At 43.3% G+C, this 133,523-nt stretch overlaps 1 protein-coding gene across 1 annotated transcript; it reads right to left on the reverse strand.

Moving 5' to 3' along the window:
- Window positions 1-4,162: 4,162 nt before the first annotated feature.
- Window positions 4,163-114,039, reverse strand: hecw2a (HECT, C2 and WW domain containing E3 ubiquitin protein ligase 2a). Its single transcript, XM_034186849.1, is given in 30 exon segments — window positions 4,163-4,729; window positions 10,562-10,674; window positions 31,889-31,974; window positions 34,880-34,966; window positions 34,969-34,993; window positions 35,847-35,993; window positions 36,079-36,208; window positions 38,824-38,922; window positions 44,404-44,556; window positions 63,438-63,551; window positions 67,602-67,722; window positions 69,811-69,893; window positions 70,464-70,547; window positions 70,740-70,836; window positions 70,918-71,020; window positions 74,846-74,980; window positions 75,187-75,372; window positions 79,498-79,622; window positions 80,695-80,801; window positions 83,690-83,840; window positions 91,980-92,072; window positions 93,786-94,080; window positions 94,621-95,453; window positions 95,585-95,685; window positions 95,787-95,926; window positions 97,121-97,290; window positions 97,450-97,516; window positions 100,098-100,192; window positions 110,673-110,780; window positions 113,620-114,039. Coding segments are annotated over 30 exon segments (4,539 nt in total). The 5' UTR covers window positions 113,999-114,039; the 3' UTR covers window positions 4,163-4,617.
- Window positions 114,040-133,523: the final 19,484 nt, after the last annotated feature.

Consider the following 133,523-nt stretch of genomic DNA (forward strand, 5'->3'; position numbering starts at 1 on the left):
TGAAACTGAGAGCAGACCTCATGGTTGATTCGCAAGCCCCAAACTTTTGGTACATTCGGTGCAAAATATATATTTATACACACAACAAGACAGACATACATATACAGTTATATACAAAGAGACAAACAGGACCACACACATGGCAGGAGTACAGGTGCTCTCTCACTTTTTGCAAAATCAAAACAGCCCTATCGATTCTTTCCAGATTCACCAGAAATGAACCGTAACCTTTGACCTATTACTAAGATAGGGAGACACGCACATTTGAAAGTAGCATTTTTGGAGCATGCTGCCAAAATACTTTCCATTACACTGTCAGACAAAAGAAATAAAATGAAATAAACACAAACACTCATACACATTCTGTGTTCCCAGAGCAAAATCCAAGTGACGACAGCACCCACGACTCCGCTCACCGCCTCCTCTATTTTTAACACTAACGGTTTGACAGTGTCGGGTAAGCATAAGGCCACACAACCAAAGTGACACGCGCAGCTTCTTCACCTCTTTTCTGAATGGAGAGCAATATCCTCATGCAAAGAAGCTAGTAAGGACAGAGTGTTGCACTATTTCAGCATGCAAATATCGAGCTATAACACAACACCATCGAGGGTTTGTGCTCCAGCGCAGCTCACGGAGCTGACCGAGCAGGTACCACATGCAGTACGGGATCAGGGACCGAGATACAAAAGGCCGCCTCCACATCTTACATGGCACGTGGGGCTCTCGAGCTCTATCACAGTCCATGTGGACTGAAGTCACTCCAGAAGGACTGTACAGTGGTTGTAATCATGCACGCACCCTAAGAACATGATTTCTGTTTGCTGGAATTTTGTGTGTGTGTGTGTGAGATGGCTAGAATGAGATGCTCTTTTTTGGGTGTGGGATATGGAGTTTAAAAAAAAATGTTTTCTGAACTGCCACAGCATGGAACACGTACTTCCAAACATTTGATAGAAAGTACAATATTCAGACAGACCAAAGGGCCTGCGGTAGGGTTGTTGACATGCCTCCAAAATGATGTCTTACTGCCCTCTGGTGTTAAAATCTTTGGAGATGTCCACTAAAACATTGATTCCCAAAGTGTGGGCTGCAGCCCCCTTGTGGTCTAGGAAGGGAATGCAGGTGGGCTATAAGAAGTCATTAAAAAAATACTTAAATAAGTTTGATTTTCAATTTTGTAATAAAGTTTGAAGGCGCACCTCCACTGGGTTTTTAAAGATTTAAATCATAAAAACATTTTTCTGTGGCACCACTATCATTTTATTTATTAACCTTTAAATAAGGGCGTCATAATATGACATTGCCAATATGATCAAAATTCACACTGTCTGCAAACAATTTAGAATTTTGACCCCCGAAAGGAAGAAATTAAAGCAATCAGACACTGTGACCCACATTTGGTAACAACATCAGATCACGTGGGGGCTTCCCCTGACTTCCCTGCAAGGGATGCTGGGAAGAACACAGAGACAGCCAATCAGAGCAGAGAAAGGCAGCGTGACACCCAATTGGCTGCTTGCTCGAACAATATAAACCAAGTTGGCAGAAAATGCTCTGAAACATCTTATTTCTGTATAAATCTAATATAATTCTCATATATTTTGTAAAAGTTAGCAACAAATAAACACTTCAAAATCTAAAAGTGCTCTTTTTGAAACCAGATAACACCTCTGTGATTTACACAACACTGTACGGATGTCGGCGTGTCACGCGAGGTCAAAGGTCATCTAACCTCATTCATGTGCACATGTGCTTCCTCCTGCAGACGGTGTTAAAAGGAAAATAAAATATTCATTATGGAATTTCCCGCAGATAAATATGTTCTTTTCATTAAAATGAGCTGTAATTTTGAAACGTACAAAAATAAGCCGACATTATAATGCTTGGATTTGAGTAGAAATGACATTTTTCAGTTTTGTGAAATCTGAAAGGCCGCACAACTTTAAAATGATCACAACAACAATGACAATAATAATAAAAATAATATAACAAAGCTGTTGGATTTAAATGATGTGTTATTCTTCATTCATCTGACCCAGTTTAACATAATATATGTCAGGAAATACTTCATCTTAGTCCCATGTGTCAAAATTGGGTTTAAAGATTTTGGGGTAGGCCCCAAAAGATTTTTAGATTCTCACGTGGGTCCTGGAGTTCTTGTGTCTGGGAACGGTTGTTTTGATCTGTGACACACAAGCCCATTTACAAACTCATCAGCGTGTCCTCATCATGTGCTCCAGTGACCCCAGACGGCCACATTTCAGCTAACGAGGCCTGACCCAGCGCCCACATTCCTCCAGTGACTGTCACATGTGATCTGGTTCACCCCGTTTCCCAGCCAGCTCCTTTGGACAGCGATGTGAGAGTTTCCTTTGGGTGCCCGAGGCTCGTACTGTACATTCAGATGTTCAACATTCATCACTTTCACCGGGTGGAACCTTATATTTGGACGTGCATCTAATTACATGGAGCCGCTCCGCTGAGTGATGTGTCCGGGAGGGAACTTGTCTGCTGGATGATTTCAGTTTGTGTGAAGCTGGTTTGATTGTATCATGAAACAGGACTGTGTCTAGTGGATATGTGTATTTATCATTGAGAGTCAGGTCCATATGTATTTGGACAGCAACACTTTTTGTAATTTAGCTTCACCATCCCAGTGGAGTTACAATGAAACAATAACGTGTGTGTAGAGTAGATATTCCGCTTTAATTCAAGGGGTTTAAAAAAAGAAAAAGAATACAGCCATTTTTATGCCTCCTTTTTCAGAGGCCATAAGTAATTGGACAAATTAATATAAGGGTTAGTTTAAAAAAAACGCCTAATGTTTACAGTCAGAGGATGGACTCATGGACATTCAAGTCACTGAATATGTCTTGGACTTCATTTACATCAATTATTAAGTAATACAAACAGCATGGTACAGTACTGTTCGTGTGGCAGTCCCTCAGTGGTGAGGAAGATGGTCTCTTGATCGATTTCCGGACAGGATATCTACCCCCAGTTGTCCATCTAGAGACGCCTGCGCGTGTGATTGTTTAAGGTGGAAATGCCGTTGCACGCCGACAAACACATGGCCCCTGACAGATCCTTAGCCTGGTCTGATGGCTGGGAGATCCCAGACAATCAGGCTCTGAGGACCTGCTGCAGTCTTCATCCACCCTCACAGCCGTTGGGTTACAAGCCATCACTTCCACCGCCTGATTTGCCATTAAGGATTCTTTTTTCACCAGAGCCCTGTTAGCTGTCTCATGTTCAGGGTACCTGCTGGGCTTTCATGGACATCATAGCAGCCACAGGGTCACACAAGGTCCCTACCATATCTCACTCCTACTTGGTCTGCTATCTAGGTGTCAAGACGCGGATCTGTCTTGAGCAGGCAGTTCTCAAAAACCGAGTGACAAATGAAGGAAGTCACTAAGACACAGTGACAACTTTGAAGGAGTTATCATCTTCTGTTGTCTGTTGCATCACCAGTTATACAGCTGTTGATGGGCAGGTAGCATAGCAGGAGTGGTGCTGGGCGACCAATATGTAGACTTGGTGATGAATCCTGTTAATAATGCGTGCCTGTCTGTGTCCGTGGACAAAACCACTTCACCTGCATTGTCCCAGTCCACCCAGCTATAAATGGGTACCAGCCTTGGCTGGGGAAATGACCTGCCATGGACTGGCACCCTGTCCAGGGGGAGTCATACATTCTCATCCCATTTCATGCTACAGAATCCAGGTCTAAGAACTGCCTATATAGGACTTCCTATGTCTTCTGAAAATGGAGGAACTATCCATAAAAATAGATTTAATACCTTAACGACCAATGGAGTGTTTTGTTAAACCTTTGAATTAAAGCTGAAAGTGTAGGACACCTTGCTTGGTTCATTGCAACATCACTGACAAAACAACAAAAACACTGTCCAAATGCTTAAGGACCCGACTGTATGTAGGAGCCGTCATGTCCTGTTTAAGCCAACACTCCTGACAACAAATGGCTAACCTCAGCCACGCTGTCCATAAATGTCACAAAGTGTAACTTATTATCCAGTTCATGTGCGAGTGTGAATACAGGTGCATTGCCGCCGTCATTATGGAGGCCTCGGTGCAGAAAGGACACAGTTTAGAGGTCGAGGGAGGGTTCAAAGGGACCTTAGCAGTCTTTTTAGTGGGTGTCTTTGTAGTGCAGGCTGGATCCCTGTGGGAGGAGGAGGAGGAAAAGAAGGAGGAGGAGGGAGAAGGTTGGGTGCTAGAAATCCAGTAACCAAGGCCATTAACTTAAAGCACACGTGTGGTTCAGTGAAAACTAAACTATGAGAAGAAGAAAAAAGACTATACACATTTTTAAAAGCAATTGTCTGATTCTTCTTTCTTCCACAAGGTGTCCACTTGATCAACCTCCATCAGAAATGTGGGAGAAAGAAGGCAAAAATCTCAGAATAAAGCCAGCATGATGTGAGATGAAGAGCCAGCCGCAGCTGGAGAAATGGGTTAGTTGCCTTTTGAGGATATTTAGTTTTGTATTTTGTGTGTCTCTCTCAGTGAGACTGTAAGATTTCCAGTTTGTACTCTCTCCAGGTTACACAAGAGTTACACCTGATTGTCCGTTGATATTGCAGCTCGAGCTTATTCCAAACCAAAGGTGCTGGTTTCCTCCACAGCCGTGACCATCTTCTCGTAGAGCATAGAGAAGGAGGGGTACGGTGGAAGGTCCAGACGATTAAAGCAAGTGTGAGCCCTGATGAGACAATCACATCAACGTCAACATCACAAAGCTGTCTAACACAAGTGCTACGAAAGAGTAAAATATACGCAAGAGAAACACATGCTGTACCACATGTTCATGTCCAAACATTAAGAATTACGTATACAGTAAAAACCTAAGAACATCATCAGCACATCGTGTGTGAATGTTTTATCTGTCAGGTGAAGCAACATATTAATGAGTCAGTCACTGAGGGGGGCTGCAACACTTCCTGAAGTGACCTCCTAAATACTACTGCATAATCACTGCTGGAGTTTTGGGTTGTGACCGGTACAAGTGAGGACCACTGTGCTTGTGAAGCCTTCTGATCGCTGTTTTTGCAATCTCTAGTGTCATCACCACTGTATAATATTCTAATTTTTGTCCTTCAGCTGCCCCAGTTTTATTCAGAGTCACCACACCGGATACAGTACAGATGCAAACCAGGATTTTACAGTGGGGTAAAAAAGTCTTTAGACCGGCCCTGATTGTACAAGTTCTCCTACTTAGAAAGATGAGAGAGGTCTGTAATTTTCATCATAGGTACACTTCAACTGTGAGAGACAAACTGAGAAAAAAAAAATCCAGGAAATCACATTGTAGGATTTTTAAAGAATTTATTTGTAAATTGTGGTAGAAAATAAGTATTTGGTCATCCAAAAACAAGCAAGATTTCTGGCTCTCACAGACCTGTAACTTCTTCTTTAAGAAGCTCTTCTGTCCTCCACCTGTTGCCTGTATTAATGACACCTGTTTGAACTCGTTATCGGTATAAAAGACACCTGTCCACAGCCTCAAACAGTCAGACTCCAAACTCAACCATGGCCAAGACCAAAGAGCTGTTGAAGGACACCAGGAAGAAAATTGTAGATGTGCACCAGGCTGAGAAGAGTGAATCTACAATAGTCAAGCAGGTTGGTGTGAATAAATCAACTGTGGGAGCAATTGTAAGAAAATGGAAGACATACAAGACCATTGATAATCTCCCTCCATCTGGGGCTCCACGCAAGATCTCATCCCGTGGGGTCAAAATGGTCATGAGAACAGTGAACAAAAATCCCAGAACTACACAGAGGGACCTGATGAATGACCTGCAGAGAGGTGGGACCAAAGTAACAAAGGCTACAAACTACACAGAGAGGGACTCAAATCCTGCAGTGCCAGGCGTGTCCCCCTGCTTAAGACAGTACATGTCCAGGCTTCTCAAGAGAGCATATGGATGATCCAGAAGAGGATTGGGAGAATATCATGTGGTCAGATAAAACCAAAATAGAACTTTTTGGTAAAAACTCAACTTGTCGTGTTTGGAGGAAGAAGAACGCTGAGTTGCATCCCAAGAACACCATATCTACTGTGAAGCATGGGGGTGGAAACATCATGCTTTGGGGCTGTTTTTCTGCAAAGGGGACAGGACGACTGATCCATGTTAAGAGAAGAATGAACGTGGCCATGTATCATGAGATTTTAAGCCAAAACCTCCTTCCATCAGTGAGAGCATTGAAGATGCAACGTGGCTGCATGGGTCTTCCAGCATGACAATGATCCCAAACACACCGCTCAGGCAACGAAGGAGTGGCTCCGTAAAAAGCATTTCAAGATCCTGGAGTGGCCGAGCCAGTCTCCAGACCTCAACCCCATAGAAAATTTGTTGAGGTGAGTTGAAAGTCCATGTTGCCCAGCGACAGCCACAAAACATCACTGCTCTAGAGGAGATCTGCATGGAGGAATGGACCAAAATACCAGCTACAGTGTGTGCAAACCTGGTGAAGACTTACAGGAAACGTTTGACCTCTGTCATTGCCAACAAAGATTATGTTACAAAGTATTGAGTTGAACTTTTGTTATTGACCAAATATTTATTTTCCACCATAATTTACAAATAAATTCTTTAAAAATCCTACAATGTGATTTCCTGGATTTTTTCTCATTTTATCTCTCATAGTTGAAGTGTACCTATGTTGAAAATTACAGACCTCTCTCATCTTTCTAAGTAGGAGAACTTGCACAATCAGGGACTGACTAAATACTTTTTTACCCCACTGTATGTATTATACTGTAGTGTTGTGGTTTTATTCTCTGTGTCCCTCCTGAATGCTTTATAATTTCTTGCACCAAAGTTTTCCTCTTCATTATTCCTTGCACTCTTACTTTAACACCTGCTCTCTGAATTCACAGCGCCTTTACTTCCTGTTCATGGGCTTCCAGGTTCATCTGCATTCTGGTTTTCTTGTTAATTATTTCTAAAGCCATATAGATGACTTCAGGATCTCATGATCTTTTGCGTGTGTGGAGGTGTTCTGGTGACACATTAACATGGCATCACGCAGAGATTTGTTATCAGGAAATTAAGGACCTTCTGGAATGGGAATATCAATGGCATGTAATCTGGATGTGATTCATCCTGGGATTTGAAAAAAAAAAAAAAAAAAAAAAAAAAATATATATATATATATATATATATATATATATATATATATATATATATATATATATATATATATATATATATATAATATATATATACACACACACACACACACACACACACACACACTTTAAGGTACATTTGCATGCTTTCAATGACCACATTTCATGCTGGTTGTGTTTCTTTTCCTCGTGCATGAGGAGCAGTGACTTTTTTATTTTGTTATTTACAACCAGCTAGTCAAACTGGAACATTTCAAGGCACACATGGGACCCTGAAAGACTATTCATATTGGATTAATTTTGTATGGGGAGGTGGAGTAAAGTAATTATTATTACTGAGTTTATCTGTCAGAAAAAATTCCAGTGTTTTTACCTTCTGGAAAATGATCCATTGAAATTATCTCAGGTTATAATAATCCTGTGCGATTATAGAAACATCAGTAATGTTCTCTGGGGCAGTAGTTTTCTGCTGTTTATTTCAAGCGTAGAGATGCTGAAAGTTGCTTACTTCAAATTTCACCCATTTCTTGACATGCTTTTAGTCTATTTTGATATATCTCTTAGTAGCCAAATCTTTTCTTCAAATTGGAGCTCACGGTTTTTTTTTTTTGTGCTCCTGTGATGAAATGAGTCAAATTTTCATGATGTTTTTTTTAAACTCACTATTACTAACCCTACTCCTACCCCGACCCTAACCTTAACCATAACCTAATCCTACTCATTCCCCCCACCCTAACCATAACCACCCCGACCCCCCTGCTTCACTTTTAATTTTGTGCAGCCATCACGGAATGAATTAGAATGAATTCATGCTGCCGTGACAAAAATGAGGCGCTTTTTGTCACAATATCACAAACCAATAGATTAATGTATATTTTGTGCTGCTGAATCACGACTTGCCATGAGACCAGGTTGGAATGAGATGAGATCAGAGCTGGCTCTTACCATTTTGGTGCCCGAGGTGAGGTTATGGTTTGGCGTCCCGCCAACCCACTGCACAATGACGGGTGTTAGTGCTACTGGGCAGTAGTCACTGAGACACAATATGATAATAAGACTTTTTTGGCACTAGAATGATGGCAATGGTGCCCTTGAAGCACATGGGTACAACTGCCTCACTTCAGGAGATGTTGAAGATGTCCAGAAGGACATCTGCTAGCTGGATGGATCCATGTTTTAGTGTGTCTGACTGTCACGGCAGAAACAGAGTCATCAGGCCAGGCAGTATTTTTTAAATCTACCTGTCTTGTTTTGCTGAACCCATGTCCACTGTAGCCTCAGTTTCCTGAGCTTAGCTGACTGGAGTGGCACCCAGTGTGGTCTTCTGCTAATGTTGCCCATGTGCTTCAAAGTTCAAAGACTTGGACTTTTAAGAAATGCTCTTCAGCATATCTTGGTTGTAATATCAATCAATCAATCAATTTTTTTATATAGCGCCAAATCACAACAAACAGTTGCCCCAAGGCGCTTTATATTGTAAGGCAAGGCCATACAATAATTATGTAAAACCCCAACGGTCAAAACGACCCCCTGTGAGCAAGCACTTGGCTACAGTGGGAAGGAAAAACTCCCTTTTAACAGGAAGAAACCTCCAGTAGAACCAGGCTCAGGGAGGGGCAGTCTTCTGCTGGGACTGGTTGGGGCTGAGGGAGAGAACCAGGAAAAGACATGCTGTGGAGGGGAGCAGAGATCGATCACTAATGATTAAATGCAGAGTGGTGCATACAGAGCAAAAAGAGAAAGAAACAGTGCATCATGGGAACCCCCCAGCAGTCTACGTCTATAGCAGCATAACTAAGGGATGGTTCAGGGTCACCTGATCCAGCCCTAACTATAAGCTTTAGCAAAAAGGAAAGTTTTAAGCCTAATCTTAAAAGTAGAGAGGGTGTCTGTCTCCCTGATCTGAATTGGGAGCTGGTTCCACAGGAGAGGAGCCTGAAAGCTGAAGGCTCTGCCTCCCATTCTACTCTTACAAACCCTAGGAACAACAAGTAAGCCTGCAGTCTGAGAGCGAAGCGCTCTATTGGGGTGATATGGTACTACGAGGTCCCTAAGATAAGATGGGACCTGATTATTCAAAACCTTATAAGTAAGAAGAAGAATTTTAAATTCTATTCTAGAATTAACAGGAAGCCAATGAAGAGAGGCCAATATGGGTGAGATATGCTCTCTCCTTCTAGTCCCCGTCAGTACTCTAGCTGCAGCATTTTGAATTAACTGAAGGCTTTTTAGGGAACTTTTAGGACAACCTGATAATAATGAATTACAATAGTCCAGCCTAGAGGAAATAAATGCATGAATTAGTTTTTCAGCATCACTCTGAGACAAGACCTTTCTGATTTTAGAGATATTGCGTAAATGCAAAAAAGCAGTCCTACATATTTGTTTAATATGCGCTTTGAATGACATATCCTGATCAAAAATGACTCCAAGATTTCTCACAGTATTACTAGAGGTCAGGGTAATGCCATCCAGAGTAAGGATCTGGTTAGACACCATGTTTCTAAGATTTGTGGGGCCAAGTACAATAACTTCAGTTTTATCTGAGTTTAAAAGCAGGAAATTAGAGGTCATCCATGTCTTTATGTCTGTAAGACAATCCTGCAGTTTAGCTAATTGGTGTGTAATAGTGGTGCCTTGAAGGCATTATTGCACATAGAACCACTGCTCACTGGATGATTCTGTTTTTTCTTTGTTTTTTCGGACCATTCTTTGTGGACCTTAGAGATGGTTGTGTGTGAGAATCTCAGTAACTCTGCAGTTCTGGATTTTCTCAAACAGCCATCTGACACCAACAACCACGCCATGGTCATCCATCCATCCATTTTCATTTTTTTCCTCAGTTATTCAAACATATGTCAGCGGTCATTCGGTGAGACGCAGGGGGCACCCTGGACAGGCCACCGGCCTATGACAGGGCTGACAAACAAACTCATTCACACTCTCACTCAAACCAAACCTGCATGTCTTTGGAAGTGGGAGGAAGCACCTGGAGGGAACGCGTCCAAACACCAGAGCATGTAAACTCCACACAGAAAGGAATCGAACCCGGGGCATTCTAGCTGTGAGACAACAGCGATAACCGCTAAGCCACCATACTGCCCCTTACCATGTCCAAAGACTATTAAATTGCTTTTCTTCTCCACTATGATGGCTTGAACATCAACGAATCGTCTTCACTTTAAATTCTTGGTCATGCTTTGCACGCCTGCAAGTGTACTGAGGGTCTGAACACGTGTACCTAATAATGTGGCTGGTGAATAGAAAGTTGAAGAACATATCATTGGGTGTTGGAAGTTGTTTTTTTTTTTTTTTGAGATTCCATGTAGGTGTCATTGTTTTTGCCTGCTCCTGTTTTGTTTTTCTTGTGGTCATCATTAAATAGAACAGCGGACGTACCTGGGTAAGGATGTGATTTTCCCCCACTTCTCCACACAGAACCTACGTGGTCCATTACTGCCCCGGAGAGAGGCAAACCCCTCGTAGGGGATACTGGAGGTGCCTGTCACAAACTGCAGCAGGAAACACCACAAAGGTTATGAAAACTGAGAAGATCAGGAGCTTCCACAGTCAGCTGGACCAAAAAGAGCATTTAAAATACAGTTTACGTCAACATGATTTATAGAAGATAAGTGATGATTTGATTTCCAGTGAAATCAAAACAAGCAGAAAATGTACACAAAATGCAATATAATGTATAAAGCAAGTACCATATCGACATGGCATTGGGCAGGTTTAAAACAGAAAACAAACTATACAAAACTGAAAGTGACCAACAGACATCATCACTGATCAAGCTTTTACAGTTGTATGTAAAGGTTTGGGCCCCCCTGATGGTTTCCATGATTTTCCTTTATAAATCACTGGTTGTTTGGATCAGCAATTTCAGTTAAATACGAGGTCTGTCCATAAAGTATAGGTCCTTTTTATTTTTTCAAAAACTATATGGATTTCATTCATATGTTTTTACGTCAGACATGCTTGAACCCTCGTGCGCATGCGTGAGTTTTTCCACGCCTGTCGGTGACGTCATTCGCCTGTGAGCACTCCTTGTGGGAGGAGTCGTGCAGCCCCTCGTCGGAATTCCTTTGTCTGAGAAGTTGCTGAGAGACTGGTGCTTTGTTTGATCAAAATTTTTTCTAAACCTGTGAGACACATCGAAGTGGACACGGTTCGAAAAATTAAGCTGGTTTTCAGTGAAAATTTTAATGGCTGATGAGAGATTTTGAGGTGACACTGTCGCTTTAAGGACTTCCCACGGTGCGAGACGTCGCGCAGCGCTCTCAGGCGCCGTCATCAGCCTGTTTCAAGCTTAAAACCACCACATTTCAGGCTCTATTGATCCAGGACGTCGTGAGAGAACAGAGAAGTTTCAGAAGAAGTCGGTTTCAGCATTTTATCCAGATATTCCACTGTTAAAGGAGATTTCTTTAATGAAAGATGTGCGGACGGGTCCGCGCGTCGGCTCGCAGCCGCCGCGACGCTCCGCCACAGGAAAAACACCTCTGTTGGAAGCCTTAAAGACAAGTTGGAACATGTCCAGCTGTTAAACAATTTCTCATATACTCACTCCACTGAAAGCCATCAAAAGCCGCTTGGATTTTACAAATGGTTATCAACACGGAGGTGTTTTTCCTGTGCCGCCGCTCCGCGCCGGCTGCGTCCCGATGCGCGGACCCGTCCGCACGTCTTTCATTAAAACAATCTCCTTTAACAGTGGAATATCCGGATAAAATGCTGAAACCGACTTCTTCTGAAACGTCTCTGTTCTCTCACGACGTCCTGGATCAATAGAGCCTGAAATGTGGAGGTTTTCAGCTTGAAACAGGCTGATGACGCCGCCTGAGAGCGCAGCGCGACGTCTCGCACCGTGGGAAGTCCTTAAAGCGACAGTGTCACCTCAAAATCTCTCATCAGCCGTTAAAATTTTCACTGAAAACCAGCTTAATTTTTCGAACCGTGTCCACTTCGATGTGTCTCACAGGTTTAGAAAAAATTTTGATCAAACAAAGCGCCAGTCTCTCAGCAACTTCTCAGACAAAGGAATTCCGACGAGGGGCTGGACGACTCCTCCCACAAGGAGGGCTCACAGGCGAATGACGTCACCAACAGGCGTGGAAAAACTCACGATATGCGCACGAGGGTTCAAGCATGTCTGACGTAAAAACATATGAATGAAATCCATATAGTTTTTGAAAAAAATAAAAAGGACCTATACTTTATGGACAGCCCTCGTATATCATATAGCAGACAAACACAGTGATATTTGAGAAGTGAAATGAAGTTTACAGGATTTACAGAAAGTGTGCAATAATTCTTTAAACAAAATTAGGCAGGTGCATAAATTTAGGCACCCCAACAGAAAAAAATACATCAAAATTAAGTAGATCCTCCTTTTGTGTCAGGGCATGAGTTGATCTGCTTTGGGGTTTTGATTAGTTTTTATCTGATTGGTTGTTTTCTTTTCTTTTAATTATGTTCTTGGTTGACTTTTTCCCTGTGTTGGGTTTTCTGTCTCTCTGGGATGTGGGCATGTCTCTCTCTCTCTCTCTCTCTCTCTCTCCCTCTCTTTCTCGCCCTGACCACGCCCTCTTTCTGGTGCCTTCTGCGCACTCCTGTCTCTTTGCCACTCATTATCTGAAGATATATATATTGCTCATGTTGCTCTGCTTCGTCGCCAGATTGATACACCCTGTGCCTTCATTCCCGCCTTTGATTCCTGTGTCCATAGTCCTGCCTGCTTTAGCATATTACCGACCTCCAGCCTGTTCACTCCGACCTTGTTTAAGCCTGATGTCTATTGTACTTCTGCTGTGTTTTTTGGACTGCCTCTCTGTGTACCGACCTGTGCTCTCCACCTCACTAAAGTTTTGCTCTAACCCAAACTGCCTACCTGAGTCTTGCATTTGTCTCCAGACAAAACCACCTGTCAGATCAATCTGGCCAGTAATGGAGGCAGCAGACTCAGATCCCTTCCAGCAGGCAGTTCAGTTCCACAGCAAGCAGATTGCACAGCAGGAAGAGGTGCTTGCATCACTGAGCTCCGGAATCTCCGAACTCGCTAAACGTCAGAACGATTTTATGACCTCTGTCAACGCACAGATGAGTCAGCTGCTGTCACGGCTCGACTCTCAGGCTTCGTCGGAGACAGGCACCCGTGATCCCTGCCCACCTGCCATGGGGCTGTCAGCTGTCTCTCTGGCACCAGCACCAGTCGCATGCAATCAGCTGTCATGTCTAGAACGCTTCTCTGGCGACACCGGAGACGTCAAACCATTCATCACACAATGTGAGCTCTACTTCGAACTGATGGCATCCATGTTCCCGACCAACAGAACCAAGATAGCGTACATGATCACTCACCTCTCCGGTCACGCGGCAGCCTGGGCTACTGCCGAGTGGGCACGTCAGTCTCCAGCCTCTGCTTCACTTCAAGCATTCACCACCGCACTCAAACAAGTGTTCCAGCACACAGCTCCTGGGCGCGAGGCAGCGCACGCACTCATGAGACTGAACCAGGGTAGCCGTCGGGTCACGATTACGCTATCGATTTCCGTATTTATGCTGCAAAAAGTGAATGGAATCCGGCGGCCCTCATCGACATCTTTTTCCAGGGCTCGTCAGCTGAGATCCAGGATCAGCTGGTAGCGGTCGACTTGCTGGATGAGCTCGACGAATTAATTGCACTGGCTATCCGCACTGACCGTTGCCTTCAGGACCGCCCGCGCCGAGGGAGCCGCTATCCAGTTCACCGGATCGACAAACCCCCAAGCCGTCCCTCCGCCTCCACTCCTGCTCAGGCCGACCTCCCACCATTCAGCTCAGAGGAGCCCATGCAGTTGGGACGCATGCGCCTGTCATCAGCAGAACAACAGTGACGGTGAGAGGACGGCCTCTGTTATTACTATGGACAGTCTGGACATGTCATATCCCATTGTCAAGCCAGGGGCGCCACCATGTGGGCAAGATCAGAATTGCGGGTGAGTCTTAGTTCCATTTCTGTGTCAAGCCATAATATAATCCCAGCCAAATTAATGTCTGATCATGCCTTAGTTACTGTCTCGGCTTTTGTTGATTCAGGATCAGACACCAATCTAATTTTGTTCTCTCTTGCCAGGTCCCTTCAACTAAAGATGTATAGAATCACATGGCCTTTGGTGGTACGTGCAGTGGATGGTCATATTTTAGGACAAATTACTCATCGCACACAGCAAGTTAAAATGTTAATCTCACACAGACATGAAGAATCAATCAGTTTTCACGTTATGGAAAATATGACTGCCCCGGAGTCTCCGCTCATACTGGGGCACCCCTGGTTGTAATGTCATGGTCCCAACTTTGATTGGGCAAAAATGTGAAATCATATCCTGGAGTCCGTCATGTACTAATGTATGTCTTCTTTCTCCCGTATGCACTCTGCAAGAGATTAATCCTGATCTTGCAGGAGTCCCAGCATGTTATGATCTTGCAGCCGTTTTTAGTAAGGCCAGAGCAAAATCATTACCACCACATCATGAGTATGATTGTGCTATCGAACTACTGTCGGGAGCAACTCCGCCTCGGGGAAAACTTTTTTCCCTTTCAGCCCCAGAACGTCGCACTATGAATCAGTATATTCAAGAATCTTTAGCAGCTGGATTAATCCATTCTTCGTCATCGCCTGCAGGGGCGGGTTTCTTTTTCGTCGAAAAGAAGGATAAAACACTCCGCCCCTGCATCGATTACCGTGGCCTTAATAATATTACTATAAAGAATCGTTATCCGCTACCGCTAATCTCCTCTGCGTTTGAGTTGTTGGAGGGTGCCATGGTCTTTACCAAGCTTGACTTGCGAAATGCATATCATCTAGTTAGAATAAAACAAAGAGACGAATGGAAAACAGCTTTCAATACCCCCTCCGGACATTATGAATATCTCGTAATGCCATTTGGACTCACGAACGCACCCGCCGTCTTCCAAAACCTGGTCAATGATGTACTACGTGAATTTCTGAACAAATTCGTCTTTGTGTACTTGGACAATATTCTTATTTTCTCCCCAGATCAGGTAACTCACACCCATCATGTCCGTCAGGTCCTTCAAACGCTGCTGCAAAATGGGCTTTTTGTGAAAGCTAAAAAGTGTGAATTTCACAGGTCCACTGTCTCCTTTTTAGGTTTTGTAATTTTGACCGGAGAAATTAAGATGGATCCTGCAAAAATAGCAGCGGTGCGCGAGTGGGCAGTCCCCGCTTCTCGCAAGGAGGTGCAGCGATTTTTAGGCTTTGCCAATTTCTATCGCAAATTCATTCGGGGTTTTAGTACCATCGCAGCTCCTTTACATGCAGCCACCTCGTCCCTCCACCTGTTCTCCTGGAGGCTGGGTTGTGACGAGATGTTCAGAGTCCTAAAGGATCGTTTTACCACGGCCCCTGTGCTACACCTCCCTGACCCCACACGGCAGTTTGAGGTTGAAGTCGATGCGTCCAATGTAGGCGTGGGTGCAGTCCTGTCCCAGCGGAGTCCATCCGACAATAGGCTGCATCCATGCGCCTTTCTGTCTAAAAAGCTGTCCCCAGCAGAGTGAAACTATGGCATCGGTGACCGGGAACTCTTAGCGGTAAAAGTGGCCTTGGAAGAGTGGCAGCACTGGCTAGAGGGGGCACAGCTTCCGTTCATAGTTTACACCGACCAGAAAAACCTTGAATATTTGCTCTCCGCCAAACGACTGAACTCCCGACAGGCCCGTTGGGCAATCTTTTTCAGTAGATTTCATTTCACTTTGTCCTATCGCCCGGGCTCTAAAAACGGGAAACCCGACACGCTATCCTGATCCGGCTGAAGCTACTACAGAGCCAGAATCAATTCTACCCTCATCATATTTCGTGGCTGCTCTGACCTGGGACATCGAGTCCAAAATTAAGTCGGCAGTAGGAGATGCACCTGTTCCCACAGGATGTCCGCGGGGTAGACTATTCGTTCCCCCCGCACTCAGGGGGGAAACCATCCGGTGGTGTCATGAAAGCCGGATGTTCTGTCACCCAGGGGTCAAGAAAACCGTGTTCATAGTAAAACAAAGGTTCTGGTGGCCAGGGTTAATTAAGGATGTCACTGAGTATGTGTCCGCTTGTCAGCAATATGCCATACACAAATCTTCTAATCGCCCGCCAGCAGGCACATTACTGCCATTACCAGTCCTGACTCGGCCATGGACGCATATAGCAATGGATTTTGTAACTGGGTTTCCTCCCTCTAAGGGTTGTACTGCCGTCCTGATGGTGGTGGATCACCTCTCTAAGATGGTCCACTTTATTCCTTTGAGCAAGCTACGGTCTGCTAAGGAAACCGCCGAGATAATGCTGAAACAGATTTTTGGGTTGCACGTGTTACCACAGGACATAGTGTCTGACTGTGGTCCTCAATTCATGTCCCATTTTTGGAGGGAGTTTTGCCGGCTCCTTGGGGTTTCATCCAGCTTAACCTCAGGCTACCATCCACAGGCCAATGGGCAGGCGGAACGGTTAAACCAAGGATTGGAAAAGGGGCTTCGGTTACTGTTAAAGATTTTGTATATATGTTATCACTGTTAAACATTTGTACCTTTGTCTTCTTTCTCATGAAAACGTTGTTGTGCTGTTTAGCACCTGTCTTAACGTAACCCTGAGAATGTACTTGTTATTCAACCTTGTTTTAGCATGCTGGGGTCAATCTGAACTGGGAATGAAGAGCTGGATGTACTTATTATTATTATACAACTTTGTTTTTGTAGCCGCTAACGACTGGGAGTGAAGCATGATGGGGTCAGGCTGAACTGGGAGTAAAAGAACTGGAGGTTGTTTTGACTGTTGTGATGTGATGCTTAGTGTGAAGAACAGGACACTCCAGGCAGATGCAGAACAGCTGATAACTGCAACAGACGAATGGGCTGTGCTGACCTTCGACGATAAGATTAAAAGAAAGAAACTGTTTTTCCTTACAGCTGCACTTATTGACGTATGTGTTTATGTTACGGGAAGAAACTTGTCTTGCGTCGTCCCCCCCACCCTTAGGACAAGTTTTATGATGTGGTGAGGGCTTCTCTAATAAAAAGAGCGGGAGCACAGGCCAGACTTTAGTGTAGCCTTGGTGTACAGCCTGACTGCACTCCGCGCAAGATAAATTTGACTTTCTGTCTCACTGGTGTTTCTTGACTCTGTTTGTCTTATCAAGGTTTTAAGAATGTTTGGAGGAGAAAATACCCAACATTGACTGGGGGCTCGTCCGGGATCTCAACAACACCGGAGGTGTCCGGCGGGGGTCGCCAAGTCCAGACGTAAATCCTTGGCCAAGGTCCGATCGATTGATCGTGTCTGCAATTGTCGACCACCGTTGGCATCGTCTGGTTGACGAGATTTTCCCGAAGAAGACAGACAGGAGGTCGAGTCAGTGAGTAGAATTTCTTTGTAACAGTACTGAGTGAGTGGTGATCAGATCACTTAAAACAGTTAAACTCCATAAGCGATGGCGTGGAATCGTCTGTTAATGTAAAGCAGTTAAAATCTGCGAGGAGGGCGGACTCCTCTACGGTTGCGAGGGACGCACGTAGTTAAATTCCGAAGGAGGGTACGGACTCCTCTGTTTTAATATGTAAAGGAAATCCCGGGTAGAAATACGTGCACTGTAAAAAGGCAGTTAAATCTCGCAGGGACGGTGGAGTCCCCTAATGCAGGACATTAGTTAAATTCCACGGGAGGGCGAGCTCCCCTGGCCTAAGAATACGCGTACGGTTATTAAAAGTGTTTCTATGTGTAAATAGTGTTTTGTGTAAGTGTAAATAGAATAACTGTGTGAAAGTGTAATACTTTGGACAACGTTAGTGACAACCGTGTGTGTGGAAGCGAAGGCAAGTGATTCCGCTTCCTACGGGGAGGTGAAAGGAATCAACCACACGACGGCAAATTAATTGTCACGTCCAAAGAAAGTGAAAACTTCAGATTTAGAACACCCCAGGTGTGCCCCCGTCTGAAGTCCAAATTATAACAAGGGATAATAAAAATGGGGGGTAAGACGTCTAAAAATAAGGAAAATTTATCAACTGACGACTGGAAATTTATGGAAGCAAAAAATCCAAAAGCAACAAAGAAATTGGAGACCTGGATAAATAAACATGACTTTGACGGACGACTGAACCTGATCAGCATACAGAAGCTAAAGAAGGAGTTAGAACAGGAACATAAAGGTGATGAGAAAAAGATGCAGAAAGTAGGGGCAGATTTAGTGGAATTTTGGGAGGAGGAAGCAGAGAACAGACAGAAGGGAGCAGAGAAGCGACGATTAGAGAAAGCAAGGAAAAAGAAAGTTGTAGGTAAGGCAGAAGAAGATGTGATAATTCAGCACAGAGAACCAGAACAGCCTCAACAACCACCGCCGGCTGGATCGTCGGTGACAACAACACCTTTATCTCCTCTACCAGAGGATGACGATGTGCCGCCACCACAGTATGATTTGGCAGTAAAACCTAAGGTAAAAAGTGAAAAACAAGAAAAACCACAAACACGCAGTCAGACGAAAGTGCCTACAGCCCCTCCCATCGTGGAACACAGTGACCAGGGAGATGCCTATCCTATGATAGAAGTACCAAATCCTCGTGCAGGAACAGCAGGACATCGATCAACCATGCTCGTATATCGAACATGGAATGCTGATGATATCAAAGCAGCAGTCGACATGATACCATCGCCACATGTCGATATCGAGGGATTTATGCAGGATATAGAAAACATTAGAAATTCTTACCACCTTAATGGACCTGAAGTCCAACAGGTGTGGATGAAAGCATGTGGCCCTAAATGGAGTCAGATACGCGGAGACTGGAATCCTGCAGACCAACATGGCGTACCACTGACACATGATGATCTAGTCTTGAAAACAAGAGTGGAAGCTATGATTACACGTGCAAAAAGTCTGTTAGGACCAAAGATAAATTATACTGAAATTACCAGGACAACTCAGAAAGAAGGAGAGCCATGGACAGAGTTTAGATGCAGATTTGAGAGTGTATTTAGAGTCCACAGTGGCATATTGCCAGGAACACCAGTGTATGAACAACAATTGAAAAACGCTCTGATCCAACATTCCAATAAGGATATAAAAGCTTGGATACAGAAACATTGGATTGGCTTGCCTACAGGCACATTGGAAGAAACACATACACACTGCTGTCATGCAGAAGAAGTCTTAAAGCAGAAAAAGACAGGAAACAGCGACAAAGGAGTGTACGTAACACAAGGAGAGGATGAAATATATTACCAACAAGGTAACTTGAGGCAGCAGAAGCAGTGCAAACGCCCCCAAAAGCCATGGCAAAACAGACAAGGTGGACAGCCACAACGTCAAGGACCATGGCAACCGCGGCAGCAGCACAGACAGGGAGGACCACCATGTGGTCCCCTGATTTGTTGGAACTGTGGGAGAGAGGGACATATGTATAGAAATTGTCCGAATCCACCTACTGATGGAGCAGCAGGAGGAATTCCACAACGGAATAATCCTCCGCAGCCACAGTATCCACAATGACTAGAATCCATAATCCATGATTCCACATCAGATAGGCAGTCTGATTGTGATATGGATCTGTGTGCCTTACTGGGAAATCCGGTACCAAAACCAGAAGTGACTTTGTTGGTAAATGGACGACCAGTGACATTCCTTTGTGATACAGGAGCATGTAGAACCACATGTAATGACAACATACCTGTCCATAAATTAAGCAACGAAATCTTTAGGGTTCGCTCTGCAAATGGACAAACATCAGACGTCCCTCTCACTAAACCCATAACGTTGACAGATCCATTTGGCCTGACATGTACTATGTCAGTGTTGAACATGCCACAATGTCCAGTTAACCTCTTAGGACGAGACGGATTGACTGCATTGGGCTTGTCCATAATTGTGGAACAAGGGAAATTAGTTGTTGAACGCACAGGAGGCGTTAACATGGTAAGAGAAGAAAGTGATGACCCCACATTCCACTATTACTATACATTTGACATTTCAGAAGAAGATGCTGCAGGATGGGGTAAAGATGTCGTCTTGCAAGCGACAGCCCTACTAAAAAATCCTGAACAAAAGATGTCACCACCTGACCTGCATGTCACAATGTGGCATAAAGATCCTCCAGGTCCGGATGGTGACTATGAAAACAAATTGAAAAACATCTCACCTGTGAAGCTGACAATGACCGATTTGATTCATGATGGCAACTCAACAGCTGTCATAACAGTGACAGGTGCCACTGAAGATGTTTTAAAATTGAGATTCACAGGTATGCCATTACATGTGTCACTTTGTAAACCATATTTGACAGAATGGCAAGATTTGGGACTGACAGTCATAACAGCTTTGTCAGCCACTGATTGGAGCAGAGTTGGACCACGAACGGAGTTCAGTCCATCAACTAAATTGTATAAAGTGCCAGTTAATGTCTCATTGGTGCTGACAGCCGGAACACATATTGATGTGTCCACTTCACAATCCTGAGTGTTTCAGTTGAGTCCTGAAGAGGATGATCTTCTTTCTTCTGTTGTGAAAGTGTAGGAACACGGACCCACAACAGGGGGCGCAAATGAACGGACAATGGAGAAGGTAAATAACAAGTTTTACTGTTGTGAAACGAGCACAACCAATACAACAATCAACAATTTGGGGTTAAGCCGAATTCTGCTGGTGTCGTGTGGGCAGGCTCGAAGGTAGGAGACGTCCGTCCAAGTCGAACCGGAACCACCCAGATCTCCTCTGCCACCGAACCCTGGAAGTACTGGAACCGCCAAGTCCCGAATTCCCAGGTGGCCACTGCCTCCGCTCGTCGGATCCGGTACTGCTGGCAAGAGAGAGCAACAAACACACAGGAACACGGAGAGGGGAGAAGCCGCCTCCACCTCTCGTCACAATAAAGCAGGAAGGTGAGTACTTATCCAAGCAATCGGCTTTCGGTAGTCAGCTGTCCTGAAAGGTTTAACAAGTATTATCAGATAACACAGAATATGCTGCAGAGAAGGTTACCTCTATCTCAAGGCGATATCTCAGCACTGAGGTGGAGACGCCGTCCTGCTGATATACCTCCGTGCTGAGTGGAACAGCTGTGTCCAGTGATGGGTGACAGCTGTCACCCTGGCTGCTCTCGAGGCGGCAGCGCCCTCTGGTGCCTGGAGCCCGCACTCCAGGCAGGGCGCCCTCTGGTGGTGGTGGGCCAGCAGTACCTCCTCTTCAGCGGCCCACACAACATCTTCAGTACCATCAGGCTTGTGGACAACAGGTCCTTCAGACGTAGGACTGATAAAAAATGCACAACCTGTAGTTATAAGACCAAAAACAGAATACAGACCATGTGTAAGACAGTATCCATTGAAACCTGATGCAATTGAAGGAATCATGCCAGTAATAGAGGATTTATTAACAGCAGGAGTAATAGTGCCATGTCCAGATTCACCATGTAACACACCCATATTTCCTGTAAAAAAGGCTCCGCCCTCAGTGGGGTGGAGAATGATTCAAGATCTGCAGGCAGTAAATGCTGCTGTGATTAAAAGAGCACCATGCGTTCCAGATCCACACACCTTGTTAAATTCGCTGAGACCAAATTCTAATAGTTTCTCAGTAATTGACATAAGTAATGCATTTTTCTCTGTGCCAGTACACCCAGATAGTCAATTCTGGTTTGCTTTTACCTTTAAGGGACAACGATATACATTTACCAGATTTCCGCAGGGTTACGCAGAGAGTCCAACTATTTATTCTCAAGTCATGTCAGCATGTTTAGCCAATTTCGTTCCACCGGCAGATAGCCAACTATTAGTGTATGTTGATGACATTTTGATTGCCTCTGACACACGAGAAAACTGCATAACTGACACAGTAGCATTATTATGTTTCTTATTTGATAATGGCCACAAAGTGAGTAAAAACAAAGTTCAGTTGTGTAGGGGTACAGTGAAATATTTAGGACATGAATTATCAGCCACAGGGCGCACGATCCTGTCTGACAGAAAGGAAGCGATTTTACATGCTCCGAAACCACAAACTAAAAAACAGATGATGTCATTTCTTGGACTGACAAATTACTGCAGGGCATGGATTCCCTGCTATGCAGAGTTGACTAGTCCACTTTCTGATTTGATGTACAAAGATGATATTTCAATGTCAACTGTGCTGGAGTGGAACAAAGATGCTGAGGAAGCTTTTGTAAAAGTCAAACAAACATTAGTGTCATCCACAGTTTTGGCACTACCAGATTATAGTAAACCATTCATTCAAACAGCTGATTGTAAGAATAAGTTCATGACTAGTGTTTTTGGTACAGTGTATGGCTCAAAATTAAGAGCCAGTGCTACTACTCATCTAAATTGGATGCAGTAGCAAGTGCTTTACCACCATGCGTACAGGCTGTTGTTGGCAGCCTCTATGGCTGTTCAAAGTAGCAGTAATGTTGTTCTATTCCATCAGCTGACATTGAAAGTTCCACATGCAGTTTCTGCACTTCTGTTGCAGACAAACATGAGCCTTTGTCCCCAGCAAGACATCTTTCGTGCATGTCCTTGCTATTATCACAACCACACCTTACGGTAAGAGCGCTGTACAACATTGAATCCTCCACATTGATACCTTTACCTGAGGATGGTGAGCCGCACAATTGTCTTGATGTAGCAACGGTCTGTACGAAAGCACGCCCAGGACCTCAGGACACACCCATCCCAAACAGTACAATTGTGTATGTGGATGGTTCTTCCACTAAAAACGCTTATGGACAAACAACAATCTGGAATATGCTGTTGTCACAAATTCAGAAGTATTGGATTCTGCTTCATTGCCATCGTCATTTTCAGCACAAGCAGCTGAATTAGTTGCTTTAGAACTGCAGCTTGCTATCTGTTTAAAGGTACGGCTGTAACATTTATACAGACAAGCCAGTACGCTTTCAGCACAGTGCATGTGTTTGCAAAACTGTGGGAAGAGCGTGGAATGGTGACATCATCTGGAAAGCAGTGACTCATGCCACACTCCTAACTGCAGCTACTGAAAGCTGTGAAATTGCCTAAACAAATTGCTATATGCAAATGTGCGGCTCACACCAAAGGCTCTGACAGTATTTCAAAAGGAAATGATTTTGCTGACAGAGCAGCAAAAGAGGCAGCAGCAGCTTCTTCTATTTTTGTTGTACAGGAAACCACTCCAGATTTGCACTTAAGTCACATACTGCTTGCTGAGATGCAACAGCAAGCACCTGAGAAAGAAAGGCAGATGTGGTTACACAAAGGAGCTACATTTGCAAATGATTTGTACTTATGACCACAACAGAAACCCATATTGCCAAAAAATATGTTTAAATGGGCAGCTATTATGAGCCATGGCGTGACGCATGTCTCATCAGTAGGGGGTATGATATCGCAATTGCAAGCTATTTTTGTCTTTATGGGTTCGATGCATATGCAAAACAGCATTGTAGAGCATGCATGACATGTGCAAAACACAACTCACAGGCAATTTGAGACCCCAAAGAGGCAAATTTCCAACACCACAATATCCCTTTCAAGTGATTCATATGGATTATATACAGTTGAGTAAACATGAAGGGAAGGAATTTGTTTAGTCATAATTGATGCCTTCTCAAAATGGGTAGAATTGTTCCCTACAAAACATGCAGATGCACTTACAGTGGCTAAGGCATTGTGCAAAGACATCATTCCACGATTTGGAATACCAGAAACAGTCTATTCAGATAATGGAGCGCATTTTGTTAATACAATAGTGCAATACGTAGGGAAGCGCTACAGGTCAATCTCAAAAATCATTGTGCTTATCATCCACAAAGCGCCGGCTTAGTGGAAAGGATGAATGGAACAGTAAAAAACAGACTTAGAAAGACAATGGAGGAAACAGGCAGACCAGGACACATTGTGTAGATTTGGGTAAAAATGTATATAAACATAACTAGTACCATGGGGTTGACACCGTAGAAACATTGTTTGGCAGAAAATATCGATTGCCATATTATGGGCAAAATTTGGGATGTACCTGAGGAAGCCAATTTGGCGGATTACATGAGAAAAATGTTAGAAAGACAACGTTGGGAGAGTTTCAAAACACTGATGATCCATTTCTCCACAGGAGGACCTAAAGTGGTACCTGGAGACTGGGTGTTGATAAGAAGCATCAAGAGAAAACACTGGCATTCACCTAAATGGGAAGGGCCCCATCAAGTACTACTCACAACACCCACAGCCTTGAAAATTGGGGAAAGAAGTACATGGATTCATTTAACTCACTGTAAGAAAGTCATTTCTGCAGACACAGACAAACAGTAAGAACAGTAGGATAAGACTAGTAATAGTGTGTGAGCTTGGTGTTAAGATCCAGGTTAGACACGAAAGCTAGCAGAAGACATTAAGAAGCCACTGTTCTGAACATAGGTGTGCTGTAGTGTGCAGAAATGGCGAAAGAAAAAAAACAAAAGAACGAGGGTTCCTGGACCCCATGGACAGTCCTTGTTATGCTACTTTTCTTTTTCGGATTGGGCTTATTATTAAAAGCCATAAGCACGGGACATGATAATAAGGATCACCTCCGCAGATTGCAGAGACCAAAAAGAAGTAACGAAGACCCCAGTCCGATAATAAATGCCACAGTACATAGGTGTGATAGGAACAATGCGTACCGATTTGGTGTACAAGCCTGCATTCCTAGAAATGCTTCTGTGGTCATCTCTGTACCATATAGTGCTCTTACCCATGGAACATGGGATGGTGACAGAGGGACTAATTACGGAAATAGTTTCTCATGGTATATGACCAATGATCAACAAGATAAGAGATGGGAAACGTTGGTAGCCGATGAATGGAGTAGATGGACACCAAGATGGGCACAAACCGAGTGGGCTAAGTACCAGAGTCAAATTCTCAAAATGTATCAAACAGATGATAAGCTGTTTATAGTGGTGAATACCACAGAAAAAGGAACCATATTCCCACCTGATATAAAGGGAGACTGTTGGTTGTTCCTCCTTTGGGTATACAAACCAGGAAAAGATCCGTATTTCCATTTTTTCCTCTGTGAAACAGATAGAGTACAGCAACCAATATTGACAGAATTAAGTACGTCAAAGGGGGTGTCCATACAAGCAAAGGGGGTGTCCATACAAGCAAAGGGGATGTCCGTACAAGGCACAAAAGACATGAAGGCAGATGACTGGTTCCTAGTAACTACAGGAATTAGTGGACAAAATAACAATTGGCTTTTAATGGCAGAACAAGCAGGACTAGCTGCAAAGAAGGACTGTGTTGTATGTATGGGACCCAGACCTATATTACAGGTAATACCGGCAGCATTACCCAAAGACTGTCTGCTGACTGTAATGACACAGACATGCATTGCAGCAAACAACAATTGTTCTAAGTGGGACAAGATCTATCCATTGACCAAATTGACTAAGATTAAACCTTTATTTTCAAGCAAAGTTGGGCATGCTAACCATACATGTGTACACTTGACAGGGACAAGTAAGACTTTGGGTAGCTTAAACCACACTGCCTGGTGTAAGGATGTGGTCCATAGTACTCCCACATTCAAACCTGTCGGTAGGAGTGACGTATGGTGGTGGTGTGGTGATAACAGAATCTTTGACAGACTGCCACGAAATGTGTCAGGTTATTGTGCATTAATATCATTATTGTTACCAGTTAAAGCTATACCCATGACCCCTGAAGACGTTACGACATATGCAGCCTCTCTTATTCCTGAAGATTGGCAGAAAGGCATAGCCAGACATAGAGTAAAAAGAGATTGGAAAGGAGTGGGAGATCCAACATATATTGATGCAATAGGAGTCCCCAGAGGAGTGCCTGACGAGTATAAACTGGTTGATCAAATAGCAGCTGGATTCGAATCTTCCATCTGTTGGTGGTGTTCAATTAATAAAAACGTGGACAGAATAAACTACATCCACTACCATGTACAGAAATTAGGAAATTGGACTGAGGAAGGATTTAAGGCTGTCCATTCACAGGTTAGAAGCCACGTCCCTATGGCCTTCCAGAATCGTATTGCTCTGGATATGTTGTTGGCAGAGAAAGGAGGTGTTTGTGCCATGTTCGGAGAACATGCTGCACATTCATTCCCAACAACACAGCTGCAGATGGCAGTCTCACTCAAGCCATCGACGGGCTGAGGACGTTGAACAGGAAGATGAAAGAGCACAGTGGGAGTAAACACCGAAGGCTGGGATTGGTGGCTGGAAGGGATGGGAAAATGGAGGTCTTTGATTCTGCACTATTAGTTCTATAGCAGTATTTGCTGCAATTCTAACATTGTGTGGATGTTGTTGTATTCCATGTCTCCGAGGCCTTGTAAATAGAATGATAACCACAGCAATAAGTCCAGGACCAGGAGGGGGACCAGCATCATATCCACTCCTGGGGCAAGACGACAACGAGGAGGAAGATGACTCTCATGACCTGTACCCAGACCAATGGAAGTATGATGACCCAGACACCGATGATGATGACAATGGTGACATCACCTCTGGGGTGTAAGCCTATAGAACATACCATGATGAACCTCTTAGTGAAAATCTCAAAAAGAAGTGCTAAGCTGGGTGATGCCTACTATATGTTTAACAGGCGATAAACAGGAGGGGAATGTTAAAGATTTTGTATATATGTTATCACTGTTAAACATTTGTACCTTTGTCTTCTTTCTCATGAAAACGTTGTTGTGCTGTTTAGCACCTGTCTTAACGTAACCCTGAGAATGTACTTGTTATTCAACCTTGTTTTAGCATGCTGGGGTCAATCTGAACTGGGAATGAAGAGCTGGATGTACTTATTATTATTATACAACTTTGTTTTTGTAGCCGCTAACGACTGGGAGTGAAGCATGATGGGGTCAGGCTGAACTGGGAGTAAAAGAACTGGAGGTTGTTTTGACTGTTGTGATGTGATGCTTAGTGTGAAGAACAGGACACTCCAGGCAGATGCAGAACAGCTGATAACTGCAACAGACGAACGGGATGTGCTGACCTTCGACGATAAGATTAAAAGAAAGAAACTGTTTTTCCTTACAGCTGCACTTATTGACGTATGTGTTTATGTTACGGGAAGAAACTTGTCTTGTGTCGTCCCCCCCACCCTTAGGACAAGTTTTATGATGTGGTGAGGGCTTCTCTAATAAAAAGAGCGGGAGCACAGGCCAGACTTTAGTGTAGCCTTGGTGTACAGCCTGACTGCACTCCGCGCGAGATAAATTTGACTTTCTGTCTCACTGGTGTTTCTTGACTCTGTTTGTCTTATCAAGGTTTTAAGAATGTTTGGAGGAGAAAATACCCAACAGTTACTCGCGTCACGGCAACCCGCATCCTGGTCTGACCAACTCCCCTGGATTGAACTTGCCCATAATTGTTTGCCCTCAGTGTCCACCGGTTACTCCCTTTTCATGTAGTATTTGGTCACCAGCCCGCTTTGTTCCCCTCAGTTGATCGCGACTCCTCTGTTCCGTCAGCACTAAGTCTTATCCTTCGGTGCCGTAGGGCCTGGGAACGGGCGTGGGCGGTTCTGTTATGTTCCACGGAGTCCTATAAGGCCTCCACGGATCGGAGATGGTCCTCTGCCCCTTCTTACGTCCCGGGCCAGAAAGTATGGCTCTTAACGCGTCACCTTACCCTTAGGGGTGTGCCCACTAAACTGGCTCCGAGATTTGTCGGCCCATTTCCTATTTCCAAGGTCGTGAATCCCGTTTCTGTCCGCCTTCGTATTCCCCGGTCCACGCGGGTCCATCCCACGTTTCATGTCAGCAATATCAAACCTGTCCAGTCCAGTGTTTTGTGCCCTCCTGCCGTTCCCCCACCGCCCGCCCGGTGTGTGGATGGTGGTCCGGTTTTCTCTGTGCGTCGGCTCCTGGCCTCTCGGCGCTGTGGGCATGGTTTTCAGTACCTGGTTGATTGGGAGGGTTATGGCCCCAAGGAGCGGTCGTGGGTTGTCTCCCGCTTTATTCTGGACCCCGGTCGTGTTCGCGACTTTCAGCATGGACAGCCCACTTAAAATCACAGATTTTCAATAATATTCAGGTCTGGGGACTGAGATGGCCATTCCAGAATGTTGTACTTGTTCCTCTGCCTTAGTAGATTTTGAGCAATGTTTAGGGTCGTTGTCTTGTTGAAAAATCCAGCCCTGGCACAACTTCAACTTTGTCACTGATTCTTGAACATTTTTCTCAAGAATCTGCTGATATTGACTGGAATGCATGTGACCCTTAACTTTAACAAGATTCCCAGTACCTGCACTGGCCACACAGCCCCACAGCATGAAGGAACCACCTCCAAATTTTACTGTAGGTAGCAAGTGTTTTTCTTGGAATGCTGTGTTCTTTTTCAGCCATGCATACCGCCCCTTGTTATGTCCAAATAACTTAGTTTTAGTTTCATCAGTCCACAGCACCTTATTCCAAAATGAAGCTGGCTTGTCCGAATGTGCTTTAGCATACCTCAAGTGACTGTTTGTGGCGTGTATGCAGAAAAGGCTTTCTCTGCATTACAGCATCATACAGCATCTCCTTGTGCAAAGTGCGCTGTATAGTTGAACGATGCACAGAGACACTATCTGCAGCAAGATCATGTTGTAGGTCTTTGGAGCAGGTCTGTGGGTTGACTATGACTGTTCTCACCATCCTTCGATTCAGCATATCTGAGATTTTTCTTGGCCTGCCACTTTGGGCCTTAACTAGTACTGTGCCTGTGGTCTTCCATTTCCTCACTATGTTCCTCACAGTGGAAACTGACAGCTGAAATCTCTGAGATAGCTTTTTGTATCCTTCCCCGAAACCATGATGTTGAACGATCTTTGTTTTCAGGTCATTTGAGAGTTGTTTAGTGGCTCCCATGTTGCCACTCATTAGAAAAGATGCAAAGACGGGGAAACATTTGTAAATGGCCACCTTAAATACCCTTTTTCATGACTGGATTCACCTGTGTAAGGAGGTCAAGAGTCAATGAGCTTACCAACCCAATTTTGTGTTCCAATAATTAGTGCTAAATGTATTCAAATCAATAAAATGACAAGGGTGCCCAAATTTATGCACCTGCCCAGTTTTGTTTAAAGAATTATTGCACACTTTCTGTAAATCCTAGAAACTTCATTTCACTTCTCAAATATCAGTGTGTTCATCTGCTATATGATATATTTAACTGAAATTTCTGATCCAGACAACCAATGATTTATAAAGGAAAATCATGGAAATCATCAGGGGTGCCCAAATCTTTACATACAACTGTATATAAGGCTTCATTTGTGCTATGTGTTACTCAAAAATTACAGTAAGCATCTTTCGAGTCTTCAGTGGGCTGCAAATTTAAAGAACAATGTTTCTCTCACAGTACTTGAGTTTTTATTTATACTACATATGATATGATAAAATGAATGGCATTATACAACAATGAGTACTTCAAATGTATATAACCTATGTGGTACAAGTGATAACTTGAAACTGTTCATCCAAAAAAAAAAAAACCCACAATCTCAAATCCAGATTATATTTGACAAAAATCTAAATGTAGTGCTTTTGTTTTTGTTCCCTTTTTTGTGTGAATTTAAATAAAAGATCTCACTTATTCTAATCCATCTACCTGGCAGGTGTACCGTATACAGAGGCTGATTAAACAGCATGACTATTGTACAGGCATGCCTTGGACATTTCACAATATAGCTGGTGTTGAAGAAAAAAAAAAACTGTTTATTAGCCACTGACCTGCTTAATGGTCAATAGGTGACATGTCTGGTGAGTTTTTAGGCTGTGCAAAAAAGTGGGATATTTTCAGCTCCCAGAACTCCCACATTGTTTAAACGAACATAATCCAGTGGACTACAAAAAGTAATGTAATCTAAATACTTTTCGATCACTTCAAAATCAATGACTGAAAGTGATGCACATCATAGAAAAACTCCTTCCTAATTCATAAAAAATGATAAATAAAATTATACATTAAAATGACAGATAACTTTCAATTATCTGAAAAGGATGCCCCCTTTTTTTCTCGTCAAAAAAATTAAGAAAAAAAAAATTACACAAATTATACCCAACGTCTGTGTTCTTGTGTTGCACATTTTATAAATTAAATTGATGGCAATATTGCCAGGAATCAAAGAATATTTATCCTGAAAGAGATCAGTTCTCCAAATTGTCTCACGCCATAGAAGGTCAGCATTTGCCCAACAAACATGGTTACGACAACAAACCGCCGTTAGGTCAACATGTTGGTGAGTGAAGAAATTCTTTGGTTGTGCAAATAAACTGCTGCGTCTCCTGTCTGAGTCATCTCACATCACCACTCAGCCGCGATGAAACCAGATTTGCTGGACCTGGGCTGATAAGGTTACGAGGGCTGCAAGTAATGATCATTTTCATATTCAATTAACCTGTCGATTATTTCCTCGATTAATCAATTAGCTGTTTGGGCCATAAAATGTCAGAAAATGGTGAAAAGTGTTGATCAGTGTGTCTCAAAGCCCACAATGACATCGTGAAATGTCTTGTTTTGTCCACAAACCAAAAATATTCAGGTTAATGTCAGAGAATAAAGACACTAGCAATGAAACCAAAAATATTCACAATTAAGAAGGTGAAATCAATGCATTTGGACAGTTTTTAAAAAAAGACTCAATATGATTAATAGATGATGAAATAGATGGCAATTAATTTAGTAGTCACGTAATCATCAGTTTATCGTTGCAGCTCTACCGGTTCCACACGGTCTGTGGTTGTGAAGCCAGTCGGATGTTTTGCCAAGTACTTGGAAGTGTCTTTGTAGTATTGATTACTTAGTTCACAGCCAGCAGCTCTGCTGGACATTCCTGCAGTCAGAAGTCCGATTACACACTCATTCAGAACGTCTGATATCGGTGGCAATGTGTTGTGTGACACACCTGCACATTTTGTAGTGGTTTTTTACCATAAACAATCTAAGGCCCATATATGCAATAATCATGCTGTTTAATCAGCATCACACCTGCTAAGAGTATTATTTTAGCAAAGGTGAAACACTCTGTAACACAGGTTTTAACAAATTTCTGAACAAAATTTGAGATAAATAAATGTTTTGTGTGCATTAAACACATTTTAGATATTTTATTTCAACTCATGCAAAATGGGAGTGAATAAATAAAGTGTTGCGTTAATTTTTGTTGAATGTATATCGGCAGATCTTAATGCATTGACTGCCATATAATCCTGGAAATATGCACAAATTTTCACTTGATAGTCTGTCGTGACAAAGTGTTTGCATGACTGACAGAGGAGTGGATTCGTTTTTCAGAAATTTAATCCAGTTCTGGATCCTGATTGTCCTTCGTCTCAATAAGATTAATCATTCCACTGCATTTAGTTTTTAGTCTTCCTCTAAAAATCAAACCAGCTGTCCAACAGATACAGTGGAAGGACAAAGCTCATTTGAAGAACTAAAGTTTTGAATAAATTAGGAATAAACTCATAACTTTTTGTTTTAATGTATGACATAAATTACAAATCCAAGAGCCTGACTTAGTTATTACAGACTTATTGCTTGACTCTTACGTACAGTATAATCAAATGACCCTTAAAGCTTTCAGTGGAAATACTTAAACACAGTCTGTCCGATTCTGGCCTGTGTCTTATGAAGCTCTGATAAAGACACAGTGGCTCTGCAGCCGGGGGCCACACGGGGGCGCCCTGTGTGCGTGCACTGGCCCTGTACCTGCAGCAGCCTCAGCCTCTGCTCATTGTTGAATCTCTCCACAGCTGCCCAGAACCAGCGAATCACTATGTGGTTGTCATGGTAACCTGAAAAGAGATGAATGATGGTGCATGAGTCAGACGAACATCAGCGAAGGCCTCCTCTGTTCCTGTCCCTCTCGCCTCCCGCCGGTGCCCTGTGATTTTTGAATGCCCCGTGCTGCTTAATGTTTAATGGCAGGAGCCGTTTTGTCTGTCTCAGTCGATTCCTCTGAATAAAGAGTCTCACAGCGAGTCACGACCGACTGACAGTTTCAGATCACTTATCTCCCTGCCACTGGCAGCTGTATTGGCCAGACCTTTAAAAAGCCTTTTAATGTGATCGCTCATAAAAGGTTTGGAGCTGCGGGTGTCTGGATCTGTGCACCGTGAACCATCAGCGTTACAAAAACTAAAGCGCAACAACCTCCAAAACATTCTTCATTATACAACCAACATAACACATGCAAATGTTAAACTGGCCTTCATTTAATATTAAAGCACCACCAGAACAAAGTTTTATATTTATTTGCAAAGACTACTGCACAAGTGCAGGCGCACTCATGATACGTACGTAATTCGTCTTCCAAAGCACAAAGGGCCTGATTTACTAAAGGTTTCTGTGTGGAAAAACATGTGCAAATATCATAGCACTTGCATAAAATGTGCATGTTGACTTACTAACAGTGTATGCTGACGACTACATCTTTCAAACTACAGCTGCGCTCAGAGAACCTGAGTACCTCAGAAGACAGAGTCATTAATTTTGATGTCACACTATGAAATAAATACTGACTGAACTGGAACATGAAAATGGTAAAATTCAAGTTGGATCAAACATTTCTGAAAGAGTTCTGGCATGAAGCCAACAATGTCCTGCAAGTGGTTCCCAAATTCCAACTAAAACATTGACAAAAAAAAAAAGAGACTTCAGAATGATGAAATTCAAGTGGGATCTAAACTGATTTTGCATTTTTAATGTTTTTTTTTACCTTGAAATTTGAACTGTGAACTTGAAAAGTAAACTCATTGTATTGTAGGACCCGATACACAACTTCCATGCATCAGATTTAAATACAGAATATTAATTTTTCAGGTCAACTTCGACCTTGACCAAACTTCTGAGGGTCAAGGTCAAAGGCCAAGGTCAGTCAGAAAGCATCTCCCTAAGAGGAACAATATGAGGTAAACTGGAAGTTTCTATGGTGAGTAATTCTGAAGTTATGGCTGATTATGCAGTTTTCACTTTTTCCGTGATCTTGACCTTAAAACCTGAGCTTTGACCTTGAAAAATGAACTCACCCTATTCTAGGATTATCTGAATCGCATGTCCAAATTTTATGATGATACATGCAGAACTGTGCCCACAAGACTGTTAACTCACCAACAAACAAACAAAGTCCATTAACCGTCTAACTTCGTTGGTGGAGGTGATGAGTAAAAATTGTGCGTATTGTCCATTTAGTGTGTGTGCCTTCATAAATATGCAATTTGGGGGTTTTCTACGAGGTGTGCAAACTGTAGGCAGAACATGTAGATACATGAGGTTTGCACACGCAGCAAGATTCATCAGGGTCAAAAGGTAATTTAGTGGGTGCTGACAGCATCTGTGGTTTGCACGTTGGAAACCTTAGTGTTAAGTTATTGCACCTGACAGACTGCAGAGATGCCGCCGTCTCCTCGTACACAGAATAAAACATTCATTCATTGTGAATGTCGGAGATAATAAGCGAAGTAATGAATTACTTCATGCTTGTTTCTTCAAGAATAAATCTTTCTATGCCTAACAGGTGGACCACAGGTCTGCACAGTTCTTTGTTGAGCACCAAGTAACTGTTTCATGTGAAAGCTGATCATTAAGGGCTTTTTATCCTTCTACTACTCTGTAACTCTGTGGCCATGCAATCGCTTTGACTCAGTCGTGATCCTTTCGAAGCTCTCCGACAGTAACACACTGGTGGATGGTGCAATGCATTTCACTGCCAGCACAGTAGAGGCTGAAACACTGACCTGCTCTCCGACGACATCTACAGTCATGATAGTCATTGAATGTGAAACTGGAAAACTGAGATTTTGAAAATGACATCGTTAGCAGACCAATCACAGCCAGCATGGTTTCTGTACAGTCTCCATGCAGCCTCCAACATCTCCATGTGCAGTTAGAATTTTTGAGAGGTGCTTGTCAGACTGTGGAGAGGAGCTCAGAGGGGGGTCACAATGACGCAGAAGGTTCTGTGTTTCTTTAATTCAACAAAGCAGATCCTGATTGTTGTTCTGTTTTTCTAAGTGTCATTGTGTTCCTCTTATAGAGTTGTGGTGGTCCAAATTTCATGACGGTACGTGTGTTAGTTCAACAAGAACAGAACAAATTAAACAAATTTTCTACCTGATCCCCTTTTTTGCAGATCTACTTGAAAATTTAAGAATTTTTTGCTGCTCAAACCCAATGTTCAAACCAATTTTTTACTGTTTTTTTTTCCAGAGTATAAGACGCACCTGTCAAACAATATCTACTGAAGAGGGAAAAACCATATATAAGTTGCACATTCTCCTGTGTTATGTGCTCTTTAACTTGGGATTTTTTTTTGGTGCGTTCTTGTAGTGTATTTTTTATTACTGGCATTTATTCTTTATTATTGGAGTGTATTTTGGGTAGTACTTTGATTCTTGTGAAAGTTTGATATAAATAATCATTATAATTACTATTATTAATCACAACATGAAGTTTTGGTATATAAGTTGCACCAAAGTATAACTTGGTTCCCAAACTAGTAAAGAAAAACCTTGATATACTTCGGAAAATACGATAGATTTTCAAGTCATTTTGCCAAAGAACCAGCATGCTGACAGATGTTGGCAAAAACCTCCTTGATGGCATTAATAAAAGGCTGCAAAGACTAAATTTGTTTGTGGTTCCAGACATGGGTTCATGTCCATCTGTGCTGCTGATTAAAGTCCTCTCAGCTTCACGTACCTCCTCTGTACTCCGTGTTGTTCCTCCAGTCTGCCAGGTCGATCTCAGCGGTGCCTGCGATCACAAGTTCCAGCTCCCTGGCATCAACACGGACACCAGCCGCACATCCACCACCTAACAGGTGCATGTGCACGCACACACACACACACACACACACACACACACACGGAAAACAACATGGCACAGCCAGTTCATTAATCACAAAATGCTGATAACATAATTAAATCTTTATTAAAAACAGTCACTGTGGAAAGACTGTGTACAAATTATTGATTTGTGTAGTAAACAGGTCTGCTGCAAAAAACACAAATCACATCAACACGTACTGTAAAAGTTCTGAAAATACAAAGAGACGACAGTCATCAAAACAGTTCCTTCTTAAAACCTCGGACTCTGTACCTCGGCCTCACCCCTGAATTCTAACACTGAAATAAACTGTTTCTTCTTCTTTAGCCGGATTCACCCCAGATGTAGTCGGTCACTAACTCCCAAAGTGTTGACCTCAACCCCAGGTGCACCGTCGCTTATTCACAATAAGTAAATAAATGCCTTTGGTTTTCAATTTTGTCATTCAATTTAAAATGACCTAAACATATTTATGCTGATTGTAAAAATATCATTAGAAATAATAAAATAAAGCCATGACACGTTTTTATATTGGGATTTATTTTTTTGCTGGATATGAATTTTTGTCACTAGGAAAGGTCAGAAAGTTGCTAAATCTAGTGAGAAAGACTAAATTGGCAGTAATGGTTAGGAACAACATTCACACCAAGTTTTGGGAAGTTTGAGTGGTTATTTTATGATTAATCCTGGCAACAATCCAACACATAGTCACGGGTCAAACATAAACCTGCTGGACAGGGTCAGTAATAAAACATTTAAGTTCTCAGCACCTGGTGGAATGACTGAATCCTCTCTGGTCCAATCACATCATCACATGACAGTGTGACATGAGCTACTCTACCTCATAGAAGCCTCGCACCAGGCTCTCAGTCTGCTGGGCCACGCCTCTCTCTATACGCCACTTAACCATACGCTCAATGTACTCCTTCTTGTTCTTCTCTGACACAGGGATCCCAGCTCCACCTGGCTTCAGCTCTCGTTCTGTGATCTGCAGACGCAAAAAGTCAACAACTTCAGCAGGCTGTTACTTGTGACTGAACAACTAAAACTGACACGACACATCAGCTCAGCACCTGTCCAAAAACCTCCTCGTTGACGGTGAACGTCAGGTCGAGCATGTCTTCAATGTCATTATCCTTCATCCACTGCAGGCTCTGGTGGAACTCTTCATCCAGGAACTCCAGGTCACTCAGGTCACACGGGCTGCATGAGTGCAGATAGTTTAGATATCAACGCAAAAAGACAACTAGGGTTTGCCATCCTTATAACCACGTCAGATCATTTCATTCTGTAAATTCCAAGGGAGTACTTCTTAGAAGTAAAATATCACAGTGTAATATGAGGGTTGGCTGAAAAATTCTGCCTCCAACATGACTATTTCAATAACAAGCAAGATACTGAAATGAAACTGACAATAATCCTTTATAGACTGACTATCAATACACCAAGAATGACCATCACAACACTCTACTAACAATACTCCAAAAGTGGTTTAGTTTTCTGAGTAACAATACTCTCTGTGTCTTATTATTATTCCATGTTATCAGGCCCCATGGTAATTATAAGAATAATCACCTTTATTTAACCAGATAAAAAGCCCTTTGAGATCAAAACCTCTTTTACAAGGTTGATCTGGCCAAGAAAGGCAGTAGCACACATCATAATAGACAGGTTAACATCAACATGAGAACATTAATATAAAAATAATGAATGTTTATGAGTTCAATGGGACACATATTTAATTTTGTGAAAGTTGGAATGTTCCATTCAACGAGGCAATATGCATTCTATTGAAAGAATGTAAAAACATTCATTATTTGTTTTATATAATGCCTAAAATAGATATTTGTCATTTGATGTTTGTTATTATTGTTGTTGTTGTTATAAACAACAGAAAAGGGACTTTGCCTTCCTGTTACAGACCTGTGCTGTGTTGGATGGAATATTCCGTGACACTTGTCCTCAGACCACTTAATGCTACAGACTCGATTTGACCTGAATGTTTTGCCTACATGCCAAAAAAAATATCATTTGTGTACAGTCTAAACTGATAAAACTAAGGTCTTGGTATCCCTGTCTGAGACGGTGCAGTGAAATGTTCTGTTCTTTGCTTATCACGCAGCAGGGCAAGGCCCACCCACCTGGGAGTCAGCCGAGTGCAGGCTTAAAACGCAGGCTAACCTTAATGCTGGGTCTCTTGTTCACAACGGTGCATGTAACATTTTGTTCCAAGATCCCAGTGCTGTCTTAGCTGACTCTGTCATTCAGTGTAGGCATCTTTTCAATACAACATCTGGTTTTTGAAGTCCATGTCCTGTCAGTCTTTTGAGTCTCTGAGTTCGCTCACCACAATAAATTACCAGGAGAGGATCAATAGGCAGAAAAATCCCCTACAGCTGCCATGCCGTGCTCCTGATTTCTGCCTGTCATTTTGGATTGACACTTTGGTATGACACCTTCGTGTTACTGACTCTTTGTTGTTTTTGGCTAACTCTCTGCCGGCTCTCTTAGAAGGGCAGCCACCTGTTGGACTGGTCACCTGTGTGCCACACCTATCTCCTGTTTTGTTTTGTTTTGTTTTTTTTGACTAAGCCTGTTTGTCTGCTGCACAAGACTGTAATATTTTGCCTGTGGGACAACAAACCTGCTTTTACCTTCTATCATTGTAGTTCTCTGTATTTGCCTTTTGCCAAACCATTACAGGTAAAAGTGGTGTCACAATGACATCACATAGAATGACATCTTAATTGTCCAAAAATAGTTTTCCCAGACTATTTCTATACCCATAGGCTGGAGAGGTTATCTATAGTTTATATTGATCAACCAAGCAGTTGTCATTACATGGTATCAGATGTCATGATGAAGCGATGCCACTATAAAAGCACATTTCATGGATATCTGCACTCAGTAGGGCTAGAATTAACTGTGTTGGTTAACTGTTTCACTACTATCACTCCTCCTACACCTGGAAATAACGTTAACACTCTTACAGTGCCGTATACGTATTGACCCTTAAATGCCATTCATTATGTTTGGAAGACCCAAGTTTTTTTATTGCAACAACAATAATAATAACAAAAATAATGCAGTTTATGTACATTTCTCTGTAATTCTGCATGAAATGACTGATTTGATTTTACTGCTTCAATTCATAACTAAAAGGATTCCCAGGGAACACATACCACCACCAGAACTGTTATTACCTCCACCAACTGACAGGGGAGTGCCGTCACATCTCTGACACCAGTCCCTCATCCAATATTTGTGATGTCATAAAATAATAATATCCAAGAGGGAGATAAAAAAGGATGATGCTGAGGCAGCTCTGGTTGACCACGACTAATATGTCCCTGTGAGTTTAGCTTGTCCTCCAACTCCGAGGTGACACTTGTTGCCTTCGTGTGATGTGTCAGTTTCACTTATTCAATGTATAACAAGAATAAATATATGATTTTAGGTTTACAAATATTTTTTATCATTAAACCTTTATTTTAGAAAATGTTAGTTGACTTAAGTTTACAGAAATAAATTTAATGAAAGTGAATTTGCCCCACGTTAGCTGAAAAGCTAATGCACTAACAAAACAGTTATATTTGTTACTGCACTCAGTTCTACAGTATGTAATAAAGTAGTCAAAGAAGGATCCGTGCTTTTGAAGAGGTTACGGACCCCGATTACGCCATAAACATCTGTCAAACAACCCGCCAAATGTTTATACACAAGGGGTAAATGTTCATTCGGACCTGGTCCTGCTGACGGGAACCTCAAACACCACATTCATCTCTTGAAGGGCACAACAACATGTATCAGGCACTTACATACGAAGAAGCCCCTTGTAGAAGGGTCGGGTGAAGAAAGCATCCAGGAGATACTGATGGACAAGAGCCAGGCCCAGGATTCGTCCACTGAAGCGAAACCTGACCCCAATGCAGAAGATATACACTGTAACTAAACTCAGCTTCCGTGTACAGGACCTGACTGTGGCAGCTGGAGTTACTAGCTGGTTGTTCTACAGTGTTACTTTACTGTTATTCTACAGAGTGCCGACTGTAACACCTGACAGTTTATTACTGTAAAAACGTTACAGCACTGCCCCCTGTTAAATTACAGTAAGCAGCTGTGGACACCAGACTCAATTTCAATTTTTCAATTTATTTTCATTTATATAGCACCAAATCACAACAGAGCTGCCTCAAGCCGCTTCACACAAGTAAGGTCTAACCTTACTAACCCCCAGAGCAACAGTGGTAAGGAAAAACTCCCTCTGAGGAAGAAACCTCAAGCAGACCAGACTCAAAGGGGTGACCCTCTGCTTGGGCCATGATACAGACACAAATTAGAGAACAATACACAAAAAGAATATACAGGAAATGCTGTTGGTGCACAAGACAGGAGGGTCAGACTACAGTATTTTAAGGACTATAAGTTGCACCTGTTAAAATAATGTCTCTTGAAGAGACATTATATATATATATATATATATATATATATATATATATATATATATATATATATATACACAGTAGTGTTCAGAATAATAGTAGTGCTATATGACTAAAAAGATTAATCCAGCTTTTGAGTATATTTCTTATTATTACATGGGAAACAAGGTACCAGCAGATTCTCACAAATCCAACAAGACCAAGCGTTCATGATATGCACACTCTTAAGGCTATGAAATTGGGCTATTAGTAAAAAAAAAAAAAGTAGAAAAGGGGATGTTCCCAATAACAGTAGCATCTGCTGTTGACGCTACAAACTCAAAACTATTATGTTCAAACTGCTTTTTATCAATCCTGAGAATCACTAAACTAGTATTTAGTTATATAACCACAGTTTTTCATGATTTCTTCACATCTGCGAGGCATTAATTTTGTTGGTTTGGAACCATGATTTTGCTCATTTACTAGTGTGCTTGGGGTCATTGTCTTGTTGAAACACCCATTTCAAGGGCATGTCCTCTTCAGCATAAGGCAACATGACCTCTTCAAGTATTTTGACATATCCAAACTGATCCATGATACCTGGTATGTGATATATAGGCCCAACACCATAGTAGGAGAAACATGCCCATATCATGATGCTTGCACCACCATGCTTCACTGTCTTCACTGTGAACTGTGGCTTGAATTCAGAGTTTGGGGGGTCGTCTCACAAACTGTCTGCGGCCCTTGGACCCAAAAAGAACAATTTTACTCTCATCAGTCCACAAAATATTCCTCCATTTCTCTTTAGGCCAGTTGATGTGTTCTTTGGCAAATTGTAACCTCTTCTGCACGTCTTTTATTTAACAGAGGGACTTAGCGGGGGATTCTTGCAACATGTGGAGATCATTGTAGATGAACAGCCTATAATTTTTTACCTGCGTATAAGTTTTCCCCTCTCCAATCAACTTTTTAATCAAACTACGCTGTCCTTCTGAACGTCTTGAACGTCCCATTTTCCTCAGACTTTCAAAGAGAAAAGCATGTTCAACAAGTGCTGGCTTCATCCTTAAATAGGGGACACCTGATTCACACCTGTTTGTTCCACAAATTGACGAACTCACTGACTGAATGAAACACTCCCTTTTCTAATTTTTTACTAATAGCCCAATTTCATAGCCTTAAGTCTTGTTGGATTTGTGAGAATCTACTGATACCTTGTTTCCCATGTAAGAATAAGAAATATACTCAAAACCTGGATTAATCTTTTTAGTCACATAGCACTACTATTATTCTGAACACTACTAATATATATATATATACACACACACAACCCCTGGCAATAATTATGGAATCACCGGCCTTGGAGGATGTTCATTCAGTTGTTTAATTTTGTAGAAAAAAAGCAGATCACAGACATGACACAAAACTAAAGTCATTTCAAATGGCAACTTTCTGGCTTTAAACACTCAATGGAATGAAACACTATAAAAAAAAAAAAAAAAAAATCAGGAAAAAAAATTGTGGCAGTCAGTAACAGTTACTTTTTTAGACCAAGCAGAGGGAAAAAATATGGATCCCCAAAACTAACACCTGCATCAAATCAGATCTGCTCGTTAGTCTGCATCTAAAAAGGAGTGATCACACCAAGTGGACTGACATGAATCATGGCTCCAACACAAGAGATGTCAATTAAAACAAAGGAGAGGATTATCAAACTCTTAAAAGAGGGTAAATCATCACGCAATGTTGCAAAAGATGTTGGTTGTTCACAGTCAGCTGTGTCTAAACTCTGGACCAAATAGAAACAACATGGGAAGGTTGTTAAAGGCAAACATACTGGTAGACCAAGGAAGACATCAAAGCGTCAAGACAGAAAACTTAAAGCAATATGTCTCAAAAATCGAAAATGCACAACAAAACAAATGAGGAACGAATGATTTACATACAGAAAAGCTAAACGAAAAGCCATCATTAACACCTAAACAGAAAAAAACAAGGTTACAATGGGCTAAGGAAAAGCAATCGTGGACTGTGGATGACTGGATGAAAGTCATATTCAGTGATGAATCTGGAATCTGCATTGGGCAAGGTGATGATGCTGGAACGTTTGTTTGGTGCCGTTCCAATGAGATTTATAAAGATGACTGCCTGAAGAGAACGTAAATTTCCACAGTCACTGATGATATGGGGCTGCATGTCAGGTAAAGGCACTGGGGAGATGGCTGTCATTACATCATCAATAAATGCACAAGTTTACATTGATATTGTTATGTGCAGACGCAGGTTGAGGAGCGGACCAACGTCTGACCGAACCCAGCGCTAAATAACCAGAAAGCGGTTCCACAAACAAAACGATTTTAATTCCCCCTGTAGTGCAATAATTAGTGTACAACATAAATATTTAGTTTGTCTGGCGGAGTGAAGGACGGCGCGCTCTCCAGCGCCCAAAAGGATCGCAGCCTCGGCGCTTCTGGACTCAGATTCACCGCCAAACACCCCCCAGGTGGACACGACAAACTGACTCTGTGAAGGATGGAAAAGGTGAGGTAAGTCAACAGAGCTACAGCAAACATCCCTGAGAGGCACACACTATCAGCAACACATTCAGGTCTGAATTTAAGCTTTATGTAAATGAGCAGCTTCTCACAACAGGTGGAGGATCATCAGTCCGCATGCCACGGCAGTGAGAAGCAAATTGCACAATTCTCATCAATGTTCAACTATACTGCGTAACAAAATGACAAATTACTATTAACGATCATTCAGACAATAATCACCTCTGATGTGTGCTGACAGCATGTGTCCCTCACCCATCCTCCTTCACAGGCACGATGTGTCAAACCCTGGCGCGGTCCTCAGCGTCTCACAAACGAACGTCACAAGGTCGAGTTCCCGGCAATTCTGCTTGAACCACTCATGGCTTAAATGCAGAACGCCATCTCATTATCTGCTTCAGCTGAAAGTCTAAGTTTACACGTGAACATCCTCCACAGGTGCAGCTAATAATGCTGATGAGGGTGAAGGACTCTTCTGCCAGCACCTTCTCCACAGACAAAAACCAGTTTGCATACCACCTGGAGAGCAAAGAAAAGAAAACAACACAAAAACATCCAGCCAAACCCCCCAACACACAACAGATATTTAGGACACTTTTCTTATCCCATCAATTGAAATGATGTTTGGGGATGATGAAATCATTTTTCAACATGATAATGCATCTTGCCATAGAGCAAAAACTGTGAAACATTCCTTGCAAAAAGACACATAGGGTCAATGTCATGGCCTGCAAATAGTCCAGATCTTAATCCAATTGAAAATCTTTGGTGGAAGTTGAAGAAAATGGTCCATGACAAGGCTCCAACCTGCAAAGCTGATCTGGCAACAGCAATCAGAGAAAGTTGGAGCCAGAATGATGAAGAGTACTGTTTGTCACTCATTAAGTCCATGCCTCAGAGACTGCAAGCTGTTATAAAAGCCAGAGGTGGTGCAACAAAATACTAGTGATGTGTTGGAGCGTTCTTTTGTTTTTCATGATTCCATAATTTATTCCTCAGAATTGAGTGATTCCATATTTTTTTCCTCTGCTTGGTCTAAAAAAGTAACCGTTACTGACTGCCACAATTTTTTTTTCTTGATTTCTTATAGTATTTCTTAAAGCCAGAAAGTTGCCATTTGAAATGACTTTAGTTTTGTGTCATGTCTGTGATCTGCTTTTTTTCTACAAAATTAAACAACTGAATGAACATCCTCCGAGGCCGGTGATTCCATCATTTTTGCCAGGGGTTGTATATACACACACACCACTTATACTCCAGAAAGTAGTGATTCTGTATTAAAAAAAAAAAAAAAAATCAATGAGATTTCATTGAGCTTTTGGTGTTTTCAGTGGGTCACCACAGGATGATCTGACTTTAACAACTCCACCTGTATAAGTATAAGTAGATTAGGACATGGCCAGCATTGAACCAGGCATATTTTTTGGGGAGAGGTAAGTGCACTAACTGTGCAACACCATGCATTGTGTTCCATTGACCAGTACATTAGTGCACTGCACAGTGCATGGTGGTGCACACAATTAGTGCACCTCCCAAATTAAATATCCCAGGTACAAGGCCTACCTTGATGCGTTTCACAGTTTTTGTTTTTGTGTGTGTGTAAGTACCGTACTGTAGCCTGGTAACCACAGCTGCATGCTGCAATTTAACAGTGTGATCTTTTGTATGTTGTATGTTGCAGTAGGTGCACTGCATAGTGACAGATCAGTAAGGCTGTAGGTGGACAAGCTACTGGCACAGCAGGGTCCTGGAAATTAAATCAGATATTTGTTACAATGCAGGTGAATACTTGAGTCAGAACAAAAACAATACCTGCAAATAATTCTTCAAATCAAGACAAGAAGGGTTTACTCTCACAGGACACAAAGACAGTAAAATTATATTAAATCCTTTTTGGACTGATTCATAATCATTGTGAGTCCTCATAGTACAACTTCAGCAGAATTCTGACACAAAACCTTGTAGAAGACACATGACGGATAAAGTCACCTGAAGCTCAGCTTCCACTGAGGATAGTGCCAATAAATTAAAACCCAGAAGGTTCAAATATGAGTGTAAATCATCGTGTGTGAAAAGTGCTGAAGCCTGTAGTACAGAGGCTGAGTGGAGCAGTACGACATTAATCTCCATCCTCATCTGGTTCCAAACCAGGGAATCACACTATAATTTGATACACTTCATACGTGGCTGATGGCCAACCAAAGCATTTCCCTTATAAATGCCTTGTTTTGACAAAGGTCAATGCCACTGCAATCAAAGGTCAATATTTTGATTTTTTTTTTCTTACTCAAATGTCCACCAAAATTGGCACACAAACAGTGATGGGTTCAGGAATTGCCCAGCAACATAAGACTGAGCAGACACATCAAATGACAAGACAAAAAAGGACAAATAATAAAAATAATCATGATCTCACCATTCATGGTGGTTGTCTACAAAGGCAGACATTGGGCTAATCTGGACCGTGTATGTGTCATTGGCTGAATATTCAAACAGGCCATAATACGGGTTGAACAGTTCTCTGGACACCAGGAAGAAGAACTCTCTGGACGGCCCACTGTAGTCAAGCCTGCAATACATAAAGTGCAACATACATTCATGCATATATTTAACGCAGTCCTTCAGCATACACGGCTCAACTAGTTTAATGTCAATTTAACTGTTCCCAGGCTTTGGAGACAACATGTACCTTACAAACTGTAGTATAGTCAGTGAACATAACTCCAAAACAATAAATACTATCATCTTGTAACTCACTCATTTAAAAGTGCACATAATGAGGTTCATTCAAATCTTCTGAATGCTGATCCATCAGACCCATATCAAAAGAAACTTTGTTTTCCTTACGCGGTACCACACAGCTGTGTCTGCCACTAGTGATGGCTACATGAGGCCTCATGAAGTATTTGGTGTTTTTTTCAGTGCCCTAGATGGCAGTGGTTGTTGGTCTTTTGGCTGCCCCCGTTTGTTCAGGGTTATCACAGGTTACCCAGCACAGATCCACATTGGGATTTGGCAGAAGTTTTACACTGGAAGGCCTTCCTGACACGACTTCAGTTTTTTACCTGGAGAAACACGTACAGCCCCTGGTCTTCTGAAGAGGTCTCCCATACAAAAAACAAACCAGGACAGACTCTGATTAGCTTCTGAGATCTACAAGTTCAGGCGTACACAGAGCAGACTGGCCAATCAGTGCCCTGGATCTGTGACTTTCAACCTTTTTTGAGCCACGTGTAGAAGAATTTTTAGGTCCATATTTGAACTGTGATGAACTATCAAGTGTCCTGATCCGAACTGTATGTCCTCTGGTTGAACTAGCAGGTGTTCAACCCAAAAAAAGGGCTCTATTAGTCATTTAGTCTGTCAGGGGCTTTCCAAGGCCTCTTAGGTGCTTTCCCGCAGGCCACGTGCAGGGGCCTCAGGCCAGCTGCACGTGTGGCTGAGGCCACGTGCGGAGGGGGCCTCAGGCCAGCTGCACCTGTGGCTGAAGGTCTTTTAAAAAAATCAGTTGTAAATCCTTCATGTTTTAATGGGAGCGTTTGTCACATTGAAATAATGGCCTAACACCTGCTTAGGGTTCACTAGAGGACGCTTCCAATAGAAAACCATGTCTTGGGAATGAAATAAATAAAAAAGTCGAAGGAGGAGCGATGCCCGCGGGTCTCCAATAAATAGACGAGCGCGGTTGTCATATTCAGTCTCTCTAGAGGACTCAGTTTGTCTAAGCTTTGTGTCGAAGGCTTAAATAAACTTAAAAACTCTGTGCATTTTATCTTGCTTAAGGCTGAATTATTCTAAAGTGTTGTGTCCTCTTTCTAGCATATCACTTGCAATTAGTTTGTGTTATCTAAAAGACGACATCCTGAGAAGACCAAAAAGACGAGCCGCGACAGAACTTGGCGAGCCAGCTTCAGGAGGGTCCAGGGGCATTCCGGCAGCCTGGGGCAGTCCAGCTCATCCCTCCAGACCGTAAATAACAGTGATCACGACTAAAAGGTAAGCAGAAACCTTTTATAATTTCTGCACGATCTGGAGGAGTGAGTCGGGATTTCCGCCCAAGTTGACAGGTGATATTTTTTAATTGCCTCTTACCCAAAAGAACCTGGACTAAGAAAATTGATAAGAGACTAAAAAAAGATAAGATTGAAAATTATCAGGCCTTGTAGATAAAATGCTCAGAAGGTGTGTGTGTTCCCGGGAAAAAGAATGTCTATGTGAGTGAAAGGTCAGGAATGTTCATGAACTCTGGTGCGGAAAGAGTGCGTGGAGAACTAACCTGGATGCTTGGGGAATAATTGGTGTTGAAATTCGTTACTAACGTGCCGGCTGATAGCATGCGCTGTAGGGGTTAATTTAGGGGAGTATACTGACAAATAGATACAAGGTAATACAAGGTTATTTAAAGAGTTTAACAGAGACTGAAGTGAAATAAGTGAGAAAAAAGAGTTTAACAAGAGAATACGTGCAGAGAAAGCACAAGATAAGCGCCTGAGGGGGCGCAGTAGAAATACCGTACATGATAAAGAGATTTAAAGAGGAAAGTGCAAAGTGGCACCGCTGACAGTAAGTAAAAGAGCTCAATAAAGGACGTCATTTTTTAAGAAAAGAGAAAAACTATAAAAAAAAAATAAATAAATAAATGAAGAGTTAGTGCAGAATACATGAGAATTAATGAAGCAGAAAATAGTGCAGTAAGGCACCAGATACACGCTTGTGGGGCGTGGGAGAAGAATAAGTAATTAAGTACACAGTAATATGAGTTTTTTATAAGAAAAGAAAAAGAGAGTATTTTCAGTGCAAAGGCACATTAAGCTCACGAGGAGCTCAGTAAGTGAAGAAAAAAGGTAGAAGAAAGTGCAGAAAAGCACAGGATACGCACGCGAGGCGCGGTAAGGCGTAGAAGTAAATGAAATATTGTATGCTCAGAAAGGAGCTTGTGAAAATAATATAGTAAGCACAGGATACGCACACGAGGCGCGGTAAGGCGTAGAAGTAAATGAAATATTGTATGCTCAGAAAGGAGCTGGTGAAAAATAATATATTAAGCACAGGATACACACGCGAGGCGCGGTAAGGCGTAGAAGTAAATGAAATATTGTACGCTCAAAGAGGGCTTTAAAAAAGTAATATATGAAGTTGCTGACAGCGCCGGAGAAGCTGTCTAACGTGAAGAAGAGATACATGCTTAAACAGAACACATTGGTGTTAAGTGAATAAAAAGGTTGTTTAAAGCCGCGGAGTGAAAAGTGGCAGAAGTCTAGATAGAGATATATAGAAAGTTGTTTTTAATAATTTTTGTGTATAAAGCTTTTGAAGATTGGTGTGTGGGAGAGTGGAGAGTAATCTGTGTAAAGCTGTGAGAACTTGCAGGCTGGCTGACATACAAGATTAATGTGAAAGAGTACGAGGGGGAGGTATTTAGACCCAACAGGAGGACTTGGGAGGTGCATGACAGGCAGAGAGGAAAGTGTGAAACAGAGGCAGTGAAGAAAAAGACAGGAGAAGAGTGCTATGTAAATACAGAGAAGGTAGATATTATTTCAAAGAGAGAAAACTAATAAACAAAGATAGCAGAAAAAGACGAGAAGCAGAAAGTTAAAAAAAAAATAAAATAAAATAAAAATTAGAAGGGAAATAGAAAGTCGGGAGCAAAGACATTAGGAGGTGTTAGGGTTGTAAGAGGATTAAATAAATAAAGTTGGTTATAAATCAAAAGAGTTAAAGCTTAGATTATAGTGAAAAAGCTGACAGACTGATCAATGCTTGGGACAGTCTTTGATGGGAGACTTAAGTGATGATGAAATAATACTCCCAGAACATTACTTTACTGACGGAGACATCGAAACCCAGGGAATCAGGACACATTTTTGGCTGGAAAGGACCTATTTTGACAGGGTAGGAGCAGAACATTGGCAGGACGAACAAGAGATCAATCAGAAATTATGGCAGATTACTAAGGTAATCAATCTGAAGCAAAAGAAAGAACAATTCCCTCTAATTAATTGGGAGCTGCTGATAAGACGTCTGTGGCATCAGGGTTTAACCCCGTGGCTGGAGCTGCTTTGTGCTGACCCTAATAAAGAACTTAGCATACCATTAAATCATTTAGTAACACTACCAACCGATCCAGGTGAAGAACTGTTTCCTAGGTTGACTCTGACTGTGGTCCCAAGGAAGGTTCGGTGGGAAACAGGTAAATTTTCATATTTAGTTAAAGAAAAAGAAGACGGGCATAGCAGTTGGAAATTTAATCCTTTTAAGGGTTTAAAATACAAAACAGGTGTTACAGCCAGCAAGTTATTGGTCTGGATCAGGACAGCCCCTGAGGGACTACCAGAACACCATAGAAACACCTCACATAGCGTTTGTCAGGGTTACATGGGTAACTCTCAAGGTCAAGGTCGGGAAAGTACCCCGCTAGACTTAGTACTAAGAAAATATCCAGGAAAACGCACTAAGGCCAACCAATGTATGAGAAAGTGGCACAAAAGGTCACATGGGGGCAGGCAATGGCCTTTGGTGGGATCATTTGATCCGGTGATGTGTGAAGCAGTTGCGGTAGAAATACAGAAAAAAGAAATTAAAGATCAGCAGAAGAACGTAAAAAACAACAAAAAACGCACTGAAGAAAAAGAAGTTTTGGCCTTGTTCAAGCAGGAAGCACAGAGGCTACAGCAGAAAAGAGAAAAAATGACAGAGGAAAGATCCAAAGAGACTAAAGCCAGTGCACCGAGCTGGGAAGCAGAGCCACCCCCATATAAACGTCATGATATGGGGAAGACAGCTGGACAATTTGTATTAGGAACTCGTGAAGAGGACCAAGGCATGGATGTGGAGGGCAAATTCACACTGACACTAAAAGCTCGAGAGCCACAAGGAGACAGGTCCTCAGTCTGTCAAATGGATCATACAAGGTCTCCAAGTCCGAAAGTAAGTGGTCGCACACCACGACCAGCAGGGGGGGCCACAAATAACAGTGACACGGAGGCAGACGAGGATAAAGAGAGAGACCTGAAGGCTCCGCCTGCACATCGAGGTCCACTGAAAACCGTCCCCTCCCACCATAAGTCAGCCGACTGGACCTTCACAGGCTATAGAGACTCCGAAGAGTGGCACAAGAGCTTCTGTGACACACTGGATCTGGCCAGAAGAGATAATGAAGAACTAGCTGAGCAACTTTGGCTAGCGAAGGAAAGAATACAAAGACATAGGGACGCCGAGGAAAGAAGAATATTACAACAATCGACGCCCAATCAAGGGAATCACATTATAGAGCCACCCACCCGAAAAATTTCTGGTGAGATCATCATTGAGACTGCAAAAGAGGCCCGACTCAGGCAAAGACAACAATGTGTAGCCAAAGACATAGCGGCTTTAGAACAGAATATAACCGACTGGATGGACTGCCTGGAACCAGTCAGTCGCACTCGATCTGGAAGACAGTATGGAGTCCGCACAGAAGAAGAGGAGGACGAAGACCTCATATGCCCATTGGTGGTTAGAAATGGTCATCATGTGTATACCCCATGGAGCTGGACAGACATGGTGGGGCTGGCCAACAGACTGCCAGACATCACCCAAGGAGCTGGGAGATGGATAACTGCCTTAGAAGAAGGCACTGCAGGGGTAACCTTGTCTTTAGGTGACATAAAAGCCTTGCTAATGCATGTCATGGGAAAACATGACACTGAAGAATTAGCAGGAAAGGTTGGACTAACACAAATGATGGGCACAAATCAACATGATGAAGTCCCCTTTAATCGCTATAGAAACTCCATGTGGGAAGGACTGAGAAGAAAGTACCCTGAGGTCTTGGATCCCTCTAAATTGGATGATGAGGAGTGGACACCTGAAGAGTGCCCAAAGAAGTTCCTGCACCGATTCCAGAAGAGATGGGCGGAGGAAACAGGAAATGCATGGAACCATTCTCCAGCAACTGAAATCCTGTTTAAAATAACTGTAAAAAAGGCTCTACCAGATGAGGTTCAGAAAGCCCTAGATGGAGTTGTGGGACTATCAAAAATGAATTGGGCTTTATACTCTGAGCATATTTGTCACCATCTTGAAATCTACAAGAAAGAAAAACAAAAAGAAGAAGATGCAGCAAAATCCCTGACGAAAAAATTGGTGCAGATGCAGTTGGGAGAGCTAACCAAAGTCAAGAAAGAAAAAACAAAGACCCAGGCACCAATGATGACCCCTGTTCCTTCTGAGTCGGCAAGCACAGGCCCTACGGCAAACACTGCTGCCACCTTACAGGCACCTGTGGTAACAGCCACACAGAGCCCCCAAGGAGCAGCAGGGAGCACTGCTGCAGGAGAAGTCTCAGCACCAGTGGAGCATCACTATCACTACCATAGCACTGGCACACCCGGAAATGGACCCACCTACAGTCATGGGTGGAGAGGAGAGTCACGGAACTTTCAAGGTCAAAGAGGAGGGTGGCGAAGAGGATCTCGCCAACCTTCATTTGGAAGCAGATTCCAGAACTCAGCTCCCAGGAACAGTCAAGCGGGACCGCCTATGGGACCAACACCCCCAATAGGGGATCAACCCTCTAATGAGTGTTGGAGCTGTGGACAACCTGGACATCGAATGAGAAATTGTCCGGCCCGACCTTGGGTTGGACCCTCTGCCTATTGGCAATAGGGAGGCCTAGAGAAGACAGAGGGGGAAACGGTGGCATTGGCTATTTCGATGATACCTAAGGAAGAGCCAACCGTCACTGTTAATATACAAAACAGAGATTTCCCTTTCATGGTGGATACAGGGGCAACATACTCTTGCATAGGGAAAATGGGCGCTCATCTCCCCCTCTCTGGGTCTGTAATTAAGACCATCAGCTTCTCTGGGAAAACTCAAATAATACCTTTTACACGCCCACTTCCTGTAACGATTGCAGGAAAAACAATTGAAGCACCCCTGTTATACTCACAAAATACACCTGTGAATTTGCTGGGAAGAGACATTTTATGTAAGCTACAAACCCAGATAGTGTGTACCCATCAAGGACTGCAAATACACTTTCCTGACGAAGCACTCGCCAACATTATGGTGCTTATGGACATGGAAAACAAGGTCCGACCTGTGCAACCCATGGTATACTGGCTGAAGTTACAACCAGAAAATTCAAATCTTCAACTGCAATGGGAAAAATGGAAGCCCTGGGCCGAACAACACTATGAAGCAGTATATACACCTAGTTTACCTTTACATGTCACCCTGATGTTCGATGCCAAACAAGAACAAACTGACTATGCATGCTGCTGGGATGCATTGATGAATCAACGGCTGTTTCACATAACCACCACAGAAATTTATTTAGGCCCCCAAGGGGCCGCAGCTTCTGTCAAGCTAACTTCAGCTGAACAACAATGGTATCAAGTGCCGAATGCCATGCCTCATGTGACCCTTTTAGTCTCAGAAAAGTACGAATCCCATGACCTAGGTCCAATGGTAAAGACAGCCTCAGAAGTTGAAGAATGGCAAAACATGGAAAGTCCACAAGTACATCTGTCAAAAGACCAGCAGTTTATACGAATTAATTTAAAAGTAAATGATGAGGCTATAGCTCAAAAAGTGGAGCTCAATCCTAGACCAGAGGGACAGATGGTGTTATCGGCCCAACAAGAGAAATTGTTAGAGCAAATACCATCAGTGGTGTGGTCCAAAAGCAAAACGGATGTAGGACTAGTAAAAACAGCCTTACCAGTAAAAATAAAAGTAAAACCGGGAGCAAAACTGCCTCACCAAAGGCAGTATCCATTAAAACCTCAGGCTATTGAAGGCATAAAACCAGTAATTAAGGGACTAATGGCAGCTGGAGTTCTAATAAAAACTGCAAGCCCATGCAATACTCCTATCTATCCTATCCCTAAAAACAATACCAAAGAGTATCGGCTGGTACATGATCTGCGTCCTATCAATGCAATAATAGAAATGGATGCACCTATAGTACCTGATCCGCATACTATACTATCAAGCATCCCTGCTGGAGCAAAATGGTACACAGTAATTGATCTGTGTTCAGCCTATTTCAGTGTGCCTGTGCACCCAGACTCACAACATTTGTTTGCATTCACATTTCTGGGACAACAGCTAACGTATACACGGCTACCTCAGGGACTGAACCTGTCCCCAGCCATCTTTAACAAAGTCCTGGCTGAAGATTTACAACACCTTGACATACCCAGTACATTGGTGCAATATATGGATGATCTCCTTATTGCATCAGAGACTCAAGAACAGTGTGAAAAAGATTCATTAATTGTATTGCATGCATTGGCAGATGGAGGTCATAAAGTAAGTAAGGACAAATTGCAGTTCTGCAAACAACAAGTAGAATACTTGGGAAGACAGTTGTGTGGGACCACGCGATGTATAGCCCCAAGCCAAGTGGAGGCTATAATCAAGGCTCCCAAACCCCAAACAGTGGGACAGATGCTTTCATTCCTTGGGATGGCAGGGTACAGTCGGCCGTGGATTTGTGATTATGCTATAAAAACTGCACCTTTGCGTGCCATGATCAGAGCAGTGGGGCAAACAAGCAATGCAGCTCTCCTCGTCTGGACAGATCAGGCAACGGGAGCTTTTGAGGCCCTAAAAACAGACATGCAATCTGCTCCCGCGTTAGGTAACCCAGATTATGGGAAACCTTTCCATTTGTATGTTACTGAAAAAGCTGGATATGCATGTGCTGTACTAATGCAGGAAACAAATGAAGGAAAACAACCATTGGCCTATTATAGTACAAAGCTTGACAACATTGAAACAGGATTGCCACCATGCTATCAGGGTCTAGCAGCAGCTGCCTTTGCATTTCAAAAAGCATCATCCATAATCATGGGACATGCAGTAACGTTGTACACGTCGCATCAGTTACATGCCCTGCTAACCAGTCAACGTTTTGTCTTAACACAAGCTAGACGCACTGGATATGAAGTTGTGTTGTCCGCTCCAGAAATAACAATACAACGTTGTCACACGGTGAATCCCGCCACCAAATTGACCACACCGTTAGATGGTACTCCACATAACTGTGTGGCAGAGACAGAGAAATTTTTGAGAGCCAGAGAACATTTGTATAATCACGCCATAGATGCAGATCTAACCCTGTTCGTGGATGGCTCATGCTTTCGGGATGCCGCGGGATTGCATGCGGGTATGGGGATTGTTAAACTAAACACGGATGGCGAGACCTTTGAATTACTGGAGTCCCAAGGAATTGATCAGCCTTGTTCAGCCCAACTGGCAGAAATCAAAGCCTTAACTATGGCTTGCCAGATAGCTAAAGATCAACGTGTTAATATCTACACAGACTCAGCCTACGCTTATGGCGTATGTCATGTACATGCAAACATTTGGAAACAAAGGGGATTCCTGAGAGCAGATGGCACCCCTGTCACTCATGGAGAAGCGATTTCCCAACTGTTACAAGCTCTCCAATTACCATCTGAGGTAGCCATCATTAAATGTGCAGGTCATCAAAAGAATAATAACATCATAGCTCAAGGTAACAACCTAGCAGATGACGCAGCGCGCAAAGGAGCACAAGGAGAAAATATGTTTCCCCTGCTAACCATCCAAGATTGTGCCCCACTGGTTTCACTTGACGCACTGATAGTGGCTCAAAGTAGGGCCAGTGGAGAAGAAAAACGAATGTGGGTTAAACGAGGCGCTATTGAGACACGCAGTCAGGGGCCAGCGGACCCGATCATTGTTCGCGAGTCCAAATTATGAACAAACTAAAAGCTGTCTGGTGGTCACCATATATGGCAGCAACAGTGGACCGTTTGTTGAATGAGTGTGAGGTATGTGCACAGTACAATGTCCGGAAATCATTCACAGCCCCTTTAGCCCACATTCCGGTCCCTGATGGGCCATTCAGACATCTTATGATGGATTTCATAGACATGGGAGCTGAAAATCGAGTTAAACGAATGAGATATGTTTTGGTAGTGATATGCAGATTCAGCCGATGGATTGAGGCAGTAGCCTCTGCAAATCAAGACCATAAAACGGTAGCCAAATTCTTGTGCCGAGATGTCTTTCCAAGATTTGGCATTCCAGATACTATCTCATCTGACAACGGTAGGGCTTTTGTAGCCAAGGTTACACAAGAAACATTCAAACAATTGGGTATCAAACAGAAGTTTGGGTGTGTTTATCACCCTCAATCAAATGGGGCAGTGGAACGGGCTAATGGCATTTTAAAGAACAAACTAGCAAAAATCATAGCAGACAGCAATGGCAAACTAACCTGGCTAGATGCGTTGCCGCTTGCTTTATTGTCAATGCGCTCACAAACTAACCGACTAACCCATTTGACACCATTTGAAGCTCTTACAGGTCGGCCGATGCCTATTCCATACCTGAGAGGACCCTACGAAGGACCATCGCTGGAGCAGCTACAAGACGAATGGCATAATTATCTGAGACAGTTAACCCAAATACACAAAACTATCTTTTTGCAGGTCAAAGGTGCTACAGAAGACAGAGAAGCAGAGATTCCACTCGAAAATCAGAGCATCCAGCCTGGTGATCTGGTTTACGTCAAGGTGTTCAAAAAGAAGTGGGACAGGCCCCGCCGAGAAGGTCCTTTTAAAGTTATTCTTGCCTCACGTACAGCAGTCAAAGTAGACGGTAAGGACACTTGGTTTCATTTAAACCACTGCTGTAGGGTTGGTGGCCCAGCGCCCCTGCGGCCTCGGCAAGCTCGTCTTGGCAGAGCCGCCGGGCCAAGGGGGGAAGCAGGAGAAGCCAGAGACCCTACAGCAGCACCGAGGGACGGCCACGCCTCCCTGCAGCCAGAAGAAGCACCGAGGGAAGGCCACGCCTCCCTGCAGCCAGGCGAACACCGGCCAAGGCGCTCACAGAGACTGATTGAACAAAGACAACGCACAGCTTCAGAGAGTAGTGGATCCCTGCCAGATAGAGCAGCGACAGACTCAGATGCAGACTCAGAGACAACTGGAGACGTAGGCCAACAGACAGACAGAAATACAGACCGACAGATAGACAGGCCACAGGAGACATCAGACTCGGACAGCAACTCAGTAGATTTACCGACAGAAGAACCGCAGGAAGTACAACCCAGACAAAGCACAGATACACCACACATCCCTAGTGACAGCTCATCTAGTGACGGCTCACTTAGTAGCACATCTAGTAGCACATCTCAACAGTCATCAGAGCAATGATTAAGGAATTATTCAAGGGATTGACAATACTACTGGTGGTCAGTATGGGAGAAAATAGACATCCAAAACATACAACGGACTGTGCCGTGGCCATGGCCGCAATAGCAGCTAAACAAGGCATTCTAAACACAGGAAAAACATACAATTTGGTATACATTAAATCAAAAGCCTACAAGAACATAGGAATACAGGGAAAGCTGGGGGATTACATATTAGGCGAAGCCATTAGCATCAAATGTGAAGAGGAGGGAACACTCAACATAGAGGTAATTTGTGATAAAAGAGGATGCAGGGAAACCAAGCAAGACGTAACTGTTACAGTACATGAAGCCACAAAATGGGTAAAAATCAAACCAAGGAAAAAGAGGACAATTAGAAGCCTAGAAACAAGCAGTCACTTAGGGAGATGGGATCCCAGTACAGACCTAGCCCGCACACAAGGGTTGAAGACCAATTTATTTTACCAATGGTTGAAATTTTCGGCTAGGCAGATCAGTGAAAAGCCTTGCATAGCCTGTCACCGGAAAGGTGTGATACCTCAGGCTAAACCCCTACCTGATATCAACAACTGTTATAGGAGTCCCCAACATAACTCAGACCAAGCAGAATGCTATACACAATGTGTTATGAAAATGGCAGTAGGTGATGAAAAATATGCTGCCGACAGTAAACTTTGTCCAGTGCCCCTAAGTACAGAAGGAACCGTTCCACCTATGATTAAAATAGAGAAAGGGATGATACACCCATTCTGTATAGCTAAAGGCTTAGTAGCACAATACATAAGCGATTGGCAGGTAGGGACGACCCAGCCAAAACACCACATACAGTGTATGCAAAAGCAGCAAGAATACAAACCGGCCAAAACAGCATGGAACATTACCGTCTGTCACACCCTGCCAGCAGCAGGCATACAGTGTGAACAAATAGTACCGGCCACAGGGGGGTTGGTAATTGGACTGAATCTCACCCATGCTTCATGGGTATCTACTCCAAATTTAGCTAAGGGAACGGTACCCTTAGCTGACATCTTTTGGATATGCGGACAAAGAAGGAAACTCCTGTCATCGCTGTCCCCTAATTGGAAGGGCCTCACAGGAGCTATAACAGTAATTGAAATGCCAAATTCAATACAACCCATGCCACAGAAACTTCGTAAGAAAAGAGGAATAATGACGTTTAAAACAGACTACAACATCACAGTAAGAAACGGGATACCAGAAGGGATACCCCGACAGTTAGAAGCCATAGACAGTAGCAGAGTTAAAGCAGATGAAGATGCGGATAAATGGGGATGGGCATTGGCTCTGTTCGGGGTTACTCCAAAAATCCGTTCTAGGTTCCAGGAGGTGCAGTGGATTAATTACTTGTGGTATAATCAGCAAAGATACCTGAACTGGACATTGGCAGCTGTAGGAGCCTTAACCGAACAACTGCACGCCACCTCGCTAATGACAATGCAAAATAGATTAGCTATTGAGATGATGATGGCTGATGAACAAGGAGTTTGTATTATGATCAAAGCCACCGAATGTTGCACAGCTATTCCCATGCGTACAGGGGAAGACGGAAATTTGACAGAGCTCTTAATCACACTTGAGGAGATGCAACAGGAACTGTTAAGTAACTCCATAGGAGGGAGAAATTAAACTGACGATTCTGGATACATTGTAGGGAATGGAATGAAAATTGGCCCACTGTTTTCACTGTTTGGGACTCTAAGGAGAGGGTGGATATCATGGAAAGACTGGTTGTACCAGATAGGTGTAATCTTGGCACTAACAGGGGTGGCGGTCTTGCTGGTAATATGTTGTGGTATTCCCTTGATAAAATTTCTGGTCAATAAATTGATTTCATCCACAGTAGGACAGCTCCCACTGCTAGCCATCCGAGCCCTAGAAGAAAGCACAAACGAAACAGACAGAGAACCAGAATATATGGAAATGGATGAAATACCAATTATCCTCCCCGACAGCCCCCAGCTCCCTAATATTGTGGCGTACACCCCAGATAGGGAGGACTGGGATGGACCGTGCTTGGTGATATTGTAGACGAGGAAGAAGACATGCACGCACATTTACATTCACACACATGCACCCACAAAAATGAGGGATAGGATAGACAATATCTGAAAGAATGACATGGAGCTGTAATAATGAACGTATATGTATATTACTAGGACACAGGAGTATGGCTGAGAGACCAGACTCCCCTGATCAGGGACCTATGCCTGATCTGCCTCTATCAAGTCTGATTGGACTCTCAGAACTGTTTGGAGAAGAGGATATGCAGGAGGGATGGTCGAGACATGATTGGTCGCCACAGCCGCCTTCCATCCAGCAGCTAAACCAGTTGGCAACAGAAGGATCTTCATCGTTCCAGCACCTGGCGATGACGGCTTCACAGAATCTGCCTGCAGCAAGAGTCGGCCCGAGGACTCCACCATCACCTGAAGGACCCTTTGGACTCAGGAACACACCCCTTCCGCAGATGCCATGGAGACAGTCACATGTGCCAGGGGCAACGATACCCTCCAGGGGAGGCAGCCAAGGTCGGCCATATGCAGCAACCGCCCGAGTGCATCCTAGACCCAATTCACTGCTAGGACCTGTCCCCAGCTTTCCACCCCCAAGGCAGGAGAGATATTCTGATCAGCCCAGTACCTCTGGAGGAGGATCAGCAGGGGTAGACCTTAGCCGAACTCACCCACCAGGACAGAGGGGAGCTTTGTACAGGCTGCTAAATGCCCAGAGTGTCCCACCCACTTGCCTGTGCGACATCAACAATACTCCCCCCACACACGAAATGCCTTCCCCCTTGTACTTCCTGTCCCCTGGACTGCACAACCTTAATCTGGTCATGGTCACCCCACAGGACATGGCAATCTTGGTTCGAGAGCTTCGTCTTCCACAAGAGTCTGTTCCAAAAACCTTGGAGCAGCTCCTGCCCCTCACAAATCACATTCCCCATGAGCTATTTGAGGAAATCATGCCACAACTAAGTCAGACAGCTGCATACCTGTTCAGGATACACCGTGACAATGCCAACATCTCTTGTGCTCAGGAGGGCCTCCATACTCAACTGTGTGGTCTTCAGTCTAGTATGGACATGCTAGCCTGCATGATGGAGCATATGGAAAGGGAACAGCTAGGGCTGGCCACCACCACCCTGAATGTGGGCAAGAATTCTCTGGGGGCCCTGTACAACCTGGCCAAGCAGCACAAGGAGCTGGAAAGATCCATCAGAGAACTGCACGACTGTCTGAAAGCCAGAATTCCTGATCCTTCCCCCACTACCCCTGAAAGGCCAACCTCCCCATGTTCCCCAACTTCTCCCAAAACTTCAGATGCTGAGTAAATGCTGAGGAGCGCGGACTGACGTAATGGCACTGAACACGGACTATGATCTTGGTTCTTGAGTTTGAATTGCGGATTGGTTTCAGAAATCTGAGTGTAACTAAAAACAAAGAAGGATATATGTTAGTAACGAAAGTTGGGTAAATGTCTGTCCTTACCATCATCTGCGTAACACAGATAAAGCTAAATGCATACACATAGATATCACATTGCAAAGTTATAAAAAGGGGACCCTTACACGGCGTGTTTGTAGATTTAGTAGTAAAGATGCACCATAGGGACCCCTTTTTTCTTAAATTATAGCATGCCTCAAGAGACATGCATTGCCTAAATTTGGTGTCTGGCCAAACGGGCATTAGAAAACAAGCTGAAAAAGAAGAAAAACAAAGTGGAGAATGTTGAGAAATGGCCTATAATGAAAACCATTATATGATTAACTAAGGCAAATGACTTAAGGACGGACATGAAGGGAAACCATTTATTGTGTTTATCATTTAACTAGACATAGCTGCGCTAACCTTAGAATAGTTTCTTGATTGGTTGACTAAATAGTGGTAACGTAGGGGTTATTTGATGCATTTAAATAATAAATGTGTGACGCTTTAACAAAATAATATGTAGAACCAAGTATAATGGGTTGGAGCCTCTGGTTGAGTGAGTCAATAGATGCCAGAAGATGATTGGTTGCACTGATGTCAATGTGAAGCCTTTACTTTGCCATGATTAAGAGGTTGATGTAACTTGTTTTATGTGGCCATTTTAAGTGCCTTGAATTACACCAAAACTCAATGTTTGAATGTCACCTTGTGTTGATATAATCCAGCTAATTGCTCACCTTGTGCCTTAGTATGTAGGTTCACCTGCACTGCAATATATTTACCGTGTGAAGTATCACTGATATTCATATCCGCACCAGAGTTATCAGTAACTCGAGTGATGTGTTTTTCTTTTTTATTGCAATGCACAAATGAGGATGTCTTGTCAGTAAACAACCCAAGAGTATAGTTGATGTAATGGGACTCTTTCGAGTCCCAGAGGAGGGACTGTAGAAGAATTTTTAGGTCCATATTTGAACTGTGATGAACTATCAAGTGTCCTGATCCGAACTGTATGTCCTCTGGTTGAACTAGCAGGTGTTCAACCCAAAAAAAAGGGCTCTATTAGTCATTTAGTCTGTCAGGGGCTTTCCAAGGCCTTTTAGGTGCTTTCCCGCAGGCCACGTGCGGGGGCCTCAGGCCAGCTGCACGTGTGGCTGAGGCCACGTGCGGAGGGGGCCTCAGGCCAGCTGCACCTGTGGCTGAAGGTCTTTTAAAAAAATCAGTTGTAAATCCTTCATGTTTTAATGGGAGCGTTTGTCACATTGAAATAATGGCCTAACACCTGCTTAGGGTTCACTAGAGGACGCTTCCAATAGAAAACCATGTCTTGGGAATGAAATAAATAAAAAAGTCGAAGGAGGAGCGATGCCCGCGGGTCTCCAATAAATAGACGAGCGCGGTTGTCATATTCAGTCTCTCTAGAGGACTCAGTTTGTCTAAGATTTGTGTCGAAGGCTTAAATAAACTTAAAAACTCTGTGCATTTTATCTTGCTTAAGGCTGAATTATTCTAAAGTGTTGTGTCCTCTTTCTAGCATATCACTTGCAATTAGTTTGTGTTATCTAAAAGACGACATCCTGAGAAGACCAAAAAGACGAGCCGCGACACACGCCACATTTTTACATAAAAAAAAAAAAAAAAAAAAAAAAATCTAATGGCACACCTCCCACCAAAAACAGTCTAAAATGACACTTTTTAGCCTAAACATGACAATATTGTCCTGTAATATATTTATACTCCATGGTTCGAGGAGGCTTGGTTCAGAGGGTAGATGGAAGCAAATGCAGACTCACAGACATGTAGGTTTGGAGTAAATAAAAGGCTTCATCTGGGATACTTGCAAAAGGTTCAGTACACAGGAATACAGTCAGCGTGGCAGAGGTGTCAGGCAGGTACCAGGCTGAGGCGAGGTCCAAAAAAATGAGCAGAGTTCAAACACACAGCAAAGAGTACAAAAGGCAGAGGCTGAGTCAAAAAACGAGCAACGTTCAGGGGTATGGCGAGGTGGAGATCAGAAAACATAAGCAAGGTCAAAATACCACGAAGCAAACAGAACTAAGACATGAGGCTGGGATGTGAAACAATTCAACAAACTGGCAAGGAACTGTGGAACTGTGAGGGCTTAAATAATGGGCTGGGTAATCAGGGTGTGAATGAGAAACAGGTGTGAGGAAGGTTCTGGAAGGGGTGGGACTGGGAAACACACAAAAAGTCTGAAGTGACACAAAAAACAAAGCAAAAGAAATAAGTGACAGAAAAAACCAACGGTGAAAAACATGACGTGCCCAAAGACCAACAATAATTAATGTGAACAAAACAAAGGGGCAACCAAGGAAATAATGTGACCTCAGCAGAGAATGACAAGAAAAATAAGGACTAATACCAAAACTGGAACAGAACTGACAATGGCTAAAGTATAAAAGTAAATACAATAAACAATAATAAAATGGCAACACAAACTATTGACTAAACTGGAACTAAATGATGAACAGAAAACAAAACCAGAGACCTCAGAATACAGATAACGCAACGAATGACCACACAAAAAACAAATGATAAATAGAGAATGAAACCAGTGACAAAAGCATTAAACAGAGAAAAGAAATAAACAGAAACAACCTGAGACTAAAATGACAAAAGTATAATCATATGAAAAATAAAACAGAAGAATCATCCAAGGAAGCCTGGACATGAACAGGGGGTTTAAACACGAGGTCTCAAACTCATCCCAGAAAGGGCCAAGAGGGTGCAGGTTTTGTTTGCAACCACCCGCTGATTCCAGCAGGTGATTTCACTGATCAACTGATTCCACCTGATCAATGTGATGTTAATCAGTGAAATCACCTGCTGGAATCAGTGGGTGGTTGCAAACAAAACCTGCACTCTCTTGGACCTTTCTGGAATCAGTTTGAGATCTCTGAGATAAACCGAGACAGGAGCCCCGGGCCGGGCAGAACCTGACATATTCACTCAGTGTGACACCTGGACCTGTTTAGATGAACTCCAAGCTGACATCCTGTGAGGAACTGAAGACAGACACACGCCAAGCTCTTCATCAACAGCTCTCAGTCTCTGTTCTTACTTTTTATAGCAGGCGGGTTGAAAAGCTCAGCTCACACAGATATGTCGTGGAAAATGGGAGTAATGTTGAAATAGTTTTGTTTGACAGAATGTGGAACTCCTTAGCAACAGTCAACCAAAATCTTAGCTTTAAACAACCATGTGGTCTCAGTTCAGTTAGTTCCTCTTGCTCCTGTAAAGTCACATCCTTCTCAGCCACCGATGCTGAGCTGTGTGAGTCTCGAACCCAGTCAAGGCATTCAGTGAGGACTGAAGGGAAAAAAAAAGATGAAAGCTTCTCCTCCAGAGTTTTCAGATGTTCACCTGCTGTCTCCCACAGAGCAGCAGTGCTGACGTCTTGGTGAGTGGGAACACGTCGAGGTCGGCACGCTCCACATGCTGTTGCCAGAGCTTCACCTTCAAACAGAATCCATTTATTTTATCTGTGCTTGTCAGCAGGTTTTTGTTCAGATCATTCAGATGATGAAATGTATCTGCCAGCTTCACACACCGCTCATCACCTGCAGACGGATTTGTCATCAGTCCTCTCATTTGTTAGAAACACTAAGTTCCTCCTGCAGCTCATACCATCGGACCTCTGTATGGAGCAGTAAGGTTGTATGATCTGCTCCCATTTCCTCACACAATGATGCAAATAGGTGACTTTTCACAGGCCGTGTCTTTACAAAGTTTACCATGTGCATCCAACACAGCAACAAGGTCTGCTGGGAAAGTCCTGCAAACGAGAGCCTCACGGGGCAAAAATCTGGGTTCCTTTCCTTCACCCTGCTATCAAAGCCTTTGGTGAGTCCTCCTTGGTCAAGATATTCCGATGTGACCTGACAAATTTCCTCTCCCGTTCTTTTGTTGTGACAGTGTCCTGTACAATAAGAAGTTTTCTCTAATGGCATCTCCATCCACAAAACGCACATTGGCCAAGAGTTGAGCGCGTACACTAATAACTGTGGACTCGTCATGCTGCAAAGCAAAGTTCCTACAGATGTGGATCTTTTCCAAAACAACATTTTCGATGTCTGCAGACACATCATCAGTTCGTCTGGCAGTTCTGTTATCTGAGAGCAGGACTTTGGAGATTTCTTTTACCTTCTTATCTCCTTAACAGCGGGTTTGCAGGCGGGTGTTATTAATGACTCTGCCACAGGGGGGCGCCTTTTCTGATTCCGCAACAACGTCAGCAACGTGGCAGCTAAAATGGCTTAAAATGCTTAAAATGGCTTCGTTTCTATTTAAAACTGATTTTAGAATGATTTAAGAGGTTTTACTTTATCTGATGGTTAATAATCACATTAATCCATTTGATCACTTCAGATGAAGACAGTCCATCCACAGAGCGGCTGAGCTCTGAAATGAAGCATGCCCAGCTGTTGGATGAAATATGTGGCTGTCTCTATGTCTTACTGTTTATTCAGTATCAATCTATACTGGACATGATTATCTCACGGAATATTTAATGTTTTAATATATCTGCCAAGAAAATGATGATTTTGTATCTGTCTATTTCATGATTTGTTTAAATTATTATTATTAGTAGTAGTAATTTTTTAACTTTTAGTTATTTTAAATAAAAGTTGATTCGGTCTTAGGTTTGGCAATATGTATCTAAATTTGTGAAGCTGGAGATAATCATGTTTGCTCAGCAGAGTCACTGCAATCATCACTACAGTTACATGCATTCAACACGTGCACAATAATGACTACACGTGGATGTGCCACTCTTACCCGTCCTCCCCTACAAAGCTGACATAGAGTTTACTCCTCTGTAAGTCTTTACGGGAGTAACACATGATCTGGTTAAAGGCGTCCTCCAGAAGATGGTCCCTACGTATGATCAACCTGCGGGCACAAACATGAAAGTTTAACGGACCACAGTCAACAGTAACGGGAAATATTTCAGCTTCCATCAAAAGGCAATGCTCTGAGGAACAACAACACACAAACAAAAAGGTTTTCTTTGCAGACACTGACTCCAGCAGGTGATTTCACTGATTAACATCACTTTGTGCAGATGGGATGAGTTCATCAAATGAAAATTGTTTTCATGGTCAAATCATAATCTGTTCACCATCTTCCTTTTTATAGAAATCCTTTTGTGATCATGTCCCAGAGTTTAAGGTAAAACAAGGTGGAGACAGTTAAGAAAACAGCAAATTGTTCTCCTGCTGAACAGATTCTATTTCACTCACTAACTGTTGCTGCTCTTTTCTAAAGCAGCATCATATTATAGAAGGACTTCAACCTGCACATTATTTAAATACTTCAGGATAAACACATTTTAAGGGGGCAGCTTTTCTAGAGTTTTTAACATCATTCAATAACAATGAAAATCTGAGGCCTGTAGCCAGGAGCTGAAATGGGGGTTCTTTTTTGTTGGAAGTGGACCTTTGTCTGCAGGGGTTTTTAATTGTCCAGAGATGCATTCTAGAGGGTTTTTGATGACTATTTTCCTCACCACGATCCTCCCGAATTCAGTTGTGCTTCTTAAAGTGTGTCCCAGCGACCCGATGCTGGATAATGAGTGAGTGCTTAATGTGTGTTGTATTTTTATTTTCTTTTGCACATTTTCAACTTTTCTTTGCCTTTAACCAAAACTGATATCACAGCTTACAAGTTTGTTTGATCAGGTTACAAACCACAAGAACCATAATCATTTTCATATTTTTGGCTTCCCTCATCCTAACTGACCTGATTTTAAAGCCGATTTTAAACTCCAAACAGACCCAGTGATGCCGAGCTTAGACATTACATTAAAAAAAAAGATATTGTTTCACATCCGACTTTAGTTTGGAGAAAAGTTAAATTAACTAAACATATTTTTATATGGCTCATCAAGTAAACTTATTCCAGAACTATAATAAAATTTAGGCCCAGATTAACAATGATTTATACATTTTAGTTATTAAAATTAGTTTTGTTATTGTAAGCTGTAGTAGCATGAAAAATGTCTTCAAAAGTGGACCTTTAATCAAGGGGTGTTGTGGAGGGCACGTTCCACCTTCTTTCCATCTGGATGCGCACCTGGTTTGCAGTCTCTGAGCAGGAACAATCAATAATTTGTGTATTTGTGTGGAAAGCGCGACATGATTGAGAGGTAATAAGGTTTTACCAGCACATTTTACGTTATGTCATCCTCAGAGAGAGATTGTAGGTATAGTTTGAAGAAAAAAGTGTTAGGGTTTGTTGTTAATGCTTCACAAGTCTGCAGTTGTGTTTTTAGTTTAACCACAGCGAGGACACTCACAGAGACACTCAGAGCAGACTCAGAAAGAAAAGTTTATAAATGTGTCTGTCATACTCTGCTCTTTGCTTGCTGTGTGGGCCGTCACAGCACTCTGACATTCAAACCCCCCCCCCCCCCACACACACAGTGCAGACAGAACACAGACGAACAGACAGGGACTCAAAAAACAACACAAACACAGAGACGTTACTCTAAAAATGTATTTATTTTTTACGTTTTGAACATGGTAAATTTTATATCTTGGGTCCAGCTTTGATTTTTCATCAGGATTGCATCAGTGTGAAACCCGCCTTTCGGCAGCCCAACTGACAGAACCCCGTTGTAGTGATGGAGGACTTTAGTCCCTGTGTCTATATGTGACCCTGTGATGGACTGGCGTCCTGTCCAGGGTCTACCCTGCCTCATGCCCAACGACTGTTGCGTTAGGTTCCAGCCCCTTTGTGACCCTTAACCCCTTAACGCCTATTGTCGCATATATGCTACAATATTTGACTCAAGTATGCAACATACCAAATTGATCAGTATGCCTGTTGTTGCAAATTTGCAACATACCATTATTATTATAATAACATTATAACATAAATTATTACCAAAATACCAAAATTACTATTTATTTTTTGTGCAAAAGTGAAATTAATAATCTCAACATTATTTACCATCTACTTAAAGGCAAAAACACACACAAAACATTTTTTTATATACAGCTATATAAATTCAGGCGTTAAGGGGTTAATTGGAGTAAGTGGGTATAGAAAATAGATGGATAGATTCCTGGGAAAATCCTACATGAATAGCCATTAGAATTATTATTAATGATGAATGTCTGATTTTTTTTTAATTTTTTTTTTGGTATATAAATCACACCGGAGTATAAGCCACAGGAGCCTCCAAACTAGTAAAAGGGGGAGGAGGAACAACAGCAACCATGTTATATACTCTGTAAGATACAGTGGGTTGAGATTTGCTCTGCTGACTGAGGACCAAGCAGCTGGTGCTGGATCCTTTTCGGAGTGACCCTTGCCCAGCTTGGACATCAGTTTAACACTGCTGCAGTTTCTCCAAACCAATCAGCCGTTCCACAGCTGAACAATGAGGCCTTTCTTCTATTCTGCCAGGATGATCTCCTTCAGTACACTGAAACAAAGACTGTAACGCCAACAGGACAGCATCACCACCTGCCTGAAACAGTTCAGCCACGACACCACAAATCCCGGCAGCTTTACCCACCGTCAGCTGTTTCACCGCGGAGCTCCGGCTCCACCTCAGCCTGCCAAATGCACCACTGCATTTTTAATATGGTGAGCCACAGTGCTGTCGAATTTAAGCTCAGGCAGCATTTATCATCGTTTGTGGTCATTTCACTTGAGCTAAATTTAGGTTAGTAAGCCCCACTCCAGATGGTGTTCCTTATGTGATGGCCTCTGTGCCACTGTTACAACGTGCAAGTGCCACGACTAATCTGTGTTTGAAAAGGCTAATACTTGATCACAACAAATCAGCTGTGCACCGGACAAATGGTGTCATTCTGACTGCTGCAGAAGCATGGTGACTACATTACCTATACTGCACACACATCTGCTTAGTGAGATCACTTTTTCTGCTCAGTTATATCTAGATTTAGAGTTTAAGGAGGGCAAGTCCTTTCCTCTGTTCAGCTATCTTTCTTGCTCATCTCGTATTTACTGTATTCGCATGCGGGACTGCCCCTGGCTGAGCATCCTCCCTCTGTTTTTTTTTGTTGTTGTTGTTGTTGTTCTTTTTTTTTTTTTTAACAGAAAATTGAAATTAGTATTTTTTTATTAAAATTTATTAAACACCCACCGAAAATAAATAAATTTTGTGACCTAAACACACCGTAAAAAGCAAAAAATGAGTTTTCACAATGTTTTTCTCGTCTGTTCCGTGTCTTACCTGTGACAACATCATCAGTGTGCGCTGGTCGTGGAACTGAAATTCATAATGAAATGTGCTCTTATTTTGAAAGACTCGTGCAAGAAAACAGGAAGTGTTCTGGCACAATGGCTAGATTTGTGAAGGTTAAGACAGAATTCTGCTCTTATTGTTTTTATTCTGCCAACATGAGAAAGCAACTTAACATCGACTGGACATCTACTGATGAGCTACGAACAAGTACAGGACAAAACAACCATCAGGAAAGTTCTCTGTCTGACGTCCACTCAGAAGTTCGAGGATGTACCAAAACTTTCCAACTGACTCACCAGACATCAGCTGACAAAAAATTTAGTGAGAAAAGAACAAAAATGAACATAAACAGGTGAGTTATTTGTGATTTATTTTTCTATTTGTGATTGAATCAGATATTTTACTGAAATGAGCGTTCCGATGAACGTATTAGTTGCCCGTGTTTATACATTCGCCCACCCCCTCTTCAGGTAGGGCCCTCCAATGCGTGAATACGGTATTCCAAACAAACCATGGTTCTTTCTTGGGAAACTAGCACGCCCCACATCCTGTGCGGTAGACAACTCTTCTGAGGAAAAGTTTGAAAATAAACATGGAAGATTTCAAGAAGTGGCTACAATTACCTCAGTAAGGTTGTACACAGTAAATCAACACTTTAAAAAAGGCCATTGTTCATACATAAACATTCCACATTCTTAGTCCATTTTAAGGGTGAAACTTACTTGACTTTCCCCGGTCCCTGGCCATAACCTTTGGTCTCCAGCTTTCGATAGAAGTTCCTCAGTTTAGCCTCAAAATCTCGCTTATAAGGAGCAGGAGCGCGGGCATTAGCTCGCTGAGTTCCTGAGAGACAAACCGGATTGAGAAAGTGTGAAAGTGAAGGACGTAGCAAGAGAGCAGAAAACAAGACAATAATGACCCTAACCTCAAACCTGTGCTAGTTCTTAACAAATCAGAATGTGCAGTAGCAAGTTTCAGATCTTAATAATTACTTAAACAACTGCAAATGATAAAGAACACAATGCTCATACGGCCGAGGGTATTTTAGCATTGCATTATTTTTCTTATATATTACAGCCTACAATCATCAGTAATTACAATATGAAGGGCAGTTAAAGGTGTATGGCCACTGAGCATTTTATGATTTGAGTCATAAAAATAATTTTCTTTGGAACTACTATAACGGGGTGGCCAAGTTCGGTCCTCGAGAGCCACCTTCCTGACACGCTTAGTTGTCTCCCTGCTCCAACACACATGAATCCAATGAAAGACTCGTTAGCAGACTTTTAATGAGACTTTCACTTTCCCGAACTTGGCCACCCCTGTACTATAATTTTATTTATTAGCCTTTAAATGGGGTATTGATAATATGACATTGCCAATATGATCAAGATTTGCACTGTCTGGAAAATATCAATTATTATTTTCCCTGAACTCATTTGGCAGCGACCCATACTGTCTATGATGTCATACCAATGTCATGGATCATGTGGGGGCTTCCCTTGACTTGCGTGAGGGATGCTGGGAAGCCCATGTCGACAGCCAATCAGTGTAAAGAAAAGCAAGGTGACATCAGCTGGCTGCTCATCCAAACAACATAAACCAAGATGGCTGAAAATGCTCGGAATCAGCTTATTTCGGTTTCAATCTAATACTACATTTCTCAAATATTTTGTAAAAGTTAGAAAAAATAAACACTTATAAATCTGAAAATGTTGTTTTAGTAACCAGATGACACCCCTGAAGTGATGTACAAGACATCTTATGAATGTTAGCGTGCACGCTCTGGGAACGCCCGTCAGTCCAGTGGGTCAGGTCAATAATAAAATACTCGTTGTGGTATTCCCCCAGGCAAATATCTTCTCTTCCTTCATGTTTCAAAAATAAATCTACATTATGAGGTCTGGATTTCAGTAGAAACTAAATTTTGTCAGTTTTGTGGTATTTGAAAGACCTTACAGCTCTAAGTGAAATTTCATTGTCCAGGCCAATGAAAGAATATATATATATATATATATATTATTGTATATATGCATATTGTAGTTTGGGTAAAATGTGGTGCAAATTATTGGTTGAACTAATAGGATTAACAAATGGAATAGTTCTGACTGTGTCAAATGTTTGGTCTCCAAAGTAAAGGTCAAACAATGTCAACGTCCATTGGATTCTATGACATGTGACATATGTTACCCCGTAACATGATAACTAAGCGTGACACATGGTGCAAACTATTCCTTTTTTAAATCCTACCAACTCAATCAATAATTTGCATCATGTTTTACCATAATTGGAGCAACTTTAACTTTGACCCCTGTACAAACTGAAAGTGACCTTTGTCGCCATGCTTGCTGTTTTTACCCATAACTCCAGAACATTCAGTCACAGATAGTTCAAACTATACCTTTTTGGAACCTTTGTGATCAGACACATAATGTGGTATCACTTTCAATATGATTGGAACATTTTTTTTTTTTACCCCTATGCAGTTCTTCAATTGACCCCTGCTTGGCCCCCTATTGAAAATTCAAATAGCTAACGTTATTTTTCTAAAATATGGACCAAAAGGTATACACAGTCAAACTTTGGTGCTTGTAACCGGATTTGACGGATTCTTCTGCAAATATTCCATTATCTGCTCCACTATCTTACCAACTGCTTTTCCTGCTTTTCGTATCACCTGATCCCCGAATAGCCACCAATCATCTTTACCCCCCCCCCGCGTTATTACCTCATACATCCAGCCTTGCTTCCTACGTTTGTTCTTGTTTCTGTTTTGTTGTGTTGCCTACTCTGACCTTGCTTTTTGCTCAGCATTTTGTGCTTTCCTGTCATAAAACATGAAAATGAATTTCCGATTGCTGCCGTCTTACTTTAAGTACAACATGCCAATAAAGCTGCTGCAGGGATGCAAGCTGAAGGCGAGAGATTTACCAGGTGAGCTCTGAGGAGAGGAAAGACAGTAACCTGGGTGGAGTAACGGCGGGACGTACGACATCACCTCATCCTCAAACAAACTGCAGAGGAACACAAAGACACACGTGTCTTATAAGAGATCTCAGAACGCTTTCCATGGGATCCCAATGTGTCCTGTGGAAAGAGTTACAGGACTTGGCTGAGGATAGGGAACTGTGGGTTGAGTTGCTTGGTCTGCTGCCACCACAACCTGGTCCCAGATAATCGGTAGAAAAAGAATGGATGGATGAATGAATGAATGACTGGGGTGAGCAAAAACAGGCTGGACTATACATGGATTTGGGCTCAGATGCTACTTTAACGAAAATTATTTTCGGACCAAGCAGATGAACATGACTGTAAATATCTTTTGGAGGTCAAACTGCATCCTGTACATGATGAAACATGATGCATCAAAGTTATGACATTCATTCAATTTAAAGTCAAAGGGTAAAACAAGGTAATCTGTCATTTTACCTGGAATAATTAATGTAAAGTGAATTACCTAATTACACGAGAAGCAATCTGTCTGACAAAGCACACACACACACACGTGTGTGTGTGTGTGTGTGTGTGTGTGTGTGTGTGTGTGTGTGTGTGTGTGTGTGTGTGTGTCCACGTGGAGGACTCACCTGAGCAGCATGACCAGGTCAGCATCACTGGAGAGACGAGCCAGTCCATTGACTCCCTCACTGCGAATGAACTGCACCTTCTCCCTGAAAGCACACGGCCAGAGGGAAAAGCCACCCAATCCATTAGGATCAAAGGTTAACCGCGCTCGGCGTGACTGATGATGACGACGCTGACAATGATGGAGATGAAACTGGAGCTGAGCAAAGTCAGAGACACAAAACGAAAACAGCAGGAGAGAGAAAATGAGAGTGACACAAAAAGAGAGAGAGACGTACTTGAGCGAGTGGTTCCTGGCAAGCTCAGGTTGCCTTTCCTGCAGGACTTCAAAGACGTTAGGTTGCCGTAGAAACGCCACTATCTTGTCATTGTAAGCTGCAGTAACAAAGTAGGTGAATTAGAGCAGAATCAGCACATATGCACTCCTGTGAGCGCTGTTATGACTGGCAGACTCACCAACAGGAACCAGATCATGGTACTGACTTCGACTGGAGCCGCTGAAGGTGCTGGAGGGGCGGGGCATAAAGGGCAGGTTGGTTTGGCGTGAGTCATCCACCACCTGTGACAAAATGAAGCACTATGGTTCAGGTCGCATCCTAGTTCTGAAACCAATCGTCTCAGCAGCTGTCAGCCGTCACTGCCGTCAGTACGCCAGGTCAGGCCTGGGGTCATAAACTGGTGCTCGCTTCACCTCATATAGGAAACTACGGGTGACATCCATTGGGCCCCGGATGGCAACCATCTAAGCAGAAAACCATCCATCCCCACATCTCTAAATAACTGTCTGTCTGCCGCAGCGAGGTGAAATGTGGGCGTCCCCTTTGCCTTTTCCAACCACCGCGGTCCTCAACACTCAGGCACCTGTGTCCTGGATTATGAACAGAGAACTGGACCACGTGGGCAAAATGTAGATGCTGACGCTCCATCACTATACAAGTGATACTCCTCATCTTAGTCTCCCTTAGTAACCACTAATGTGATACAAAGACACTCCAAGGATCCTCCAAAGAGATCCGGCACCAAAGACATCCAGCCATCACCTCAAGTCACTGGTTAGCATCCAGGTCTCAGAATCGTACAGTAAGACAGGAAGCACCAGGACTCTAAAAATGTGGATCTTCTGTCTCCTGTAAAGATCTCAGCATCTCCAAGCATCTCTGTCCAGTGACCTCATGACTACATAAGTTCTTCCCTGGCATCTCTCCTTTTCAAAGACTGAGGACCCAGAGACATAAGTGAATGTCTCTATAAGTTCACCACATACAGAAGTTTTAGGACACCATTAAAATCCTGGAGCTTTGTCATGTTCTGGGAGAATCCCAGACACTCCAATTCCTCACACAGCTTCTCGAGTGCTACAATCAGAGTATCCATCTATTCCACAAAGATGACAGCATCATCGGCAAAGTCAGAGTCAGAAACCTTTCCTTGCCAACAAAAGCACCAAAGTTGCTGGTTTCCACAACCCGACCAAACGCTGAGTCCACGCAAGCATTGGACAGCGTATTCCTGATGAACACCAGTTGTCACGGGCAACAATCTCTGCCTCCACTCCGTACAGCAATCACAGAGGCTGGCAATGACACCCAGCAACCTCTTGGGGATCCCATGAATTCAGTCCAATCAACTGAATCTAATTTTTTGCAAATAAATAAATAAAACATAGGCTGCAAAGAAGCACTGCTGATACTCAATACTTGGCTTCACACTTGACGAGTTAATTAGTCACGTAGTCATAAAAACCAGAGTGTTCCAGCTGCTGCACAGCAAGTTGCTGGAACTCAATCTAATTTAGAATAATTCTTCGAAGCACCATCCCTGGCACAGACAGCAGTGCAGGACCCAATCAACACAGTCACCCTCTCTTCTCCAGACTGGGACAAGTCCTCTCTTACAGTTTGTTAAAATGATGTCCATCTCCCAAACTGAAGCAAAAATTGTTTGTAATATATACAGTGAGGAAAATAAGTATTTGAACACATTTTGCAAGTTCTCCCACTTAGAAATCATGGAGGGGTCTGAAATTTTCATCTTAGGTGCATGTCCACTGTGAGAGACATAATCTAAAAAAAAAAATCCTGAAATCACTATGTATGATTTTTTAATAATTTATTTGTATGTTATTGCTGCAAATAAGTATTTGAACACCTGTGAAAATCAATGTTAATATTTGGTACAGTAGCCTTTGTTTGCAATTACAGAGGTCAAACATTTCCTGTAGTTTTTCACCAGGTTTGCACACTGCAGCAGGGATTTTGGTCCACTCCTCCATACAGATCTTCTCTAGATCAGCCAGGTTACTGGCCTGTCGCTGAGAAACACGGAGTTTGAGCTCCCTCCAAAGATTTTCTATTGGGTTTAGGTCTGGAGACTGGCTAGGCCTCTCCAGAACCTTGATATGCTTCTTACGGAGCCACTCCTTGGTTATCCTGGCTGTGTGCTTCGGGTCATTGTCATGCTTGAAGACCCATCCACCCATCCACGACCCATCTTCAATCCTCTAACTGAGGGAAGGAGGTTGTTCCCCAAAATCTCACAATATATGGCACCGGTCATCCTCTCCTTAATACAGTGCAGTCGTCCTGTCCCATGTGCAGAAAAACACCCCCAAAGCATGATGCTTCCACCCCCATGCTTCACAGTAAGGACGGTGTTTTTGGGATGGTACTCAGCATTCTTCTTCCTCCAAACATGGCGAGTGGAATTAAGACCAAAAAGTTCTATTTTGGTCTCATCTGACCACATAACTTTCTCCCATGACTCCCCTGGATCATCCAAGTGGTCATGGGCAAACATAAGACGGGCCTGGACATGTGCTGATTTAAGCAGGGGAACGAAAGAATACGTCCATGTATGGCACTAGAGAATAAGAAGAAGGAGATACACAAAGTGACTTTTCCATAGTAGCCGTACGCCATCTGTTCTCAAAACATGAACTTAGGAATGTTACTAAACGATACTCAGCTTTCAGTTCAAGTGGGAAATTGTCAAACTAGATAGAAGAAGACAGAAGGAGAAATCAGTTTCACGTTTGTTGTGATCCCCTTATAAACATGCACTATTGCATTGTTTTTGTGTTGTTGTTGTTGTTGTTGTTGTATTACGCACAGAATCATGACTGATTTGTTTGGATTTGATCTTTTTTTCTGTTTCTATCTTCTGCTGTTCTTCCCCTTCCACTGCATGTCTGTTTGTCTTGTGAGTCTTAGGCCTGGTTCACACGGCAGGATAATTAGGCCGGTATCGGACCCAATCTTCCCCTTCCGACAATCTTAAGGATGCCCCGACAATCGTAACGACGCTAAAGATAATCTTATCAAATATTCCTGCCATGTGTGGTGTGTTAAGAGCGCTATGATCTGCTCAGAAGGACATCAGGAGCGCTCCGATCACAAATCGGGGATATTCACTTTTCTTTTTCTTTTTGTATCATTTTTTTCCCTCTGTTTTAAATAGTCCACAAGTATCTCCATTTGTTTACTCTGAAGTCACGTTTAATCTCGAGAGATTTTGCGAGATTTCCTGTTTGACCTGAGAATGTTGGTGTGTGAAATCTGTTCGTGTGTGGTGTTGTTGTCCTTACCGTGGCTGAACACCACACACTGTACGACCAAACCTGTTAGAGCTATGATTTTTTATCTTCACCTGTGTGGTCTCTCAGGTTTTGCAAACCTAAAGATAATTTTAAAATCCTGTTGTGTGAACCAGGCTTTAGGCTGGGCGTAGCTGACCTGCTTGCCACTCACACCTGCAATCAATCATCTCCTCCAGTGCGGTTTATAAGACCGGCTCATTTATCCACTCCTTGCCAGTTCACTGAATGACCTCCTGTGGTACACTTAGTTCTGAGCTCTCTGAACACTGTGTTTGTGTGAACTTTTTGTGACCGATTTAACTCTGTTTCTTATGCTTTCTCCACCGGCCACACCCAGCCTCGCCACCTCTTTTGCCCATGCCAAATCCTTCAGACCTGCTGGCCTTCAAGGACAATTTTGCTCACCTCGCTTGGAACCAACACCAGATCACTCTGAACTTTGTACTTTTTGTCATTTTACCAAAAGCTCAGTGTCTGCTCTGCATGTTGGGTCCAGTTTATATGTCTGCTTAACATTATTAAGTGGTACAAACTATGTCTAAGACGGAGGATTTAATTAGATGATGGATTTATTTAAGAGCAGTATCCAGAGAAATCTTAAGACTGAATGGCCATACCTCTCCCTTGTATTTCAGTCACAGATGTCAATGCTCTATGGAGCATAGGAGATGCTGGTAAAGTCACAATGCATTTTCACCTTCTAACCGCCTGCAATAAACCTTGTGGTGCCTGACGGAGCCTGAAGTTGACTTCAGATGATGTGTGGTGCAGTGGCAGTTTGTCTCGCACCTCCCCGGCACTGTGGCTGCGTTGGCGGCTCAGATGCTGGCGGTGGGCCAGCAAGCCAGTGGAGCGAGAACTCTGGAGAGGGAGTCGTGGGTCAATGAAGGTCGTAGATCGACAGTTGTGATCCACAAAGAAAGGCTGAGGATAAAACATGAGGAGAAACACACGTTCACCGCCTGCATCCTATGGCTTATATGTGTGGTACATTATGATGACTATGATGAGCTGGAGGTTCTACATCCTCCAGTTTAAGGTCAGTAAAGGGCAGACAATGTATATTTCAGTATTCATCAAAATGTTTTTAACATTTCACTTCTAAATATGATCCATTTGTACGTACACACCTTCCCAGTGTGGTCGAGCTTCATTTCCCAGCCCCGTGGAAGCTCCAGCTGCTTATTGGAGAACATGTTGAGGAAGGTGACGAGGTCGCGGTTGTGCTGGTAGCGCTCGAAGTAATGAGCATCTCGACGCACTTTACTGATCATGTGCTTCAGACAGGTGTTGCTCGTAAACAGGCGATAGGCACTCTGGAAGGAAAGCAAAAAGCTGAGGTCATCAGTGATGAAGAAAAGGACTTCAGAAACATTTACTGAAAATGGAAGTCAGGCTTCAGTCTCTCACATGACACCTGCAAAACTCAAACCAAGATGTCCTAATATCCATTTTCTTTTTAGCAGAGGGTTTCTCTGTTCCACTCTACCTATGATGCAAAATGTCAAAAAGCTTTTGTAGATTCAGTCACTATAATTACAACCACTGAAAGTTGTACCGTGTACATTCAGAGTTGTCATGATGGTCTTGGTGGCTTCCCTCACCCGTCTCCTTCCTTCCTTCGAGGGTCGGTTGAAACATTTTGCCTCCTGTGCTATTATTTCACAAACAAGCAAGATGCTCACATGAATCACATATCTGCTTAAAGCTTGGAACATTCTCTGTCAGGCAGAGCCGTTACATTTCCACACTGTCACCTTCCCTCTTTCACACACTTAATCCCAAAACGGGAAAGTTTCAGTATCGGTGAAGAAACTGGCTGTTGGTCCTCTGCATCACTAGTGTAACGGTGTCCCCGCAGGTGTTCTTTGTACTTAGGAAAAAAAGGAAAAAGTCAGAGGGTCCACGATCCGGACTGGAAGACATAAATCTGAGCTGCTTCGATGCGCGGTGCCTGGACGAGCACAGCCATGCTGAAGAACTGCGTCTTTTCTGGGAGTAACTCACTTCGTGCATGTGTGCAGCTCTTGTAAAGTGTCCACGTATTGGTCAGAGTTGACAGTGTTGATGTGCTCCGAACATTCTGTGAGACATCACAGCTGCTAATATGTATTTGTATGGGGTGGGTATTTGGTTGAAGCCTTATGTGTTTGATGTAAACTGGGATATACAATGAAAAAAATTGGAGATTGGCATATTTATGTAAAGGATGTGACAAACAGTGACCATAAAAAGTCGGCCACGGTTGCCAGCCTTCAAAACAAATGCAATCACTGGTGACCTTGAAACGGAGGTCAAGGTCACCGGCCTTCAAACACATGAGAAGTACTCCTCCAAGGCATGTACCCACCAAATATTAAGTTTTTGTGAGCAATAGGTGCCAAGCTATGTTGCGGCGAATGAATTGCAGCCAGACAGATGGACGGACGGATGGAAGGACAACCCGGATGCTATATGCCCCGCCTCGCGGCGCAAGTGTGGGGCATAAAAATGGTCAGCACAGGGTTCACGTGGATTCTTAATAAGTCTTTGTTCATCTAAAAATAAGCCCTTAATTGGTCTTAAAATGTTTTAAATCAGTCAAGGCATAGAAAGGAGGATTTTATTAATGTTTTCTTCTGATATTCATTAATTTTTTATTCCTGTTTATTCAAATTAAGAGTCACGGAGGTGCTGGAGTCTATCTCAACAGTCAATGGACGAGAGGCAGGGTCCACCCCGGACAGGATGCCAGTCCATCACCGGGACGACACAGACAAAAAAACATCTTAAACCCATCCTGCCTTGAGCTGTATGAACCCTGCTTCAAGACTTTTCCCTCTGAAGGGTGTCTGGATGTCAGGACAGTCATGAGGCAAAAATCCAACCACGACGAGTCCCTTCAGCCACGTGTGCACAACCCTCCGCCGTCAGGAATTCAGTACATCATGTACATTGGCATTTTCTACTGCCCGCTGTGCGCATGTGTTACGTTATCGTACTAGTTTTACTGCAACATCTTGCTTGTCACTGAAATAAGCCGCTGAGGTTGAACGTTTCAGCCGACTCTCATATTTGGCTGCATGTAACCAACATGACTTGTATGAACCTTGAGGACGGCAATACAGTCAATCCAAACTTAGACTAAGATAAGTCGCTGCCTGTATAATTATTGTTTCTTTACATTTAATGAAGTAAGCAAGTACATGTGTACCTCAATATGGATCATCTCCATGATACCAGGAACATCTAATGACACGTGTGACAAGAACTTCAGCTTGCCCTGCTGGGTTCTATTGCCATTATCCCTTCACAGTTTTACGTTCTAACTCAGTATTGGACCAATTATATTTGTTTAGTTCCCAGTGAAAAGACACGAGGGGCGAGTGAGACGTTTTGAGCCTGACCCAGAAAAAGCCAGACGTGGTTCTCCATCATGTACATTCTGAGAAACCAGCATTTCTCAAGAATAGGTGACATTTGGACTCACTGGGTGCAGTGTTGAGAAATATTCCATTAACATCCTGAGGGAACGTCAGCTGCTACATTTTGGTCATGTGGCGTGTTTTTCTAAGCACGAGTCAGGAGGCCACGCCCTCAGTGTTGATGATCTCAGCAGCAAGAACACACTTGTGTTCCACCTGGCTGTGGTAGACACATGGCCACTTTCCAGACGTGAAAATGTACTGATTGACTGCCTGGGTGGTTGTCATCCAGTCCCCGAGGTAGTTCTGTGTTGTAGTGGAACCAGAGCTGATCTGAGTGCAGCTGATATCCCCCACCAAGGGACTGCTTTCTAATAAATTCAGAAATGCTGAAAGTGAACCACTGAGTAGCATCGGATGAATCATTGTACAACAATTCAGAGAAACATTTAATCAAATTTTCAACCAGTAGTGCTGAATCGTGGCTTCCCGCTGCTGCCTGCAGTAACCACGAGTAAACCGCATCATAGACCATGTGACGGCTGTGTTTCAGAGATGTTTCAGAATGTGATGGGAAAAAAACAGTTGAAAATGTTTTTGTCCTCACTGAAGCATTAAATTGTGTCCTGCTAATACGAGGTTGAGTGCTTCTGTTTGTCATTCACAATAAATCTTTTTACTGAGTGAAACTGCTGCTGTCATGACACTAACGTGTTCATTATGAAGCAAGAAGAAGAGTGGTGCAGAGAGCCACCTGATTTTAATCAGCTAAATAATCAAATTATTGACTCTCTCTCTTTTTCTTCTGTTATTTAATGGGAGACGACAACCTGCCTCCATCCTGTAATTTGTCCTAAAGTCCAAACTATCTGAAAGGTGTTTTCACACTTTGCTAATGCACTTTACAATAGTTCAACATACATCCAGAAAGTATTCACATCACTTCACGTCTTCTACATTTTATGTTACAGCCTTATTCCAAAATGGATGAAACTCATATGTTTTTTCCTCAAAATTCTACACACAATACCCCATAATAACAATGTGAAAAAAGGTTCTTTGATATTTTTGCAAATATATATATAATTATATATATATTTTAATTTATATATATGTATATACATACATACATACACACACATATATATATATATATATATATATATATATATATATATATATATATACATATATATGTGTATACATATATATATATATATATATATATATATATATATATACATATATATGTGTATACATATATATGTATATATATATATATATATATATATACATATATATATATACATATCTGTGTATACATATATATATATATATATATATATATATATATATATATATATGTGTGTGTGTGTGTGTGTGTGTAAATTTGCAAAAAAAAAAAGTGGGTTTTTTTTTGGTTGTTTTTTTGCAAAAAACCTTGCCATTATGGGGTATTGTGTGTAGAATTTTGAGGGAAATTATTTACACCTTTTTGAAATAAGGCTGTAACATAACAAAATGTGGAAAACATGAAGTGATTGAATACTTTCCGAATGCTCTGTATGTTGGACTGAGATCATGGGTTTTGGTCCAAACCGTGGTACTGATAATATAATTTTCCAGAAATTGGCAAATTGGTTTATCTGAGTAAATTAAGTTTTCAACCAAAGAACTGCTATTACTGTTGTTGTTTTAATAAAGAAGAACTTTTTTCACGGAACTTTGTCTTGAATATGTTGTTCCATGTTTTTGTTGTCCTGCATAACATGACATCATCAGGATATTTAAACAAACAAACAAACAAATAAAGAAAATTCTCTCAGGTTGGGTACACGCTAACACAGAAAGTACTCAATTTCTGAAATCAAAAAGGGTTTGAGCCAGAAACTGTAAAAAATATTTTCTCCTTGAAGAAGCAGTGTTTAGTTGAATGGACACACTGACAAGAGGGTGACAGTCTTTGGCATCAGAGAAAAATGTAGGGTGGTGGGTGGTGGTGCAGGGTGAAAGGAGACGGGTGCACGTCCCACTGACAGGGTTGGAGTGCAGCACAGTAAAGAAGTCTGGGCTGCACAGGAACTTGGCGCTTGGTGACTGAAGCAGCAGGGAGAGACGTGAGCGACCAGTGGGATGACCGACCACATTTTCCCGCCGGTATTCTGCAACAGTCAAACACACAACACACACAACCAATTTAACCAATCAGATGCGGAATCCTGAACATGTGGTGTAACAAACACAATTACACATATCCCAGCTTCAAGGTGACCTATGAAATATTTTGTGTCAGGGTCTCCTCCCATTAATGAGTTATGAAATTGACAAAATCAGGCCCAATTTGTAAAAACTGCACCCAAAATTTGCATGTAATCACAGTTCTCATACTATGAACTACTATTTTATGTACAGTATGTTTGCATTCAACTGTAACTGTTTATACCGATTGCACCTGATAACGTGTGATTCCCATTATACAATTTTGTTTTCCATGTGTACAAACACTGCTTGCTTTTAGTGTATTTTTAAATACACTTTTCCAAAATGATAAAATTTCAGTTAAAAATTCCAAAATATCTTTATGGGTTTTTTTTTTTTTTGCAGATTTCATGTTGCAGAGGAAGATCCTACAATCCTTATTAATTTTTCACCTTGATTCAAAAATCAGAAGCTCAAAATGACTGTATATTGTATGAGATTGTCCCATTTCACCCACTTTTACACAGGATGACCCCCAAACTGCACCAGTTAAATCTGATTCTTTTTGATTTATCCTGACAAAACACATTTTCTTAACATGTTTAAAGCTTTCTTGACTGCTCACAGCGTTCGACAACCCTACATCTACCAGAGGTTACACCCAATTTCAAGCCCTCATTGAGTGTGCAATTAATTTTTTTATTTTGCTAAAATCATAGACAATTGGATATCAAAAATAAGTAATGGGTGACAGGCTTAAGTGATATTAAGGATGTCATTGCATCAGAATTCTGCTATGTTACCATTATGCAGAGAAACAGCAGTTAGAGACCTGCACAGTAAATCAGCTCTACAACAGAGTGTTTTTACTGTATTTAGACTGGGCTCAAATGTGATCCCAGCAGAGTAAACTTTACTCAGCAATATTTACTGTGTGGAACCTCATTTTTCCCAGTAAAGATACAGAGTTCAGTGACATGTCTAATTTGTTCTACTGTTGTTTGGATTTCATGTGGTAACTGTAGTGGAGCTGACCAGAAATAGAATGTGGCATCAGTTCAGTGTCTGGTTCAGGAAGCAGGTCGACTGTGTTCTCCTCAGAACGATCACTGTTCGTTATTGTCCTCCTGATGCTCTGGTACCTGGAATAAAAAAACAAAAAAACAGGGAAACATTGACTAAAGTGAGACCGTCTAAGAATAGGAACCATTACTGCAGGTCCCAAAAGTCTCCATAAACACAATCAAACTGGGGGGGAGACTTGTCTAACTTGAAGATCCAATTCCACTGCAGAAGAAACGCAATGTGGTGTCTCCGGTCCACTGCAGTGAGGAGTGCTCTGACCTCTACGTTAGAGAAACAAACAGGCATCACACAAACAGACGACCCCACGTAGGAAGTGCAGGTCCTCTGGTCAGGACTCAGCCGAGGGGTAAAGGAACCCATCCATGTCAGAACTGAAAGGCCTTCCCTCAACACGGGTGGAGGTCTGAGACATCTCCCTTCCACAACTTACAAAGTTTTCCTTTCATCCCTTTGCAGAAAAATCAGAACCACTTGACTCCTCCCCCAAAGGGACATCAGCCTGACAACCCTGTGAGGATGGAAGTGATTCTGACGACCTCCAGTGAAACCACACCCACTGCTGACTGCTCACATTTATGACGTCTTATGGCTGACAATGGAGGGCCCCGCCCTGGAGTCTATCTGGGTGTTCCCTTGTGGCAAAACATTTCCCAGATAAACAAGAAGTCCAGTTGCCTCGACTAAACTTCAGAAAGCTTCCGATCTTCGCCTGGATGACTAAGAATCTACAGAGACTCTGATTAGAGCGTAACCCTCAGACCAAAGTCCCCAAACTTGCAGTGTTTTCTTTTAAAAATTCCTATTTTGGCCCCTTTTAGCAGAAGCACTTTTACGAGGTCTGTTAGAAAAGTATCCGACCTTATTATTGTTTTAAAAAACCATATGGATTTCAATCACGTGTGATTGCGTCAGACAAGCTTGAACCCTCGTGCGCATGTGTGAGTTTTTTCATGCCTGTCGGTTGCGTCATTCGCCTGTGAGCAGGCTTTGAGTGAGGTGTGGTCCACCCTCTCGTCTATTTTTTATTGTGAATAAATGTCTGAACGATTTGGAGCTTTGCTGCATCAATTTTTTTCCAGAAACTGTGAGAGAGCTCCAGGTGGACACCGTTCGAAAAATTAATATGGCTTTCAGGGACGATTTTATGGGGATTAAACAGATTACGGGGTGTTACTGCTGCTTTAAGGACGGCCCACAACTGCTGAGAGCGCGGCACGCTCCCAGCCCCCATCGACAGGCTGACACCCCGCTGGAACAACCAGATCATTTCCAATGTGAAGGCTTTGTTGATCCGGGACCTCGTCTGACTTTCACAAAAAGACAGAAGATGTGGACATCAGCACTTTTTCCGGCACATTCCACCATTACAGGAGTTTTTTTCATGGAAAGAAAAGCAGGGGGACGCGCCACGGCTCTGTTCATTACGCGGGACAAAACCACCTCGGTGTTGGTCTCTCAGGACGGCTTTCAGGTGGATTTCAGACGGATTCCGGTTGTTTTCCAGTCGTGTGAATATCCAATTGTGATTGTGCATGAGCTGGTCATGCCAGAACATGTCCCGTGAGGCTTCATCACGGCGTTGTTTTGCACCGAGCAACTGCACCGCGACGCGCAGTGGAGCAGCTTCTCTTTCCATGACAAAAACTCCTGTAACAGTGAAATGTGCCGTTCATTTTTAAACTGGACACTGTCTTGATCCGGTATATCATCTGACTAGCACAGGAATTGTGAAAAGATGTGGACAGCAGCACTTTTCCAGCACATTAAGACAGACGTGCGGAGGAGTTCCGCGCGTCGTGGTACAGCCGCTCGGTGCAAAGCAACGCCGTGATGAAGCCTCACGGGACATGTTCTGGCATGTCCAGCTCATGCACAATCACAATCGGATATTCACACGACTGGAAAGCAACCGGAATCCGTCTGAAATCCACCTGAAAGCCGTCCTGAGAGACCAACACCGAGGTGGTTTTGTCCCGCATAATGAACGGCTCTGTGGCACGTCCCTCGGCTTTTCTTTCCATGAAAAAAACTCCTGTAATGGTGGAATGTGCCGGAAAAAGTGCTGATGTCCACATCTTCTGTCTTTTTGTGAAAGTCAGACGAGGTCCCGGATCAACAAAGCTTTCACATTGGAAATGATCTGGTTGTTCCAGCGGGGTGTCAGCCTGTCGATGGGGGCTGGGAGCCTGCCGCGCTCTCAGCAGTTGTGGGCGTTCTTTAAACCGTCTGGATCACTCCTTAATCTGTTTAATCCCCATAAAGTCGTCCCTGAAACCATATTAATTTTTCGAACGGTGTCCAGCTGGAGGTCTCTCACAGTTTCTGGAAAAAAAAATTGATGCAGCAAAGATCCAAATCATAATCATAATCATACTATCATCAGTAAACAAACATTTTCTTCTTCACACAGATAAGGTCAGATTCAAAGTGTCTGAGTTGTGATATTTATTGAGATCGCCTGCACAATGCTGACGAGAGTATTTTTGAACTAAATAACTGTGGAAAAACGGCGCATATTCATCCTTCCCAGGTCAAGCCAGTCCCAGTTGGCTAAGAGTGATTATTTTACTTTTAAATTGTTTTCATTTCAATAATATAAAGCTAGATTTAAAGAAAATCCACAACTAAAACAAAACAAACAAACAATAAATGCAGGATGTTTTGACAATCAATGAGTAATCAATCATGTTCAATAATTGTGATTTCAATTTTGGCCAAAATAGCCTTGATACAGATTTTCTTCTCCATCTAGCAGCATTAAAATGACCATAACAAAAAACAAAAAGTTGCTTGTGACGTTCTGTTGATGACTGTAGGGTCGTGGTGGCTACAAAGGCCACCAGCACTAAGCTGGTTTTGAACACAAACCCTTCTGTTTTCAAGAAAGTGCACTGATGAAATGGCCACCATATCAGACTCTGTAGTTGTACTGAAAAAACTCCACCTGCGGTTGAGTTGCTCCATCTGCTGAATAGAGTTGGAGCGGGTCAGGCCCTGTGGGGCAGGGGGACCCGTGGGACGCTGCCATGTGGTGGTCCTGTTCACGTGGTCTACAAAGAAGATCCTTCCGTGGCTGTCTATACGAGCCTCCCAGTCTAAAAAAGTAAGAAATAGTGGACATACACAGACACCGTTTAATGCCATGGGACAAACAAAGTAGAAAAAATACTGAAACCAACCGCCACTTAAAAGAACACTCCTTCATAACGTTCTAGTATCAAACAGCACTTATTCTGCTGAGTTTTGGCCCTGTTTTTTTCTGCAGGTCCACATGATGTTAGATGCTCTGAGTCATCTTTTTACTTGGGACAAAAATGAATTTAATCAGCATACAATTTATATAAAAAGCAAACACCACCACAGCAAGCAGAAGCTAATAACCTAATTAATGATACTGGAGGGGACAAGAAGAACTAAAAGGAAACTGCTTCTAGTCATCAATAGATAATCAAAAACTCAAATATTAAATCTGATTAAGATCGCTGGCAAAAATCATGGGTATGGTGGTACCTGTAGCTCCCCAAGAGTTGTTTGAACAGGCAGTTCTCAGATGTGCAGATAATATTTTAACAGATGCGTCTCATGTGCTGCACTCTGAATATATTTTACTTAACTCAGGAAGGAGGTACAGGGTTCCTCTTCGTAAATACAATCGATATGAGCATTCATTTATTCCATTATCAGTGAAGCTCATAAATCAGCAGATAGTTCAGGGAAGATAGCATAAGGATTGCAGAATTTGCACAAAGATGTTAATAATGTTGTGTATTTATATTTTAACTTTGACTTACTATGTTGTTGTTTTTGATGTATGGGTGCTATGTACCGGATGTGTTGTTGTGTTGCAGACCCCTCTGTCCAAGGCAGATTTCTCCTTAAGGAGACAAATAAAGACACTTTGACTTTGATCAAGCCCCTCCTCCACGGTCAACTTGTAACCATACAACACTGATCTCTATATATTACTGGATCGCTCACTGGCCAATATTTTTGAAGTAAACCAGCTGCCATTTTACCACTCCCATATCCTACTCCTGAACGCTCTTTTCTATTGATCTCTAATGAGGCACACGAAACTTTATTCTTTGTAATTTTGTTTAAAAAAATACCTTCATGTGCAGCTATAAACTGCGCAAATCGCCAGATCAAAGTGTGGGGACGAACATATCACCTGTGAGTATGATTGAAATGGGAAGTAATAAACAATAATTTGAACAGTTCTCTCCCTTATTCCAGTATATAGGCAAAGATAATAATAATAATAATAATAATAATAATAAGTGGATTATTAACTCAACATGTGTAGCCACATGTCTTTTTGTGTTGGATGGACTATTTTAAGACATTTATTAGGTCTACTTGTGCATAGTTTTGGAGCTTTAGGTGTTGTTCTTTTAGTGCAACTATTTAAAAAAAATCCACTATTTCTGTATTGTCCATCATGACTTTTGTAATTCATCATCTTCTGTTCAGTAGTTTCTGCTTGCTGCAACAATCTTTTTTGTAGTTGTAAAATAAATGATGTGTTGATTAAATTCATTTTTGTTCTAAATGAAGACATAACCTCCAGAACATGTAAAAATACAGCTTCGGCTAAAAAAGATCAAGAAGCATCCCTTTAATGACACATAACATATTCTACTCACAGTGACAGCAAATATTCAGATCATTTTTATTCACACCTTCATAACAATCAATGTAGAAATTATATGCCAACTGTACCCTTGAAATAAGAAACTCATCTGGTATGGGTGCATATTCCTGGACCATCCAGTAGGTGGCAGTATTCAGCAGGTACATGACATCTATGATATTTTAGATGTGCACAACTGTTGCTCCAACTGAATGTGTGCATCAAAATTAACCATCAAATCAGTTAATCATCATTATCATTGTCAAAGTTTAGTTAAGAAGTAACACAAAGTAGGATGTACAAGGAACCTACAAATAACACAAGTTGTACTTATTCTTTAAGCACTGTTTGTGGATCAGAACACCCCAACCTCAGATACTTCACTTCTGTTTTGTTATGTTTCAGTATCACACGGAGGAAACCAAAGGTTAGTCCAGGCCTTTGGGGAGTCACTAGGGGGTACTGTGCAGTTTTGTCTACAAGCATGAAATTTGGCCCAGGTGTAGACCAGAACATACCTTTTTCATTTTTGGAGGGCGCCAACCCAGACGCTCACTGGGGGCCGCCATATTGACCAAATCCAAGATGGCCACGGACCGACATAACTTCATAACCGAAAGCCGCAGGATCATGAATGAAGACACTTTTTATAGGTTTTTGACATCAAGGATTCCAAATTTGACCTCTGTTTTTGAGTCACAGCCAGGATAACCCCCAAGGGCATACAGAACACCACTTGGCTGATTTAGTGGTTAAACGTGTGGCATTTCCAAATCATATCTGGCCCACATGTAGACCAGACTAATTTCAATTTTGGAAGCCATTTGCCTTCTGATGTGAACAACGTAAATGTAGCCAGATGCGAGAATACTACCTCACAAGGGTGCTGAGCACCAATCACATAGCAACTATAAGAAAACCTCACTGCTGAAAGATTTATTCTAGGTGTCGTCATTGTTCACACATCCACCTTCACACATGCACAGCCCTGTGCAGTGGACTCCAGCTCTGCCTGCATTTTCAGGTTCCTGTGCAAGATCTCTCGCAGCCACAGTGCAGGAGGATGGAGCAGGCCTTACTAGCATCTGTGACTGATGTCCAGTACGGAAACCACATACCACTGTCATCCCTGTCATGTCACATCCTGTGAGAGCATGGAAGAGTGGCACTGACACAGACTTGGAGGGTCCAAGATGAGAGCAGATATAATGGATGGCAATATCACAAAGTGTTTTCCTGACCGTGAACGTCAAAACAAACAACAGATTTGGAATCCTCGATGTCAAAAACCCATAAAAAATGCCTTCATTCCTTGTTCTATGACTTTCGGTTATGAAGTTATGATGTCGGTCGGTGGCCAACTTGGATTTGACTGATATGGTGGCCCTGAGTGAGCGAAAAATGAAAATGTATGTTTTGGTCCACACGTGGGCTAAATTCATGCTTGTAGACAAACCTGCACAAGTTAGTCTCTAAGGGCCTGGACTAGGAAGCATTTTGAAAACTTTATTTCAAATCAGCTGCTGACTCCACAACAACAGCGTCTCTGACCGCCGGAGCGGGTGTGCCAACAGCTCTGTGAGTGATGAGTGCACACTGTCATTGCATGCTGTGGTCTGAGCCAGGAGTGGTGGAAACCTGAACTGAACTGGATTTCATCCCTAATCTCAGGATGTCAAGAGCATGGGTCGATACTTATGTGGAGATATGAGCTGTGCAGTGAGCGCCACCTCTGCAAATAAGTGACAAACATCAATCAAAAGTGACATCAAAGCTATAAGAACTTTGACTTGAGCGTTCAGTTTGAGGTCACACTGCCAAAAATTAATAAATAAAAAAATCATAAAATGACTAACAAATGAGTGAAAAAAAAAATCAGGCCTGTATCTGATTCAGGACCAAACATGGAAGTGACCTACATCAGAACAGTAAAAAAAAAAAAAAAAAATCAGATTCCATGTGACTTGCGATATTTTACACTGTCAGGAAAAAACACAGATCGAAGTCACATACAAAATCAAACTCAGATCTACTGTAACTCATGTACAAAATCAAAATCAGATCTAAGTCACTTACAAAATCAAAATCAGCTCCAAGTCACATACGAGGTCTATTAGAAAAGTATCTGACCTTATTATTTTTTTCAAAAACCATATGGATTTGAATCACGTGTGATTACATCAGACATGCTTGAACCCTCGTGGGCATGCGAGAGTTTTTTCACGCCTGTCGGTTACGTCATTCGCCTGTGGGCAGTCTTTGAGTGAGGAGTCGTCCACCCGCTCGTCGTTTTTTTCATTGTTTATGAATGGCTCAGAGACTGCTGCTTTGTTTGATAAAATTTTTTCAAAACTGTAAGACACAACTGAGTGGACACCATTCGATAAATTCAGCTGGTTTTCGGTAAAAATTTTAACGGCTGATGAGAGATTTTGGTCTGGTAGTGTCGCCGTAAGGATGGCCCACGGTGCCTGACGGTGATCTGCGCTTCGAGGCGGCAGCGTCTCGCCGTTTCAAGTTGAAAACTTCCACATTTCAGGCTCTGTTGACCCAGTAAATCGTCAGAGAACAGAGAACTTTCAGAAGAAGTTGGCATGAGGAGTTTATTCGGACATTCCATTGTTAACGGACATTTTGTAATGAAAGAACGTGCGGGCAGAGTCGCACGTCGGGCCGGACCCGACCGCGGGGGGTCGCGACAGGAAAAACACCTCCGTTGGAAACCTTAACGGGCAAGTTGGAACATGCCCAAGCTGTTAAACAATTTCTCAGTTACTCACTTGTTGAAAGCCATCAAAAGCCGCCTGAATTTTACAAATGGTTTTCAACACGGAGGTGTTTTTCCTGTCGCGGCGCACACAGATTTGCCGAGTCGTCATGGAAACGACTCGGCGAATTTGCGCGTACGTCTTTCATTACAAAATGTCCTTAAACAGTGGAATGTCCGCATAAAGTCCTCATGCCGGCCTCTTCTGAATCTTCTCTGTTCTCTCACGACGTCCTGGGTGAATTAAGCCTTAAATTGGGATGTTTTCAGGTCGAAACAGGCCGACGACGGCGCCTGGAAGCGCTGCACGACGTCCAGCTCCGTGGGAAGTCCTTACACCGACAGAAACACCCCATAATCTCTCATCAGCCGTTAAACTTTTCACCGAAAACCAGCTTAATTTCTCGAATAGTGTCCACTCGGATATTCCTCACAGGTCCAGAAAAAATTTTGATAAAGCAACGCGCGCCGTCTCGAGCAGCGTGTGAAACAAAGGAATTCAGCCGAGAGGGCGGGACCACATCTCACTCAAGGCCTGCCCACAGGGAAATGACGTCACCGACATGCGTGAAAAACTCACGCATGCGCACGAGGGTTCAAGCATGATTGGTGTAATCGCATGTCATTCAAATCCATATAGTTAAAAAAAAATTAAAGTGTCGGTTTCTTATCTAATAGACCTCGTATAAAATTAAATTCAGATCTAAGTCACATACAAAAGCAAAATCAGATCTGTCATATACAAAACCAAAATCAGCTCTAAGTCATATGACTCACATCCAAACTCAAAATCAGATCTAAGTCACATACAAACTCAAAATCAGATCTAAGTCAGATACAAAAGCAAAATCAGATGTAAGTCATGTACAAAATCAAACTCAGATCTGTCATGTACAAAACCAAAATCAGCTCTGAATTGCATACAAAATCAAAATCAGATCTAAGTCACATACAAAATCAAAGTCAGATGTAAGACGTGTACAAAAGCAAAATCAGATCTTGTAAGTCACATCCAAACTCAAAATTAGATTTAAGTCTCATACAAAATAAAAATCAGATCTGTTACATACTAAATGAAAATCAGATCTAAGTCACGTACAAAATCAAAATCAACTCCAAGTCACATATAAAATCAAACTCAGATCTAAGTCACATACAAAATCAAAATTAGCTCTAAGTCACATATAAAATCAAACTCAGATCTAAGTCACATACAAAAGCAAAATCAGATGTAAGTCATGTACAAAATCAAACTCAGATCTGTCACGTACAAAACCAAAATCAGCTCTAAATTGCATAGAAAACCAAAATCAGATCTAAGTCACATACAAAATAAAAGTCAGATGTAAGTCATGTACAAAATCAAAATCAGATCTGCTACATACAAAATCAAAATCAGATCTAAGTCACATACAAACTCAAACTCACATCTGTCACATATAAAATCAAAATCAGATCTAAGTCACATACAAAATAAAAGTCAGATGTAAGTCATGTACAAAATCAAAATCAGATCTGCTACATACAAAATCAAAATCAGATCTAAGTCACATACAAACTCAAACTCACATCTGTCACATATAAAATCAAAATCAGATCTAAGTCACATACAAAAAACCAAACTCAGATCTAAGTCACATACAAAATAAAAGTCAGATGTAAGTCATGTACAAAATCAAAATCAGATCTGCTACATACAAAATCAAAATCAGATCTAAGTCACATACAAACTCAAACTCACATCTGTCACATATAAAATCAAAATCAGATCTAAGTCACATACAAAAAAACCAAACTCAGATCTAAGTCACATACAAAAAAACCAAACTCAGATCTAAGTCACCTACAAAAGCAAAATCATATGCAAGTCACATACAAACTCAAACTCAGATCTGTCACATATAAAATCAAAATCAGAACTAAGTCACATACAAAATCAGATTTACGTCATGTACAAAATCACAATCAGATGTAAGTCACACACAAAATCTAAATCAGATCTGTTACATACAAAATCAAACTCATATCTGTCACATATAAAATCAAAATCAGAACTAAGTCACATACAAAATCAAAATCAGCTCTAAATCGCATACAAAACCAAATGTTATGTGTCGACGCAGATTGAGGAGCGAACCTGCGTCAGACAGGACCCAGCACTAAAAATAACCAGAAACAATTTATTTTTCACCTGTGCCTAAATAAATTATACAAAAAACCCCAACCCAATGTCCTTCAAGAGGAGTGACTGCTGGCACGCTCTCCAGTGTTCATGGGGAGAGAAGTCCGGTGCTCCTGGACTCACTACCATCAAACAGACACCCCCCAGGTGGACACGACAAACTGACTCTCTGTTGAAGCACAGAAGATGTGAGGTACGTTAGCAGTTATAGCAATTTCTTTCACAAAACACATGCTATCAGCAACACATCAAGGTCTGTACTTTTTATCTTTATGCACATGAGCAGCTTCTCACAATAAGTGGAGGATCACTTATCCTGCACGCCACAGCAGTGACAAGCAAGCCACACCATTCTCATCATAATTTCACGTATACTATGTAGCAAAACATCAAGTTACTATCTACAATTAGTCCAACAGTTAATTACCTTTACTGTGTGCTGACAGCATGTGTCCTCACCCTTCCCTGCTTCACAGGCTTAATGTGTCAAACCCAGGTGCGGTCCTCAGCGTCTCACAAACGAACATCACAAGGTCGAGTTCCCGGCAGTTCTGCTTGATTCACACCTGCCTTAAAAGCAGAACGCCATCCAATTATCCGCTACAGCTGAAAGTCTTTAGGGCTGCACGTGAGCACCAGTCCCAGGTGCCTCACATGATATTGACGAGGGTGAGGATTCTTCAGCCGGCACCTTTTTTCCACAGACAAATCAGCTTCCATGCCACCTGAGGAGCAAAGAAAAGAAAACAACACCAAAACCTCCAGCCACACCCCCCAACACACAACACCAAAATCAGATCTGAGTCACATCCAAACTCAAAATCAGATCCAAGTTACATATAAAATCAATCCAGCATCCTCTAACTATCCACCAGGTGGCAGACACATCCATCCATCCATCCATCCATCCATCCATCCATCCATCCATCCATCCATCCATCCATCCATCCATCCATCCATCCATCCATCCATCCATCCATCCATCCATCCATTCATTTTCTTCCGCTTTATCCGGAGTCGGGTCGCAGGGGCAGCAGCTCAGCAAAGCCGCCCAGACCTCCCAATCCACACACACCTCCCCCAGCTCCTCCGGGGGAACCCCAAGGCGTTCCCAAGCCAACCGAGAGATGTAGTCCCTCCAGCGTGTCCTGGGTCTTCCCCGGGGCCTCCTCCCAATGGGACGTGCCCGGAACACCTCTCCAGCGAGGCGTCCAGGGGGCATCTGGAAAAGATGCCCGAGCCACCTCAGCTGGCTCCTTTCGATGTGGAGGAGCAGCGGCTCGACTCTGAGTTCCTCCCGAGCTCTATGTGATATTACATATGCTAAACAAAACTGCTTTTTCATTTGATCTGGTGTACCAAAGTAACCCCCCCCCAACGAAAAACAACTGTCTAATCAGTTCATCCTCATTATGTGGTGCTTTAATTTGGTGGGCTACGACTTGACGGTGTTTGTTATTCGTGAGTTATTTCTTACACAAGCCGGCTGGGGTGGACTTGGCCACACGCTCACTCATTATATTTTTGCTCTACAAGCCGTGTTACAAATCAGCGTGCCAAAAAAGTCACTGTTGACCACACTGTGGACACACATGCACAATACACAAACGCAATATGCAAACAGTACAGTGCATGCAGACACACACACTCACTGGGAGGAAGCGGTTCATCCACACGTTGGTACCGGTGGATGTCTTGTCGTACAGAAGGAAGTGAACGGACAGGATGTCCATTGATGTGGGTACCTGGACAAAGAAAAGTAAAAGATAAGAGGACAGTTGTTGTGGCTGGCGTGCCTGGCTGGCTTTTGTGTGTCTTTTGTTTCTGTCTTTTGGTTTTCCTCCCAGGTGGTGCGCATTTGGGACTGAGTGGCTGTGTAGCTGAGTTTATCAGGACCTCACCCTGATCACCTGAGGCTGATCACGTGCAGCTCGTCAGGACTCACAGCTGTGGTGCATCTACATGGATTGGAACATGGTAGCATTTAAGTCTGGAGTACACAGTGTGTATTTGCCAGAGACTCGACCTTGTGACCAGACGGGTGAGATCGTCGTCTCGAGAGCCATCTCATCATCAGTGGATGCAGAGAACGTCCAGGTTTGATGCATGGTCTGTGAAAGAGGAGGGGGTGAGGTCTCACGCTCGTCAGCACACTTCCTGAGGTACGTTAGATTTTGTGACTAACATTTATACAGTCAGTAAATGTGGTGTCCCTCACACCTTATTATATTGAGCTGTAGGTAGTCGTTTAATCAGCTTCCACTGCAGTGGAGTTTTGTGAACAGGGTGTTCTATGCCTGCAGGGTGGGAAGCTGATTAGTAATTAAGCCAGGAAGTGTTTGCTGTTTGTACACCTTTGAGCGGTCCCTCTGTGTGTAGAGTGTGGACTCACATGATGATTTCTTCTTTCACAGACTTGGTTTGTCGCGGCCACCTGGGGGGTGTCGGCGGGGTCCTTGGGTCCGAACTGGTTCTGGCTCCGGACCATTTTGTGCTGCTGGGGGCACACCGCAAATCCGCCACGCCAGACCGCGCACTTATTTGTTTGTATTTTTTCACATCACTGTTATGTTTATTAAACCCTGTTATCCTTTGTACCGTGCTCTGCTTATTTTATACTGGGTCCTTCAAACGATGGTCGGTTCTCCGGGCTGCATCCGACACATAACAACAGTATGATATAGGGAATATTTAATTTTTGATTGTGTTTTTGTTCAAAAACTCTAAATTAATAAAAGTGAGCTCGTAGATGCAATTACTACAAAGAGGAAATGTTTTTCCCACATCTGTTTGTTGGATTGTTAACAAACCAAACCTACTAATGGAATCATCATGAAACTGTTGGGCCAAGCCCCATAAGAAACCATTTAAGGGGGATCTAAAACAAACAAACAAAGAAAAAAACACCACATGCTGAATTCATTCAATTTATTTACATAGTGCCAAATCACAACATAAGTCACCCCAAGGACCTTCACAAGGATAAGACCTAACCTTACCAACCCCCCATGTAGGCAACAGTGGTAACGAAAAAGTCCCTCTGGAGTTTTTTGATTGTAGGAAGAAACCTCAAGCAGACCAGACTCAGAAGGGTTCCAACATGGCAAACAGAGATGATGGAACCAAGCACCCAGTCACTTGTCAGTTCCAGGGGTCATAGTGACAAACATGGCAAATTTCCTGGTATGCTGGCTGGTCGCCCTTCTGAGTCTGGACTGCTTGCGGTTTCTTCCTACAATCAAAAAACATCCAAGGGAGTTTTTTACTTACCACTGATGCCTACGTGGTTACTGTAGATATCTGCCTATTAGATAGATAGATTTGTTGATTTATACAGATAGACAGGTAGCACAATTTTTTCTCCCTCTAACTGTTTTTACCATATCCCAGGTAAAACCTTTGCTGTTTGATTGCATTTCTTGGTGCATTTGAAGTGAAACTTTGTTGGGGCAACGTACCTTCTTCTCCATCGGTCTCTATGGCAACCTGCTCTGAATCCACGAACTCTGCCTCCTCATGTGGCATTGTCTCTTCTCTTTCCTGATGGTCAGCCACGCCTCCAGCAGCCTGCAAACTCAGCCTCCTGATGCCGGTTTCTTCCACTAGCACTCGTTCACCAGCTGGAAGAGCTTCTTCTGCAGCATCACTGACAATGCCACACCCACCCCCTTCATCGTCCACAGCTTGGCTGAATGGTGGTGTTGTAATCACGCCTCCCCCTGGATCGACGGCAGCCTCTGCTCCATCCTGGGCCTTGTGCAAAACATTCAAAACTTATTCAAGATTCACATGTCATATTGACACATGCAACCATGTACATATGTCCTTGGTTCCACCCAGCACTTCTGGCAGAACCGTGCCAGAACAATTCTTGAATCCACCTAAGTGTGTGCCACATTTGGTCCAAATTAGTTTGAAAGTCAGATTTATTGACTTTGACCATTGCAAAATTAATTATTTAAGGCCAATTTTGGGGTCAAGCTTCACCGACATACCTCGTTTGGTAGAAATCAGCAAAAGGATGTGGGAGTAGATGTTGTTGACCTTGCTGGACAGTTCTGGACCAAACCTCCATATGTGTGCCACATTTGGTGCAAATTGGAGTGAAGAAAATGGAAAATTTTATCTTTGAAAATGACCTTGACCTTTGCCAAAAATGAACCCTTTAAGGGCAATTCTGTGTTTGACTGTCATTCACATATTAGTTTTGTTGGGAATCAGCCAGAAGGACCTGGGAGGAACCACCTAATATATCAATTATTTTCAAAAGCTATAGGAGGTCAATGAACTCACCACAGCCGTAGTCAGGGTTACCGGACAGCTATCTGGTGATGAGAATACCATCTGTGGGGCTGTCGCCATGGAACAGGTGTCAATCTCTGATGCAGGGTCTTCACCTGGCCCCCTTCCTTCCACGTGGGCTTCTGCACTCTCTGGTAAAGCAGCCTCTGTGAAAACAGCTTCCTCTACTTCACAGAATACATCTTGGTCCAAATGATCTTCTAAGTCCAGACCCGCCTCCACCTCTGCTGCCATCTCACTCTGAGGTGGTGCCTCTTCCCTCAGAGCCCCTGTAATCCTGGACTCCACCTCCAGTAGCAAGGGCTCCAATCGCTCAGGTTCCTGCTGAAGCTCAGAAAATGGGTCATCTTCATCAAGAATACCAACCTCTGGAGGGTCTCCATTCAACAACAGTGGTGACAGTGGCATCGGCGGGATGTCATTGGCTCCTGATCTTTCCTCGTCCTCATCTGAATCGATGTGCAACATTGCACTAAGCCTTGTGTGGGTGGGGAAACTAGAGCGCAGTTGGGGCGAAGCTGCACAAAAGGGTCTTTCCCCAGGGCCCCTGGGGGCCTCTTCACACAGTGACCTCTGGAGCATTCCATGACCTGACAGGCTTTCAAATTCCCTAAACCTCCCTTCACCCCCAAACACAGACAAGTCCTTTTCTGCAGGCGCTGTTGCTCCACCTTCCCATGTGCCTTGGGAGCCCTGGGAGCCTGTAGGGGAGGGACCTGCTGAGACCACTCCAGTAAGGTGATGGGGCAAGTCCTCATCATCTGATGGGGTTCCTGGAGCACCATTCAAGGATGAAATACCAACGATGGAGTCAGGAGAGGCACCTGTCAAGACCAGTCGGAGAATACTGATTAAAAAAAGCTACTGCAGGTTGACAGGTTGGGCTCGTGTTTTCAGGACACCACACCTACAATAAACACTTGCAGTCTCAATTACAAGTCACAGAAAGTCTTACCATCAGGCCCCGTAGAGGTGAGCTCCACTCTGAGCTGCATCTGGCCACTTACGTGTTCAGTGGGCAAACGTCGACACAGTGAGAAGCTCACAGGCTGGACTCTGGACAGCCAAAGAAACCACATGTATTACTGCCAATATGTCCAAACTAGTGTAGAATTATCATTATATCTGTGAGCAGATATGATGTCTTTGTCTCCTACCCGGGTATTTTTTCGATAAGCCGCTGCACAGGTATAGTGAGCTGACCCAGAAAGCGTTTGATGATCGGTCGGCTTTTGGCAAACTTGTCTTTTATTTCGATGTACAGGATATCTGTCATTAGTGCCACAAATGTATATTTCTGTAGGGAAGTAAAAGAACACATCTAACACATTTTTGTCGAGTGAACCTAAAAACATTAAACACACAGTTTAGTCAGTGTCTGGTGTTGATTAACGAGGCCGACGTAACCTTTCACATACTGGTGTGACCTGCTGGAGAACAGGTGGGTGAGGATCACTGAATGCATGATGTTTGGATAAATGCATGGTACCACAGAGGCACCTGTGCACAGGTTTGGTCACTTTGCTGATGACCACCTTTAAGCCCAACCACTGGCATAATAACTGCTGTCAGCATTTTACACTCACTATGATTAAGCTAACCGAAACCATTACTTTGACCTCAACCATCAACCAACATCATTTGGGGAATTAACAGGGTATAAACAGGAACCTTGTGTGCTGGTGCAAATGGCTCTGGCAGTGTATCAGCATTTGATGCCTACAAATGAGTGTATGTTGCCTACTGGTCTACTGGTGCCGTAGCATGAAGGGGATGAAAGTCTACACCTCCCTGTGGATGTAATGCTAGTTCATCAGAGATGACTTCCCCAATCACAGTCAGTACCTGTTTCCAGTTGGGTGCACTGAAATAATGCAGATGAAGTGTCTTGGTGAAGAACATGGATTGGTAGTGTGACCTAGAATCAAACTCAGGCCTACATACTGGAAGCCTAACTCCTGTCCTAAGTCTCTTCACCATCTAAATTTCTAATCTGTTGAGCTACCTACAGAGTAGTGCAGGTACCTCAGTGGGACAGAGTTTTCAGGTGTGACTATTTACCATGTATTGAGAACTCTAAAGAGATAAAATTTTTGTACAGAGAAAGTATTTCCCTGGATTTCACAATATCTACAACTTACTGATTCACTCATTGGTCCATATGTAGCCCGGGTAGGACCGTCATTAAATACTGGGTTGTATCAGCTTGACACAAATTCTAGCAATGTGTAGTTCCACAGCTGTCAAACTAACTGGTGGAATGTCAGAAGAGGAATATGCATAAGCACCACATTTCAGTATGTCATCTAATTTGAGGCTGTGACGTGGGTCGATGACACAGACGGCACAACCGACCCACCGGGTGTCACCAGTACATGTTATAGTTACACTAAAATACCAGCAGCTCCACCTGGAGCACCGACAGAGAACACCATGTCTACAAAGATCACATCAAAGTAGAGAGTTGGAAGTTTCAAATCCTGCACGTCACCTCTCCGTGCCACACTGGGTTGGTAGTGTTCGCGATGATGGCGGATCGTCGTTCCTGCCCATGGTGACTGAAGATGGGGAAGACACTCCTCTTCCCTGGATGGATGGACATCTTCAGGTATGGGTCTGGATTGAAAAACATGCCTTTCTTTAGACCAGTGGCACGGAGATCTGCAAAGAAACACGGTCAATGTTAGAGACGTGACGCTCAATCAGCTGGGCAGAAACATGAATCATTAACCCTCTGTCTGTTTCCCCTCCTGGTTTGCTTTTCTTATTAAACAAAGAACAAACACTAAAATCTCTCACACACACACACACACCTCTCACCTGTCAACGTAAAGCTGATAAGTTTCCGAGGATGATCAATGCCCACCTGCTCTGCCAGTCCATCCACCTGAGACAAAAGAGAGGCCACGCCCACACAAGAAGAGCATGAAAAAAAGGATTCCACCGCACATGGAAAGTTCTATTTGTCCTTCTGTGCTGCACTTCTAACGTTCGTCCAGCAAATAAGTCTCCTGTCTGATTATTGTATTGTTTTTTTAATTTGAATACTTTCTTAGATTATAAAATATACTGAAATCAATATAAAAATAATGTCATCATATTTTCCTATAATTCACCACAACGTCCTCAGAGAGTTTTTTAACCAACCAAAAATCTAAAACCAAAGAATATTAAATGCATCTTGATATAAAAGCTGTCAGTCCTCCTGCAAAGCAAAAAGATGTAAACTTGGGATTTTTGCTTGCTAAATGACAAACAATTTATTGACAAAGAAAATCACATTATTTTCTTGTGACTTGCTTCATGCATTAACTGACTTTACAATATATTAAACGACCATTTGGAGTGTTTTGGATAACGACGTGCAATAAGGTGCATCATGACTATGAAGATGTTTTCATGTGGACTTTGTAAGACACGTTCATTTCAATACGATGTGGAAATCAGTTTGCAGATGGTTCTGAGATGCGCTACAATCACATACACTCTGTCCGTCTTATTGCCATACTCTTGCAGGTACAATTTCAACGAGTCACTTAACCTCAACAAATGCCGGTAGACCTTTATCGTGCAACCATCGAGAGCCTGTTGATGCAACTGCTCTTTAATGTGGTCACGCCAGCTGCACTGAACAAAACGGGGGGGGGGTGCTCAGCATGTGACTGGGACCACACGTGCATCCTTTGAAGGTTTCTATACTGACAGAATGCAAAAGAAAGCCACCTGCAATATCAAGGACACATCGAACCCTGGACCCTGCTTGTTCTTGCCCCTCCCCTCAGGGAGGAGGTACAGAGCCATCAAATGCAAAACCAACAGACTAAGGAACAGCTCCCAAAAGCTGTAAATTCTGTCACCCCACCTCCTCCTCCAAAATTAACTGCAAGAATTTCAACCAGTTAAGCCGTACTCACACTGCTCACTTTCTGCTGCTCTCTGCACTTTTAAACTTGTATTTTTAGTCTTTTAGCATGTATGTTCTATCTCTTATGAAGAACTGAGAAACAGACTGTCATTGTATTGTGTATAATGACAAATAAAATTCTTGCCATCTATCTTCATTGCATCATTTTCCAACAGCACAGGTGAAGATTATATCGTATTTTTTTTTTCAGCCACAGACTTTGTAATGGTGTCTCAGCACTGTTGTCTCACAACAAGAAGGTTCCAGGCGCGTGTCCAATCTAGTCCTTTCTGTGTGGAGTTTGCATGTTCTCCGTGTGTCTATGCGGGTTTCCTCTGAGTGCTTCCAAAGACATGCAGGTTCAGTGAAGTGAAAATGTTAAATTGAGTGCGAGTCTGTTTGTCTGCTGAAATGTGTCAGCCCTGTGATGGACTTGTGGCCTGTCCAGGGTGTTGACCGTTGGGACTGCGATAGATTCCAGCCACCCAGTCTCCTCCACCCCCTTAATTTAAATGAGCAGGTATAGAAAATTAATGAAGCTGTGATTAATTCTGCCAAGGATGTTTTCAGTGTGTTTTAACCAGATTATGCAAAAACTAGCAAAATGCTTTTCTTCAAACTTGGAGGAAGTGTGGGGTATGAGCCCAGAAAGACACTATGACCTTTTGGAGGGGATGTAGTTAAGGGAGCAGATCCCACCCACCCACCACCACCACCTTCTTTCTCATTGCACAACGGGGTGATGTAGCTGATTTCCACCAATTTTTGGGGGGAGATTAATACATAGACCATTGGGGGGTGCAGCAGGTATTCACAGTATGAGACATTTCAACAATATATATAATTTGTTGCAGCGTTCTATAAAGATTTTATGGATGAAAATATGATTTTTTGCAGAGGTGTATTTATACTGGGTGAGTGTAAGTTAAAATGGATTAGAAACCTGCAATTCAATTTTTTTATACACTATGTGAGAGTGCAGATATGTTTGTTTGTTTCTGATTGTGTGAACATAAGTAAAGATTAAACATTTATGGTACAAAAGATGTTAAAAAATACAGCTGCAGGTTTCCAGCCTATATGTGTTATACTGACACATGATATCAGTGAAGCAGTGAGCTGTCAGATCGGAGTTCTCATAACATCATGGGAGGTCCACCACGAGGAGATACCAATATTTTTCTTTGTCTCTTTATGGAAACTGTGATTAAAACATGGATTTAGGGTTGTTGGAGGTACAGTGTGTGCTCTCACAATGACTAACAGTACTGATTTTATCAGCATCTAAAGCTACAACTCACAATATCCAAATTCTAACCCATTAGTAACCAAAACAATAATAATAAATTGTTTCTACTCTAAACATGAATGACTACAATGTGTACTTTCTTTACATCCACAAAGGAAGTGTGGATTTTGAGACCTAATATACATAGAATTACACACACACACACACACACACACACACACACACACACACACACACACACACACACACACACACACACACACACACACACACACACACACACACACACACACACACACACACACACACATGTACCAGTATTGCTGGATTCTTCACAGTGATGCAGGGTGTCGTCGCTCTCAGTGCTCCGCTGACTCCATGGTAGTATTTGAAACAGATCTTGGTCTCAGCTACAGAGGAGGCAGCAAAGTGTTATGGGAAATGGAAACTGCAAAAATTATCTGCCTATTACTGGATATAATTCTATAATAACACTCAGATAAGCAGTGGCCACTAACAGACATTGTCAAAAAAAAAGAATAATAAAAAACTAAAATATGTTTCAAGCAGTACATAATTATTGTTACAATAAAATATTAAATGGATATTAATATTATATATGATATAAAGTGTCAAAATGACCAAATATCAAACATGACAAAAGGGACTTATTTGAATGATTCAGCATTGTCTGAAAAAGATCATATCTGTTTTTACAACACACTTAAATCATATGATCCACCACATTTTGAAAAAGGTGCCAGTGTTTCTTTTCTGGATTTTCTGTAGAACAGATGTTCTACAGGTGGTTAAGCGGTTTGCGGTGTGTTCGGTGGCTGTCAGTCATCACTGATACGTGTGGTGAGAAGTTTAACCGCTGTTACGTTGCTGCTGTGCAGCTAAAAGACAGTGTTTTAAATGATTAAGCAGACTGAATTCAGCAGCCCAGTCAGTGAACATTTTGCTATAAATGGACTACATTTATATAGCGCTTTTCCATCTGCATCAGACGCTCAAAGCGCTTTACAATTATGCCTCACATTCACCCCGATGTCAGGGTGCTGCCATACAAGGCGCTCACTACACACCGGGAGCAATAGGGGATTAAAGGCCTTGCCCAAGGGCCCTGAGTGATTTTCCAGTCAGGCGGGAATTTGAACCCATGATCTTCTGAACTCAAGCCCAACACCTTAACCACTAGACCATCACCTCCCCTAAGCTATACACCTCCCCTTAGCTATACATCACCAACAATGTATTCAACATATTTTGAGTGAACTGAGCCCCTTTTTTGTCCACCAACATAGCAACATCAGAGCTGAAGGTCATGTACTGACTGGGGTCTCTGCTTGGAACCAACTGAAGTTGTGGAGCTGCCATCTGACATTCTCTAGAAAGCAGACTGATGGAGGCGCCTGTCCATACTTAAATTGAATTCAATTTATTTATACTGTGCTAAATCACAACAGAAGTCACCCCAAGGAGCTTCACAAGAGTAAAGTCGAAGCTCACCCACCCCTGAGCAAGCAGAGTGGCAACAATGATGGCAGGAAGAAAGCACAAGCAGACCAGACTCAGTGAGGCGACCATCTGTTTTGGCTGTACCACCAATAACAACGTAACAAACAGCAACAAAGACATGTAAAGACAGAAATGTTCCAGGATAAACACATAAAAATCAATATATGAGTATTTCAGTCTTGTCAATTGTGTTCTTAAGTTTTATTTTCCAGGTCTGTTGTATAATTTGCCCCATATTTGTCCAGTGTTCATGATGCAGACAAACTAAATGTGACATAATTCATAATCATCATTCATTCATAATCTCCAATAATTTATCCAGTATCTACTAACCATCCAGTAGGTGGTAGAAAAGGGCATCACATTTCACCAGCGACAGTGGGCTCTGTTTCATTGTATGTTGGTCATCATCATTTCATTTCATTTCATTTATTTAAAAGGGACAATACATATTAATGAACACATAAAGTGTAAATATGTCAGATTATAGTCGTGGGCTAATTTCCATCTGTAGTCCCTGACAGACTATAAAAATTAAACAATTTACAGTAAAAACACACAAACATCACAGGAGCTTACAATACAACAGACTACTTTACAAAGGGGTCACTAACCACTACAACAACAAGACACAGACTGGACAAAAGACAGGAAAGAAGAGGACATGATCTGAGCATGAAGGTTATCTTACAAAAACTCAGTCAAAGGAGGACACACAGTAAAAAAAAAACCTACATGTACAATTCAATTAGAATAAGTTAATTAAAACTGCAAGTCTAATTTCATACATTTATATATTTAAAAACCATAACTTTAAGAACAATAATTTATAAAGTGCTGTAGAGCACTTTCACTACAGTTCTTCTTAGTTTCTACAACTGAGTTCATAATGCTCACATTTTTTATTTGATCTGAGCCCCTCCTTTAAGTGACTTTTGAAAGCTTTAAAGCTTGGAGCCTCCTTCACTGTGGTTGGCAAAGCGTTCCATTGGGCACTGCCTTTGTAGGACAGAACATTTTGTGCAAAAGCTGTTTTTCGCACAGACACCTCACAGTCCCCTCTACTCACGGCCCTGGTGACCCTCGGACCAACTGTTCTATATTTAATATAATTCGCAAAAGGTGGAGGAGCCAACCCATGTAAAATTTTATATATTAGACAAGCATTTTTAAATTTTATAACATTTTCAAAACTAAATTAGTTATACTTTGTTAAAATTTTACAGTGATGATACGAAAATAGTCTTTTATCTAACATTTTCAGTTCTCTTTTATAAAGCCTTTCAATTGGTTTTAAAATTGTCACACCTGTGAGAGACCAGCTGGTTATGCAGTAACCTACATGAGAAAAAATCATACAGTGCAAGAACATCATAGCCACTTGATCTGTCATTGACCTCCTTATTTGGTTGAAATTAAACACATTGTATTTGATTATTTTAGTTATCATTTTAGTATGTTTTTTAAAGGAGAGTGTCGAGTCCAGCAACACTCCCAAATATTTGAATTCTTTAACTAACTGCAGTTCATCTTCTCCGATGTACACATTGGAGCGCTCAATATTGGAAGCCTTTTTTGAAAAATACATACAGACAGTTTTCTGTATGTTTAATTTCACACATGATCCATTAAGCCAATTTAAAATATACTTTAGGGCTGACGTAAGAGTTTGAGCTGCTGCCTCAGGTGATCTTGCACTTGTGTAGATTACTGCGTCATCAGCATAAAGTTGTATGTCCACATCCTCACAAACATGTGGTAGGTCATTAATGAATAATGAAAATAAAATGGGCCCCAAGATAGATCCTTGGGGGACTCCTAGTGCACAATCTAAATAGGGAGATTTAATACCATTAACCACGGTGGCTTGTTTTCTATTTGACAAATAAGATGTCATACATTTTATGGCATGCGCAGAAAAATTAAAAGATTGCAAATTTAACCCCTTAACGCCTGAATTTATATAGCTGTATATAAAAAAATGTTTTGTGTGTGTTTTTGCCTTTAGGTAGATGGTAAATAATGTTGAGATTATTAATTTCACTTTTGCACAAAAAATAAATAGTCATTTTGGTATTTTGGTAATGACTTTATGTTATAATGTTATAATAATAATAATGGTATGTTGCAAATTTGTGACAACAGGCATACTGGTCAATTTGGTATGTTGCATAGTTGAGTCAAATATATGCGACAATAGGCGTTAAGGAGTTAATAATAGAAAATTATGATTCACTAGATCAAATGCTTTACGCAAATCTAAGAAAACTGCACAGTTGTTTTTATCCAAATGACTTTTCACTTTTTCCATGAACATTGTTATAGCAGTCTCAGTTGAATGATAAGCATGAAAACCAAATTGCATGGGATGCAGAGTAGTTTGGCCACTTTGTAGATGTTGAATCGATTGCTTGGCGACCCACTTTTCAAGAACTTTAGAAAAGACTGACAGTATGCTAATTGGTCTGTAGTTATTAATATTATTTTTGTCACCTGCCTTAAAGACCGGGGTAACTGTGGTCATCTTCCATGTCTGTGGTACAATGGAATGCTCAACTGACAAGTTTATTAAATGTGTAAAGGGATGTGATAGAGCCACTTTATGTGTTTTTAGGAATCCAACATCAAAGCCATGATGGTGTTATGTGTCGACGCGGGTTGAGGAGCGGACCTGCGTCAGACAGAACCCAGCGCTACAAATAACCAGAAAAGCGGTTCCAAAAACAATATATTTATTACACCCGCTGTGCATAAAAAGTGTAAAAACAAAAATAGCGTCCTTCTGGTGGAGTGACTGTTGGCACACTCTCCAGCGCCCGCAAGGATCAAAGCCCGGCGCTCCTGGACCCACTACCACCGCCAAACACCCCCCAGGTGGACACAACAAACTGACTCTCTGTGAAGCAAAGAAGAGGTGAGGTAAGTCAGCAGTTACAACAATATCTTTCAAAAGACACACGCTATCAGCAACACATTCAGGTCTGTATCTTTTTTAACTTTATGCAAATGAGCAGCTTCTCATAACAGGTGGAGGATCACTTATCCGCACGCCACAGCAGTGAGACGCAAGCTGCACAATTCTCATCACAATTCAAGTATACTGTGTAACAAAACACCAAGTTACTATCAACAATTAGTCAAACACTTAATTACCTTTAATGTGTGCTGACAGCATGTGTCCTCACCCTTCCTTGCTTCACGGGCTCGATGTGTCAAACCCAGGCGCGGTCCTCAGCGTCTCACAAACGAACATCACAAGATCGAGTTCCCGGCAGTTCTGCTTGAATCACACATGACTTAAATGCAGAACGCCATCCAATTATCTGCTTCAGCTGAAAGTCTTTAAGGTTGCATGTGAGCACCCATCACAGGTGCTACACATGATGTTGATGAGGGTGAGGACTCTTCAGCCAGCACCTTCTCCACAGACAAATCAGTTTCCATGCCACCTGAAGAGCAAAGAAAAGAAAAGAACACCAAAATATCCAGCCACACCCCCCAACACACAACAGTACCCCCCCATCAACGGGAAGCCTCCCGGCGACCGAACAGACCAGGCCCGAGAACAGCACCTCCCTCCGGAGTCCACGTCAGGAAGCAGACAGCACCACAGACAGCAGGACAGGCACCGCAGCTGGAAGGCCGGCTGGCATCAACAAAAGCCCCAAAACATTCCCCAGTACAATTCAACACAGAAAAAAACATAAAACCCACCCAAAACCTCCCCAGGGGACCGTCCCATCAAACCCCGGGAAGAAAAGAAAAACTCCCAAACGCAAAAACCCAACACAGCCCCACAAACACAATACAAACGTAAATGCATAAAAGAAAAATAACAAACAACCCCCCCAGAATGACCTGCAGAGCCCAACCCCCCCCCAGAAGGCCTTCATCGCCAGTTCCAGGAGGAACAGCCAGAACCATAATCCCACAAAGGTCCCCAGGTGTACATGGAGCAAACGGAGCCCCCCAGAGGACCGTACCATCAACCCCAGGAGGTACCCTCCCCACAACCCCGGAACCCCAGACCCGGTCACACTTGGCTAGTTGGCCCCAAGCCAATTCCCCCCCAGAGGACCGTCCCATCAACCCTGGAGGTGGAACCCGGAAGGAAACAGAACAAAATCAAAAATCAACCCCCGGAGGACTACCAAAAACAACCCCGGGGGGATATAAAACGACCGTAAACCCTGTTACCCTCCCCGGCACCCCGAAAGACCCCGGGTCCCTTCCAGAGCCCCTCGGCGGCTCAACTTTGGCGAATGGCTCAAAACATTAAGCCGGAGAAGGGAACAGGAAAAAACTAACCCAGCTCCAACCCCAAGGCGCAGCGGAGAACCGGAAATACGTCCGGTGCCCCAACTCGACCATACCCCAGCCTCTCGGGAGGGGTGGAACTACCGAAATGGCGAACGGCAACAGATCGGCCCACCCCTCCGACTGAGGTAAATCTCCGCTGCACCACACCCCGGCAACACCAATGACGAACGGTACAAAGGCTCACCGAGGCTGGAGTGGAACCGGGCCCTAACCAAACCAAGAAAAACGCCTCTAACACACCCCCCCCCCAGGTGCAGAGGTCTTCTGAGAATACTCAGCGTGACCAACCTGCACCACCCCACAACCCACAAGACAAACAGTCTTGGGGCAAGTGAGGTTGGGGTTAGGGATGTAGAGAAATAAAACAACAAAATAAAACGACCCAACAACCCAAACAGAAAATACCTAAAAACACATAGAAATTAACAATGACGTGAGCCCAGGCGGACTTCTAACCGCCTAACAGTCACTCCACCAGACACGCCTCTGACTCCCCAAACAAATTATAACCCCTATTTAAAGAAAACAAAACATTAACCCGTACTAGATTTTTTTTTTTTTTTTTAATGTGTGTTATATTGCCTGTCCCAGAACACCTGGAGATACGTCACCATTATTTTTCTTGACGTTTATATGTCGGGGCAATACAGTAATCTCTGCTCGTCCGAGCTGCATGGGCTCGTCAACAGGAGGAGCCAGAGGTCCCGTCGGAGGAGCTTCAGTGGAGCGAAGAAGAGGCGGCCCAGATCTGTGTCGGGGAAAGCCCCGAGACGAAACAACCCACTCTGATGGGCGTCCTCTCTCGCGTCCACGCTCCTTCATCCGATCATCTAGACGAATCACCAACGATATTAGCTCATCTAAATCGTTTGGCCCGTCACGGACTGCCGGCTCGTCTTTTAATGACTCATTTAACCCGTCTACAAACATTCCTCGTTAAGCTGCGGCACTCCAACCTGACTGAGCAGAAACCAGAGAACATTGCATCACCACACAAGGCTCTGGACGACAAACAATCGGTTCGGACGCCGAATCTCTGGGTGACGGAGTTATCTGCACTAGTATCGATGATGCCGCAGCTGGAGCAGCAGGAAGCGGAACGGCTTGCGCTGCAAGCTCTGTAACACGGACGTCTGTTTGTTTAATTTGGTTTGCGAGATGCTGTAATTGCTCCCGTATGTTCTCCAAGTGTTCTTGAACTTTTTTGGCAAAAGGAACCGCTTCTGCCGCTGGGTCCATTATGGAATGGCCGGGAACTACTGTTATGTGTCGACGCGGGTTGAGGAGCGGACCTGTGTCAGACAGAACCCAGCGCTACAAATAACCAGAAAAGCGGTTCCAAAAACAATATATTTATTACACCCGCTGTGCATAAAAAGTGTAAAAACAAAAATAGTGTCCTTCTGGTGGAGTGACTGTTGGCACGCTCTCCAGCGCCCGCAATGATCAAAGCCCGGCGCTCCTGGACCCACTACCACCGCCAAACACCCCCCAGGTGGACACAACAAACTGACTCTCTGTGAAGCAAAGAAGATGTGAGGTAAGTCAGCAGTTACAACAATAACTTTCAAAAGACACACGCTATCAGCAACACATTCAGGTCTGTATCTTTTTTAACTTTATGCAAATGAGCAGCTTCTCATAACAGGTGGAGGATCACTTATCCGCACGCCACAGCAGTGAGAAGCAAGCTGCACAATTCTCATCACAATTCCAGTATACTGTGTAACAAAACACCAAGTTACTATCAACAATTAGTCACATACTTAATTACCTTTAACGTGTGCTGACAGCATGTGTCCTCACCCTTCCCTGCTTCACGGGCTCGATGTGTCAAACCCAGGCGCGGTCCTCAGCGTCTCACAAATGAACATCACAAGGTCGAGTTCCCGGCAGTTCTGCTTGAATCACACATGACTTAAATGCAGAACGCCATCCAATTATCTGCTTCAGCTGAAAGTCTTTAAGGTTGCATGTGAGCACCAGTCACAGGTGCTGCACATGATGTTGATGAGGGTGAGGATTCTTCAGCCAGCACCTTCTCCACAGACAAATCAGTTTCCATGCCACCTGAAGAGCAAAGAAAAGAAAAGAACACCAAAATATCCAGCCACACCCCAACACACAACAGATGGTCTTTAGCTTTGGACTCCTTCATGGCACTTAATCTTTAGCGTTTCAACCTCTGATATTGGTTCTATATTAAACGTTTGACTGTGTACTGGAATGTTGTAGGTTATTTCAGGTGATTTGAAACATGCTGCCATCTCTTCAACAGAGCGTAGAAATGATAAATTCAGCTCTTTCGCTAAAATCGTAGGATCATTCACAAGCTGGTTATTAATTTTCAATTCCAAATCATTTGCATCTTTCTTTTTCTGCCTCACTAAAAGTTTAATATTCTGCCATATTTGTTTTCTATTTCTGTTTTGCATTATTGTGATAAAAAAAATTTGCTTTTGCTCTTCACATTTCTGATATTACTCTATTTTGCATTGAAGTATATTTCTGTCTGTCTGTTGTCAACCTGGATTTAATTGAGTTTTTCAATAACTGGTCTCTCTTTTTTCATTAAATTTATATAATTTGAATCTACCCATGGGACAGAGTAAGATGTTTTTTTCCTATAATTCATGTTTTTTGTAAAAGAACTACATATGTTTTGAATTTTATTAAGAAATATATCAGAGCATATTTCAATATTGTCACATGAGGTTACACTTTCCCAAGTGAGATCTTTTAATGCTTTTCCCAAGTTTTGTTGTTGATTCTTTTGTATAACCTTAGACATTTGTTTCCTAACATGATTGGAGTATGAATGCTCAAAACGTTGCTTAGTTAATTTTCTTGTACAAAGAATAACATTATGGTCTGAGAGACCAGTCAATAAATTATATGTTTTAGTGATCCTTTCAGGCCTATTTGAGAAAAGCAAGTCAATTCGGGATTCTGAACGACTTGTAATTCTGGTCGGATTCTCAATTAATTGTGTAAAATCAAATTGATCAGCAATTAATTTCAGATTTTTCCTGTCTTTTTTGTCATCCCAATTGACATTGAAGTCTCCTAATATGATCATTTCTTTTTTATGATCACATGTTTTAAGGAGATCCTGCATTTGATCATAAAACTCGTTTGTGGAAGACGGTTTACGGTAGAGACAGATTACAGTCAGTGACATTTCCACAGAAAGAGAAATATTTACTCCAATGCATTCTAGTGTACTCTTATTGGGCCATACCATTTGATTACATTTAAGTTTACTCCTGACATATAGCAGTGCCCCACCCCATTTTCCTTAGTCATCGATTCCGATGGACTGCTGCTGCCGACACTAACTGGTTTATTTGAGTTTTTAAGAATCTGCCAACTCACCAAACTCATTTACATTTTGTGCAGTTCAAACTCTACACTGTTACTAGCGCAGGGAAAATGAAGTCCAAGACAGGGCGTATTCTGTGATTTTTAAATGTTCATGTGTCCATCCACTTATTGGGTGAAATATAATATAATACATTGATTGTAAAACAATCAATATACGAGGTCTGTGATGAAAAAAGCGGTCCTTTTTATTTTTTTCAAAAAATAAATGGATTTGATTCATATGTTTTTACGTCAGACATGCTTGAACCCTCGTGCGCATGCGTGAGTTTTTTCACGCGTGTCGGTGACGTCATTCGCCTGTGGGCAGGCCTTGAGTGAGGAGTGCTCCACCCCGCCCGTCGGAATCTCTTTGTCTGAATAGCCGCTGCGGACGGCGCACATTGCTTTATCAAACTTTTTTCTGGACCTGTGAGGAATATCCGAGTGGACACTATTTGAGAAATTAAGCTGGTTTTCGGTGAAAAGTTTAACGGCTGATGAGAGATTATGGGGTGTTTCTGTCGCTGTAAGGACTTCCCACAGAGCTGGACGTCGCGCAGCGCTTCCAGGCGCCGTCGTCGGCCTGTTTCGACCTGAAAACATCCTAATTTAAGGCTTAATTCACCCAGGACGTCGTGAGAGAACAGAGAAGATTCAGAAGAGGCCGGCATGAGGACTTTATGCGGACATTCCACTGTTTAAGGACATTTTGTAATGAAAGACGTGCGCGCAAATTCGCGAGTCGTTTCCATGACGACTCGGCAAATCTGTGTGCGCCGCAACAGGAAAAACACCTCCGTGTTGAAAACCATTTGGCTTTCAACAAGTGAGTAACTGAGAAATTGTTTAACAGCTTGGGCATGTTCCAACTTGTCCATTAAGGTTTCCAACACGGAGGTGTTTTTCCTGTCGCGACCCCCCGCGGTCGGGTCTGGCCCGACATGTGACTCTGCCTACACGTTCTTTCATTACAAAATGTCCGTTAACAATGGAATGTCCGAATAAACTCCTCATGCCGACTTCTTCTGAAAGTTCTCTGTTCTCTGACGACTTAAAGCGAGACTACCAGACCAAAATCTCTCATCAGCCGTTAAAATTTTTACCGAAAACCAGCTGAATTTATCGAATGGTGTCCACTCAGTTGTGCCTTACAGTTTTTGAACAAATTTTTATCAAAAAAGCAGCAGTCTCTGAGCCATTCCTAAACAATGAAAAAAATGATGAGAGGGTGGGCGACTCCTCACTCAAAGACTGCCCACAGGCGAATGACGTAACCGACAGGCGTGAAAAAACTCTCGCATGCCCACGAGGGTTCAAGCATGTCTGATGTAATCACACGTGATTCAAATCCATATGGTTTTTGAAAAAAATAATAAGGTCCGTTACTTTTATCACAGACCTCGTATTTAGTTTGTCCAGTATCTTATTTCCTCTTAAAACGGAGGGACTGAGAATAAAACATAGCTGGAATTCCTAAATGGCAATTGTGATATTTTTGTTAAACACTCTTAGCTCTGTCATTTTAAATCCACTGAGGTGGTGCAGAAAGGCAAGATTACAGAAACTGTGTCACTGTCCAAATACATATGGATCTAACTGTAATTTACAAGTTAAGCGTCTGTGCCTCTTCAAATTGAAGGAACAGGAATATATTCAGATGTGACTGTCACTGATTTCTTGACTTACGTTCCATAAAGTAGGGTCCGGGCTCCAGCCTCCAAACGATTTGACCTTTCTGGGTGCCATTGACCCCTCGGTTCTTACAGTCCCACATGTTGGACGGGCTGCTGTCATCTGAGCAGGAGAGGAAATCAGTTAGTTTGGTGTACGGGTTCATTCTGAAACCTGATTTCAAATCGTGTTGACACACTCCCTGATTTAAAACCAGACACGTCAGTTGTGTGCCGACTCTGCATCCGGCCTCGCCGTGCAAATGTGCATCCAGTCTGCACTGCTCGGCACGGCCACGTGTTTAGTCTGCAGATGCTGCTTTACAAAACACAACTTTGCCTTTAATCAGAGAATCCATTCCAGAAATAGCTGCCCTGCAACCTCTAAAATCAAAAGGACAAACACAAACTTCCCGTGTGTATAAAAACAGGGAGGGGGAATTCCGCTGTACGTAGCACTTTCTCACAAAGATTAATGACCACGAGTCAGCTGACTGCTGACTGTGTGTGTGTGTGTGTGTGCGTGTCAGCCTGCAAACTGCACAGCAATAACGGTTCTAAGAGTACGAACAGCCCATGTCAAATTCAGATGTAACATTATGTATCATGACAAAAATCCAATGGCATTAAAGGAGCAATCTGCAAGTTTTAGACTCATGCTACGGTCACATCAGCGACAAATGACGGCCACACGTGGGTTGCTTTGCTGCTTGATGGCCGTTCCCAGAGGGCGCGCACTACGTCTCCAGAAGACGTCTTGTAAATCACTCCAGAGGTGTTAACAGGTTACAAATACAGCCTGTTTAGATTTAAAAGTTTTCACTAATTTTTACAAAACATGAGAAACATATCAGATTTTTACAGAAATAAACTGTTTCAGTGCATTTTTTCAGACATCTTGGATTATTTTGTTGGAGTGAGCTGCCTATTCACTCTGATTAGCAGTCGTATCACTCAGCATTTGCATAAAATAGACTTCAAGTCTATTGTGGCCCCGCCTAGCTGGCGGCAGAGCGACCACTGTCTCTTGGCACTGCTAAATGCTGACTCCCATTGAAAATGAATGACAAGTTGTCACTTTGCCTGTTGCTTTTAGCTAATGTGACTGCGGCTTTACTGTGCCACTTTTGGTGCAAGTTGCTGAATCTGTTTTTTTCCAGATGTCAGCTTTATCCAATTTGTTCAGAGTTTTGTACAAAATCTCTTCATTTTTTTTTCCCAGGAAATCCAATTACAATAAGAATATAATAACAAACTGGTATCATCACATGAACACATGAAGAAAACAGGAGGATACACAGTACGGCTGTTCACATTATACAGTGAACTTGGGGTTTCATAGGTGCAGACCAAATCTGAACTCAATCAGATAAGATTTTGAGGTCCCCCAGAGTGACCCTAACGGGAGAAGACTCTGATGTCATTATTTTTCTTTTACAGGTACATGTGATGGCTTCTAATCTCAAAAAGTGGTGGTTGATTGGTGACCCAGAGGAGAACATCACTGGAATTACTGGATTACCACGTTGCTTGTTTGGGGAAAATTGTTGCTTTGTGGGGACCTCTAAAGTGTCCCATTACATTAAAATTTGGCACAGATCTTTTATTGTATTAGTGGAACAAGAACAACATGTGGCCCAAAAGATTTTGTAACATTTGACATTTTGAACAGGTCTAATACATAACAACAAATGCAAGTTATAAAGTGCCGTGTTGTTTTGTTGTTTTTTTTACCGCGATGGACTGACGTGTCTGACCGTTTGTGACCGTTTAGGGCTGCAGTCTGTAAATCGGGTGACTGCACTTTATTGGAGCATGCAGACCTGGCGATGCTGCGTGAGTGTTATGGTACACCGAGGCAGACCTGTTACACGTGTCGACTCAGCCTCCAGCTGGTGTAAAGACTCAGCAGCTCCTGTTTCAGTATTGACTGACAGCTGGAGGCACCTGGACCAGACTGTTTGCAGCTTCAGGAATTAAAACACTTGAATCAGCTGGAAATCTCTGAGGACAGTCAGGGCCCAAATCGTTCACTGTAATGCAATTCTAAATTTATACATATAGCCTAAGTATTCACCCGTTCCACACAAAATTCTACCTGATGAGGAGGTGGGCCGATGCAAGAGCACGCTCGTCTGAACGCCCATTTTAATAAAATGTCTGATTTCGTCACAAATAAAAAATAAATCACAAATAACTCCCCCGTTTGTGTCTGTTTTTGTCCTTTTCTCATTCATTAGATGTGTTCCATGTCCTCTGGTACATCCTCAAAACTTTGAGCAGCCATCAGACAGAGAACTTTCCAGATGGTTGTTTTGTCCTGTATTTGTTCGGAGCTTATCAGTAGACGTCCAGTCGACATTAAAAGCATAAAAACTGTCAGGCAGTGGCTCCAGAGTGTGAGGTCTGATATTCCCGCACAGACCGTGCAAACAAGGCTAATAATCCTTTTGTTATATGGCTGTTGGGAGCTGTTTTCATCTTGTTGGTTAATCCCACTTACCTGATTGGACACCTCTCATTATATATGGGAGCTGCTACACAATGCTGGTGGAACCTCAGTTTCCTTGAGGGAGTCTTCCCAAGGGATTAATAAAGTTCTATGTAATCTAATCTAACATAGAATTTACACAGTTATCTGGATTCCACAGCAGCTGAAGCTGGTGAGGCACACGGACGAGCGCACTGTACGAAAACGTATGAGAAATTTAAGTGAAGTTTACAAAAATATTTTTGCATGATGCTCAGCGTTTCAAAATGACAAACGAAACAGTGTCTTATATGTTAAAATTTTCTTCTTTACTGTCAATCATTTTCAGGTAAGTGAGTTATCAGAAAGAGCTTTACACATTTAACTGGAGCAGCCGTTCATACTTTCATGATTTAAAATGTGCTTTCTGAAACTTTAAGGCCTATCACAGCTAACTTTGGGCCACTGGATTCTCTGGACTACATCATCTTACCAACTTGGTAGAGCCCGATCCAGTCAGTAGCATCCACTTCCTCCTTGATGTCCCAGGAAATGACGAGGTTCTGGCCACGGCTCAGTGTGTACTCCAGCGTGGACGCCGTCAGCGAGGATCGGCTCTGGGAGGTGACCAGGTCTGTGTCACTGTTCGCTCGTGGAAGCCCAATAGGACTGTTGATAACAGATGTTGCATCGACAGCAGCTCCGCCCCGCTCCGCGAGGCTCCGCAGGTTTTCTGGGCTGAGGGTGTGCCGGAGGTGGGGGCTGCGCCGCCGTGGTGCTGACAGGTGCTCACGTGCGCCCACAGACAGGTTGGGAGCATTATGGGTGCGGGTCCTCGGTGGAAGGACTGCGGTGGCGAGGGAAGGGCGCATGGTTCGTGTTTGCTGGAGGCAACTGTTCAAGAAGAGGCAGTGAGCAGGAGGAACTTCTTACTGTCTGAGCTGCTCCTCAACGTGATGATGCATTTTGTTTTTTAACTCAACTACTCAAGTTCTGACAGTGAGATGAGGACTACTGGAAACATGGAAAACTTCTCCACAGGGGCGTTTACTGACGCGAGTGTTTTATGATGTCATCGTCAAAGTTAAAACAAGGGTGAAGACATCAAAACCAGCCAGAATCGGTACCATACAGCACCAACGGCAACCTGAAGGTGGAGAAAGAGAAATGCAGAGAGATCAGCATGTCAGAAACTACACACAGTAGACAGTGACCCAGCATCGTTCACACACCAAGTACACATTACACACAGCAGAAACATTCAGCTCTGTGGTCTCCTCTCTGACGTCCCTCCTAATCAAAGAGGAAACAACTGTGGGAAAGGTCAAACGAAGTATCCTTCACCTCCACCAACACAGGCTTTACCTTCATCTATTCAGCACAAGGGCAGTTTGAGTGACTTAGTGGTTAGCACTGTTGCCTCACAGTAAGAAGGTTGTGGGATTGATTCCCTCCTGTGGCCTTTCTGTGTGGAGTTTGCGTGTTCTCCCCGTGTCTGTGTGGGTTCCCTCCGGGTGCTCCGGCTTCCTCCCACATCCAAAGATGTGCAGGTCAGGGAGATTAGAGACTTTAAATTGTCCGTAGGTGTGAATCTGTTTGTGTGTCTATATGTGACCCTGCGACAGACTGGAGTCCCGTTTAGCGTGACCCCAGCCTTGTTGTGTGGGCCGCCAGAAGAGGAGGTACTGCTGGCCCACCACCAGAAGGCGCCCTGCCTGAAGTGCGGGCTTCAGGCACGAGAGGGCGCTGCCGCCATGGACACAGCCGGGGGTGACAGCTGTCACTCATTATCTGTGACAGCTGTCACTAATCCATACATCTGGTATAAAAGCAGGAAGACACCTCCACCAAACTGCCGAGATATCATCTTCATTTGGAGGTACTACTCTCAGCCTTTTTTTGAGATTTATAAATCTGTTATTGTGAGTGTTTGCAGGAGAACCGGTCGTTTTTGCGGAGGCTGTGCATGACGGCGCTCCTTTTCCTCTGAGACCACTGCAACGTGTTGAGTGAGAGGTGGAGGTGGCATTCCCACCATTGTTACTGGGTGTTCACACACCCACCCTTTGACTGTCTTTTGCTTTCTGCCAGCAGTACCAGATCCGACACGCTGGAGAGGTGGCCACCTGGGGACTCCGGGATTTGGCGGCTCCAGTATTCCTCGGGTTCAGGTGGCGGTGGAAATCGTGTGGTTCCGGTTCGTTTCCAGACGGGCGTCTCTTATCGTCGAGCCTGCCCACACGACACCTTTATTAATTGACTGTTGCACATTCTGATTCTGCTGTGTTTGGTTGTGACATTCACACCAGTAAAGTGTTATAATTTGACTTCTTCCATTGTCCGTTCATTTACGCCCCCTGTTGTGGGTCCGTGTCACTACACTTTCCCAACAAGCCTCTCACCCTGTGACTACTGGGACAGGCTCCAGTCCCCCAGTGACCCTTAACTGGAGTAAGTGGGTACAGAAAATGAACAAATGAATGTTTCTAATCAGGATTTTACAGAATTATCAACTTATTATAACTCGCTGTTTGTGTTGTTAAGTGAAAGGGTTTTTTTTTTTTTTTTACTCCTTCTTCTATTTATGGGGTGCAAATTTCTAATGTAATAGTTTGAGATTTGGAGTCTTGGTTTTTGTTTGTTATTTTATTGTTTTCCAGTTGACCCATTATTACAGTAAAATCAAATACTACAGCATGTTATTCCTAAACTTGTGCCTGTCATTTCTGTGCCGCCCGTCAGTTTGGCTGCATCAGTGAAAGCAGAAAAACCAAACAGGCAGCTGCGTCTGCCTCCCAGAAAACTCTTACATCGCAAATGCCAGTTTGAGAACTCTCTGGGGAAGTGCTGTCACTTTTTCAACCACAGACATTTTGTTCTGAAGAAAAAGACACTGTCTGCACAATCTCACCAAAAACTTACCTGAATGTAGAGTATGTTGTCCTGTGGGGATCCACAGGCTCTAGACTGGGTCGTGTTTATAAAATAGGTAGCTGACATTTTTCAAGGATGGTAATAAATTAAGCAAAGTTTCTATAATGAGTTGGAATGGTGTGTGAGTCCAGAATGTTTTTAGATCCTTAGACCGCAACAATTTTGTCGAAGAAGAACTCAACCCTTTTATTTCCTGTTAATTATGGAATTTTTAATGTTAATTTACCAGAGGTGGGACGAAGTCACCAGCAAGTCATTCTCAAGTCATGAATTGGCAAGTCTCAAGTCATAATGACCACCAATTGTTTGCAAGCTGGCTTGAGACTTGCCGATTTATGACTTGAGAATGACTTGCTGGTGACACTGTCCCACCTCTGTAATTTACTGTCTTAATGTATTTATAAATTGTTTAGGTTCTTGTTATCATATACGAAGTCTGTTAGAAAAGTATCCGACCTTAATATCTTTTTAAAAAAACATATGGATTTGAATCACGTGTGATTGCGTCAGACAAGCTTGAACCCTCGTGCGCATGCGTGAGTTTTTTCATGCCTGTCGGTTGCGTCATTCGCCTGTGAGCAGGCTTTGAGTGAGGTGTGGTCCACCCTCTTGTCGTTTTTTTATTGCGAATAAATGTCTGAACGATTTGGATCTTTGCTGCATCAATTTTTTTCCAGAAACTGTGAGAGACCTCCAGGTGGACACCGTTCGAAAAATTAATATGGCTTTCAGGGACGATTTATGGGGCTTAAACAGATTACGGGGTGTTACTGCCGCTTTAAGGACGGCCCACAACTGCTGAGAGCGCGGCACGCTCCCAGCCCCCATCGACAGGCTGACACCCCGCTGGAACAACCAGATCATTTCCAATGTGAAAGCTTTGTTGATCCGGGACCTCGTCTGACTTTCACAAAAAGGCAGAAGATGTGGACATCAGCACTTTTTCCGGCACATTCCACCGTTACAGGAGTTTTTTTCATGGAAAGAAAAGCAGAGGGACGTGCCACGGAGCCGTTCATTACGCGGGACAAAACCACCTCTGTGTTGGTCTCTCAGGACGCCTTAAAGGTGGATTTCAGACGGATTCCGGTTGCTTTCCAGTCGTGTGAATATCCGATTGTGATTGTGCATGAGCTGGACATGCCAGAACATGTCCCGTGAGGCTTCATCACGGCGTTGCTTTGCACCGAGCGGCTGCACCGCGACGCGCAGTGGAGCAGCTTCTCTTTCCATGACAAAAACGCCTGTAACAGTGAAATGTGCCGTTCATTTTTAAACTGGACGCTGTCTTGATCCGGTATATCATCTGACTAGCACAGGAATTGTGAAAAGACGTGGACATCAGCACTTTTCCGGCACATTAAGACAGACGTGCGGAGGAGTTCCGCGCGTCGCGGTGCAGCCGCTCGGCGCAAAGCAACGCCGTGATGAAGCCTCACGGGACATATTCTGGCATGTCCAGCTCATGCACAATCACAATCGGATATTCACACGACTGGAAAGCAACCGGAATCCGTCTGAAATCCACCTGGAAGTTGTCCTGAGAGACCAACACCGAGGTGGTTTTGTCCCGCGTAATGAACAGAGCCGTGGCGCGTCCCTCCGCTTTTCTTTCCATGAAAAAAACTCCTGTAACAGTGGAATGTGCCGGAAAAAGTGCTGATGTCCACATCTTCTGCCTTTTTGTGAAAGTCAGACGAGGTCCCAGATCAACAAAGCTTTCACATTGGAAATGATCTGGTTGTTCCAGCGGGGTGTCAGCCTGTCGATGGGGGCTGGGAGCGCGCCGCGCTCTCAGCAGTTGTGGGCCGTCCTTAAAGCGGCAGTAACACCCCGTAATCTGTTTAATCCCCATAAAATCATCCCTGAAAGCCATATTAATTTTTCGAACGGTCTCCACCTGGAGGTCTCTCACAGTTTCTGGAAAAAAAATTGATGCAGCAAAGATCCAAATCGTTCAGACATTTATTCGCAATAAAAAATAGACGAGAGGGGTGGACCACACCTCACTCAAAGCCTGCTCACAGGCGAATGAAGCAACCGACAGGCGTGAAAAAACTCACACATGCACACGAGGGTTCAAGCTTATCTGACGCAATCACACGTGATTTAAATCCATATGGTTTTTTAAAAAAATAATAAGGTCGGATACTTTTCTAACAGACCTCGTACACACTTATTATTATTATTATTATTATCTTTTATTATTACTTTAATTTTGTCATTTGAATTTTTAAATGGACCACAATAGAAATAAGTGTTTTCATTTTCTTGAGTCATCAATTTATTTGTAACGTATTTACAATTATATTCTGTACTTGCACTGAACTTAGTAAATAAAATGATGCACGCACTCATGCTTTAATATGAAGATGATTTACTGCCCCCTGCTGGAATGGCATGTTAGTCCAGAATGTAATTAGCAACTTTAGTCAATATCTGTAGTTTCTCTAAAAATATTAATCAACATTCCATTTTAGCAGCATTCATCCTTGTCCCAAAATACATAAACATACCAAACAGCGAATGTCAGCTCTCTCCAGTCACACACACAGAAATTTTTGGTTTTGTTCTGGCTTTTTTTTGGTGCGGGCTTCAAGCACGAGAGGGCGTCATAGCAACCGGGAGTGATAGCTGTCACACACCATCAGCACCAGCTGTCACTCAGCCAACTCATTAACTTCACCATAAAGGCCGGACTGCAACTCCACCTCCTCGCCGAGAAATCAGCTACCTTGGAGGTAATTTTCTCTGCTGTACTGAACACTGACTTATAGTCTGAACTTATTTGCAGCCGTTTTCCTGTGGTGTTGCCTTATCGGTGGGATTGGAGTTTGGTGTGATCAGCGACGGCTTTGCTTCACACCCCAACCAGATAAGTGGTTAGACAGGAGCTGCACGAGTGTGTGATTGGAGGTGGAGGTGCTCCCTCCCTAAAGAACACAGACGGTGGGATTACTGAGTGTGCGAACTCACACTCATCTAAACTGTTTCTGTTCTCTGCCAGCAGTACCAGGTCTGACAGCTGGAGATGGTGGCCACCTGGGGCTCCAGGACTTGGCGGCTCTGGTGTTCTTCAGATCCGTTGGCGGTGAAGGCAGTGTGGGATCCGGCTCGGTTCAGGACGGGCGTCTCCTATCCTCAAGCCTGCCCACACGTCACTCAACATTTAATTGTCTGTGGTACCAAAACTGTATTTGTCTGTATTCCGTTGTGCACTTCACAACATTAAATTGTTACTGTTTGGCTTATCCATTGTCCGTTCATTTAACGCCCCCTGTTGTGGTTCCATGTTCCTACACCTTCACAACAGGATTTCTCGGCCAGCGTCATGGATCCCGAGGGGCGTCAACCATCGCTTGAACAGCCAATGGAAGAGCGAGGTGCACAGGCGTCAGCAGGAGGCGTGTTAGGTGAGCTGCAGCAAATTTTGACCGCTTTCACTGCTCGGCTGGACTTAGTCACCGAGCAGAATGTGATTCTCAATCGGAGGATGGAGGCTCTCACCGCCCAAGTGGAAGCGCAGGCTCAGGGCGCTGCTGCAGCACCTCCTCCTGCTGACCGGAGGCCTGAGACAGACGTTCCGCTGGTCGTTCAACGAACCCCCACCATCCCCTGAAGCTTACATAAGCCCTCCGGAGCTGTACGGAGGCTGTGTCGAGACGTGCGCGGACTTCTTAATGCAGTGCTCGCTCGTCTTTTCACAGCGTCCCGTCATGTACGAGTCAGACGCCAGCCGGGTGGCTTACGTAATAAACTTGCATCGAGGAGAGGCATGCGCCTGGGCTACAGCGCTCTGGGAGCAGAATTCACGGCTCCTAACGGCGTATACTGGGTTTGTGAGGGAGTTCAAGCAGGTTTTTGATCACCCCCATAGAGGCGAATCCGCATCAAACTTGCTGCTGTCAATCACACAGGGGCGTCGGAGTGCAGCGGAGTATGCAGTCAACTTCCGCATCGCGGCAGCAAGGTCCGGCTGGAACAACGTTGCACTCCGCGCCGCATTGTAAACGGACTGTCTCCGGTCCTGAAGGAGCATCTACTGGCTAAGGATGAACCGCGGGATTTCGATGGGCTTGTTGATCTGGTTATACAATTAGATAACCGATTAGAGGAACACCGTCGGGAGCAGGGCGGGGGGCGTGGCCGGGCACGAGCTGTCCCTCTTCCTTCCGGGTCCGAAAGGGTGCCATCTTCCCCATGCTCCACAGCCCGTGACTCTCGTGTGGCAACAGCTCCCCCTGCTGACGAAGCTATGGACACGAGCAGGGCTAAAGTCAATACAAAGCTAAGACAACGGAGGCTGGTCCGCGGGGAGTGTTTTTTCTGTGGCTCGAGTGAGCATCTACAGAGGAACTGCCCCAAACGGTTAAACGACAACGCCCGCCCTTAGAAGCTGGGCTAAGGGTGGGCCATAATACGCACGAGGGGAAACCCCGTAAATCTGCACGCATCCCAGTTACGATCCTGAGTGGGGATCTGACCCTTCACGCCCCAGCACTGGTAGACACGGGGTCGGAAGGGAATCTGCTGGACAGCAGATGGGCAAGGGAAGTCGGGCTCCCTCTAGTGGCTCTACCTTCACCTTTGAAGGTACGGGCACTAGATGGCACCCTTCTTCCATTAATCACACACCAGACACAGCCAGTGACACTGGTGGTGTCTGGTAATCACAGGGAGGAGATTGTGTTTTATGTCACACCTTCTACATCCCGTGTGATTTTGGGTTATCCTTGGATGATAAAGCACAATCCCCGGATTGATTGGCCATCTGGGGTTGTGGCTCAGTGGAGCGAAACCTGCCACCGGGAATGTCTCGGATCCTCGGTTCCGCCTGGTGTGACAGCTAGTGAGGAGGTCAAAGTCCCCCCCAATCTGACGGCGGTACCAAGTGAGTACCACGATCTTGCTGACGTTTTCAGCAAGAATCTGGCGCTCACCCTTCCCCCGCACCGTCTGTATGATTGTGCCATTGATTTGATCCTGGGCGTTGAGTACCCGTCCAGCAGGCTGTACAACCTCTCACATCCTGAACGCGAATCAATGGAGACCTACATCCAGGACTCATTAGCTGCCGGGCTGATCCAGAACTCCACCTCCCCGATGGGTGCTGGTTTCTTTTTTGTGGGCAAGAAAGACGGCGGACTCCGTCCATGCAGTGATTACAGGGGGCTGAACGAAATCACGGTTCGCAACCGATACCCTCTGCCCCTGTTAGATTCAGTGTTCACGCCCCTGCATGGAGCCCAAATTTTCACAAAACTGGATCTTAGGAATGCGTACCACCTGGTTCGGATCCGGAAGGGAGACGAATGGAAGACGGCATTTAACACCCCGTTAGGTCACTTTGAGTACCTGGTCATGCTGTTCGGCCTCACAAACACCCCCACGACGTTCCAAGCTTTGGTAAACGATGTCTTACGGGACTTCCTGCATCGGTTTGTCTTCATATATCTAGACGATATACTCATCTTTTCCCCGGATCCTGAGACTCATGTCCAGCATGAACGTCAGGTCCTGCAGCGGTTGTTGGAGAACCGGCTGTTTGTGAAGGGCGAGAAGTGCGAGTTCCACCGTACTTCTTTGTCCTTCCTGGGTTTCATCATCTCCTCAAACTCCATCGCACCCAATCCGGCCAAGGTGGCGGCGGTGAGAGACTGGCCCCAACCAACAAACCGTAGGAAACTGCAACAGTTCCTCGGTTTTGCTAATTTTTACCGGAGGTTCATCAAGGGCTATAGTCAGGTGGTTAGTCCCCTGACAGCCCTGACCTCCACAAAAGTCCCCTTCACCTGGTCGGATCAGTGCGAAGCCGCGTTTAGGGAGTTGAAACGCCGGTTCTCGACTGCGCCAGTTCTGGTGCAGCCCGATCCAAGTCGCCAGTTTATAGTCGAAGTGGACGCCTCTGACTCAGGGATAGGAGCCGTGCCGTCCCAGAGCAGGGAGTCCGACAAGGTTCTCCACCCTTGTGCCTATTTTTCCCGCAGGTAGACCCGGCTGAAAGGAACAATGACGTCTGCAATCGGGAACTTCTTGCGGTAAAGGAGGCTCTGGAGGAGTGGAGACACCTGTTGGAAGGAGCTTCGGAGCCATTCACGGTTTTCACAGACCATCGGAACCTGGAGTACATCCGGACCGCCAAGCGTCTGAACCCCAGGCAAGCCCGCTGGTCACTGTTCTTCGGGCGTTTTGACTTTCGGATCACATACCGCCCTGGGACGAAGAACCAACGGTCTGACGCCCTGTCCCGGGTGCACGAAGAGGAAGTCAGGACCGAGCTGTCAGACCCGACCGAAACCATTATCCCCGAGTCCACTGTCGTGGCCACCCTCACCTGGGACGTGGAGAAGACCGTCCGGGGGGCCCTGACCCGGAACCCGGACCCGGGGACCGGCCCAAAGAACAGACTGTACGTCCCACCAGAAGCCAGAGCTGCAGTCCTGGACTTCTGTCACGGTTCCAAGCTCTCCTGCCACCCAGGGGTGCGAAGAACCGTGGCAGTTGTCCGGCAGCGCTTCTGGTGGGCGTCTCTGGAAGCCGACATCCGGGAGTACGTCCAGGCCTGCACCACCTGTGCCGGGGCAAAAAAACCCAGGGTCTCCTCCAGCCTTTGCCCGTGCCTCATCGCCCCTGGTCTCACATCGGCCTGGACTTCGTCACGGGCCTCCCGCCGTCCCAGGGCAAGACTACCATCCTCACGATAGTGGACCGGTTCTCCAAGGCGGCCCACTTCGTGGCCCTCCCGAAGCTCCCGACAGCCCAGGAGACTGCAGACCTCCTGGTCCACCATGTCATGCGTCTGCATGGGATTCCATTGGACATTAGGGGAGGTGATGGTCTAGTGGTTAAGGTGATGGGCTTGAGTCCAGAAGATCATGGGTTCAAATCCCCACCTGACTGGAAAATCACTCAGGGCCCTTGGGAAAGGCCTTTAATCCCCTATTGCTCCCGATGTGTAGTGAGCGCCTTGTATGGCAGCACCCTGACATCGGGGTGAATGTGAGGCATAATTGTAAAGTGCTTTGAGCGTCTGATGCAGATGGAAAAGCGCTATATAAATGCAGTCCAGTTACCATTTACATTGTATCAGATCGTGGTCCTCAGTTCTCCTCCCAGGTCTGGAGGAGTTTCTGCAGGGAACTGGGGGCCACTGTAAGCCTCTCGTCCGGGTACCACCCCCAGACGAACGGGCAGGCAGAGTGGATGAATCAGGAATTGGAGCAGGCCCTCTGCTGCGTGACCTCCGCGCACCCGACGGCCTGGAGTGACCATCTGGCCTGGATCAAGTACGCTCATAATAGCCAAGTGTCATCTGCCACCGGCCTCTACCCATTCGAGATATGTTTGGGGTACCAGCCCCCATTATTTCCGTTGGTGGAGGGAGAGGTCGGGGTGTCCTCGGTCCAGGCCCATCTGAGAAGGTGCCGTCGGGTGTGGCGTACCGCCCGCTCTGCCCTGCTCAAAGCCCGGATGAGGGCTAAGGCCCATGCAGACCGCCGGCGTTCCCCCGGCCCCTACGTATCAGCCCGGGCAGGCGGTTTGGCTATCCACAAAAGACATTCCCCTACAAGTGGAATCCCACAAACTAAAGGACAGATTCATCGGACCCTTCCCCATCCTAAAGGTCCTCAGTCCAGCCGCTGCAGCTTCACTGCGGATACATCCGGTTTTTCATGTGTCAAGACTCAAACCCTGCCACTCCTCTCCCCTCTGTGCCCCTGGACCGGCGCCGCCGCCTGCCCGGATCATCGACGGGGAGCCGGCTTGGACTGTGCGTCAGCTCCTGGACGTCCGTCGGAAGGGCCGGGGGTTCCAGTATTTGGTGGACTGGGAGGGATACGGACCCGAAGAATGCTCCTGGGTGAAGAGGAGCTTCATCCTGGACCCGGCCCTCCTGGTCGACTTCTACACCCGGCACCCGGACAAACCTGGTCGGGCGCCAGGAGGCGCCCGTTGAGGGGGGGGTCCTGTTGTGTGGGCCGCTGAAGAGGAGGTACTGCTGGCCCACCACCACCAGATGGCGCCCTGCTTGAAGTGCGGGCTTCAAGCACGAGAGGGCGTCATAGCAACCGGGAGTGACAGCTGTCACACACCATCAGCACCAGCTGTCACTCAGCCAACTCATTAACATCACCATAAAGACCAGACTGCAACTCCACCTCCTCGCCGAGAATTCAGCTACCTTGGAGGTAATTTTCTCTGCTGTACTGAACACTGACTTATAGTCTGAACTTATTTGCAGCCGTTTTCCTGTGGTGTTGCCTTATCGGTGGGATTGGAGTTTGGTGTGATCAGCGACGGCTTCGCTTCACACCCCAACCAGATAAGTGGTTAGACAGGAGCTGCACGAGTGTGTGATAGGAGGTGGAGGTGCTCCCTCCCAAAAGAACACAGACGGTGGAATTACTGAGTGTGCGAACTCACACTCATCTAAACTGTTTCTGTTCTCTGCCAGCAGTACCAGGTCTGACAGCTGGAGACGGTGGCCACCTGCGGCTCCAGGACTTGGCGGCTCCGGTGTTCTTCAGATCCGTTGGCGGTGAAGGCCGTGTGGGATCCGGCTCGGTTCAGGACGGACATCTCCTATGCTCAAGCCTGCCCACACGTCACTCAACATTTAATTGTCTGTGGTACCAAAACTGTATTTGTCTGTATTCCGTTGTGCACTTCACAACATTAAATTGTTACTGTTTGGCTTATCCACTGCCCGTTCATTTAACGCCCCCAGTTGTGGGTCCGTGTTCCTACACCTTCACAACGTAAACCAACTGATCTACAAAAACACAATAAATCAATAACACTAACAACACTGTTAAACTAACATGAACCACAATAACAACGTTTAAAACCCCAAAACCTCAAACTCCCATGGTGTATTGCAGCACAACATCCATTTTTTACTGGTTACAAAAATTGCTAATTTCTTCAAAAATATTAGTCCTATCAGCGTTCGGTTTTCACAACATTCATCCAAACGGTAAATGTCAGCTATCACCACTTTCTGTGTAATCAAAGTCATACACATGCACGCATGCAGAGGCCACTTAGCTACAACTGTAAGTCGTGCTCGTCAAGAGAAACTGCTGTCCTTCTGTCCATCTGTACGCCACAACCTCTGTGTCTTAAAATTCAAGAATGGTAAAACTCTCAAGATCAAAAATTTGATGCATTAATACGGGGTGGTTAAAGATGTGCCTGCCAAAAAAAAAAAAAAAAAAAAAAATCATGTCATTCTGATATTTATAAATGTTTTTTTACTGAATTTTTGGTTTCAGGTAGAAAATGTGCAGAAGTCCTGAAAAGCTCACAAAAGAAACTACCCAAATCAAAAGTTTACATACACCCGTTCTTAATACAGTGTGTTGTCCCCTTTAACATCAGTGACAGCTTGGAGTCTTTTGTGGTAGTTTGTGATCAAGGCTCTCTGATGGTGCCACTGAATATATCTTGGACTTTATTTACATTAATTACAAAGAAATACAAACAGTATGACACTCTATGGTAAATCTGCATGGAGTAGACAGTTCTCAAAGACAGTGACTGTGCAAGAAAGAGAAGAGTGAGGAAAGCCACCAAGAATACTCAGAAGAAGTTACAGGCTTCTCTGGCTGTGATTAGAGAAACTGTGCACAGTGCAAATTCTGCATTTTGCATCACCACTCGTAGCTTCATGGTGGAGTAGAGCGGGGAAGGATTCTCGTTTCTTGACTGCAACAAGACAACAAGAGTCCCAGTTAGTGACTTTAATCCACACAAAAGTGACTCACGATTGACATACGAGGTCTGTCCAAAAAGTAATGGACCTTTCTATTTTTTTCAAAAACTATATGGATTTGAATCACGTCTGATTGCATCAGCCAAGCTTGAACCTTCGTGCGCATGCGTGAGTTTTTTCACACCTGTCGGTTGTGTCATTCGCCTGTGGGCAGGCTTTGAGTGAGCACTGGTCCAGCCCCCTCGTCGGATTTCTTTTGTCTGAGAACTTGCTGAGAGACTGCGCTTTGCTCCATGAAAATTTTTTCAGAAACTGTTAGAGACAGCCAGTTGGAAACCATTCGAAAGATTCAGATGGATTTCGGTGAAGATTCTGTCGGCGTCACGCAGATTAAGGACTGTTAAAACCTTTTTAAAGACGGCCCACAACGGCGGAGGGCACGCGGCGCACCGAACGGCCATCGACAGGCTGAATCGACCAGATCATTTCTAAACTGAACGCTGTGTTGATCCGGGACATCATGTAACTACCACAGAAATGGCAAGAGAGCTGGACATAGCACTTTTGCGGCACATTCCACTGTTACAGGAGATTTTGTAATGAAAGATGTGTGGAGGATTTTGCACGTCGGCACAGAGCCGCTCATGGTGCACAACAAAAAAAACACCTCTGTGTTGGAAGTCTCACAGGACATGTTGTGGCATGTCCAGGTGTTACACAATTTCTCGGATACTCACTCGACTGAAAGCCATCGAAAGCCGTCTGAATCTTCTGAATGGTTTCCAACACAGAGGTGTTCTTTTTTTGTTGCGCGCCATGAGCGGCTCTGTGCCGACGTGCAAAATCCTCCGCACGTCTTTCATTACAAAATCTCCTGTAACAGTGGAATGTGCCGCAAAAGTGCTATGTCCAGCTCTCTTGCCATTTCTGTGGCAGTCACACGATGTCCCGGATCAACACAGCGTTCAGTTTAGAAATGATCTGGTCGTTCCAGCCTGTTGATGGCCGCTCGGTGCGTCGCGAGCCCTCCGCCGCTGTGGGCCGTCTTTAAAAAGGTTTTAACACTCCTTAATCCGCGTGACGCCGACAGAACCTTCACCGAAATCCATCTGAATCTTTCGAATGGTTTCCAACTGGCTGTCTCTAACAGTTTCTGAAAAAAATTTCATGGAGCAAAGCGGCAGTCTCTCTCTCAGCCATTTCACTGACAATAAAAATCCGACGAGGGGGGTGGACCAGTGCTCACTCAAAGCCTGCCCACAGGCAAATGACGCAACCGACAGGCGTGAAAAAACTCACGCATGCGCACGAAGGTTCAAGCTTGGCTGATGCAATCACACGTGATTCAAATCCATATAGTTTTTGAAAAAATAAAAAGGTCCGTTACTTTTTGGACAGACATCGTATTTTAATGCTTTTAAGAGGAGTTAAGAAGCGGACTTGCCACTTCTGAAGATCAGCGAATCAAAGAACCAACGAAGCAGCGGATCAAAGCACTGCTTCATTGGTTCAAGCTTCAAAGTGGAGTCGCGGTGCAGAAGTGGTTGATTACTAAGCTGCTGCAGGGTCTGTAATCAACATAGAGAAATGATCATTTTCCTGACAAACACCCTCAAAAACAACAGCCACTCTGAAGGACCGATAAGGGAATCGTTAAGCAAAAGACTATTGATGTTGGTGGATTTAATTATTTAAAGTACCATCTTTCACAGTTTGAGTGGCCAGAATCAAACAAATGGTAAATAGTAAATGGACTGCATTTATGTTGCGCTTTTCCATCTGCATCAGATGCTCAAAGGGCTTTACAGTGATGCCTCACATTCACCCCGATGTCAGGGTGCTGCCACACAAGGTGCTCACTACACACTGGGAGCAACTAGGGGATTATGGACCTTGCCCAAGGGCCCTTAGTGATTTTCTGGTCAGGCTGGGATTTGAACCGAGGATCCTCTGGTCTCAAGCCCAACGCTTAACCACTAGACCATCACCTCCCCTATAAAATAAATAAATTCTAAGAAATACAACAGGGTCATTCCAGCTGCATCTTTTTGAAGACAATATAAAAAGGTGAAAGTAATTCATTTTTAAATTCATTTTAAATTGTTTTTTAATTGTTTTGTGTGAAGCGCCTTGAGGTGGCACTTTATAAATTGAAAAAATTGAATTGACACTGAATGTAAATCATGCTGCTCTCTTTATGAAGATCAAATCTCTCCTGATGAAATATAAGCAACAAAAGTAACACAGGAAGTATTTTAAAAACAAAATTGCAGTAGTGAATCAATTTGTATCTGGAGCAGAAGATCATGTCACAGCAGTGCAAAGGATTCTGGGAGAACTGTAGTGATAAATAATAGTTTATTCTGTAATTTGAATTTTTATTTATTTATTTAAAGCTTGGGGTCATTCCTCAGAAAAAGCAATACATCACACATTGTGTGACTTTTAAAAAAAATGCAATAAATTACTTCTTTGGTGTCTGGAAAGCAGTGTTGCCACAGTTACTTTGAAAAAGTAATCCAATTACTGATTACTCCTTGAAAAAGTAACTTAGTTACTTTACTGATTACTCAATTGTAAAAGTAACTAAGTTAGATTACTAGTTACTTTTTTAGTTACTTTTCCCAGCTGCCGACAACAACCCTCTGCCACCTCAACATGACAATGATACTTGTTTTGCCAAAACTCACTTTATAGTCACCCTTTCTTGACTTCAATGAAAATAAATACTTGTTTTATAAAAAGTAAAATAAAGACGTCTTTCTTGACCTCATATTTAACTGTTGACAGCACTGTAACAGTAAAACTTGCAATTTCGAACCTACATTGTTTATAAATGTAACTATTAAATTCATTCTAGCATTTTTCTAACATTTAAATTCTCTCTAAATATTTTACTTGTCGAAATTAATATTATTTTAAGTAGTATTAGTAGTTGTAGTAAAAAAGGCTTCAAAACTGGACCTTTAATCTAGGGGTGTTGTGGGGGGGGCACATCCCTCCCCCACGCCCCCATTCCATCTGGATTCGCCCCTGCTTTGGCGTTTGAGCACAAAGAATGGATAACATTTATTTATGCAGAAAGCGTGACCAGATTTACAGATAAGAAAGTTTTATTGTGTTTTCACATCATGTGGTCCTCAGAAAGAGAGTTTAGGTGCATTTGAGTGGAAAATAGTGTTAGTTGTTGACGCGTCGCGGAGGATCAGCTGTTTTAACGTGCAGATACGGAGCAGCTCAGCTCTAAATAAAGGAGGAAAAAAGTATAAAAATGTCTTTGTAAAGCTCAGTGCAGGTGTGCTGATCACCGCGCTTTAAGAGGAGACGACGAGTCGAGCAGCTGCAAAAAACCGTGGATGAAAAGCTCACAGCTCACTTAAAGTGGGCAGTTCAGTCGAACCCTGACCTCCTGCCCACAGACCAAGTTTAATGCTGCTATCGACCCACAATGAAAAATAATAGTAACGCACAGTGACATGGAGAAGTAACTTTAATCTGATTACTGATTTGGAAAGATTAACGCGTTAGATTACTCGTTACTAAAAAAAGTGGTCAGATGCGTTACCGGCATCACTGCTGGAAAGTAAAGGCCCTGTCATGCCTTGATGATTTAGCCAGCGTATGCCGACCGTATTAAAAACACTGGCATACGCTGGCGTACAACAAATAAGTTTTGGGTAAGTTAAGAGCACACTGAATCAAGATGATGCACGCTGAAACACATCATAATACAGCGAGTACCTCAAAAATTTTTGAGTATACTTAAAATTTTCATTGTATGCCAATGTATGACTGATATGTCCTGCTAGCATACACCAACTAAATCCTCATGGTGTGACAGCTGCATACTTAATAGAGCCCGACCAATATGGATTTTTTGAGGCCAATGCCGATAACGATATTCGGAATGAAAAAAATGCCGATAATCCATAAATCAGCTGATTTGCCAATAGCCGATAAATCAGCCGATATTATTATTATTTTTTTAAAAGAATAAAATGTTCTTTTTTGGAACCTTAACAAAAAAGGTATGAGCTAAAATTTCGGCCAATAGTGAGTACTTTGAAAAGGGCTTATATCGGCCGGCCGATATATCAGTCGGGCTCGAATACTTAATTAGACATACGCCAGCGTATGCCAGCATGTTTAATACGTTCAGCATTCGCGGACTAAATCGGCAAGGTGTGACAGGGCTGTAACTTGTGACTTTTGTCTCACTCAACAACAGCCTATACAGTTATACAGATTTACATACAGTGTGGACAAAGCATAAAGAATAAGACACAAAACAGCACTGAGAAATATATTAGGAAAAAAAAATTGAGATTTAAATTCCAATTAAGTGAATAAAATGCAAAATTATTTTTTAAAGAGCAGAACTCAGCCATGGTGGGTTGGTGTCAGACCTGATGTCTTATGGCAGTCTGTCCATGTCTCTGTGTGAGTTAAAATTTGGAAATGTGTCTGAGAATTGTTTTTAAAAACATACAGTACAGGAGAAACAGCATCGATCCACTGCTCTTTTGGAAGCCATGTTTTTGTGTGTATGTGTGTGTGTGTCTTTCTTTTTCGAGTGCCATATTTTGGCCACATATCCTGGACTTGTTCACGATCTTCCTCGGCTTCGTATCTCTGATGGTGATGAGATTCTCTGCAAATTCATAATGTCATAATGTCTTTTTATAGGGGTCTAGCAATACGCTATGAATTGTGATACCGTATTTCCTGCAGTATAAGTTACAGTTTTTTTTTGTGTTTTTTTTGTAGTTTGGGAGGCCCTGTGACTTATACCCAGGTGCAACCTATATTTGTCATGGTCTGCCCCTGTCCAGGTCTATGTCACGGTTTGTCCCCTGCCTGTGTCCTCTTTCCCTCTCATCATTGTCCTGCTTGGTCCCAGTCTGATTATCTGTTTGTTATACTTTAGACACTTGAGTCCAGAAGATCATGGGTTCAAATCCCCGCCTGACTGGAAAATCACTAAGAGCCCTTGGGCAAGGCCTTTAATCCCCTATTGCTCCCGGTGTGTAGTGAGCACCTTGTATGGCAGCCCCCTGACATTGGGGTTAATGTGAGGCATAACTGTAAAGCGCTTTGAGCATCTGATGCAGATGGAAAAGCGCTATATAAATGCAGTCCATTTACCATTTACACGTGTGAGTTCCATCTTAGTTTCCATTACGATCTCTTTTCAGTTCTTATGACTGTTTCCTGGTTTGATCCTTTGTTCCTTTCGTGTTGATATTTCATTAGGCTGTTGGTTTTGTTTATCTTTGTTTTAGGGATCATGGTTGGTTTTGGCTGGTGTTACTGTCACAGAGTTTTCTTGTCTCTGCTCCTGTCAGTCACACCCCATCTGTCACTGACCCTCTTGTCTCCTGTTGTCCTTCGTCTTTGTCTCGATCGTCCACGCCCCCTTCCTGAACATTCTCCACACCTGTCTCACATCACACCCTGATTGCTCACCGTGTATTTTAGCCTCCTGTGTTATGTGTATGACTGCTAGTTCGTTGTGCTTTTCTCCTTGTGCTGCAGCTCTCATTTCAGCCTTTGAATCATAATCTTTGTTTAGTCTTTGTTCTTCTCTTTAGCTGTGTATGACCTCACTTCATTTTTGGACCATGCATTTGTCACAGCCTTTTGAACTTTGCTCGTTTGTTGGACCACGCCGCTTCCTCACGCCTGTCTGTCACGTCCGCATCGCCGACTGTCAAATTGTGTACCGAACCTCTGCCTGACTTCCGGATAAAGTCTTTTTAATCCTACACCTCTGTCAGTGAGTCTGCATTTATTCCCATCCATTTTCACAAGATTGTTATGCATAATAATAATAATTACAGTAACTATACACACACACACACACACACATATATATATATATATATAGGTGTGACTCATACTCTGGAAAATATAGTCATCATATCATGAAGCCTCTATTTAAAATGTATTTTTTATTAGCATCGTAATACCATGAAAAGTCCACGACTGCATGGAAGAAATAATGGCCTCTTGCAGAAGAATCATAAAGGATTTAGAAAATATACAAATAGGAAACAGATAACATCAAGGATTACAATTTACTAGCGTGTTGTCCGTGGAGATCCATTGACTCTAGACTGGGTCGTGTTTATAAAATAGGTAGCTGACATTTTTCAAGGGTGATAATAAAATAAGCAAAGTTTCTATAATGATTTAAACTGAAAGTGCAGGAAATTACAGGCTTGGGACTCCGACAAGGGCGGTCGCATCTCCTCCACTCTCCCTTATCTCTGCTCTCTGCTTTAACCTTCAAGTCCCTACTTCACCAGACTGTGAATTCTTCAAATTATATTGGATTCTGGATCTATTGGACTACTATTGGATTAACCATGGAATTGATCAGCTGGTCTCTGAACGCTATTGATACCATTTTTTCTACAAGAAGGTCAGGACCGGGGGATCCTACCTGCCCAGATGGAACGTATCCTGCGGGCTATGTTCTCGACTCCTGGAGTTCCTGGCGTGTTGCATGCTTGGTGCCTTTCTCCGTTGAGGACACTGAGGATTTATTCATTTTTGGTGTTATGGTAGCAGGGCTGGTATTTTTTGACTTATGTGCTGCCCTGATCTACCAGAAAATTGGCAAGACAGCGGCATCAACAACCACGGCCCCTCGCTTGTCCATCATGATTAACGAGGTTGGCAAGGCAGTGCATTCTCAGACTGCGATGACTCTTGAACTCACACGCAAATTGGATGAGATCTTGGAGCAGATGCGTGCCTTCCAGATGAAGATGAAGATTTCGGAGGCCGGGGAATATTCTTTGTTGTGTGGGCCGCCAGAAGAGGAGGTACTGCTGGCCCACCACCAGAGGGCGCCCTGTCTGGAGTGCGGGCTCCAGGCACCAGAGGGCGCAGCCGCCTCACAGGAGCAGCCAGGGTGACAGCTGTCACGCATCACCTGCAACAGCTGTTACCAATCATCTGATCGGCAGGAATATATCAGCAGGACGACGTCTCCACCTCTTTGCCGAGATATCGTTTCTACCTAGAAGGTAACGTATCTCAGCTGACGGATTGTATCCTTTTGGATTTTGTGCGTTGTTCTGGAGATTACTTTTCCAACGAGAGGTGGAGGTAGCTTTCCTACCGTTCGGATTCCTGGGTGCAAACGCGCCCTCCTTTAATTGTTCTTTGTTCCTCGCCAGCAGTACCAGGTCCGACACGCGGAGGCAGTGGCCACCTGGGAGTTCGGGACTTGGCGGCTCCAGTATTCCCGGGGTCTGGTGGCGGAGGAAACCGTGTGGTTCCGGTTCTACTTTGGAGAGGCGTCTCCTATCTTCGAGCCTGCCCACACGACACCTTTGTGAATTGACTTTTGTCCATTATTGTAATCTGTTGTATTTGTTGTGCACATTCACAACAGTAAAGTGTTGTTATTTGACCTTTTCCATTGTCCGTTCATTTGCGCCCCCTGTTGTGGGTCCGTGTACTTACACTTTCCCAACAATTCTTAATAGATAATTGGGATTTGATTGTTCTAGTGAAGCTGTAAAAAGTGCTTTTCACTGCTCAAGCCACAACACGGCAGGCTTATCAAGCCTGAAGGACAAATTGCCCGACTGTTTTCCTCCAGAGGAATGTCTTCAGGCCTTGGAGATCATTTGGCTCTTTTCTTATCTCAACTCACAAAGACAATAAACTGACAGAGCTGCCGTTGTCTGTTTGCTGTGTGAAGTTGTACTTAAGTTGGAATGTGTTCTTTATTT

This window comes from Thalassophryne amazonica, chromosome 14, assembly GCF_902500255.1.
Source record: "Thalassophryne amazonica chromosome 14, fThaAma1.1, whole genome shotgun sequence".
Taxonomy (NCBI): Eukaryota; Metazoa; Chordata; class Actinopteri; order Batrachoidiformes; family Batrachoididae; genus Thalassophryne; species Thalassophryne amazonica.